At 43.0% G+C, this 144,179-nt stretch overlaps 1 protein-coding gene across 1 annotated transcript; it reads right to left on the bottom strand.

Moving 5' to 3' along the window:
- Window positions 1-48,724: 48,724 nt before the first annotated feature.
- ALDH1A2 (aldehyde dehydrogenase 1 family member A2) lies at window positions 48,725-123,449 on the bottom strand. Its single transcript, XM_080934011.1, has 14 exons — window positions 123,248-123,449; window positions 90,987-91,091; window positions 90,649-90,789; window positions 88,474-88,603; window positions 79,958-80,019; window positions 77,881-78,009; window positions 77,647-77,760; window positions 61,752-61,854; window positions 59,898-60,082; window positions 58,438-58,602; window positions 58,171-58,328; window positions 57,464-57,538; window positions 50,784-50,872; window positions 48,725-49,343 (listed from the first exon to the last, which is right to left on the bottom strand). Exons 1-13 carry the CDS (start codon window positions 123,362-123,364, stop codon window positions 50,800-50,802), a joined length of 1,557 nt encoding a protein of 518 aa, XP_080790137.1. The 5' UTR covers window positions 123,365-123,449; the 3' UTR covers window positions 48,725-49,343; window positions 50,784-50,799.
- Window positions 123,450-144,179: the final 20,730 nt, after the last annotated feature.

The following is a 144,179-nucleotide window of genomic DNA, read 5'->3' as shown; positions in this document are numbered from 1 at the left end:
AAAAACAATCAGAGCATCTGACAAGAACCTGTCTTCCATGGAGAAGAGTCATCTCTCCATCCAGCTGACTGGAGGACAGAGAGGAAAACACTCAGAGAAGCTGAGAGAGGTGCTGAAGGCTCAACATTGCAAAACCAAAACATACATTCAGGGGGACCACACCCATTAATATGGAGTAGAGGAGCCATATGTAAAAGCTTTGCAAATCCACCGTTCCAGATCCTCAGAAGAACCACTGAAGTCGCCTATCTCATCTCATATACAACATGAATCATTTTTACTTATTTGTTTGTGTGTGTGCATAGCTTGTGTGCAAGTGGATTTGCATGTCCTTGCATGTGCAAGTGGGGGCCGGAGGTCAACATTGGATGGTTTTCCTCATTGGTCTCCATCTTATTTTTGGAATAGGGTCTCTCATTGAACCTAGAGCTCATCATTTTGACTAGCCTGCTCAACTAGCCCCTGTGCTGGGATTACAAGAATGTGCTCCCACACCTGGATGGAGTTTTTTTTTTTCCCATTTTGGAATTTAAACTCAGGTCTTCATGCTTGCAAAGCAAGGGTTTTACTCAGAGCCATCTTCCCAGCTCTACCTCAATTGTTTTCAGGACTAGTTTCACTTGGAACTGGGCAATGAGCAACTACATCTTAAGAACAACCTTATATAGTAACCACTACTGTTATGGTTTGAATGCAGAATGCCTCCCATTGGCTAAAGTGTTTAAACACTTGGTCCCTAGTTGGTGGCAATATTTGGAAGGGTTGTGGACCCCTGATGAGGTGGAGCTTCCCTGGAGGAAGTGAGTTAATAGGGGTGGACCTTGAGGTTCTATAACTCATCCCTGCTTCCTGTTCTTTCTCTGCTTCCAGAGTACAGATACTGTATGTCCCCCCACTCCCCCAACCCACCCCACCACCCCCACCCCCAACTCAGCACTAGCCCCAGCTTCTGCCCTCATGCCTCTCTACCTGATGAGTTGTATGTATATCCTTTTCAGCTGTGAGCAGAAATTAGATCTTCACCCCTTAAGTTGCTTTTGTTAGGAGTCTAGTGGTTACATGTTCTGTTTCTGTTGTGTAAAGTTCATATGAATTTGGTCTGCTGCTGCCAGGCATCAGGGTATTGCCCTTTCATGGCTATTACAAAGAATGCCACCATGCATATTTGCAGGTCACTTTCACACTCATTTCTCTAAAGGCAGAATTACTGCCTTGCAGGGCGAGCACACAAAGGTCAGGTAAATACTAACAGCTCTCCAAAGGGTTGACAGTGATTTTATCCTCACCAGAACGTAGGAGTTTTAAAGTTTTGAACACTGTCTGCCTCACAGTGGTGTCTGAAATGTCATCTTTAGAGATCCAATGCTGTGGGGAGGTTCAAACCCTTCTGGCTAGTCATTTCACAAGAACCATGATGAGAGCAGAAACAGCTAGTCCGCTTAGCATCAGGGAAAAGGAGCCTTGCTTGGCAGGAGACAGGTTGCCTGGTTACTACCCTCATTCCTCAGTCATGGCCATGAGCTTAAATCTCTCTGCTTCGGGTCCTGTTTTCAACTGTCACCCCCATGATCACAGATTTGATATATATCCTTTGGACTGTGCTTAGTACCTGAGCAGAGCCCTGTCCTAGGAAGGCAATGAGCCCCCTTCCCCTCAGTTTAAAGCAACTCCATTCCCTTAACTTCTATGTGCTGGACTCCATCTTCCCTCAACCCTCCCCCAAACTCCTTCTCTACTTTTCTCCAAAACAGGAATTATTTTGCACATTTTCTTTCCAAGTCCAAAAATAGGAAAGGGAAGGGAACAGCTAATCTGGTCCAGCTGCTGGATTGCTACTTAACAAAGATGTTTTAAAAGCCATTTTCTCTGTTTTTTCTTCACATCTGTACCACCTCCCACCTCCCACGCCTTACACACACACACACACACACACACACACACACACACACACACACACACACACATGCACATACACGCCCTAAACCTCACTAGAATCCAGGGAAGATATTTCAGGGGCTGCACCCAAAAATGCCAGTCGCATACCAGTCAGTCCCCATTGCTCTTCCTTGCTGTTCCTCGTGAACATTCCAGCACATTCTACCCTGGGCAATGTCCTGGGCTTCTGGCTTTATGAGGAAGTTTGGAAGTCAGGAAAAGATGTGAGAGACCCCCACCTCTGTAAAAAAAAAAAAGCAAGTTCATTGAGAAGGCCAGCTGGGAAGCGATTGCATTTCTTTGTGAATCACCATATGCTATACCTAAGTTGTGCGTGCTATACATTTATTCCTCTGACCTACAGCTCCCAAATGTGGCAGGCCTGGTGGTCAGTTCTGAGGCTGATGCTAACAGGGCTTTGTCATATTGCCTTCACTGAAGACATTCGTGCTGGAGACTGATCTGAACTGGCACTCAAAGACTTAATAAGTGTGCTTTATGGCCATAGAGTATATCACCAAAATGGAGGGCTCCTGACAGGAAAATGGACCAGGGGCAATTAAATGGGCCATCAGGCATGAATTGGAGCTGTTGTGGGTAATGAGGAGAAATGACGACCCTGGGACAGAGACAATAGCATTTAGCCTGGAGCACTTCTCTGGATGGAAGGATTCCCAGTGTAGTTCCCTATCTGTACCCAGAACTGTAGGCAGAATGGGGCAGGCATCAGGTGTGGCCAGCCCAGCTCCTCCAGCAACGAGCTTAGCCTTAGCCTCTTTCTGTCCACAGTCTCCTCAAGCCTTGTGCCCTGCAGTTGGGGAAAGGGACTGTACCTCTGTTTCCAGTCCCTTCTTAGCAAGGGGCTCACCCTTGTCTTGTGCAGTATCTCAAGACTAATTCAGACACTTGGGTCTTTGTCTCTGCACCTTTGTTTACAGTTGAAAAGGCCATGTGTAGTCTTAAAATATGGACCTTTTCCAGCAATGGCTTCTGACACTTCTCCAAGTCACAGTTGTCTGATCATCTTTGGAGGGAACCCTCATGTTCAAATCCAGGCCAAATCCAAATCCTGCAAGAATTGTAAGGGTGAATTTTCTTTTTTAAAGTGTTATCTCATTTGAGCTCAAGAGAATCTTCAGACAAGAGTCTTCTTCGTTTTTAGCTCAGAGATGCTGGGGAGGCTCCCCTTGTTTTTACTCAGGGTCTGAAACTCACAAAAAAAAAAAGTAAATAGTAGCCCAAAGGGCTACCAAAGCACCACATTTTGGAAACAGGGAGCTTGCTGCCCAGCCTCTGGATTTCCTCTCTCCACACCAGCATCAGTAGCACCTAGGAAATGCTGAATGATCTCAAATGTATGACGCCAGTATTTGGCATTGGAGAAGAACAAATTCTTTTAGAAGTCCATTAAGGCTGGCGAGATGACTCAGAAGTTAAGAGCACTTGTTACTTTCGCAGAAGACCAGAGGTCAGTTCTCAGCACCAGCACAGTGGCTCACAACCATCCCTGGCTCCAGTTTCAGGAGATCTAATGTCTTCTTTTGACTTCCACAGGCGGTAGGGAAACACATGGTGCAAATATATACAAGAAGGAAAAACAGAAATAAAGTAAAATAAATAAATCTTTAAAAAGGTTTACATATACACATAAACACAAGCACACACACACACACACACACACACACACACACACACACACACACTACATTTTGGAAGACACTCCTAGAGCAAACTGGGTATATCAGTGACCCCTTGAGGTGGCTGTTAGTCAAGGAGCTTCCTTGGGTCCTGTCTGTATAAACCAGTGCAATGGCCCAATAGAGACTGTCGCTGGAGGGTGTGGTGTGGGCTGTGTGTCTTGAAGCTCATCCAGCTGGTGATTCTTCACCGGCATCCACTGTCTTTTTAGTTTTAAGTATTCTGCAGCTATCTTTTGGAGGGTTACTTTTCAGTTAATGTTACCAAGGTGGGATCTCCCATACCTGCTATATCCAGTGTTGATGGTTTAGAGATGAAGTCATGGTCCAGTCTGGCTGCTTTCAGGAATCCTTCCTTTCTCTGTCTTTCTGTCTCTATCTCTCTCTCTGCTTTTGTCTGTCTCCCTATATCTGTCTGTCTTATATAGAATGTGTGTACTTGTGTGAGTCTGCCTGTCTCTGTCTGTCTTTATAGTGTGTGTGTGTGTGTGTGTGTGTGTGTCTATATAGTATGTGTGTATGTCTGTCTCTGTATATTGTGTGTGTTTCTGTCTGTATAGTATGTATGTGTGTCTGTCTGTCTCTGTCTGTATAGTGTGTGTGTGTGTGTGTGTGTGTGTGTGTGTGTGTGTGCCTCCAATGGTGGGCATCTGTGGAGACCAGAGGTTGGCATCACATATCTTCCTCTATTGCTTACCACCTTGTTTTTGAGGCAGAATCTCTCACTGAACCTGAAGGTCACCATGTTGGCTAGCTTGGCTGGCCAGTGAGTCACTGGGACCTGCTGCTCCCTAACCAGCAGTGCAGGAGTCACTGGACAGCAGCTGAGCAGGAGGGGACAATCCCAGGTCACATGCTTGCCCAGCAAGCACTTTACCCACTGGCCATTTTTCTAGCTCCCTTTCAATAATTTCTAAGAGGAGATTTTTCCCTTAAGATTCTGACATTAAAGACATTAAACTTTATTTTTTTTTCTTATTCAGTATTTAATTTCCTCCCACATTGAGGCTTTCTTCCTCCTGAAGGCTAGTTAAGTATAATTAGAAAGGTGTAAGTGTTCTGAGTTTTTCAAAGATACCTTCTAGGTAACTCAAGATGAATCTAGTTAGTGTTAACTGTCCCTACATAATTGCTAAAAATGTCCCCATAATAAAAAGGGCCTTAGTTACAATGACACAATCCAAGACCACCTCACCCATGGGGATCTTCTTTGGTTAGTTGAAGAATATGTTTTGTCTTTTCCAAGCTTTGTCTTTAATGAGGCAAAGAAATCCAGCCAGGGAATAGAAGCAGGAGAGAGATTTGTTTAAAAATAACTATTGCAGCCTTTGCAAAGTTTTTCTAGCATGAATCCAGTAGGAATCCAACAATAATTTAGAAAACCTCCCGGAAGCTCCCAGGCTGTTTAAAGCGTCTGAGGGGCTTTGCCTTCCCTGCCTCGGTGCCCTTTCACTTGAGGAATCTGCACTTGCTAAAGGCCATCAGATAACCCGGAGCTGGATATTTTCTTTTAAAGCCAGAAATGGCTTTGAATCCTGTGATGCACATCTTTACTGGGCCAGTTAAGGAAAATCAGAACTTTTTATTTGGGGAGTATCCTCAGGAAATGAGATTTATAAACAAAATTTCCTGCCACAAACTTTTGTTTTTTGAGTAGCTCTTGATAGAGGAAAAAAAGTGTGTGTGTGTGTGTGTGTGTGTGTGTGTGTATGTGTGCATGGGTGTGTTGTGTGTGTGCATGTGTGTGTGCATGAGTGCATTGTGTGTGCATGTGTGTGTATGTGTGTGTGCATGGGTGTGTTGTGTGTGCATGTGTGTGTGCATGGGTGTGTTGTGTGTGTGCATGGGTGTGTGTACATGGGTGTATTGTGTGTGTGCAGTCATATGATGGAAGCCAGAGATTAATGCTGAGTGCCTCCATCAGTCACTCTTTACCTTCGTATATGGGACAGAAACTCTGTCTGTATCTAGAGCTCCCTGGTTCACTGGGCGGAATAACAAGAGTCTTCCTGTCTCTACCTCCTCAGCATTGGCTTTACAAATATACACAGTCGCTCCCAGATTCTAAATCTTTCTGTCTGTCTGTCTAGCTACCTGTCAGTGCTGGGGATTAAAGCCCAAGCCCTCTCTAGCCCAGAGTTTTATGTGGGTGTCGGGAATCTGAACTCATATCTTCATGCTTGAGAAGCAACTATTTTGTCAACTGAATCATCCCTCTCACCTCCTGAGATCATCAATCTGTCTGTGCCATCAATGGGATTAGTTTCTAGATCATTTCTGGATCATACCCAATCCAATGTCGACATTGTGACTATATCAGTAGCTCATTTGCATCGGGACTTTACACTTCCCTCATAAGTGGCACAGAAAAGAAGCTGGGACCATCACACCAGCAGGGGATCTACCGTCAATGTAATGATCATTTATCTGAATGACCATTTACCATATACCAAGAACATTTCAAAAGCCAAATGTGGCTGCTTATCCTTTATCTTACAATGAGTTAAGATAATCATTTTATGTGTTTGGTTGAGATTAAGGCACAGCTAGGTTGCCTTGCCCAAGTTCATACAAATAGTGAGATGTAAACATGAGTTTCAAAAGGAGGAACCATGGCTCCAAGCCTATGCTACCCATCCTTTCCTTTCTCTGGTGTGAATGACAGCTAGGCCACTCTAGTGTGAACGACAGCCAGACCACTCTGGTGTGAATGACAGCTAGGCCATACTATTATGAATGATACTCTGTCTACTAATATGAAGGACAGCTTGGATGATAAATAGATACCTTCTCTAGATACTAGTTCCTTCTCTAACATCTCTTTCCTGAAAAATTTGCCAGATACCACACACAATGATGTCTGCAACTTCTCATGATTTCCTCCTACAAAACGTCCTCTCCATGACCTCACTAAAATTGTTCTATCAAGTTCCATCTGTGTTGATAGAGTAGATGGGAAATTCTCATTTTGTATCTTCCTTGCTGTGCCCAGAACCAGCAATTCCTAAAACCTTTCCATTGGTTTCCAGGGCAGACTACATCCCTTTACATCCCAGCTCTTCAGTCTCAGAGCCAGCATGTCCTGATCTTCCTGGAATCTCTCTATGGGCATATCTCAGGACTCTAGTCTTATACTGCCTCTCTTCTCTGTCTAAAGTCTGGTGATGTTACTCAGTTTCGTGGTTTTCAGTGTCTACACCTTCTGTGTTTATGTCACCAACCTGTGCTAACGTGAGATGTTAACATCACCCAGCATCCAAGTCTTACATATGTGCAAATGAGCTCCTGGTTAAGCCCGCAAAGTCCCAGCAACACTTCCATAGGCTTGTCCACATCACTTCCCCCACCCCATCCATCACTGCTCCTTCCTCCTAGCTCCTGCTGCCTCCTGCCTGGACGCTTATAATAGTGTCCTAATTATTTGCATGTTTCTACCCTTGTCTAGAAGTACCAGTTGGGGAGGTGAGTCAGATCATGTCACTGTTCTGCTCAAAACAACTGGATGGGTTCCCTACATGAGGAACCCGGGCTGATCCTGGTTTCCAAAGACAGCTACCATGGTGTTATCTGGCATCTAGTTTAAAGCATACTTCTTACAAATGTGCTTTAAAAGACATGAAGTTTGCATTCTCTTTCTTGATCTCGACAAGCTTGGGGATATGGCAAGAGTGTTAAAGGCAACTCTCAAGGAGGAACCACGTACATCAAGGTAATAGAGCACAGGGCTGTTTCTCTGAATAGTCTTTCTACGAATCCTTGAGTTTTCATCCAAAGACTTCAAGCAGCTTGAGATGCAATGCTGCGAGGAAGCTCAGATCTTAGGCAGAGGCTGTTTGCAGACGTTCCCTCTGAGAAGCACAGCTGAGGTCCTAGGTAGCTGGAATTACCTACAGACCTATTAGAAGGGATGCCTTACAACCTTGACTCTTCCCCTATCAGCCACCAGCCTTGAGGTCTCCAGTGATCTTAACACTGGGAAGTAGAACAGAAGCATGTAAGATGTCTGCCACAGGATTACTACCGTACAACCCATGAGTGTAAGAAAATGATGACCATTACTGTGAGTATGAAAATGGGACAGGACCACAATGGCATATGCCTTCCTTGGGTCCCACCCTCTTTCTTCAGGTACAGTTATATTAATGATAATAGCCACTATACTTTGTCATCATTTGATGCTCATAACATTAGGAAAAGTATTTGTCTCCTCCTAATTCTCAATACAAATGTCAAGATTTGATTTACTACTTGGCTCTTACAAGGAAGCCAAGACTACATGGTTACCATTACCTTTAAAACATTTCCACATAAAACCCTGAAAATAAACACTCAGTCATGAAAACGAAAAGGTTTTGAGCAAGAGAATTTTAACTTTGAAAACCACCCAGCCTCAGAATCTAGAGTTTATGTAGGAGTTTGAAAGTAATTTGCCAAGTGGGCAAAATGCTCGTGCAGCCCCCGGGGATACCACCAGCGCTGCGATGAATCGGGAGATGGGATGTCACATTCCTGAGTCTGCGATACCGCCCGTGTGCCTAGGACTTTGAAAAAGCACCACAGGCTTCATTTATCAACTTAAAATTTATGTTCTGACTGCCTACTGTGTTCTTAAGGTTGCTTTCGACACGGGGAATTCTGCAAGAAATGAAAGAAAACCCTTACCACAAACGACTTACATTCTTCTCCTCAAATAGAGTGACCCGGCTGCCAGCCTTCCCACCGACTGGAGCTTCAGAACACATGTGTACAAGATGGTAATATTTGGCACTCCTCTTTGTCCCTGACCATACTGGATGCAAGATACTGGAGCTGGACGAACCCGAGTACCTTTGCTCAGTTAGATGATGATGATGACGATCTGTTCTTAAATCCATTGCGCGCTCTCTCTCTCTCTCTCTCTCTCTCTCTCTCTCTCTCTCTCTCTCTCTCTCTCTCTCTCTCTCTGTGTGTGTGTGTGTGTGTGTGTGTGTGGTGGGGGAACATGCATATTTATATGAGAGTTTCAAGTACACATGCATGCATATAGGTATGTACCTGTGGAGGTAAGGTCCAGGCTGGGATCTTTCTCGGTCCCTCTTCATCTTGTCTTTTGAGATGGGTCTTTTAACTGTACCTGGAGCTCATTGACTCGTCTAGGCCGGTCAGCCAATGAACTCCGAGGATCTTCCTGTTTCCCCCAATCAGAGCTGGGATTACAGCCACGCACTGGATTACACCCAGCTTTTAGATGGGTGCTGGGATCTGAATGCAGGTCCTCAAGTTTGCAAAGCAGGCAGTTCCCAGACTGAGGCATCTCCCAGCCCAAGACTCTAACTACTGTGAGAAGAGACAGACTTAAAAGTTGCAGTCTACGTATTAACCCTGCAGGTTCTGGGAATGTGAAAGTCAATGTAGGTCACGCGCTGCTGTTCTCGGCATTTTAACCACACCAGCATCTTTCATCTTCATGAAACAAGGGAGTGTTGTTCGTTTACTGACGAAGAAACCCGTCTCCAGGATTCCTCATGATTTCTAGGGTAAAAACTCCGAGGACAGGGCGGAGCAGTGAGTACCTGCCTTCTCCTTGTATCCTCTCCAAAGTGGGAGAATCTCCTGTGGGCCCACAGACCTTCTGTAGCTTGTCCATTCCAAACAAGCTGGCTGCTTTCTAGATGATCTTCCATGTCCTGTCAGGGCCTCACACAACCCCTGACCTAACAGTGAGGCAAGAGGATTAAAGGTCTGGCAAAAGGCAGGAGGTTGGGGGTGGGGCAGAGACAAGGTTGCCAATTTAGTCAGTAAAGTCTCAGGTGCTCAATTAAACTTGAATTTCAGACAAAAGGTTGTTGTTGTTGTTGTTATTATTATTATTATTAATTGTTATTATTATTATTATCATCATCATATAATGAGTATGTCCCAGATTTGCATGAGACACAGTAAAGTTTTGTTGTTTAGACTTAAAATTAATGCGGCTGTCCGAGAAGGGACCCACAGCCCCCTTTTTTGCTCTCTTCCTGCAGGGACTCAGGTCTCCTTTTCAGCTCGGCTCCATAACCAGCCCTTCCCACTGCAGAATTTTTCCAATTTCCAGACTCACCCTGTTTTCTCCACTTTCACAGATGTTGCTTCCTGAGCACAAAGAAAGAGTTACCTGGTGCCCTCAGCCCTGGCTTTCTGGCCTGGCCTTCAAACTAAGCGCTCCTGCTTGCTTCTTCTCTACTGGTGAAAGGAAAGAAGAGGACACTTTCAGCACCCTCAGGAGAAACCAGACCCCCCAAATACAGCCACGTCCTTTGGCACTTACTTCCTGCTCTCTCTGTACCTCCTGCCACATCCCCTCCAGCTCAGCTCAGCCGGCTTTACAAGTGTCTCCAGGGAGGCATCGGAAGGTCCCCAGCTTGGCAGCCTTCAGGAGCTGTCCAAATAAAAAGGGAGGGGGAGGGGTGGCGGCCAATGCAGACTCTGCCTTGTAGCTACTGCTCTGAACAAGAAGGAGAAGAATTCCTTTTGTTTTCCTACCATGTCAGCAGATTGGGTTCATAGTCATTTGGCTCCACAGGCTTCCGGCAAGACATCATGAAAGAAAAGGAAATTCTTCATCTCAGAGTGGATAAGTAGAGAGGAAAGGCCTGGGAGTCAGGTGTGACTAGTGATACACTTCTTCCAGTTAGACTCCACTGCCTAGAGTTTCCAGAACTTTCCACCAACTGGAGACCAAGTATTAAACTTATTAGAATGTGGGGAAAGCTGTGCCACAGGAAGTCCTTCACACAGTCTGACTGTTAGCCGCAGTGTGCTTGTGGTGACTATATGCATGGTTATTTTGACTGATTTTTATACATTTAAAGAACTATAAAATGTACAGTTTAAAACATAGTTGTTTTTATTTAATTAAAATATTTTATTTGTGTATGTGTGTTTTACTCTGTACCATGTGTGTACAGTGCCCACAGAGCCAGAGGAGGGCATCAGATCCCCAGAACTGGAGTTACAGAAGGTTGTGAGCCGTTTGGGTGCTGGGAATTAAAGCCAGGTCCTCTGAAAGGACAGCCAGTATTATTAAGCACTGACCCATTTCTTCAATCCCTAAGATATATAGTTTTTATTATAACTATATGTTTTATTACATTTTAAGGAAAGCTGGCTGTGGTAACTTAAGTCTTTAATCCAACCAACCAATAGGTCGAGGCAGGGGAATTGATATGAGTTTGAGGCCAACCTGGGATACTTAGTGAGATCCAGCCTAATCTAGTTGTTTTGAAGCCTATGTTAAAAAAAATAAAGAAGAGTCTATTAGTAAATAATTATAAAAGTATTTTAACCTATTTCAAAGGTTTAAAAATATATAATAATCAGCCACAGTCTAAAGAACTGTGCAGCATTGAATATTTCTTAATTTTCGCAACTGTGTGAGTAGTAACCAAAACCATGGCCCAGTGAACAGAAGCTAGAACTTCATGTACCCCCAGTGAAGCCTCAGAAGTCAGTACAAGGCCAGCAGTGCCCAGGTGGGATTCCCAGCCTGTTCCTGTGATGCCACTGCCTGGATAGAGAATAGGAGCTCTGGGCCCTGATACTGTTGGCTCTTTGACATGAAGAATTACGCTGTGTGATAATTTCAGAAGCATGTTTTCCTTCAAGAATTCAACATTCTTTTGATAACTGTGTTTGCAGAGAATGACTAGAAGCAAGAACCTTTTTGGTCTGTGCTCAGAAGTCACCCAGCACCAGAACAAGCCTGAGGCACAGCAGGTGACCAGTAGTAATCCAACCATGTGTGCTGGTTTCCCCGGGGCAGCCCTGTGTGTACTCATTCCCATGGGAGGGACACCAGTGTGCCCTCCTTAAGATGCCAAGAGCATGACAATATCCCACATAGTGCTAGTGAACACGATCCTTTCTGTCGTTGCACACTTGTAAAAGAGCAGTTGATGAAGAATGGAGTGATAAGTTTTGGTCCAGTGGGAATTTTGTTTCTTTGTTTGTTTGGGTTCTTTGGTAACTTCTCTTTGATGTATTTATATTTTCTGAATTTGTGCAGCGAACATGTGGATTTGCAAGTGGGGAAAGTGAGCTTTTCTTGAGATTAAAAAAAGCAACATTTGGCTCTTGCCTAAATCAGCTTCAAGTATTTAAAAACAATCAAGTAGATGAAATTGCTTGGTTTCTGAGCAGCAAGCCGCTGCTTTATCAGGACCTTCATGAGTGCTTTGCTTCTTTGCTGGCCCGAGAGAACTCCTTTCCACTGTCATCGAAGGTGGCGTTCACAAAAGCTGAACCCAGATCTTCCTGTCCACATGCCTCACTTAAACCCAGCCTTTTCTCCATTTTGGAAACAAACCTTTATTCAAGCCATGAATGTAATATTGCAGTAATATACTTCAAATTCTGGGGGCCTTGGATGGGAAAGAAAGGAATGAAGAATGCTGAAGGGAAGGAAATGGAGAAAAACACTCCACCCTCAGCAGAGAAGCTGCTGACAGGGAGAGCGAGCGCTACAACTTGGTGTGTTTGGTGTTTGGGTGGCCAGCGACACTCTTTGAACTCCATACCCTCAATGCAGTGTCCTGACTGTCATCTTAACCTTATATTCCTTGATCCTCCAACTTACAGGCCTGGAGTTATGTCCTTTGGACCACTGCTGGGCTCAGACCTTAGCATCCTGCAGGGCTCCCTCAAAGGCCTCGTCTTCACCATGGTTTCTACTTCCAACCACTGGTTCATTCTTCCATCAACACATTTCCACCCTACCAGGCATCACTGGGGACCACGACATGCTCTGTCTCCATAGAATGCTCCTGGAGGTGGCTGTCGTCATTGTAATGTAAGTGAAAGAATGCTATCCAAGCACCTACTGTGTGCAAGTGTCCACGGGGGATGCATTTCGGTCCTTAACATCATCAGAGTTAATTGGAGGAAATGTGGAGCAGTATTGGCTCAGAGAGGGAGTCAGAGTGGACCCCACCTGGGCAGAGAACATGTGTATGGGACCCATTTGCTGCTTTCATCACTTGCCTCCATGGGACGGAGCCACATCTGGATCCCATTACCATTATGAAAGGTACAGGCTTCATGCTTGCTCCAAAGCCCAGCTCTGATTTCACAACCAGCTTGGAGAAGCAGGAGGCAAGTAAATACTTCCTGTTCCATTTGTAATCAACATGAACTTGACATCAATAAACTGGGGTAATTACATTATCATTATCATTACCGTCATTATTACTGGACACAATCTAGGAGACATTAATAGAGGCTTCTACACAAGACTCCTGGGACATGTGGGACTCAGACTGGAGCAGAGAGAATAGAAAGAGGGTGCCATTTGTCTTTTCCCTTAGTCAAGTGAATGAGGGCTGTGAAAATATCCTCTAAAAGGCTGTTGTGAGCAGACTGGTAGAATAGCAACAGATGTCCCATCCTTTCTTCTACAGAAAAGTGACAAGAACACTGAGCTTTCAGCACTTGGTGAAAGCCTCAGATATCAACACAGGACAGTTTCTTCCATCACCGGCTCCAAAGCAAACCTCAGTCTTAGTCTCCCTCTCTCTCATCTATAGCTCTCCTATCTCTCTTTATCTCTATCTTTCTGTCTATCTCTCCTTCCCTCCCTGCATCCTCCTAACACCGACTGGGACTCTTAGGACTGACCAGCACACTAGGCTATAGAAAGAAGACTCAAACTTGAAGTTGAGTTCCAGCTTCTTTGATGCCCAACCCTTCCTGCTGAAAGAGTTCCCCGAAGGATGGTCTCCTGGCCAGCGTTCTCTCTCAATGACTCGAGACTCTTCACTTCTGTCCCCACCCCTGGGCCTTTTATCTGTAACCCATTCTCTATTGCACCGTGAATACTGGGGAGGGGTGCTCATCACCCGGCCTGAAGACAGAACAAAGAACTGAACTTTAAGGCAGGTCTATCACTGGATCCCTACTAGGTTGTGTGGGACATTAGACCTTGACATGAACTGTAGTAGAAGGTGAGGGGAACTTGCCACTTGTCCTGCCCTTTAACCAAGTAGACAGAAGAACTTTCTGGAAGCCAATGTTAAGAATATTCACTCTATTATTTCTTAGCTGGTTTTCTTATGATGAAGCTTAAGGGATGGTAGGGGTGGGAGATGTGACACTAAGGAAGGCACACAGATTAGTTTAGTATACTATTAGTTTTTAAAATAAGATTGTGTTCCTAATATAATAGAATCTAATAGTATTAAGTATTTCTATTGATACTGTATTCTATCCATTAGTGTTTCCAAATGCCAGACCCCCATGATCTTATGTTTTCAGATTCTTGGCTTCTGCAGTGGCTAAGCCATATGTTTAATGAAGCTACTTGTTAATTCTACACTCACAACGTACCCACACCAGCACCTCTCCACTCCCTCCACACCCTGTATTAAGTTTCCTTCATCTCCATGGCTGTCTATTTCACCAAGACACAATATGACACTCAACACAACAATACATGCAAATGAACCCACCCCAGTCCCACACACTCACACTGCTATTCAGCGTGAGCACAGCTGGAAACCAATGAATCATAAGAACATAAGAGGATGCATCCCTAACCTTTTGTGTCTTTGATCACTTCAGATTTGTAAATTATCTTAATTGTGATAATAAACAAACAAAATGGTATGAAGCTGATATATTTCCAGAGGCCACCTGAATCACCTCTGTTAAGTGTGCTGAAAAAGATGGATGAAACGAAGCTTTTCAGTGCTTGATGATGATGATGATGATGATGATGATGATGATGATGATGATATGTGTGTGTGTGTGTGTGTGTGTGTGTGTGTCCTTCCAAGGCAGCTTTTCAGTGTAAAAGACAGCAGGACACCATAACAGCAGGGCAGCCAACTGCTCCACAAGAACCACAACCAAATTTGGACCCTTGGGCTAATTTCACTGACATTTCTGAAACACCCTTTTTGATTTGTTTTCCCTGCCTTCATGGCTTATTGAAAACAAGTTACTTATAAGGACTCTTCCTGGGATGGAGAGCTAGCCTAGTCAGCATAGTGCTTGGCTGGCAAGCAAAAGGACCTGAGTTCGATCCTTATAACTTATGTAAACAATGCCAGGCACAGAGTCATTCTGGTTGGCAGAGGCAGAGGCTCTCGGAGGTTTCAGTGGCCAATGTAGCCTAATTGGCTAGTTCCAGACAAAAAAGAAACCCTGTCCCAAAGGAGGTGGGTGGTATTTTTGAGGGTGACACCCATGTCCTCTGGGTGCATGCACGTGAGCAAACACACATGCACACACACAAACCCATGTATATACACACCTCTGTATATACATGAGTGTACACATATGCAAAGATGATGATGATAATGATGATGATGATGATGATGATGATGATGATGCTTTCATCATCATCTGGAGAAACAGTGAAACTACCATGAGTTCCCAGATGCCAGATCACACTGGAGCTCCCCTTTCTCTAAGTGGGGGAAGAAACAAACAGAAAAAAAAAAAAAGAAAATAAATGGAAGAAAACCATGTTAAACTGTTTATTCAACTCAAATAATCTTGAGTCCCAGACCTGCCAAGCTTTTGCAATGCTAGAGGCAAGTGGGTATTAATTAAATCAGGAAGGAAAAAGAGGGAAGTGATTGTTAAAATGTAGCAGGCCCGGGACACAAAGGGCTCAAAAACCAGCAAGCCATTTCCAGCTTCCTCCTGGAAGTCTCACCACTTAGCAGTGAGGCTCAAGACTGGATAGGAGTAAACATGGCTTCCTTCATAGCATGTCCTATGTTCCAGCCCTCACTCCTGGGGCTCAGGAAGGGACCCCAGGAATCATCACGGTGATCACTCTACTTTAGGCTGAATACTTTGTTTTGGAATATTCCAGGCACAAATGTTACAAAGGTCCTTGTTGGTCTTCTGTTTTAAGGTTAGAAGGCCTATGATATCTATAGTACATGTACCATGTAAATACATGCATATATACACAAATGTGGCATATATTTATTGTACACACTCCTCTATCCATCATCTCATGATGTCCTTCTACCCCTCTGGCATCCAGGGTAAGTTATCCTCATTGCTCTGAGACTCAGGGATTAAAGATTGGTTGAACTCAGTGACACGGGTCTCTGGTCTCCCTATTCATTGGTTCCACTAACCTTTATCTAGAACATTCCTGGGGAAAATGTGAGTCCCTAACTTGAAGACAGAGCTTCAAGGACAAGCCTGCCATCCCTGGAGTTCTTAGGGTGAAGAGACGTCACCTGCCACATGGCTCCTGGGCCTTGGGCTGCAGCTGTGGGAGAGAAGGGGAGGCTCCCTGGGGAAAGGGCAGGCTGGCTGCATCCTTGGAGAATTTGTCTCTAGAGTCCAGAGCTCCATTCTGAATGTCACAAATCTGATTCTCAGCAATGGAAGCTAAAATGAATCTTGGTGACCCATCAAGGACGAAGGGAAATGTAGAGATTATCAAATTAGGGTCTGTGGTTTATCATATGTCTCTGTGCTTACTAGCTGTATGGTCTCAGACAAACCATTCAGCTTCTCTGAGCTTCAGATTAAGATGAGAATGATAAGGATCTTCCACATAGGGTTTTTGAGAGGCTTGGCTGAATGAATCAAGCTCTTCCTTTCCCTATCGATACAGAAGCCATTAGATCAGCACCTAGTGCAAGCTATTTCATGGGTGATGGGTGAGGAAGATGAGGATTTACTATGTGGCATGGATAAAGAAGTTGAAGGTGAGATTTCAGAGTTTCTTCTTGAGGTTTTTTCTGGCTTTAGGCAAACCTTGATGACATCAGAAACCAGGTCTAGGAGATAAAAAGTTCTACATCGCTAAGCCACCGGGAAACAAGTGGAAGGTTACAGTGCAGACATAGGAGTGTAAGGAACAAGGGAAAGAACACCTTGTTGTGCAGACATGAGAATCCACACAACAGCTAAAAGACATCCAAGAGCCAAGAGAGGAAGTGTGGTTGATTTCAATAAAGAAGATAGCCGCTGTCTTGCCAAGTGTGTTTATGGGGAAGAGAATAGAAGCAGTAAAGGAATAATACTGACCAAAAGAAAAAGGCAAAGAGGGGAAAACTGTATGGGGGGAGCCTGGAGGAGAGGAGGGTCAGAGCTCTGGTAGAGGATTAGCCCTAGGTTCTAAAGGGTATTGCCTTCTTAGAGAAAAAGAGGAAGGGGGCAGTAGACGAATCCGGCTTCTGGGTGGGAGTCAAGAGACCCTACTCAATGGTCCCAGTCATCTGTTAAGAAAAGGAGGCAGAAGTTGGCAACCGCCGCACAGGTAATAGCAGAGAACTTTCCGAGGCTGCTCTGGGTGGGAGAGTTACCTTAGTGGAGAAGCATTGTGGAGCAGAGAAGTTCCCACAGCTGGCACAGAGAAGACTCCCCCTCTTCATGGTCTGGCATCAGTCAGGGTTACGAATGGGGATCTGGGCCAGTTGGAAAAGTTAAAGATTGGGGAAGATTTGGAGAAAGAAGAGGGACAGAAATCGAAGTTAGTTTCAGAAGATTTTGGACTAGAGTAGGAAAACAGCAGAGACTAAGGCGTGGGTGCTGGAAACAGTGAGAGCTGGAGGCTGTCAGGAGGGGAGAATGACACGGCCAGACCCACAGGCACGGGTTTGTAAACTTGGAGACAAACCCATTCTGGGGGATATCAAGGTCTTTAGTGCGGCTTTAAATTTGGGTGGCTAGAAAAAGTTATCAAATGAAGCCAACAAGAATCTATGCCCAGATCAGTTTGTTTGTTTTTTTTTTCAAGCAGAGACACTGGTCCTAGTGGCCCTTGCCCCTCATACATTCTTATAATGGTGTACCATCAATAATCCTATAAGAGATTCTAGGTTGATTTAGCATCTCCAGCATGATTCTCTTGGATCCACTCTGGCCCAGACCTCATTATATCTGTCCAGCAGCAAAGGTTCTGTTCACACAGCCTAGATTTCCATTTATACTTCAAGAGTGTGGGGGAAACATCTTAATTCCAATCTTGAAAAGCTTCGAGGTGTGTATCTCTTGATAATGATTTGTACTGTGAACTTTTAAAAATCATTTGGATTTTCAGCACAAACCACTCCCTTAAATGATGTCACACGAAGTTACTGTCTATTCAATAGCACAAAATATTCTCTCACACACCCGGAATTAGCCTCTCTAAAGAGTCAAAAGAAAGTCATTAACATTGCAATCTCGGATACTCACACGATGTAGGAATTGGTATGCCTTCAGATGCCGCTTTTGCAGAGTTGAAATCAGTATGTTCTTGCCTGTTCGTGTGCAGCCTCATGTCCATCAACCTATGTCCTCTGTGGGTACATCTGATGAGGGTGATGAAAGTGGCTGTTTAATTAGCACTGTAGCTTCTAAGGTATTTATTTTCTTATAGTTCATCTTAGTCCAGCCCTGTTGTAATCGTGGGGAAATGCCATTGCCACAGTACTGATGAGAGGTAACATGTCTTGCCTGAGGACACATTCATGACTCCAGGCTTTGTCCTTTCTCTGTGTCCTAAGTCCTATATACTATGTCCTAGAGTAAGTAGTGGTCTTCTTCTTCTTCTTCTTCTTCTTCTTCTTCTTCTTCTTCTTCTTCTTCTTCTTCTTCTTCTTCTTCTTCTTCTTCTTCTTCTTCTTCTTCTTCTTCTTCTTCTTCTTCTTCTTCTTCTTCTTCTTCTTCTTCTTCTTCCTCCTCCTCCTCCTCCTCCTCCTCCTCCTCCTCCTTCTTCCTTCCTCCTCCTCCTCCTCCTCCTCCTCCTCCTTCTTCTTCTTCTTCTTCCTCCTCCTCCTCCTCCTCCTTCTCCTCCTCCTTCTCTTTCTTCTTCTCCTTCTCCTCCTTCTTCTACTTCCTCCTCCTCTTCTTCTTCCTCCTCCTCCTTTTCCTTCTTCTCCTTCTCCTCCTCTTCTTTCCCCTCCTCCTCCTCCTCCTTCTCTTTCTTCTTCTCCTTCTCCTCCTCCTCCTTCATCATCTTCATCTCCATCTCCTTATTTCTCCTCCTCCTCTTCTCCTCTGCTTCCTCTTCTTCCTTCTCTTCTTCCTCCTCCTTTGGTTCTAGGTTCATATTTGTACCCTAACATTTCCTTTAAATACTGTCTGGGTAACTTTATCAAAGTAAGCAAGTTAGCTATTCTTGCCCTGAAAGAATGTCTTGGGGATTCACTATGATAGTTTATGTGTGCTCTGTCCATGATAGCACAGTCCCAAATCCACTACAACTTCCCTGAACTGTAATAAATGCAATGATGGTCATCATTTATAACTATAGTTTGGAAAAGTCTGTTCTTACATAATTTCAGGCTTTGGTTACCTGCATATGTTCTGTATGTACATTTATGTCACTGAACCCATCAACAACAGCAGTTTGTACAATGGGTTCAAATACATGCGTGTGGAATGCTGGCCAAGAAAGATCACCTCCTGGGTTATTAAATGTTTCTATAAGTTTAAAATAATTAAAACCCTATAAATTCTGTCCTACAATCAAAATTAAATTAAGGAAAAATAACATATGACTAGAAAGTCTAAAAAAGCATTTGGAAATTAAATAATTCATGTCAGGGTTGTCCGTGGATCCAGAAATGAAAGCAAATTAAAAAGGTCAAAGTTTGAACCAAATGGAACAAAACCACAGCATGTCAGGATTGTGAATGGCAACTAAATCATTACCTAGCAATTTGTATATGAACTGTTATGCATACATTAAAACCATTTGTATGTGAACTATTATGCATACACTGAAAAAAACCACTCAGGTGAGCAATCTAATCTTTCATACTAAGGCAATAGAGGAAAAGAAAAAATGAACAACAATAAATGTAAAAGCAAAAAATAAATCATGCTGTAGAAAAGAGAAAAAGCAGACAGACAATCAACAAGAGTCGGTTGTTGAACTCAATAAAATTAATAAACATTTACCGAGATTGATTGTTAAAGTGATTCTACAGAATGAGAATATCAGGAATGAAGAAGGTGTCATTACTACAGGTCTTAAAACATTAAAAAGACAGTTAACGTATTTGAATAAATATATTCTAACATATCTGACAACTCTGATGAAATGGGCCAACTTCTTAAAGAACCTTGTAGCTAAATTCACCTAAGATGAAGCAGAAAGCACGAACACTCAAATATCTACAAGAAACTGAATTTGTACTCCCAAGTCTTCTTAACACACACACACACACACACACACACACACACACACACAACCAAAAAGCTCCAGGATCACGTGTGTTCAGTGCTGAGTTCCACCTGATAATTAAAGGAAAAATAATTTAAATGCTAAATAGTATAAATTTTTAAAGAAAAAAATCAAAGAGAATGCTTTCCAGACCAACACATGAGAGTGATGTTGCTGTGATAGAACTATTAGAAGAAAATATAATTTATATCATGTATTAAATCTAATATAATCAGATTCTATCAATGAGTGAAGTTCCAGAATATATAGAGTAGAAGGTATCATGTGATACTGAATGTTTTTCCAGGAATACAGGTAGGTTTAAAACTTTAAAATCAGTGCAACTAATCTTAAAAAATAAAGGATAAAAGTATGACAATAAATGTCAATAACTAAGAAAATACATCTATGATAAATATTGGCAGTTTACTAACATAAAAAGTAACTTCCTATAGAACCCACCACATAGTGACCTTGATCAGAAAGACTATATGAGGAATGAGGTGTGTACGTCTGCTCTTAACATCCTGTTCAAATTGTACTGGAAGAGCAATGAAGAGAAAGAATGAATCAAGGAGTCAAGACAGGAAACTATATTTCAGATAACACAGAAAGTTATTCAAGAGTCTAGGTTAGAAGTTTTAAAGCCATGAGGCTAATTAAATGAGTTAATATCTTGAGAAAACATCACTGTGGGTGTCACGTTATCTGTGTGATATCTGTGTGTACAAACATATGGAAGCTCCAACTCCTTCCTGAGACTATAGAACACTGAGCAAAGGAATCAAAGAAGTCCTAAGCAGAAAGCCACACCATGCGCATGACTGGAAAAGTCAGTATTGTACATGTGTTAATTGCTCAGCTAGATCTCTAGGTCAAGTGAAATTCTAATAAGAATCTGCTTCCGCTGTGTGTGTGTGTGTGTGTGTGTGTGTGTGTGTGTATGTCTCTCTCTCTCTCTCTCTCTCTCTGTGTGTGTGTGTGTGTGTGTGTGTGAATGGACAAGTTATTTTCATTGTTTATGGAAAGACAAAATAACTGGAATAATCTAAAGTAAAAAGAAGAACAATCTTGAAATAAAGACTTTGTATAAAGTTACAGCAATCATGAAGATAATATCTCAATGAAAGAACAGCCCTATAGACCCATGGAACTGAACAGAGGTGCCATGCATAGACCATTAACTTTTATGGAAAGTTCAAAGATGATTAAATATTTCAAGCAAATGTAAATGTATCAGATGATCATATGGAAAAAATAAAAATAAATAAAAATAACTCAATCAGTATTTTCTAGAGTGTGCAAAAATTAATTCAAATTTGATAATAGAAGTGTATCAGCTCATACAAAGCTTTCAGGAAAAAAAATAGGAGAGAAACCCCTGATAATGTGACTTTCTCATATAAAACACCAAAAAAGCACAACCAAGTTTAAAAAACAACCGGATAGACTTGAAATGGTAGAATTAAATAATTAAATACTGTCATTTCTGCACTGTCAGCAGAATGAAAATATACATTAAGAATTGAGAAGAAATATTTGCAAAACACATATCTGGTACACACAGAAAGAACTGCTAAACTCTCATAAGAATAGAGTCCATGAGATCGGCTCAGTAGGCAAAAGTGTTTGCTGCCAAGTCTATTGGTCTGAGTTTGATTCCTCAGAGCCACATGCTGAAAATGAAGAACTGACTTCCAAATGTTGTTCTCTGGCCTCCAAAAATCAATCAATTTAATAAAAATTTGGAAGCAAACAAGCCTAAAAATATTAGAAAGAAGCTTTGAAAAGACACTTGGCCAACAAGGCTTGCCAGGAACAATAATTCAGAAAAAGGTGCTCGACATTATTGGCCATTTGAGGACCACAGTTAGAGATACTAACAGCCTGCAGAAATAAATTCTGACAAAGATACTGAGCTACTAAAATTCTCACACACTCACAGGAGTGCAAACGGGTCTGGCCATCTTGCAGAAGAATCTGACAATTTCTTAAAGTGTTAAACATGCATACGCTGCCCACCAAACCCTCTCCTAGATCTTTACCTATATGAGATGGTAGCTGCAGGTCACACAAAAAAATGTCTATAGCAGATTTATACAACACTGGTAAATACTGGATGGTGTCTCTACTGTGGATCTACAGCTGCCTTGATCCACAAACACACTACAATGTGGCCAAGATGCATGAAGTGTAGTAAGCCCACATGAAATGCTATATATGCATGATTAAATACATGACATTCTTATAATGCAGATTATAAGAACAGGAAATAGACCAGGAGCCAAAGTTGGGCAGGAGTCAACTACACTAGGCCATGAAGAACTTTTGGAGTGCTACAAGTGTTTGTGTTCAAATTATGATGCTGGTTATTAACCAGCACGTGTTTGGAAGGATTTACAGGACTGTGCACCAGTGAGGTCTGATTCATTCCGTGTATGTTATAACTCATTTGTGTGGGTATGCACATATATGTGTATGTACATGTGTGTGAAGGCCAGGGATGAACCTGCGGTGTTTGTTTTGGGGAACTGTATACCTTAGGTTTCTGTGAGAATCCAGCCTGTCAAGCCACTGACCTGTGGGGCTGTTTGTCATTACAGCACAACATATCTTACTCTGAATAATATTCCTACTATCCTGTGCTCTTTGGGAGGTTATTTTTTTCCCAAAGATTTTTGGTTATAACCTCATAACATAAGAGAAAGAAAAAGTCACCGCCCTCAAGTCCCAGACCTGAAAGTCGAGCTAGCATTGAGTTGATGGCTGGTTCTTCCCCATTGCTAGACACCTATGGAAGGGTGGGGCCCAGTTGCAAAGCAGTGCTGACTATGGCTTGGCCTCTGTGTCTCTGCCCAGGAGCCATTTTCTTTGGTATTGAGAAGCTACTTTCCTCCCTGGCAGCCTTTCTGCCGGCTGAGCCCCTTGGGCAGCAAGCGCATCCGGAGTCTTCCTGTTTGGGATTCTGTGCCCTGGCTGGCTCCTGCGCTTACAAGCTACATTTTCCTGTTCAGGTTGCAATGTTCTGTGGAAAATGTGAAGCAGAAATTGTTGTGATAAGCCCGGAGCTGAGGAGCCTCTGGGGAGCAGCCCTGGTGAGCTGGGTCACCTCATTTCATGAGGGCCAGCCCTGGGGGAGGCTCCATAGGCTTAATTAAAGCCAGCAGGAAGCACAGGAAGAAGAAGAAGAAAAAAAAAACCCAGGAAAGCAAAGAACAGCAAAACCAAACCCACCTCCTTCGGCTAGAAAGCAACCTGGGGAATCCTACATACTCGAACCCGTTCACAGTTCAGTCAGTCTCTGAGCATCATGGACTAGGGAAGGGCAGTACAGTGGCATTGTGGGTAATAGAGGGTGGAGCCTTGGGGAAGTGAAAGAATGTGAGCAGAAAGGGAAGGAGGCTGACCCGAGGAGGTTCTAAGAGTTCCTTCTGGAAACTGTAGGACATACTGCTAGGGTAAGGAGCTGGGACTTCTTAGCCAGCCAGCCTATCCTAATTGCCCATTGAGAGACTCTGCCTCAAAAAAGCAAGGCGAATAGTTTCTGAGGCATGACACTGGAGGTTGTCTTTTGACCTCTTCACACACATATAGGGAAATGCCCATGCATGCGCATGTACATCTGCCCATCGGTCCCCCACGGAACTGGGTCCTTCATAGCTCTGTGACCAACCAAAGGTTCCACCTCCCAATGTTGCCAGGATGGCAGACAGATTTCAACATCAAGTTTGGAGAGGATAGTCAGACCAAAGCAAGATTTGCTGAGGCTGGGGAAGGTGCATGAGCCTTCACCTCTTCAACCAGGGATGTCATGTGTTTTCTGCCTTGTGGGACCTTGGTAAAGATTTAACATTGCCTTTTAAAAATGGCTAAAACAGTCACAGAAAGTCTGAAGATTGGTACTTAGTTTTGTAGATAAGAATAAATCTACAGACATGAAATGATTTGCCCACATTCATGCTAAAGGTTCAGGACCATTGTAGGATCAACACCCATGTCTCCTAATTCCAGGCAGTCTCTTTGTTATCCGAAACATGCTCCTGGGCCCGAATCAGCCGTTATGTCCTCATTCTTGCCCGAGTCCAGGCACTGTTGTCCTTTCATTCCAGATTCTGAGCAGAACCAGAATTTACGGTGGAAAGGACTCTAGTCTTGGGAGTAGGGTTTTGTGTTTCACTAGAGAGGACATGTCCAGGTAGAGGTGGCTCTTCCACATCATATGGCTAGCGGCAGACATAAATTGAACTTATGCCTTTCATCTCCAACCTTCCCCTCCACTGTGAATCTACCCTCCCCCAGCCCCTTGAACTGTCTCCTCCACGTCATCCCCAAGAACCAGCCCTGGCTGCCCATGTCAGATGCTGACGCCCTTCCTCAGTCTATCAGCTCAGGACACTCTGGCCTCGGAGCCAGTTAGGGATCCATTTTGGATGCACCTGGCTCTTCACGGCTGAGGCTTCCCCTCTCCAGCCCTAGCATGTCACCTGGTTCCAGGCCACCATCTGTATGACTATTCATGCTCAAGAAGAAAAGGTCATCATCGATTACAGATGAGAAATGGCATGGAGATGGAGGCATCCTCTGCTCAGTTCCTCTGCCCTGTAGAACTCATCACTGATCTTTAGGGTCCTCATTGCTGGTGGCAGAGGACGAGGAAGCAGCCGCTCTGGGAAGTGCTAGTTCAACCATAGAGACGGCGATGGCTCAATGTTCTGTTTCTTTATTGACACATCTGATTCTCACCTCCTAGCCCACATCTATCCTGAAAGTCTCCCTCAGCTTTGTGACCCCAGCAATCTACATAGCACCACAAATAGCTTAATATTTAGTGTAATTTATATACATATATTAAGTACTTTGTTCATACATTTACACATTTAGTAATATGGTTAGCATATGGTTATACCCATCGTTACATCAGTTCTGGGCATCAAACTCAGTTCTTCAGGCTTGTAGGACAAGTGTTTTTATCCACTGAGCCACTTCACCAGCCCCTGAAGTTTTAAAAACTCAAATGTCTGAGCTCCCAACAAGCTGTGAAAGTACTTAATGGTTATCAACAGGACGCTGCTTGTCATGGCCAAACCAAACAGGCACCTGGGTCTACAAGTGTAACTCAGCTGGGAGGCCAGCGAGCTGCTCTAGCCTTTGGAACACACCGGCAGGTGTCCCAGCACTGGGAGGATGAGTCAGAGGAGGCTCCTGCCTCACACATGGCCTCTTTTACGGGCCTCAATTTATTCACCTGCAACAGGAAAGGGAACTGGAATAATCCTTCTCCACCCCAGGCCTGTGAGAAACAATTAGAGAAACATTGCAAAGTGTTTGCATGAACAAATTCATCTGAAAAAAAAAAAAAAAAACTACTTAAATGGGTCTCTGGGGAAGGACAAACAGACTTTTACAAGTTCACAGTTACTTAAGCTAAGACCAGGTGATGATGTTTTATTTCAGGAAAAAGAAAACACCATGTGCTAGCCTAGTTGCTTGTGTTGGGGCTGGGTGAGGACTCTCTGGGGAGGAGGGGTCCCCTAGAGAAGCAGTCACCCTTCCCAGCCACACACGGCCACATCTCTGACAGCTCCCTAGTTCTACCACCTTTTTGTCCAGATGACAACCCCTTACATAGGTCCTTTTAGCTTTATGTAGCCTTCATTACTTTTGTTTTTGTTTAGAAAGTTTTCAGAGGAAATACGCCCTGTAAGAACTCAGGATTTCCCCTTGACATAGCACAGGAAGCACCTAAGAAGGTCCGACTTTCCCTTGCATTTCTCTAACTAGTCCTCAGGAATAAGAGGACCGCCCATCCTAGTTGGCAAATACGACTTTCTTCCCTTCTTCTCTTTCTTCCTCCTTCTTTCCCCCTCTCCCTTCCTCTCTTTCTCTGCTCTTTTCCCTCCATTCCTTTTAACATGATTTGGATGATTTGCAGATTCTTACCTCTGGGTAGGCAGCTGGTAGCATTTTTATTAAGCTGGAAGCCAGATCCGTTTGGTAGTAGAAGTGGCTTTGTCATCTCAACAACTTGGAGGGGGACAGTCACAGATTCATGGTGTTTTATCTAAAAACATGTGACCATGTTGCTCTAGATCATAAGGTTAGACCTCTGAGAGCCACACAGACCTTCTGGGTCTCAAGTCTTGCTCGAATAACTTGTGAACTTTGAGAATAGTAAGGAAGGGTACAGATACATTTCCCCTTCAGTAAATTTGACACATGCTGTGGCTGCTCTGTTTCTCCTCCTCCTCCTCCTCCTCTTCCTCCTCCTCCCCTACCCCTCCTTATTTCAGTTGTAGAAAAAGTCAGTTGAGGATATGAAAGAAAGGATTCAACCATCTAGTTATTGCTATATTCTTTTGACTCACTGCTTAACCTTTTTTTGGGGGGGACTCTGTTTGCTCAAGAGTAAACACAAGAAGCTTGGACTAGATCATGTTCTAGGCTCTTGTCAGAAGTAGGATCCTTTACTCTAAGTCTTGCACAGGGCCTTCTCATATGAGGCAGAGAGATTGGGAGTTTCTGGGATTGAAGGGAGTTGGGATATTGTTTCTCCAACTCCAATCCAGGCTGAAGAGGCAGAGTAGGGCTGATTCACATCCCTTACGGTTCAGGTGGGTGAGACTATCAGGACCACAGACCATGGCCCCTCTCACTGATGCTTCCTCCCATTTCTTGCCTTCTCTGCTCTCCATAGGAAAAGCTGAAAACAGGACATCTGATTCAGACATGGCTCCATGTGATAACTGGGACCACCCATCCCCAGCTAGCACACCTCATCCTCGGCCTTCATCCTCAGCTCCCCCAGCCTCACCCGGTTCCCGAGGCCCTGGCAGATGGGAAAACTGCCTGAGATCTGGGAGAAGGCCAGAGGAGCCCAGGGAGCTGGTGACCTCACAGGGGAGGAGATTAGAAAAGGCTGAGGTCATCTGACCCAGGGCTGGACAGCTGTGAGAGCAGAGGGAGGCCTGGACCACTCCAGGCAGGGAAGGAGGAGGCTCTGAGGCCTTCTCCCAGCTCCAGGTGGTACCTGCTTTCCCTCACAGTCATTTTTATGTGGGCAGTTGGAGGAGAAAGAGAGAGAGAGACAGGGTGGTGAGTCTAGCTTGTTTTCCTTCTTTTAATTGATTTCCTGCCCCGTCCATTTCTCCCCCTCCTCAGACTTTATAGGAATTTTGGGTTGTTCAGCACACCCACCCTCCTTCCTGTCAGACTGGACTTCATTTCTCACATTCCACCCGGAGCCTTGGCTCCTAGAGCCAACTGCCCTGGTTAACCTAGGTGAGATATTAAACTTCACCCACCTCAGGGAACCACCCACCATCAGCTCCCGAGGCCTGGATCTCTCCCTGGTGAAACTGTGGTGATAACAGTTCTCATGGTATTTCCAATGAAAAATTCCTGACATGCTTCCAGCCTCAGCCAGGCACAGAGGAGGGTGACAGTGAACAAATGGTGACAAGGAGAGAGAGAGAAGGCTAAAGAGAGGAGGGGCCAATGGAAAGACGGGCGTGGCTAAAGTGCCTGGGCGTGGCTAAGATGCCTAGGTAGGAAAAAGAGCCCTGAGAGAGAAGCAGGACCTGTTTATGTCAGCCTAGGACAACTGAGTCGGCTGGCACTTTTTTGGTGTTCCTTAACGAGCTCAGCACGGCGTTTTGAATTATTATTTCTTAGTGTAGTTCTATTATACCCATATCTGTATCTGAGGTTTCCCCAGGAGGAAGGAACTTCACCCTCTAAGGAAGGGGAATTCTCTCTGTCAGTCCCCCATCTACAGAGAACCATGCCTGGCAAGCTCTGACTCTAAGCCAAGTACTTGACAAATATGTTTTACTGAAAGCCACGTATTCACCCGGAAGGCATTCCCCAGGAAGAGATGGGAATGAAAGAGAGGAGAAAGGGCAGTTACGTAACATTCCCAAACACAACCGGAAAGAACACGCCATGCAAAGAAGGAAGGGAGACCCCGCCATTTCACCAGCAAAGGAGCAAGCCAGGAATCCCACAGGCACCCCTCTTCCACACAAGTTATGTGGCAGAGGGAGTCACTGACCTCAGGGACCCTGGCTGTCAGGAGGTCACTTGAGGAAAGAATCACCTAAGTGGTTCCCTGCAGCGTGGGGCCAGGACGCTCTCTCAGTCAGAACCCATCTCCCTCAGATCCTTCTCATCGGGCATCTCAGAGGCCAAAAGAGGGTGCACTGTAGTGCGTGTGGGTCATAAACCTCCATGCCTCTCCCTCTCTAGCTGACTGTCAACCATTAAAGCTGACAGTCAAGATTGACCATCACAGAGTCTGGAGCTTGGCTCTGTTCTAACTTAACTCAAGGGAAGGCGCCGAGGCTACAGGAGTCTGGAATGCAGAGGACTTGTGGGCAGGGAGTGGAGGGTGGGTGGTTAAGGGTGGAATAATCAGATGTCCTTTATTAATGTGAAGGGAACTGCCATAAACGCATAGAAAAAGTCCAAGTGGATGTGAATAGGCCAGTAGAGGGCGCTGTGGTTGACTAAGCAAGAGGTATGCGGCCAGAGGACAGGGTATCAGCCTGGAAAGGACTTAGAAACTAAAATGAGTGGGTTCAGTGGGGGGTGTAAGGATTTTCCAGATTGTTTCCGTCCACAGCGGTGAGGCAGGGTGGTGGATAACGCTAACTACACCGTGGTGCGGGAAGCCAATGACAGATTTTACTGAGCTTTTCTGGTGTCTAGACCTCCATCACCTTGGGCTCAGCCCTGCTGCACTGACCGTTATCTGCGTGATTTTGTGTTTATTATTTGAATTTCCTGGAAAAGTATTAGCTCCATGAGGGTGGGACAGAGGCTGCCTTATTCTCCAGGAATCTGCAAGGCTTGACTTGTTGGCATCCGACAACTGCTCATTGCGTAGATGAGTGGACATCTGCCTTGGCCCTGGCCTGCCCATGGGAAATCTCCATTTGGAGCAGCCCCCAGATTTGTAACCTCCTCATACCCCAAACAGGATTCCTTACTAACTCTTCATGCTGCAGTTGAAAGCCACTGGGCTGGGAGTCAAAGACTGGGGTCGAAGACTAGTTATATGTTGTATGAGCAAAAGATGTACCGAGGAGTTGGAAACATGATCCTGATATGTTAAGTAACCTGAAAACCAGGCCTCGAGAACACAGCCAGCCAGATGAGCCACAGCGGGTGTCATGTGGAAGGTGTTGGCACTGGTTGATGGCTCACTGTGTATTATTGATTTCATATATATTTAAAACATGTTCGTGTGTACAGACGTACTTGTACACGCAGGAATGTGTGCATAGACAACCTCAGCTGTCATTCCTTAGAGGGACTTGCTCAACCTTGTTCGTTTAAGACAGGCTCTTTAATTGGCCTGGGGTACAGCAAGTTAGGCTGACTGGTCAGTGAGCCCCAGGACCCACCTGCATCGACCTCCCTGGGTTGTGATTACAGGGCTCTGTCACCAAGCCCAGCTTCCTAGGGAGCAAACTCAAGTTTGCAATTAGAGGAATCTTAGAGCAGACCCAGGATCTCCAAGAAAGGACTAGTTTCTCCCTAAATATTGGTCTGCTTTGAATAGACTTTCTCTAGGGGAGCCCTTATAGGGTCTCAGTGTTCCCTAAGAAAGAGTCAAGAGTCAGAGGCCTTGAGTGGAGCTCAGACTCATAGGCCTGGGGGAGAAGTGCTAACCTCAGCCTAGGATCTTGTTCCCATCCCAACCAGAAGTGTGGCCACAGACAACAATGCAGTCAGTCCAAGCCAGGGCAGGTCTCCACGAATGGAGAATCAAGGTTCTCCTCTAGTCTAATTGCCGCCCCCAGGGTGATCTGAGAATAGCGATGTTGCTGCAAACACAGAAGACCAATGCTGAGAAAGCCAGAGCTAGAGGCATGGGGCCATTGAGCTGTTTAGGGGTACAATGGACACATGTTCAAATCTCCAGATGTCTTTGCTTTTAGGACTTAAAGGGCTAAAGCCGAATTTGGTCCTGATGGTGGCACTAGTCACCACCCAGCTTCTGAAGTAGTTTTGCCCCAACTTCTAAGACCACGATGGTCTAACAATAAGAGCAGCTATATGTGCATGTTCATGTGTGTGTGTGCATGTTCATGTGTGTGCATGTTCATGTGTGTGCATGTTCATGTGTGTGCATGTTCATGTGTGTGCATGTTCATATGTGTGCAACTACGTATGAGTGTGCATTTGAGGAATGGGAGACAGCTATGAGCAGCATGGTTTGAGCACATTTGTTTGTAGACAGCTTGCCAATTAGGCTGGGCTAGCTATAGAGTGAGCACGGGCGTTGCGAGGCTGTGTAGCCATGCATAGACTTCTTTCTCTTTATAAAATAAGGATTCCAGGGATCGAACCCAGGTCTTCCTGCCTACAATGCAAATGCTTTAATGAATGATCCATCCCCTCGGCCAGCTTTGTTCATCTGTCATCACTATTTATCAGGCAACAAAACCATCTATCCTCCGAGCCGCTCAGTGATGTGCCTACTTTTCTCATCTGTCTCCCAGATGAGGACATGAAGTACAGCTAGGACTTGCCCAGGGCTGTGAGGCAGTGGTGCGCATGTTCAGACAGCCTAGGGTCCAGAGACCAGGCCTATAGCCATCACTATAGATTCTCTCTTGTGCTAAGAATGTGTTTCCTGCAGCTCAGTTCCACTCCGGCTGGGATACTTCTAGTCTAGAGTTCATGTTGGGTCTCCAAGAAACATTGGCTTGCAAAGCAGGCAGTGTGCAGAGACTGCTGTGGTCTTTGCAGAGGAAAATTTTGCTTTGTGACTGTAATAGTGCGTAGAGGTTCTGCAAATTGTTCTCCAGGGGCTCCAGGCTATGCTTGCAGGAAACGCTCAAGTATCCACACTGGACAGGATGAGCCCCAGGAAGAGGAACAGGTACCCAGCTTCCACTTGCCAGGTTCAGTCAATAGTCTAGGCAGAGCTGAGTGCCTGACCTCAGGTCTCATGTTGCCCACGGAGGCCCGATGCCACTTCCAACACAGCAGTGGTGAACTCTCTGGCCATGGCGTGAGATATCTCAATACTAAGCAACCAAGATAAACATCAGGGCACAGGAATCCAATCTGAAAGTGCGCTGACCAACAGATCACAGCACATGGATGGCTGCACCAAGCTCCCATCTTAAAGAAATGGATGTGCTTCCAAATTAGTGCTTTTTAACCCCTCTTGAAATTGCTTGGATTAGAATAAACTTCCACACAAGCCTGCAAGCAATATATTGCAGTCTCTCCTCTCACATCAATCTTCCAGCTGTTGCTTTGCTAGGATTAATTTGCCTCTGAGGGGTTTCAACACCCTCCTCCCTAGTGGATTTTCAGAGCCTGTAATGTCATGTAATCGGGACCATGTTATTTTTGTCTGGATCTCTGGGAGTGATGTAAGGGGGAAAGGAAACTAGCTGACTCCCAGCCATTGGACCAAAGGTTAAATTAGTCTTGGCCTTTCCCCAGCTGGACAGATCACTGGCCAAGCATTTGCTGCACACAGCCACACAGAATGGAGTCCTCTCTGCAATTACTTCCCCTAAGATATTCTTCTCAACCCACAATGCCCCAAATAATACATCCAGACTTCTGGCCTGTTCCACTCCCACCATCTTGTGGAACTTCCTTGTGCAGGACAGTCATAGCTTAGAGATGTGAATTTATGGGGAAGGGCTTTCATCACTCAGTGTCTGCTTGGAGGACACACAGCCTGGTCCTCAGCCTTGTTCTCAGTGCAGAAATGGGTATCACACAGACCTCAGAAACACCCTGGAGGTTCTTCTTTCTACTTAACTGCCAGGCAGTAAAAGCCCCAACTACTGCCTACACCAGGAGCTGGTCCGTTTTAAGACATAGAGGTCTGTCAACAACTTCAAACTAATATGTACAGCAAGCCATTCTGGGAACCTGGAAGATCATCTTCAAAGAACACATCTTTGTGGTCACTTTTTGCTTTACATTCTTAAGTAACTGCAGGTCTTAAGCTGCGCCTATTGACTAACACCGTAGACCTGGTGAAATGCCTGTTTTTGTTTTTGCTGGGTTTTTTTGCTTGTTTGTTTTTTTGTTTTGCCCTTTCCTTTTGTTAGTAAGCAGCCACACATCAAGTGGCTTTGGGTTGAGTACAGGCTGTCTGTTAAACATCTCTCCAATCACAGGGAGCATGGTAACACAGTAAAGCAAACTGGTATGTTGGAACCCAAAGATAGCAGATACTTACTGAGACATCCACAAGTCTGTGCAAACTCCCACACGCTGTCTCCTACAGCAGGTCCAGGAGGAAGGCTGTTTATCCCAACATTTTCAGAGTCGGAATTCGCTTGTGGAGAGTCTGAGGAACAAGCCCAGAGTCTGGGAGGCAGGGTGAGAAACTGTGAGAGGGTTAGGGTGGGCCTGTGGCTGCACTGCACTGTTGCCCAGCCGTGGGCGACAGGTCCAGGCTCAGCTTCCTCTGTGGAATAGGAACAATGGCATGCTCCTGCCCTACAGACACATAGGAGAGCCAAAGGTGTCACCAGCAGGAGGCCCTACGGAAGTGCCTTATGAGAGACCTTATCTTCTCTGAATTCCACCATCCACCTGGACCATCACAGTCAGCTCTCAGGCAGGAACTGAGGTCTTGGGTCCCTGTTGTCCACCCTTCTCAGTCCTAAACAGTCACAACAAGCCAGATATGGGGTAAGCCTTGGTTCTCAGCCCTCAGGAGGCAGAGGCAGAGAGCTCTTTCTAACAGGGTGGCTGAGCCTCTGTGTTGGAACTGGTCTTGTCTGCAAGGTGGTTCCCTGTTTTCTCTGTACACTGACTGGGTTCTGCTGGATTTGACTGTTTGCAGCTGCGGGGCCAGCAGCTCCTGCCGTGCAGGGGTTCCTTACCCTTTCTGAGCTAGGTCAGGATGGTGAGGAAAATGGCTTCAAGCAAGCAGAACAACACTCTCTGTTTGTGTTATTTAATGGAAGCTTTTGACCCAATCAAACACTTTTACTGAACCCTTAGGAAACTTGGAAAAGATTCTGGGTCAGCACAAGGTTTGAACAAGATCCTTGCCAGCAGATGAGTCCAGGGGTGTGGGCCTCCACACCTCCTTTGATCCCAGCTTTCCATTGGTTGAGGAGAAAGGATTGGGCGCAGTCCCAGATACCGCATGGTTCAGGAGAGCAGGAGTCCTTGTTATCCCTTCATCAAAGAGAATCGATGTCAACTGAGTAAGCACAGGCCTGTTTCCCCTCGTTATTCATGAAAACCTACCCTGGCTTTGTGAGTTAACCACAGCTTTGTTGGAAGTACACAGTTAGGCATTCAGGCCCCCAAGCCAAGCTGTCAACGGTGCCTTCATTATCCCCGCCTACTAATCTCTAGCGACTTTTATGTATTTCTGTTCTTTTCATTTCTCCAGCAACCAACATATAGAGTAACCAGGACATGGAAAGGGACTTAAGTCACTAGTAGTCTGAATATAGATGGAGATTCACTTGTGCGGTTAAGAGCAAGTGTGATAGCCTTAGACAGTTTCAAATGAGTAACTTCCACAGAGGGATTGTGCTTAGAAACAGTTCGTGGGTTAAACCAGCATTCTAGGTGAAATCAGTTTCCTTCCAGGGAAGTTCCCATCAGGAATCAATTGTCTGGTGGGTGGTTCCAAGTACCTACCTCAGGCATTTGAAAGGCTGACACTTGGGTGTCCTAGGCAGGCTCAGCCCTGCTGAGTTTCTGAGATAAGGCGGTATGGCCAAAGGGGCCGCCCCAGACTCCCAGAGAGTTGAACTGCTCTGCTGTGTCTAGAGAGTGCCTGGAGAGCTTTACTTTACAAGTGTTCTGGTAAATCTGAGACACTGAAGGCTTTGGGGTCTCCCTGCACCCCACCCCTCACCTTAAAATAATACCTTCACAGTTGTCTAAGGGACTTAGAACATGTGTGGAAATAGCCTGGCTGGTGTAAGGCCATGGGCTGAAGAGAAAGATGTTTGCCATGCTGAGAGCCAGGGCTTGGCATATGCGGGTACTCCACAGCCTCGGCACATGGAAGCCATTTGTCACAGATTATCCTGGAATCATACAGCTGTGCTTGAGAGAAGGAGTGGCCAGCTGAAACCTCTCTCAGCAGGGGCTGCTCTCACGAACACTGGGGCTTTCCTCAGACTGAATCTTGGGGCCAAACCATGTACTTGAGCGGCCTTGCACTGTCTAAATGCTCTTTTTCTCGAAGTTAACAGAGCAGAGACACCTTTGCCTGTTCTCCACGTCAGGTCAGCAGGATGCTGAAGGGAGAAGTCACAGGCCAGGAAAGTGTACCACCTCAGAATTCCAGTGTGAGATGGACCGACTGGTATCATTAAATGACCCTGGACACCTGGACAGATTTTGTTTCCTTTAACATGGATGATTGTTTGGGATTTCCTGTTTTATGATTATATATATATATATATATATATATATATATATTTAATTTTTTTCTCAGAATCAGGATTTCATGTACTCTAGGTAGCCTCAAACTCAGTTATGAAGCTGAGGTTGACACTGAACTTCTTATCCTCCTGTGTCTACTCCCAGATGTTGGCAGTATAGAAACACGCCATTATATCTGCTTTTATATACTTTTGGAGATCAAACCCAGGGCCTGGTATATACTAGGTAAGCACTCTTATCAACTAAATTACATTTCCAGCCCCAAATATTTTAATTAAGTCTTCTCCAGAAAGTGGCAAAAGGATTATAAAAATCCAAACAGAATATAAGATTCCCAATTAGGTTCAGGAAGTAACTAAAGTTTAGTAAGGAAAGGGAGATGAGCAGAGGGTAGAAAAGAAGGGGAGAAGAGGGGAAGCAAGAGAGAAAGAGAGGGCAGAGAAAGGAGGGAAGGGTCTGGAGCTTTACCACCTTACTCTTTCTTTTCGTTTTATAGTAGACTAGGTAAATAGGCAAGCTCCTACCTTTCCTCAGTTCTTTGACTTATTAAAAACGAAAATCTCTAAAGGGCAAAACAATGAACTGTGGACCAGCAGATACAGCCACTGACAGAGGGACTTCTATAATGGTGGCAAAGAGTGCTCCCAAACTACAAGAAATCTTAGATCTTTTACCCTGAAACATTTAAGACGTAATTTCTATAAAATACAAACCCCAGAATCCTATAGAGATAGAGTCTAAAATCATAGGTTCTCCAAGGTGAGAGGGAACCTCTGGTTGTGTTCTGTGTCCTGTTACATAGCCATGCTGGCCCTGACCCCTGGGATGGTGACTGCATACTTTAAATGTGCCTCCCACGATCCTCTTCAACTGGGAATGGCTAAACCTTTGATGAAAACACTCCGGACCAAAGGAATTGATCTGCCTCTTACCCATGACTCCTCTGTGCTGACAATGAACAGCAGCACTGCACATTTCAGGGCCTCTAGTTTCTCTCCAGTCTCACAACTGAGCCATTTGAAAAGAGATTCTTTACTGGTTCCCAGTTCAAGGCTGAGAAGGTGTCCAAGAGACCAGCCCACATTTCAACTTTCTCTTTGGAGGATGTTAAGACCTCTGCTCAATCTCCTCTCTGTTCAACTAGTTAGTATCAAAGCCTGTTATGTTCTGCAGCTGAGAACAACTCGTGGTTTTACTGCTTTGATCTGCACAGACCTCACATCATTGCCTCCCATATGCCTAATGTTACTTAGCTTTCTGTAACCATCACAAAATACCTAAGGCAATAAACTTACGAACTAAAAACTTTCTGATTTATGGCTTCACAGAGTCTAGCCCATGACTGGACAGATTCAATACCTGGGAACCTCTGGTGGAGATGCCAGGAAACACCTCACAGCCAGAACTCACCCCAGAAACAAGTTTGTGAAATCTTAGTGGCACTCAGGATCTGCCACAGCTTCCTGCTGTGTAGCAGCAAAAACATTCCTCTGACACACTCCCAGCTATCTCTAAAAGATGGTCGGCCTGAAGAATAACAAAGATTCTTGGTGTGATTGTGAGAATCTGAGCACCCTGTGTCCTCCAGGAGGTGGTTGGGAGTCTGAAGCCAGCTGAGCTGGGAACCCAAGCTCCACCATCACCTTCAAAGCTGGTCCTACCCAGGGGCTCTCCTGGGGGTGGGCTGCACTGAGCCACCAAGTCCCATTTGCATTTCTTTGTTTTCAGTTTGTCCTTTGCACGTCACCACCTGCTGTACCCCAAGGTGGGAAGTCCATTAAAGTGTTCTCAGGAGAAGGTGCTCCCGTTTCCCACAACCCCCTCCCCAAACCTCAGCCTTCCTCAGAGGTGTTCAAGGCAGGGGGTCTGTCTTCCAAGCATCTGACTAGGCAGACTAAAGCTCTTCACTATTTTTTTCTGGCTTACAACTGGCTACTTAAGCCTCCCTGGACATACCTGTCCCACTCCAAGCCTTAGGGGCTAGAGAGAATGGGATGCCCAGGTTTCTTCACAGGGACTCATTGTTGGGCAGTGGGCGTTAGGGGGACAGAGAATGATCAATTCACAGATCTAGGCAGATCTACACATAGTGCTGGGGACCCAAGCAGCTGTATTCCCCAAAAGAGGATAGAAGACATCAGGTCCCTTGAGGCTGGAGTTACAAGTGGTTGTGAGCCACCTGATGCGGGTGATAGAAACTGAACTCCTGTTCTCTGTAATAGCAGTGGATGCTCTTAACTTCTGAGCCATCTCTCCTGTCCCCTAAATTGCTTACCTCTGAAAAATTAACTTAAAAATTGTCATTAAGGGTTTTTGTTGAGATTTTTTCTTTACTTTATGTGTCTGGGTATTTTGCCTGCATGTTGTCCATGCGCATGTGTGTAGTGATGCCAGATCCCCTGCAACTAGTGCTACTGATGGTTGTGAGCTGCCACGTGGGTGCTGGGAGCTGAACCTAGGTCCTCTGGAGGGGCAGGCAGTTCGCTTAATGCTGATCTCTCTAGCCTCTAAAAGGCCATTGAATTTAGTAGTAAAAGAATTCATCTCAAAAACTCTCGGGAAAACACCTCAAGATTTTCTCATTTGGGTCTCATTTGGATGGGGCCAGACTTAGCAAGTATTGGGAACTGATGGGACTCTAAGTGGCGGCAGTACTTGAAGGACAGCCATTAGGTGTCAGCTTCTTGGAGCACTAACCGAGAACAAGAGCAAGGGAACCACCAACCCCAGAACTGGTTTTTATCTCTGCTCCTAAGCAGAGTATCTGTGATGTGCACAAGGAGACTATTGGAGCTGCATTTCCCTCAGGAGCCTTGGTGAAAGCATTGTGAAGAAGGAGACACTGAGGTGTTTGAAGAGAAGTGGGGACTGGAGATTGCTGGGCACTGAGGAACTTGAATTCACATGTTAAAGCAGCAACCAATCAGGATCTGGGCTCTAAAAGTTCACCATCCTGGGGACAAGTGTTGAACATGCTGTTGATTTTTTTTTTTTTTTTTTAAATCAGTTTCTGAGAGCAGGCTAACTGTGGGCTTCCCAACTCTAACATGAAATAATTTCCTGGCCTGCAACAGGAAGGAGGAAATGGTTGTGTGAATCACAGCACTGTAGCCTTCCCTATGCCAGACACTGAACTGTTAACATGCTAGACTCCTGTGGTCACAGAACTGTCCTTAGTAAATACTATTATATTCGAGTGAAAGATAAGGAAACCGAGGCAAAGTGACCTTAGATGGTTTCTTAGAGTCTCAATATCTTCGATAGAACACCCCAACAAAAAAGCAAGTTGGGGAAGAGTTTATTTGGCTTAATTTCCAGATCATAGTCCATCATTAGAGGGAGTCAGGACAGGAACTCTAGCAGGGTAGGAACCTGGAGGCAGGAGCTAATGATGTGGCCATGGAGGGATGCTGCTTACTGGCTTGCTTCCCATGGCTTGCTCAGCCAACCTTCTTATAGAACCTAAGACTATCAGCCCGGGGATGGCACCGCCCACAATGGGCTGAGCCCTTCTCCATTGACCACCAATTGAGAAGCTGCCTTACAGCTGGATCCCATGGAGGTGTTTCCTCAACTGAGGCTCTTTCCTCTTTAAGGTGACACACAAAGCCAGCCAGTACAGATGGCTTGGCTGGGCACAGAGGAGTTGGTAGAGCAGATCTAGGTGGCCCAGCTCCAGGCTCAGAAACTCTAAATTCTCCTCGAGCTGATGCACATTACTAGGAATACTTGGTATTTTTTAATGTAACATATCCATTAAGGATAATGTTCTTAAGGTAAGAAGATGCTTTCTCCACAGAACTCAAGCACACTTTGGCCACCTCACTTCCACGCCAGGCTATTGCATCTGAAGAGATGCTTCCCAAGCCTTTCTCTGCTCCGCTCTCTGACAGTCATGGTTTCACATAGTGCACAGGTGTGTGTGTGTGTGTGTGTGTGTGTGTGTGTGTGTGTGTAAGTACCTTTTCAGCCTAGGAGGACCCTCCTGGCTACCTGTCTGCTCCGTGTGCATAGTGTATGTGTATTGGCAGAAGCTTTCTCTACTTGGCAGGATCTTCCATCAGGAAGTTGGTAAGTGCAGTCTACTCTGCTAGAGAGCCACCACCTACAAGCTTAAAACTGCACCAATGGCCCCTCCCCGGTGACAATCAGCTTTGCAGTCACTCTCCTGCTGATCACCTGTTCACAGTACTTGCTCCATTTTCTATTGGCGTGGCACTTTGTACTGATTTGGTAGGAGCTCTTGATTCTTCCATAGGTACATTTCGTATGTTATGTGTATTTAAATTATTTTATTCTGGTGTGTCGAGTTCATATGTGTCCTTCATGCATTATCAACAGTCTCCATAGAGTGGACATACTGCATGTACTGTTACCCACCATTTTCCCTTTAATTTAAAGATGTGTGTGTGTGTGTGTGTGTGTGTGTGTGTGTGTGTGTGTGTGTGTGTCTGTGAGTGTATGAGAGGTGATGTTGTGCAGGTATGTGCATGTGGAGACCACATGTTGACTTTGAGTGTCTCCTCAGTCACTTTCTACCTTCTATATTGAGGCAGAGTCTCTCCCTTGAACCCAGAGCTTTTAAGTAGCCCATCTCCACAGCTCACTGATGCCCTGTTCCTTTCTCCCCCAGAACCCTGAGATTACAGAAGGAATGACATGCCCATGTGGCCTTAATGTGGGTGCCTGAGGTCTGAACTCTGGTCCTCATGTTTGAGCAGCAAATGTTTTACCCATGGAGCCATCTGGTCTTCTCCCACCCTTTTTAGGAGAGGAATATACAATACAGAGTGTCAGCAACTCACGCCAAGTCTCACCTGAACAGCAAAGTCTGGATCCGAAGCCTGCTTGTCTTGCTTTGGCCAAATGCAAAGATGGTAATTTAAAGCTCAGGTCATTATGTGAGAGGAAGTGAGAAGAGACTCAAATTCAACCAGGAAGATTTTTTTTTTCTCTGTTTTTGTTGCATGGCAGTGGGTGGGTCCCTGAGAAAAAGACTTAGGAAGGATCAGTCACACCACAAGCCCCAGGATGCAGGAGCTAAGTCCTGCCCACAGTGCAGCATCAGAGTGTGGGAAATGAGGGTGCTAGCCATCCACAAGTGAAAGCCACGCCTCCAGCTGTCTGGAGTTCCATTTTCTGGCATTGGTACTGGTATGCTCCAGTGTCCTTGGAACTGTCTTTCCCTCATCGCCCACCCCCAACTGCCCATGCTCTTAGCTTCAGGCCGATTGCTGTGTGGATCCTACCCTGGGTTTCTTCTTCCCATCTATAGCTCTTGTAGGGTCTCCAGCAGAGCACTTGTAAGTCTACTGGCCAGCCTCAGACACTGGAGAAACTGCGGCGATCCTCTCTGTCTTATGATCTCAGAGTGAAGAAGGAAGACTGGCATTGAGCTTGTCCCTGGAGCCGTACCTCTCCTGACAAAGTCCATTCAGGATGGAATGGGTTCTCGCGGCCTTGCTGGCCCAGCCCCACTTTCCTAAGGAAACCTGCCCTCGATGGCGGACTGATGCTCTTCTCTCTGGGTAGACTTGATACAGGTGGAGGTTTCCTCAATCCATCGTCTCTGTCAAGTTCTCACTTTTCTTCTGAGAAGCTGCTGAGCGGGAGCGAGCCAACATGGGGCTCGATATCTAGTTGTCGACAGGCCTGTGAACCTTTTACCTGTGCACCACTGGGGCAGGGGAGAGCCTTGTTTGCAGTAGACTTCATAGTAAATCAGCATTCCCACTTGGTGACCTCTGACCTCCACCCATCCCTCTAAACTCCCTTTGGGAGCAAAGGAGGTATTACATAATTCAAATGTCGTCCTCCCCATAAAATTTCTCTCTAAGATGTCATCACTTCCTTTCCCCTTATCAACATTTATCACTGTCTTCCTCTGCCTCCCAAGCAGCTCTTCTTGTTGCTAATGGAGGGTCACCCCAGAATGTTACGGAGATTTGTTTTGCTTCCTGTGTCATAGCTGAAGAGGGGGCATGCCCCAGGACCCATACTCCACTCGTTCAGTTTCTATATCCAGTTCAGGGCCAGGAGCCAGACCCAGAGTAGGCTGTCTTTGTTGAAAGTAGGGAGAAAAGAAGAACCATAGGGAACGACCAGATTGGAAGCAGGCATGGATTATGGGGGAAGAAGCAGAGGTTGTTGGATTGATAGGGGGTTGGAAGGGAGCCCTCTGGGGAGTGGTCTGGCAGAGGCTGAGGGTTGGGGCTCCACCCTTTCCAGTGATACCCTGCAGTCAGGTAGAGTTCTGCTTTCTAGCTCCCACCTCGTTGTTCTAATACCCTCTCCAATCTCATTTGTTGTCAATAAAATGGGCTTACTCATAGCTCTCACCCAGGGAGTGGTGAGATTTAAGCATAACAAAGTAACAAGAACTCTACTGAACACAGGGACACACACACACACACACACACACACACACACACACACACACACACACGGGGAAGAGAAAGCAGACCTGAGGCTACAGAGCACAGCCAAGAGCGTGGAGTCAGCACAACAGCTGCACAGCTGGGGCCAGAACCCAGGTGCCTGGATCCCAGGAGGGTCCCTCCCACGGCATCGGGCCATTCCCAGGACCCTTGAGATTTTCAACAGCGCAAAGGGAGTCTTCCTACACTCACTCACTCAGAAAGCCTACACTCCGGCCCAGCTCTGAGGCAAGCCAACTGGATGGGATACCGGAGGCAACCCAGTGATGAGGTCGAAGGATCCAAGTGCTGAAAAGATAATTTATCCAGAAACCAGACCCCTGGTGTGGCTTCACTGTTATTTATTAACTAAGAGCAGGAGAATGTGGAGATGGTCCTAGAGCTGTTATTGCCGCAGGCTTTGCCCCCAGCATCGGGCTGGATCTTTAGATACATAATCAGTCAGCTTTTGGAAACCATCTCTGCATCTCAGTTTCCCTTGCCACAAAGGACGGAAAGAGAGGAAGAGGTAGAAACACAGAGCTCCATCTTCCCAGGGACCTGTGAAAAGATACCCTCCCCATAACCAGCCTCCTTCCCACACAGGAGCAGGGGGTCTCCAGTCATCCACCCTGACACCCCAAACCCCCTGTTGTCACACTCTGAGTATAAGAGTCCTTTCCAGCTTGGTTCCAGGCCAGAGGGAACCTGCCCTCCTTTGCAGGAGCAAAGATGCTTGGGACTGCACACAATTGTAAGTCTCAGGTCCCTGAGCAGTGCTGACTTCAGCAGGACGTCAGTCAGTGTGCACTGGGTCTCTGAGGCACGTCAGGCAGAGAGACATGCAGAGCAGGGCCCAGGCCCTGTCTCATGACTATCTACAGCACACATATTTGGGGTGTTTGAGACTTCAGAGAACATTTCTGGAGATCTTCTATCAAGAAACAAGGTCAGGGGGCTGGAGAGATGGCTCAGTGGTTAGAGCACTGGCTGCTCTTCCAGAGGTCGTGAGTTCAAATCCCAGCAACCACATGGTGGCTCACAACCGTCTGTAATGAGATCTGATGCCCTCTTCTGGTGTGTCTGAAGACAGCTACAGTGTACTTATATATATATTAAATAAATCTTAAAAAAAAAAAAGAAAAGAAACAAGATCAGGTTTGTCTTGGGAAAGACTGCTGAGATACAATGTCCAGTGTACATCTACATTCTTCTTCCTTTTGACAACTGAACCTAATGTTTGTAATGAACTATTAATAACTACAACAATTCAAATTGAAAATAAGACAACAGCACCCAGGACCCCACCCCTAGTTCACTTGAGTTACACTTTCCAAAGAGAAACTGGGAAATATTTTTGTGTCTGTTCACTGACACGAGTCTGTTTCTAGGTCAAGAGCCACCACCCTCCAGGACGTAGCTTTCCTCCCCAGCCCGTACTCCTACTTTACAGATATCAAAGCTAAAATCTGAAAAAAAATTGGCTGGGCCAGGGTCCAGAGGTGGGCATTGATTTAAGGCCTCTTTTGGACAGAGCCAGCAAGGAAAACACAAGCTGAAGAGCTGGCTTAGTTGGTCAGAACTTGCTATGCAGGCATAAGGTTTGATTTCCAGCATCCATGTAAAAGATAAATGTATAAGCCTGTCCCCAGTGCTATATGGACTGAGACAGATGCATCCCAAAATTCATTGACCATCTAGTCTCTGTGAGCCTCGGATTCACTGAGAGAACCTGTCTCAAAAGGGAAGGTGGAACATGAAGAAAGACTTGGGCCAAAGTCACCTGTTAATGGCTTCCAGCCTACACACACATGCTTATGTGCATACATGAGTATACACATACCTGTGCACAGAGACATACATACCCATAGAAACATGTTCACACAACACATGCACACACGCATATGTATGATAATATACAAGTATAAACACACACATACACATGCAAAGGTCTGTTTTTGATGCCTGGACTTTTGAAGTCACAATAACCATCACCATCTTTATTTCTTGATTTTTCTTTCTACACAAATAGGCCGTTGTTCCAAATTTTATAGTCTGCAAACTTCCTTTGTTTCCCAAGTTAATCTTGTAAGCCAGGTGATCATGTGTTTAGGGCACACTAACGGGCTACTTCGTGGAACTTTCGGGAAGCACCTCCCATTAGCCACCTCTTCATTTCTTCAGCAGGATACTAGCTCTCTCCAAATGCCAACCCAGGAAGCAGAGGAGGAAATGTGCCACACTGAGGCTCTCTACCCCGAACATGAGGGTTTGTCCTGCGGGAGCCATTCTCTTTTTGGCTCATTTCCTATATCTGAAAAATGAAGGCATTAAGACTAAATAATCCCCAATGTCCTCTCTACTTCTTAAAATGCCATTATAAATTATAGTTCTTGCCTAAATCAACTTTATGTCTGAAACATGGGTGAGAATTACTGTCCCCTGAGAAGCCAGTTCCTGTACCTCTGACATGTCTGTGGTTCTGAGAACCAGGAGCATGAGTCGTGATGTTTCAAATCTGGGTGGGTGGCAATCTTATTCTTGATCAGAAAGAAGAAGAGTGAGAAGAAATGAGAAATGGTCTGTCAGAGCTGCTGAGGGCCCAGTGTGGAAAGCAGGTCATTAACTAGGATGTGCCTGATTCGGGTCAGCCTGCCTCCCAGAAAGAGAAAAGAATGGTCATGGGTCAGGTAGGTGTCTCTCTCTCTCTCTCTCTCTCTCTCTCTCTCTCTGTGTGTGTCTCTCTCTTTCTCTCTCTCTCTCTCTGTCTCTCTCTCTCTCTCTCTCTCTCTCTCTCTCTCTCTCTGTGTGTGTGTGTGTGTGTGTGTGTGTGTGTGTGTGTGTGTGTGTGTGAGAGAGAGAGAGAGAGAGAGAGAGAGAGAGAGAGAGAGAGAGAGAGAGAGGGATAAGGAGAGTTCGAGTGTTCAACCCCTGGCAGATTCTATTATCCCAGCTAGGAGAAGGGGGAATCTTGATTTAAGGCCTTGCTTCTGCCAAAATACAGGTGTTACTGAAACACTTCAAGTCTTATCGGCCACATACCCTAAGAGAGAGAGTATGTGTGTGTGTATGGACATATCAAATCTCACTATGGGCTGATTTTAAAAAATGTACTGTAGAAGCATATACGAAACATAGCACGCACCACTTTAATCATGACAAGTTGATGGTTCTGTGGCATTTAGAACATTCACCCTGAGAACTGTCATTGCCACTATCTATCACACCCACGTGAGATGCCACACCTATGGAAGAACCCATCCCTTGTTCCTCCCTCCAGCCCCCTGGTGCCCTCCTTCCTTCCTCCCTCCCTCCCAGTGACTCCAAGAACCTCTGCAACGTAGAATACATTAGTATTTGTCTGTTTGTAATTGGCTTATCTTACTTCACATAATGTTTTAAAGATTCTCTATTGTTTGAGCTCATCCTAACTTTTCCTAACCTTCCAAGGCTAAGGTTGAATATAATAATGTTTATATTAATACATAACAGGTATATTTCACATTGTCAAGTACAATGCATAGAATAAACAAACATAAACACAGAGGTTTAGTCACTGCAGGATGAGGTAGGTGAGGAAAATATTTGGTGCGTTTCCATCTTCAGCCAGAAGAAAGTACTTGGGACTCACTACGGGGGAAGAAACATAAAAAGAAATACAGAGACCATCATGCTTTGCTTCTCCACCCTCCCACTAATGGAATGGGTGGCCTCTGCGTTTAACCCTCACCGATGCTGCTTCTATGGACACAGGTGAACACACATGTGCTGAAGTCTGCCATGACAATTTTCACAGGCCTGAGAGGACCCTACTTGGCACACTGGGGGCTTAGAGGCAAATGCCTCAGCTTGAGGCTCATACACAGTTTTTCACAAAGCTGTCCCCCTTGTTTTAAACCTGTTAACACCTTGGTGCCTTCCCCAGCAGGCTGAGTCCCATCACCCTGGGTTCCAGCCTCCTAGTGGGCAGCTGAAGCTACAACTACAGGTTCCCCTGTCTTCCCAGGACATCATGGTGGCTCTACAGAAGGCTCTCTCTTTTTAAGTGTCATGGTTTTCTGCCTCTCAGCCAAAGACATGATGTGTGACTCAAACCCACATAAAGGAGCACATATCTTAGAGTCTTAATGACCTTCAAAGTCAGAAAGAATTCAACGGGAGGGTATGGGAACTTCTCTAATAGAGACAAACTTTAAAGGTTATGGTTACCCAAACATTTCTAAACAATGTGTTGAATAGACAAAATTCAAACTGTGGCTTAATTTCCTGAAAAGAATTTCTGACAAGCTTGTTTAGTGTGAAACTCTCCCGAAGTTGGATATTTCTGAGAGGTTAGAGGGAAGAGAAAGATAAGTGTTTCCAACATGTATGTGGCTTTGGCATTCGTTTCTTTGTTATCTTTGAGAAGGAAAAGAAGCCAGATCAGAATTCCTGGGTCATCATACCCCAAACTAACCTTTCAAGATTCGGTGGGTGCCCCAAATGGGTTTATTTATCCTAAGTTTTTAAAGGTTATCAATGAGTCTTATATGGGCAAGTCTTTTATTTGGTTTGCAAGGATATCAGTTTTATGAGGAAATAAAACCAAACAAGCAACAGAGGAACTGTTCTAGGCCCTTAGAAGTTTGCAATCTGTGACCCTTCAGACTTAGCTGATGGACTTTGGCCCCTGCTGGGAACATGCTCCTGTCTGCAAAGACCACCTGGCGCTTCCCTAACTGGGCCCAATGCATGGCTTTGGGTTCTACTTTTTCTTAAAGGTTTATTTGTTTGTGTGTGTGTGTGTGTGTGTGTGTGTGTGTGTGTGTGTGCCTGTGTGCAAGAGTGTGTGTGTGTATGTGTGTGTGTGTGTATGAGAGAGAGACAGAGACAGAGAAAGAGAAAATGTGCATGTGTGCTCACATACATGTGAGTATGCCTGTGTGTTTGTTTATGTGTTTGTGTATGTGCATGCGTGTGTGCTCATGTGCCATCTATGTCTACCTGTGAAGGCTAGAAGGCATCAGATCCCCCAGAGCTGGAGTTACAGGTGTGTGTGTGTGTGTGTGTGTGTGTGTGTGTGTGTGTTTGTGCACATGCATGTGTGTGTGCTCATGTGCCATCATGTTTGAACTGCTCAACATGGATTCAGGGAATTGAACTCTGATCTTCTGGGAGAACAGCACATGCTCTTCACTGCTGAGCTGCCTCTCCAGCCCAGGAGAGTCACTTTCAAATTTCTCCTCTGGAAGAATCCAATCTCCTTCCTAAGGACTTTCATGATTTCTGCCTTCCAGTGATTCTCAACCTTCCTAATTCTGCAACCACTTAATGTAGTTCCCCATTGTGCTTGGTGACCCCCAATCATAAAAATTGTTTTGTTGCTATGTCTTAACTGTAGTTTTGCTACTATGAATTGTGATGTAAATATATGCTAAAAAATTTACAAAAGTCATGTCACCAATGGCTTCCTACACAAGAAAATGTATAATCACATTGGAGTCATCAAGTGGGCTGTAGTTGCTTAATTTCTTTATGTGGTGTATGTGTGTGTATGTGTGTGTGTACTTTCAGTCTGCATAACACTGTGTATAGGTTGTCAGGGCTGACCATTTGGTTTTGTGTGGTAGTGTGTGTGTGTGTGTGTGTGTGTGTGTGTGTGTGTGTCTGTGTGTACTTTCAGTCTGTATAACACTACTTGTGTATAGGTTGTCAGGGCTGACCATTTGGTTTTAGGTAACCAATTATTGTGCTCTTCCCTGGGAAGTCTATTCTCCCATTCTCAGTGATCTTTAGTTGCCTGTAGATTTCTGAATAATGCTGAGACCTCTTGGGCTTCTTCCCAAGCATGTTTCCATGTCTGTTGGTGTCATCTTCTTTCAATTCGCTTAGGTAGACAGTTGGTGAGACTCTGTAAGTTTAGCTTCTGATATGCCTAGGAGACACAATCTTACCACTAACTCCATTCCCCTGGTTCTTACAAACTTTCCAAGCCCTCTTCTGCAATGACCCCTGAGCCTCAGGCGCAAGAGTCACAGATGTCAGTTGGGACTGGACTCTACAATTCTACATTTTGATTGGTTGTGGTTTTCTGTAAGTCTTTGTCTATTGCAAAGTTTCCTTGATGAAGGATGGGGGCTACACTTACCTGTGGTGTAAGGAAAAAGACAGAATGTGGTTAGAGATTGTGCTGTTTTTGAGGACTGGTTACTATAAGTTCTCCTCCAAGATCTACTTCACTAGCCCTGGGTATCTTGTTAGATTCCCGATACCTGGTATAGTTTTCTTCTTGTTGAGAAGTTCTTAAATCAAATTAAAGATCTGTTGGTTACACCAGATGGCTTATTTTTTTTTCAACATGGTCTCCTTGGTCTGTGTTTAGAGATGCATTTGTGGCCTCAGATTCAGTGTTTGGAGCAGACCAACTCCAGAACTCCTAGATGGACAGTTCTCCAGGTCCTACCACACCTGCAGACAAAGGCAAGGTTTCTAGGGCCTTAGGAAGACACCTTCTGTGAGTCCAGACAGATGTTTCACTGATGCTTAATTTACTCCAATTCCTTCTTGTTGGCCACTTACAGCAGCATCTTCTGGTAGTGTTTCCACACATGGCCCATGCCACCATACAAGAGAGCTCAGGGCCTCAGGCCTATGAGGTGAACACTTCACTGATCCATCTTTCTAGTTCCTTCTTACCTGTCTTCTAACCCCCTCTGACACAGCTCTGTCACATTCACTCTGACACACTGGCACTCAGCTATTGCCATGGGCAAAGTTGCCAAGCTGGGATGACACAAAGTTAGAAAAGCTGTGCTACTTTGGGAAGGGGCTCATGAGATGGTAAAGAAAGTCACTGTTGGCTAGGTTACTTTATGTCATAAGAGCTGCAAGGCAATGGGTACAACTAGCTTCCCCATATGGCCGTCACCTTTGTGAGGGTCTGACACGGTGAACATCTGAGAAAGGAATCACAGAGCGAGGTGAGAAGGCTCTCCTTACATGCTGCTTTTCTGACCACAGCCTCTAGTTATTGCACTGACTGCTTCCTTCCTGACCCTTGTTTCATTCCATGTATACCTGGTGTCAGTCCTTCCAAGTTAAGGCTATAGAAAGTCATCCAAGCAAATTTCTAATCCCTTCTCTCCAAAACCTGCTCATGCATTCTATCTGGTTATCTCTGGATCAACCAAAAGTCCGAAGTTAAGCTCTCTCCTCGCACTTGGATCTCTTTCCGTTTCTGGGGCAGTATCCATCTCTCTCCATTTTGACTTGACTCTGAAACAGCAATTATCATTTTGCTTCAGATTCATTCAAGTTCTGGTAGATTCTTCCCTTCCTCTCTATCCTGCACTAGTCTTGTGTCAGACTGTCTCTTTCTCTGAACTCTACTTCTGTCAGTCTGTAGGATGGCCACTTCCAGAGCCTCTGGATGGGCCCATCACCATCATGCTGGATCTGCCTGGTCAGCCCATCTGTTATTCTTGTCGTTTGGTCTCATCCTCTGTCTCTGTAGGCTTCTGCATTCATCAAGACTACCTTCTTACACTAACCTCATTCTCTCTCTCTCTCTCTCTCTCTCACACACACACACACACACACACACACACACACACACACACACACAGCAAATGGAATACAAATTTCAAGCCTTTTATAAGGAAAAGCTGAGCTCTGAGCTCGGAGTGTCTCAGTAAGCTCTAGCCAACACTGTAGTCCCACATCCAGCTGCAGATCTAACCCATCAGCTCACTAGCCTCTGAGTGTACCCCCTCCTGTGAGTGAGTGAAGCTACTGGGAAATGCCCAGCAGCTGGAACCCTGATGGTGAGCTCAGGGCTTGTGAGTTCATGTAACAGATTCCTTTGAGGTTCTTCCTGAATTCTGACGTTCCACAGATGCCTGTATTTTATGTGCCACAGAAAACTGTAAACACACGAGTTTTAAGTAGTGTCAGAGCACAAGTTTGTTTGTTTAACCTTAATGTATTCTATAAAATACCCTCTCAGACTTCTGCTCAGTCACGTAAGAACACACCCCCATCAAAAATCCCAGTTAAGAAGTAAAGACAGAAACGGGCTCAGTGGGACAGACTCACAAACACAAACAGTCCCGAGGTGTACACAATATAAATGCTTTATTGCTAGCACGAGGTTTCTTTTGAAGTAAATTAAAAGTCATAAATCTTCATTTTCACATTCTATACTGTGGGTTGAAGGGAGCTGGCTGGTTAACCGTGTGTTCACACGGGTGCACCGCAGGAAGAGCAGGGCGCCTGCTGGAAGGACTCAAAGCCCGTGTCAGGGCTCTGTCTGCTCAGTGCGGTGTCCTCAATTGTCAGTAAGAGTGTGGAGAGCTTGCTTGAAAACACTGTGGACAGGCAGGTTATAAATAGAGAACTGAAAGCTGGTTTGGTTAGAAAGCAGAAACCATTAAATAGAGCAGGCGGTGGACACATGGCCATATTGTACACACAGGTTATGTTCGGCATTTTAAATAAATGGTGTTCACCCAGGCTAGAGACTGGCTTCCATTTGGCAGCTCAGGAGGCGGGGGTGGGGGAGGGAGGAAGCCAGTGCTGCCCACATCAAGTGGGGTTCATTGGAGGCAGAGGGAAGGGTGGGGCTGGGAGGAAGGAGAGTCAGGTGGCTTGCTTCACACGTCCCCTTCTGCAGGCTGGAGCTCATTCGTTGTGAGGCAAGAGTGGCAAATGGATGAGCGGGCCACAGGGATGACGGAGGAGGCCTGGTGAAATGTGGCAGCGTGGCACACTGATGCTCTGCAAACACAGAAGGGAATCATCAGGCTGGCGCAGTTTTCAAACACATTGACAGCAGATTTCAGGCAGGTGACCCAGGCACAGCGGGCACAAGGATGCAGAATAGGCTGTGGTCCTTACTCCAGCAATAACTCACTACTCAAGAGTCAGCCAGCCTTGGAAACGGTCAGTTTTGTAAGCTCTGCATCACCAGCTTCCTGAGCCTACCTGGGCTGTTTTAGGTGGTCCTAAGATGAACTTAGGGAAATATCTGCCTCATCAATGAAAACAAGGGCTGTGGTCCTTGTTTTAGTCTAGGCTAATAAAGAATTACACACAAACACACAGAAGGGTGGAGGAGGGAAGGGAAAGGAAGGAGGAGGAAGAAAAAGAGAGACAGAGAAAGAAACTAACTCTGACTTTCTCTTTAAACCAAGCGGTAAGTTCAGGAGCTGCACACTACATATGCGAACCTGTGACCCCATCACTGTATCGAGCAGCACCTCTCAACCTTCCTAATGCTGTGACCCTTTAATACAGTTCTTCATACAGGTTCTTTAATAAAGTTGTAGTGACTCCTAACCATATAAGTATTTTTGTTACTAGTTCATAACAGTAATGTAATGTAATTGTGAATCTCAATGTAAATAACTGTGTCCTCCAATGATCTTAGGCGATCCTTATGAAAGGGTATTTGATATGTTCTCCACTAATTATGGGTCATGACCCACAGGTTGAGAACCACTGATACACACACACACACACACACACACACACACACACACACACACACCAAACTGGTCAGAAGCTGTGAACTACACAAGATAACCTCCGACCTCCTCATCCGCATCCTTTTGCTGTGTTATTTATGGAGGTCGGAAAAGGACTGTACTACGTCCCTACCACTTAGAACATCTGCAGTGTACCAGCTCCTGGCATTTTTAGTCTGCCTTGGCTCTAACTAAAACCATTTCATGTTTGCTTTGAAGAAATGGATAACATGAAATGGTAATTTGGCTGCAAAACCTTGGAAAATTGTTCCCAACCCAAACATCTGCCCTAAATGAGCTCAGCTGAGGTCCACGGAAGAGGGAGGAGTGAGGGGTGAGGAGTGGGCAGGAACTGGAAGGAGGAAAATGAAGACAGTGCCAAGACAACCTTTCCTCTAGGAAGGCTCACTGTGACAAAGGCTTCATTACTGCAGCTCCCTTTCTCCACCCCGTGCTCTGTCTGCTCAGCAACACTGGCTGTGCCAAGTGCTCCCCCACCCCTGCCATACTCCCAGTATTTGGTAGCATGAAGGTGACTCCTTCCAGAGTATCTCTAAACCCTGCCATGCTGGCCTAGGTGCTGTGATCTGCCTGCTATGTCATCAAGTCAAAATTTACAGAAGGGCTGGGCTCAACTCTGTACTCCTCAGAGCTGGGCTCTACAGAGAAAGCATGGAGTCAGTGCCTTCACCTTCCGCCTGGGCCTCTTAGGAGTTCTTCTGGGGGATCTTCACCGTCACAGTCTTTACCTCTGAGTACTCCCGTAAGCCAAACTCACCCCTGAAACACACAATGAGCAGATACGGACATTAATGTCTCAGGTGGCATCCTCCAGAGAGTGAAGCTGTGAGCAGGTCATGGGGCTCTATACACAACTCCTAGTGATGAACACCAAAGCCCCTCAGAGCAGAGAGCCGCCCTCTCGGGCAAATGCCCTTCCTTACAGGCTCCCTTGTTTTCAGAGCACATTGTAGAAAGGAAGAGGTTCCTTGGTACCCTGAGAGGCTTAGCCATGGCAGGATGGCTCACACCCGATGACCATGGCAGTGAAAAGCCAGATCCAAGGTCTGCCAACACCTTCTGGGAGTGCCGGTGCTTCAGGACTAAGTGTGCCACTCTGCAGAAACCTGCTCTGCCTCTGCAGACTTCTGCTGATAGTCTGCCTGGAGGGCTGGTCTCTGTCTCTCAGAGGAAAGCCTTAGAATACTTACCAGTTTCTCACTCCTTACACTACCTAAATAGGGTGGGCAGGTTAGCCAAAGACCTTTGACAATGGCCTCCTGGGGTACAACAGTCAACAAGCAAACTCTGCAAGCACACCATTGCTGTTCTGGGCCTTTCAAGATGAGCCTCATTATGCATATCCTCAGCCACTCTATCCAAGCCCTGGGTGTCTATTACCAGCTTACTCTGGATTTCTCTGGATCTTTCCTGTCCTAAGACAATTTGGAATGTGTCTCCTCATCAGGACATTTTGTGCTTCCTAGTGGCAGTGAGGTTACTCAGTGCCTTCCATTTTCTTATGCATGCACTTGGGCAGACCCTGAAGCATATGTTCTTGGAAACTATGGTCTCCATGCTATGAGAAGTACAGGCTGGGTGGGTGAGGGGAGGGAGTCTATATAATCTGAAACATGTCACTATGGTGGCATTTAACTGTGCCCATTGGCTTCCACTATGTTTGTACATGTGTAGTAGTAAGGGTAGCCTTACCAGTTGGACAGTTCTTGCCTAGTCTCTGGTGGGAATATTGATACACAGACTGCTTAGAAGCAAAGGAGCTATCTTAAACCTACAGGGCATCAAGGAGGGCTGGTGAGAGGCCTCAGAGCAGTGTAACAGAGGTGCCATGGAACAGAAACCGAATCCTGGAGTCAGTGGACAGGAAAACAATGGCTCTTCTAATAGCTGGCTGAAGGACCCCATTGGGCTGTCCCTCTCCTCTTGGTGCCCAGTCACCTCCCTTGTGGTGGTTCCTGAGCCCCAGCATACATATACGGTTATCACCCAAGGAGCACGACTGCACTGTGGGCTTCTGACCCTCCCCACAGCAGTTTCTGTTTCTGTAGATCTGGGGAGGGATAAAGGGTAGAGCTGGTCATTCTGCCCACTCTTTGAGAAGGCTGTTCAAGAACTCTAAAATATTTGAAGTTCAGCAACTTTATCACACTAATCTAGCATCTTTCTCGCAAGTCTACTGCTAAAGTCTGTGGCACTTCTAGATGCATAGTTAACAAGAAGAACCTCACTACTCAAGAGCCAGGTCCTTCCTGAGGCACCTCTACCTGTGTGTGCCCACTGCTGTCACTGCATGCTGCCACAAGGCACAGAGATCCTGAGAAGCTTCTGGTCTGCTGAGACCAGGTTATTCACTGAGATGAAGAAACAGGCACCCCAAGAGATAAGAAGAAAACACTAGATTTTAGCGGCACCCAGAAAAAACCCATCTTAGGATTCTTGGCTTTCTGTTTAGTGTGTATTTCCTCATGCTTCTATTGGGCTTGGTGCAACAATTTTCTGAATGATGTCTCCACACCAGCTGCACCAGCATCATTCCAGAAGCTTATTAGAACACGGCGATCCTGGGCTTTAGCCCAGATCTACTCAGTCTGAGTGTGGGTCCTAAGATGAGCATATTTCACAATCCCAACTCAGACCACAGATGCCTTCTGATCACATGTATGCTGTGTGTATGTGGGCATTCTCACATGTGTGTGCATGTGTGTGTACATGTGACTTGAGAAGCTTGGCTGCACAGCATCTCAACACCATTCTCACTCTTGCTGTTTGTCACTGACATTGTGTCACAGCTCCCTCCATCCCTTCGGTTCAGTGTGACCTTGTAGCTTTCCCTGCCTTCCACGCAGAGACTCAAAGGAGGCAGGAGGAGCAGAAAGGCAGACAACAGACAGAAGCTTTCGGATCAGCAGCGCTGACGAGCAGCCTTCTAGCCTCTGACCTGGGACGAGGGGGAGGGCACACACATCAGATAACCTGTAGTGGGCAACCCTCTTGTAGCTCCAAGGAGAAACTGAGGCTAGGTAATCAGCCTCCTTGGGGCTTGTTTCTGGAAGTGTCCCTTCTCTGCACCATGTAGGTATGAGCATGGAGACTCTGGGATGTGAGGCAAAGAAGATTCCCAAAGGGAAGGTTAAGAGGATTTTCTAGAGCCTCTTACACCAGATAGAAGTTGGAACAAGTTCTTTTATTTAAAGTATTTCTAGTACTCATTAAAACAGAGGAAACGTGTTTGGGGAGCAAGTGGAGACCGAGACCTAGATTATGAAAACTAGGTTATTCGCACTGCAGTGTCTTAAACTGTGGTCAGTAGGGGTTTGTGCAGCAAATAGTGTCATTAAAAGGTTGGCAACCATCAGGTGCTTCTGATACTCAGGGGCCGAAGATTAATTCACAGTCAAATGTATAATGTATCTGAGGTGTTTCAGGCTGTGCTTGCCCATGTCACATCTGTGGCTTCGCGCATGCCCGCTTGGTCTGGACACACAACACACACAGTGCAGAGCGTGCCGTCATGTTCTCTACCAACCTCGACATCTTGGCTCGGGTTCACAGTGCTGCTTACGAGGCAGACTGCGCTATGACCCACATGGTTATTGGACACACAAGGTTCTTCTAGAAACGTAATTTTTATTACAGAAAATAAAGACTTTAGCATTTCCTCCCCCTTCCTCCGCCTGTAAGTAGCAAGTGGTAGTACATCGTTAGATTCTATCGTTAGAATGGTTCATTTTAAAAATTGCTATGGGAGTTTCATAAACATTTGTCAAATAAATTTTGACTTTGGATTGGGTTAAATTTCTAACAATTCCTGAGATGAGCATAAACATGCTCCTGGTACCTGGCAGCCCATGTTTAGGGAGCAGTGTTCTCAGCTCTGAAAAGTGGTCAGGATGCTCTTTGTCTTATAGTGTCAAATGGTAGCAAAGTACTTCTTTATATAAAAACAAGCATGCCAATCTCATCAATGTGTAACGTCTCATTTACTTTTAACAAATAGTATAATTATATATGTATATATATTCCAAATAATTATTTTATAAGAAATTTCTTTATGGTTGATTAACAGGAAATATTTAAGTTGCATACATACTCAGGGTTTCAAGTTTCCTGAGGCAAGAAGAAGGCACAAATAGAAAAGAGGTTGAGCAGACTTGGCACAGGTGAAATGCACTCAGCCTCATCAGTGACTACCACCTGCGAGGGGGAGGTCACATCACCAACATGTCCCTAAGCAGAGAGAAGCTGTTCTTCAGGTTTTTTGGCCATTGTAATGTATGGGTTGACAGAGCTAAACTGTGCCCCGAATCAGCTTTCTAGCAAAGGAACATTTCTTCTGGGAAGAGACCAGACTCACATATCATCAAAAGTCTGAACCCGTCAGAGCCTGCTTCTGATGAGGGATGGGGTAACATGGGACTGACTCCATTACCCACAGGCCAGTTATTACAAGTTTATTTTATACTGGTGATTCACCATGTTAATGATCTGTAGCAAAACACTGAATGAGGCCAATGTTCCCAGGACCAGTGACTGTCCCAACACTTCAGAGACACTGGGGAGGACAGCCACAGAGGCAGGAAATGAGAGAGCAAGTGGAATGCAGCCTCAAGAGTGGGGGCAGAGAGTTAAGGCCTTATAGGAGCCAAGAAGAGGTCCTGTGTGCAGGAGGAAGGCTTTAGGCAGCAAACAGAGTACAAGGTCCTGTGAGACTAGGAAGACAAGTATGGAGGGCAAGCTAGGCAGAGGTGCCCGGAGGAGAAGAGCTGGTGCTGTGCCACTGGCTGGGAGGGAGGAAAACTGCTATGCTTCAGAGGTTACATATCCCCTAAGGAACTTAAGAGCCACCCTCCTAGCAGCCTCCACCCTGATCACCTGACTGGCAGCATCTGTCTCTGAAGGCTTTCCAGGCACTGTGGCTACACGTTTATCTACTCAATCCTCACATAACCACAGAACAACACTCGGGCAGGTGCTGTAGCTGTTTTCATAGTTCATGTGTAGAGAAAACTGAGGAAGACTGAAAATTACAGAGGTAGGAAGCAGAAGTGCCAAGATTGGCATCTAAGCAACATGACTTTACCAACCACTCAGTCTCAGAGCTGTTCCACCCAGACAGTTCCGTGCTGAGAGGCTAGCCAATGCCAGATGCAGTGTCTGAAGCCTGCGGTCCCCTCTTCATGTTTAATAGGTCTCTGCACATCCCACAGGCAGCATCCCTGCCTTGACCAGAGTACCTCTGCTCACGCTCCCCCTCTACTGCCTTGCTTTGCCCTCCAAGCTCAAAAGAACACTCTCTGTCTGCTCAGCCTCTCCCTCCTTCAAAGGCCAGTCCAAAGCCCTGTACAAGGCCATGGCGAACACTGGAGAGACTTCACAACATCTCCCTCATTTCTGAGCTTCTTCACTTTAGCATCTTTCCTGGCCTCTTGTACATTTCATTTATACAACAGTGCTTCGGTGTGCATGTTCAATATTGGTTATTGATTGTGAACCAACATTTTGCTTTTAAAAAGCCATTCAGTAATGGCAGAAGGAAGGGGTATGGATAATGTTCCTTCCTGTGAGCCACAGGAGTTGGAAAATAGAACCACTCCTTTCTAACAGAGAGACAGCCGGACCTTTAAGTGAGAGTGTCAGATGAGGGAGCCTCTGGCCACTACTCCTTCAGTGAATGCTACTCAAAACCAATCAGTTTATACAGAAGTCTGGACTGAGTCTCTTGTCTAGTTTACTTTTGCTATGGTCCCTGTTTTTACAGGTCATCAGCATCTCAGGATAACTGTGTTAATTTTGAAGCCTGTTCAGAAGAATCCCTGTTTCAACCCCTAAGCTTCCATGGCTGATTGTCTTAAGACATTATCTATCTTGAGGCTTAGACTTGAATGTCAGACCTGACATGTACTAGTTGTGAGATGGTATGTTTTGAGCACTCTACTTTAGAGCTCTTTAGCTGGGTCATCTGCATGCTAAGGGAAGTACATCCATATCACTGCAAAAGTCAAATAGGATAATTCGAGGAAAGAAGTTAGCACAAAGCCAGATAAACAGCAGCTACTTAGATGAGGGCAGCTGCTGAGGTCCAGCTATTTGTGTTATCCCAAAATGTGTATGTTGGAACCTACTGCATGATGTGATAGTATTAACAAGTGGGCCAGGCCATTGGGAACTGATTAAGTCATGAGGGCTCCACCCTAACAAATGGGATCAGAGCCCTGCAGGATAGGCTCCAGCATACTCCCCTTTCCTCTGAACTTCATGAGGACATAGTAAGTGCCATCTGTGAGAAATAAGCCCTTCTCAGACACAGATCTACCAGCACCTTGACCTTTGACATAGTTCCCAAAACCGTGAGCAGTAAGTTCCTAATGTTTACAGTGTCAGAAGAAGGTTGTGTTGTAGCCCAAATGACTAAACAAGACCCGCTACTGTTAGTACAAAACTTTTCTACTCATCATCTCCACTGGGCCCTGGCAAGAAAGCTATAGGCTAGACATCTTAGCCTTCAAAACTCTAGAATCTCCTCAGTTCCCAAGAAATCCCCAAGAAGGCCCTAAGATGTGTTCGATTTATATCTTCAGCAAATCCCCTCCCCAGACCCATGCCCTAACCCCCAGTCCCAACTTTAGAGGATCTATAGGGGCTGAGCAGTGGTACAAACCAATGACCTGAATGGGCACTAAAGAAATGGCAACCAGGAGTCATCCCCTTGTAGGTACAGGAGTCATGGAGTCTGGCAAGCTAGATCCAGTGATCTTGTTCTGGAGGATGAATATAAACAAACTGTCCAGGCTTTGCATAAAGCCTTATGCTTTAGAGCACAAACCCAAGGTTTCCGGAGCTATAAAGACAGTGAAATGTTCCTATGGCAGGATCTGGGCCCTGGCTTGGCAGCTGCTGAGTGCCAGCCCTGAAAACTAAACTGCGATAGTGTGTGTTTCTGGGACTGGGGGTCTTTTCTGCCCTCACCAGACAACATGGAAGCTGAGTAATGGATCTATTTCTCTGTCCACTGTAGGAAGGAGCTGTATCTTGCTCACTTTAGTATTAAGTGATACACAGCATATTTGAGTTTATGCTCAGTAAAATGTTAGACTAAGCTGGGGGTGGTAACTCACACCTGTAATTTTACACTCAGAGGCAGAGGCAGGAGGATTACTGTAAGGTTGAGGTCAGCTGATGCTACAAAGCTCCAGGTATTTCTAAGCTGCAGAACGAGCCCTGCCTCACAGCATAAAAAAAGCTTATGAATGGAGACATGGAGGTAAAGTAAGCTGTTTGTCGGCACCCCTCTGTGCTGATGCAACCCAGCTATGTAGACACCAGCTACATACATACATCTCTGACACTTACATTTCTCTTCCATTTCCAGACATCTTGAACCCCCCGAAAGGGCTCTGAGCATTTAAGGCATTGTAACAGTTGATCCTAAAAGAAAAAAATAGCACTGTTAATATGAATCTCACCTCACAGAAATAATCCAACTGCTGTACTTCTTTGAGAAACTTTTCAGAGTGAAAATTTCAAAATATTTGATTTTTCTAGCCTTGCTAATAAGAGCTTTCTCAGATCGCGGTCTGGCTGTCCTCTATTTTCTCCATTTTTGCAGAGAACCTTATCCATTACCCTGGCCCCTGAGACTGAAACCCTTGCCACAGTTTTCATGTCATTTGACACTCAAGGGTTCACGTGTTGCCAGCTTGGTCCCCAGGTAGTGATGCTGGAGAAAGGTGGAACTGTTCCAGGTAGAGCCTGGTGGGGGCTCCTTAGTCCCCAGGAAGCTACCCTAGAAGCAAGGGATTAAGGTAGTTCCTATAAGAGCAAGTTGCTCTAAGAACAAGCCCCATCTCTGAATTTTGCTCTCTGGTATCTGTCTGGCCATGTGACCTCTTCTTCCACTACCATCTCCCATGAGATGACATGGCCAAGAAAGGCCCTGCAAGAGTCTGACCATGTTCACTGGACTAACTGCCTCCCCTCTCTTTGAAATAAAGGTAGTATTTAGTGACTGTACTGTGTGTGACACAGGCCTCCCGACATCACCAATGGATATGTCTTACCAAACTGTCCCGGCTTGCATTGCAGAGGACACCATGAGAGCCTTGTTGATGTCGTTAGTGAAGACAGCTGCTACAAGTCCGAAGTCTGAGTTATTGGCTCTTTCTATAACTTCATCCATAGTCTTAAACCTCAAAATTTCCTGAACAGGACCAAAGATCTGCAACAAACAGTGTAAGTAAAAATGAGAAATATTAAAACTTGATTATTGGCCAAATGCTCTAAAAACCCCAGGAAAGGTGTGGCTATCCTAAGAATGCCCGAGATACCTCCTCTTTGGCAATCCGCATGTCATCGGTAACGTTGGAGAACACGGTAGGCTCAATGAAGAAGCCTTTCCTTCCCAGGCCTTTGCCGCCACACTCCAGCTTGGCGCCCTCAGCCACACCACTCTGGATGAGCTCCAGGATTTTGTTGTACTGTTTCTTATCAATCTACAGGGAAAATCACTTGATGACTCTTGGTAGGTCTTCCGTAAAAATAGAAATATACACATTCTCATGAACCCCTTCGTGCGATTTTCTTCCCAAATGTCACTGTATCCAGTCAAATCATATAAAATTGATGCTACCTTCTAAGTTTTGAACAACTATAAAGGGAAAATTTTATGATTGCACTTTACAGAGTAGGAATCCAAAGAACTCTGATGACTGCCTAACCTGAAATACCAGGTTGAGATTTCAAGTTTATCAAAATGCTAGAGGCCAGCTTAATGATTATTCACGGTGTCTATAAAGAATATTTATACTTCTTCACGTATGCTTATGAAGGATACTTCTATCCAGATGGATGATTAACCAAGCCATATACTAACATCAAAAAGACAAAAACAATGGACTGCACACAGCCTCTCTCCGTAGCACCGCCTTAAGAAACTATTGGATTTTTCTTTAGAGGAATTCCTGCTTTGCTTTTAGAGAAGTGAATTAAACTTCATAAGGGCAAGATTCCTGGTTGGAAACAGAAGCCAACACTGAAGTTGTCATTCAGTCATTATGATGAAGCTATATTCACCCAGGCTGTCTCAGCTAGAACATCAACCTTCTCAGCAGAGGTTCCCAAACCAAGAAGTGGTTTCCATTGCTAGAAAACCCATGCTTGGTATCCAGATGGGAGCTGGTTCAGACAACCCTGCACATTCTGACCCTGGCTTGATTAAAAGCACAGGTGTGGGAACCTGTCTAACAGTTACAGACAGCCCAAAGCGCTGACATGAGAAGCCTGGCTGCTCAGAGGTCCACTTGTGATGCTTCTGCTGCACTGTGGGTGCAACACAGAGTAGGAGAAAAAAAGTCAGCCAACTTCCCGTTCCTGCGTCTTGCAGACTACTGAAGGGCAGCAGAGAGAACTGTGGGCAGTTGGTAAAAAAAGGACAAAAGTCTGAGAAGATGCCAACCTCGCTGACTACAGCATTTGAGAAGTGGCTAGGAGGCTGAGGGTGGGGCTACATTATTAAGATCTACCTGCTATGCCCAAAGATCTTCCTGATAAATCGCCCCCAAGTTTAAAATACATTTTATGTAATTTTGATTCCATAGTACCTTAGGTTATATTTAATAATGTAGAGAGAGGCAATGCCCCAGTGCCATCATTTTCAACTATGAAGATAAGGTATAGAAACAAGGAGGCAGCTGAGAGTGGGAGGGGTTGTTTCACTGGGTCCGATTAGCACACAGTGTGGTAGCTATCCCAGATTAGATTATACAAGGGTAGTCCTTTGATTTCTTACCTGGGGACCCTGCTCAGTAGTGGGATCAAAGGGGCTCCCCACAATGCGCCTCTTGGCCCTTTCCACACTTCTTTTCACAAATTCCTCATAGATGGACTCTTCCACAAAGATTCGAGACCCTGCGGTGCAGCACTGGCCTTGGTTGAAGAACACACCCTGGTGAGCCTGCTCCACAGCGTAGTCCACTACAAGAGGAAGCATCCATGTCCTCAACACAGCCTTGCCTGTGGCCTGTCTAGGGAGCCACCTTCCTCTCCACCCCAAAGGCCCAGACGCAATGCCCTGCTCATCCTAGCTTATGCCAGTGAGTAGCCTGGACTGAGCACATAACTTAGCTGTGCTTGAACCAGACAATACTTGCTATGTGAACCTAAACAACCTCATGTCACTGAGCTCCTCTCTTGTTTCTGCAAACCGAAGGACCAGCCCTCATCAGTCATAACAGGAAACCTAAATTCCACTGTACAAAAGACCTAGCATAACTCTGTCTTCCAGGTGATCGAGAAATGCAACTGAGACAAACAGAAGCCACCAGAGTTGACTGTTAGCGTGCATGAATGCCAGAGCTTACCAAACCTTTCCAGTTTTAAGGAAAATAGAAATCAGAGTTTTAATGTAGCCATTTAACCTTAGGCTAACTATTGGAAAAGTGAACATACATTCTAAACATTTGGCCAGTGGGCTGCTCACTTAGGAATCATGATCAACTGGATCTTGTATGTTTACTTATAATTTTGGTGATTAAACTATAAAAGCAGTGGTTCTTTGCAGATACTACATCTGCTCTCTATATGGGATTATTCAACAGCAGTGTGGTAATTCTTTCCCAGCTCCTCTCTGATGTCTTACAGTTCAGGATAATATTGATTGATCTGTGTGTTGGCTGGTAGAAAACTGACTAAATCACTAGTGTGATAGCAGACCACCTACTCCTCAAGAATACATGCAAGATCTCTGACTTTTTTGAGATTTATTTTTGTATTACTTTTAGTTGTGTTGGGGTGTTTCTGTCTGCATGCAGGTGCACTGAGCTTGAGCTACAGACATTGTGAACCACCTGCCATAGATGCTAGGAATGGAACTCAGGGACAGGGATGAGCAGCTCATGATGTCTATCTCTCTAGCCCCAAGATCTCTAATCTTGACAAAAAGGTTAAAGAGGAACCCAGCAAACCCTAAGCTAGGACATGGTTCAGCCCGTCCACTTTCTCTCTCCTAACTTCTCCCATTTAGAACTGAGAAAGAGTGCTGTCTGGAATGTGTGAGGATAAAAGGAGCAATCTAAGGGAGTTTGGGAATTTCATTCTGGTGAGGTTTTTGAGATAAGAGCACACAGACAGAAGGTCCCTTCTGGGAGTGTTTCCTAGGTTGCCAATCTGTTTCTGTAAGGTTTGTCACACCCAAAATTCCAGGAGCAAGGGAAAGGAGCTAGCATGAATAAGCAGAGAAGCTGGCATGGGTTTGGGGAAATGTAGCCAGTGCACTGGAAGTAGCATTTAGTTTTGATGACTGACCAGCCACTAGACCCAGTTGAGAAGTTTCAGATTGCTTAAATTGAGACAGAGACTATTTGAGGTGCCAGAGTCTTAGAATATTGCTCTTTCCAGTACATATTGATGACTAAACCTTCATCTTTTCTAACCCATTCTATAACATCAGAGAGTTGAAATGGCCCTAAACTGTTCAGTGGTTGGCTAGGTGTTCTTTCTCCTATATTAAATGATCTTCTCAGAAAACTGGGATGCCCTTTACTTCAAAGATAATACTCTGGATATTCTGTTAAAAGTGAAGATATAGAAGAGGAAGGTGAAGGGTAGCATTCTGGGACATGTGAGAGATCTGTGGGCCACTTACAGTCAGCATCTGCAAAAATAATATTAGGGCTTTTTCCTCCAAGTTCCAGAGTTACTCTCTTCAAATTACTTCTTCCAGCTGCTTCTTGAATAAGCTTTCCAACCTGAAGGAAAGGGAATGCAAAGAGGGTTGACATATCTTGGACTGTTACAGTCAGCAGTCAGAGCTAGTTCCACGAACAATAGGACATGGTAGTTAATTACTCCTAAAGGCAAAATAATCCCAAGGACAAATCCTAGGCAGCGGAGCACAGTTGAAGGCCCATGCTGAAGATCATGAGAAGAATGCTTTCCTTTCATCATGGAAGACAAGGGCTAGAAGATTTTGTTAGAGACAAATGGTAAAGAACACATGACTAAAGGTTTCACCATCACATTATGGCTTTTTCCTTGGGACTCTAGCTTCCGAAAGCCACCATATCCAAACAAAAAGCTGCTCATTTATCTCCAAAATTACCTTTGCCTCTACTTTGGGCTAGAGTTAAAGTATTCTAGATACTTGAGAGTCTCTCTACTTAGTGTGATATTGTAAATACTTATTCATCTAGAATTCTAGTGACCAAGAGGCAGTTAAAAAAATGAAAACACTTGACACTAAGGAGATGTCAGTGGTGATGAAACTGAATGTGCCAAATGGAAACAGGGATGAGTTCTAGAGAGAGAGGCTCTGCTCAAGACAGAACATGCTACCTTAGGTCCAAAGATGCTTTCAGAGATTGAAGCTGCCGGATCTCTCAGGGTCTGCCTAGGCAGGGATGACACTCTCTGGGATGGCCTTCACCCACTCACTGACTCACTGATGGCCACAAAAGTATAAAGGCCCTATCCAGCACAAGACCTCTCTGCAGGGCCATATATGCCCCACCATGCCCAATGTGGGTGGCTAAGCTGTCAAGTTTGTACTGTGACTCATCTTCCCTTTGGCAGAGGTCCCTGATGGATGCCTGTGAAAAACCTACACCTCATAGATGGCCTCAGAGGATCCACCTGCAAAATGGGGCATTACACTGAAGAGTACAAGTCACTTCATGCAAAATATTGAGCTGCCACGTAACCTATACAAACACTTTGGTCCTGTGTTGAGGAAATGTCACTTGTATGGAATTCTACTGCTAAATAAAACTTTCAGAACTCTCGTAGAGAAATAGTCAGTTCATGTTTATGCCTGCTGCTTTAGCTGCTTTACTGCAACTCTGCAGCAGGATCATGGATTCTTAGGAAGTGGAGAGGTATAGTTAAGAGAAAAGGCTTCCAGCTAGAGTACCCAGAGTTTTCATTGCCTTTATACTCAACTGTGGGCTCTTGAGAAACTCTGTAAGCTTTCTGAGCTTTGGTTCCCTCCTCTGTAAAGGGGGATAAAACTACTATGTGCATTAGATTTTAGACATGCCAAGGTACAGTGACGTAACACAGATGGCTCTTAGAACCCAGACTAGCACAGTGTAAGTGCCCATACATCCTAACTACACACAGCACAGAGGAGCAAGGGGGGGCCTGTCTTTCCAAGTTCAATGCAGACATAGCCATATGTCTGTAAGAGCAGGATCCACCAGACTTTCCAGTGCCGGTCTCTCCACGTCTCCCCAACTATGGTAATTACCTCAGAGAAGCCCCAGTTGCCAATAGTGAGCACCAACTGGTTGAATGCCTTTGTGTTTTACTGTAACTCTGCTTCACTATCATTTTCTCTTCTAAGAAAACAACCTCTTTTGTCACCGATATGTTCATGTCTAGAGTAACTAACTATAAGGTCCATGAACATCAGAAGAATACTTGGTTGTTTTCAGGTAAGAAATATCTAGAATTAGTTTCTTGTTTTGCACAAGAAGTATTACTCAGCAAGGTGTAGAAAATGCTAAAACTGGGTCCTGAATATTAATGGAGTGACTTTGGTTCAGCAGCCAAAGTTCTCCTTTGCTGTCCTAGCTTCTATCTCTACACAAACTAGAAGATGGGCTCAGTAAACAGCATGCTTCTAGACAAGCAAGCATGTTCTCACTCTCTTCTGAGATAAACAGACACAAAGGCAGTCTCTGGTTCTTTGATGGGATGGACAACAGTGTGAGGTTGAAATTATGACTAGAACTTGAGTCACCAAGAACAGGACAAAAACCTATCTATGGGCAGTTCATGAACTAGGCACTCTTAGATTACATGTGAGCACCTCTGAGGAGTCCTTAAAGACTTGGCCATCTGTGACTGCTTACTCTTGTGATGAATTTCAATGTGCTTGGGTCTCCATGTTCCTTGTAATTGATTGGGCACATTCTAAAGTCTTGGGAGATAAATAACTGAACTGTTACAGAAGACAGTTACTGGAATTCATGAACATGCCATTTAGATGTAAGTCTAGGGCAGACATTTACATGTCCTAACTCATTTATGCTGCCTACCCAGCCCCTGCAGGATAGATTATCTCATTCTAGAGAACAACAGATTTTGAATCAGAGCATTAATTACAGGTTTCCTAGATGGGCAGTAGCAGGCTGACTGTAAGGCCCAAGCTTGGGGGCTCATGCAACACTCTATTTTGTCTTCTGTTTTGCCTCCTTTTCTGTGCCACCAAAGATGCAGTGTATGCAGATTCTTCTCTGTGCTATGTAGACAGTACCATCTCATGGAACAAAAGGGGGCCCATTCAGTGAGTCTAATGTGGTGGATGCTGGCCCAGGAAGTACTGTGCATATGAGGAACTATATCTCATGAGCATCCATGGAAGAGCATGCCTGATCTTTACTTCTACAGAGACCCGGAGGAGATTGAGAAGAAGGAGCAGGCTGCTGTTGAAAGGCTGTGACCAAGGAGGAATTCCAGGTGAAGGGACCACACCAGCGCCTGCGTTCACTGCAGCTCAGCCTGAGGTGGCCAACTGGTCTGAGGGTGTGCAGTTGCCCTCTGTGCCCATCCAGCAGTTTCCCACAGAAGACTGGAGTGTACAGCCAGCCACTGAGGACCAGTCAGCAGCTCCCACAGTGCCAGTCATGTTGGAGCCCCCACTGAGTGGTCCTGAGCTGCACACACCTCAGCAAAGGAGGACGGGGTGAGGAAAACGACATTCCTACAGGCTGAAGAGCAATGCAGCGTGTGTCACAAACCACCAAACATTTGGAAAGGGGAAACAGCAGGTCCTGCATTTAAAAAAGAAGCTGCTGCATCAAGGAGCAGCCATGGATTTTACACTGAGCACGATATTGATCAAATGCGTGCCTGGGGCAGGTAAGGCAGGTACCTGCTTTTCTCTGAGCCCCACGCCCTGGACCATCAGACTGCTTTGTGAGCTGTCAGATTTTGCCACTAAGTATATTGTCTAGTGAGTATTTTCGTGGCTACAGTAACTATATAGTCCTTGTTCATCAGAGAATATTTTTATTGTGCCAGCCTTTCCTCAGAAACCAAGATCAATTATGATAAATACTATAGGGCAAGTATGAGATGAATAATGCCTTCCCTCTTTGTCTGTAGACAAAGCTCAAGTCGTAGCCTCCAAGAGAGGGAGATTTGGTAGCAATGGAGGAGCACTTTCATCTGGAGTGGTCTCAGAACAGAAGAATTCTAAAAGTCCTGCTCCCGGGCCTTCAGCATTCAGCAGTCTCAGTTCTATTCCCTGCCGGTGCTGTTGGCTTAGGCCCTCACCAACAAGGGACTTGCAGCTAGAAAGACTCCCATGTAAACCTAGAAGGTGTCCAACAAGTGTGGCTGACTCTGCAGTGCTCTTTGAAAAAGCCGGGTCTAATTTATTTCTAGATCCCAATAGAGTAAAGCACAGAGGTACTTTAACATTAGCAGAGTTCTTTCTTCACTAAAACCAACCCAGCCAGGCTGTCCTGATCCTCACCTATGAAACAGGGCAAGGATGCCTACCCATGGTATTTATTTTAAAGACTAAATTCTCTTTGACAAATAACATTGCCAACTCATACCTCTTCCCTGGATTAGAGAAGGAAAGGTTACGTGACCCTAAACAGGAAGTGTTCCTTATTACCTTCACCACAAAGAGAAACCAGAGTCAACACAGCCCCCAAAGCAGGTGATGTGTTAAAGTCAGACTCCAGGGAGAACCTATGCTAATCTGTCTGCAAGCCATGCGAACCAAGCTAAAGCATCACATACACAATTCCGTGGGAAGTTGTCAGACCAAACCTATGGCACTAGGAAGTGACTGAAAATGTAAGACAAATATCCCTGAGGTTGACTACCCCTTCTTAGGTGGGAGAGTTTGGGTGTAGTTCTCTATTCTACATCCTTTCCTACATGTCCAGAAGGTGGAAATTGCATGTTGGATAAAGGAAACTTAAGGGTCAAGACAATGGGCAAACTGTATGAAAGCCATGCCTGTTTTAATGAAATAGGCAATGTGCAGATGAAAAGAGAAAACTCCTAGTTTTGGAAACAATGTCTTATATATAGCATGAATAGAAATCATAAGAACCTGGCTTCAGTCCATCATCTTTTGCAAAGTGAAAAGGTCTCACAGTACACCCTTACCACTCCCATCCCACTCTGGAATGATGTGCCCGGCTAAGTAGAATGGTATGTGGAAGGTCTGTGGGCTAGTTTGGTTCCTGAAGATCAGAAGTCCTAAGGCTTACCCACCATAATGGCCCACACCTTCAAAACCAGTACTCAGGAAGCAGGGACACGTGGATCTTTTGAGTTTAAATCAGTTTGCGCTGTATAGCTAGTTCTGGACCAGCTAGAGTTACAAGGTGAGACTGGCTTAAAAGAAAAGAAATAAAACAAAAAGAAAAGAGAGAAGAGGAGAATCCTGAGTACTATAAAGCGGCCCTGTTCCTAACAGACTTCCGTTGGTTCAGTTTGAAAACGCTCCTTCACTTCACCTGGTTTCAGCCTCTTCAGCTGAAGATTGAAAGTTCAGCCCGAGCAGCAAATTCATCCCTTAGCACTCTGGTTAACTGGAGTTAAAAGGACAGATGGGACTCCCGGGGCCTGCACTCACTCAGAGACTGTTTTTCTTGCCATAAGGAACAGAAGTAGCTTTTCCCAAGAGCACCACAGCTGCTCTGAGCAGTAGAAAAGCGGGTCTGTTTTGAGTTTCCCCACACAGCACTCTTTATGAGAGAGAAGGCGATAGTGTCCTGTCACATTGTTTCCTAAGGCCGCACTCCCTGCAGAGACTGCAGCTCTATCTCTGTACCCCGAGCAGGCACGGGTGATGAGTGGGGGTTCCCACACACATGTGAAACTGGGCTAATTCTCAGCAGGACTGCTGGCACAGACCAACTCTGCCTCCCATCCTTGTCTGAATAGACTTCAGGATTGATACGAGGAGTGGAGAGTCGCAGCACTCCAGAATCCAGTTCACAGCAACGTGGCAGCAAAGAGGAGGTAATTTGGTTCTCAACAAAGAAAAGAATTTGTTATCCAGAGCAACAGCAAAAGAACACAAAAGGCTTTTTCAAGGCCAGTTTTATATAAGGTGTTTGCTCTCTGCAGTTTCTGAAGTTGGAGAAAATTTTTCGTGAATTACTTACTTTAATAAAACGAAGTCCCTTTTCAGAGGTAAGGCACCTTTTAAGAATCAGGGAACAGACGTGTACAAAAGATCTCAGCCCACCTTACGGAGATGCTACCTTTCTCTAGCATACGTTCATTTCCTAAACTGAACCCCAAGTCGCTGACCCTGCCTCTCCCCATTCCTTCTAAAGAAGAGCTGCACGTCCTGTTTCAGATGAGGTGGAAATAGGAAAGACAGAGCATTCCCCAGGTGGGCGTGTTTGACCTGGGATACCAGAAACAAACCATAGTAATCTGTTCAGTCTCACCAGAAGGAAACATAAAGAACCAAAGCAACTTTCTCATGACAACAGCAGTTTCAAAGCACTGTCTGTGAAAGGCAAATTATGGAAATCAATACAACCATGAATATGTTTCTGGCCTTTGTTCCCACGGTCCTCACACTGCCCACCTACCACCGGAGCCCCCACAAAACCACACGCTCTTCCTGGAACATCCTCTGGGCCTTTGAACAAACTGCTTCATCTGCTTGGCAAGACTTTCCTCTCTTGGCTTGCTTGATAAACTCTTTGCAGATTTCCCTCTGGGCACCTCCTCTGAGTAGTGAGCTCTCTCTCCCAGCCTTCCCACAGAGCTTGGCTCCTTCTATTCCCATCCCACTGTGTTTTGCCCATAACTCTCACCCCATACTTGCTTACCAGCTGTGGGTCTTCTCCCCAGACTGAACTTGTCAGTCTATGGGCTTGATCCGGGGTGTGTGTGTGTGTGTGTGTGTGTGTGTGTGTGTGTGCATGCCTGTGTGTAATTTTCTTTTCAGTCACATTTCAGAGTCAGTAAGCCTAGCTACTCACAAAGACTCTGGAAGTGAGGGTAACATAGGTGGCAGGCTATAGGAAGCCCATCCCAGCCTCAGCTTGCAGCCAACATGGGCTTGAGCATTCCTCTTTCTGATCTTCTAGCCTCACTTCCCATGCAGAGGATGGCTGCACAACCGGAAGTCTGCCTGCCCCTAGGAAGCTCGGGCACTCACAAGCCTTTTCTGTGTCTGTGCTCTACCTCGAAAGTGTATACAGCTCAGGCTTGAGGGCACATAGCTGTGGCTATTTTTCAAAGGATCCCAAGAGTATTCAAACATTACTACACCAAGAACGATGGGGTCAGGCTGGAGACACAGCTGAGTGGCACTAACACTTGTAAACCCCAGGTTCAAGTCCCAGACCTGCAGAACTTGAGAAAGGGGTGTCAAAACCAAAACAAACCAAAATCCATCTTGAAGGACAGCCTTTGTCTGTCACCATGACTCCATTCACTGTTAACTGCTGACTGAGAGTCTCTTATATGCTGTTTGTCTTCACACACATTATTTTAATCTTCACAGCAATTATGAGAGGCAAGAGCTATTGCTCCATTCTATAGTTAGAAGAAAACAGGGCTTATGAGGTTTAGAAATGACTTGGTGAGTGGTACCCATGAAGTGACTGGACCTAGAATGCCCACAAGGAGCTTAGATGTGCTGTGACTAGGGTCCCTCTGCTATGTGAGTCTGACGACCGTGCACAGGATCTTGTGATCAACTTAGTCTAAATCACCGGCTGTTCCACTTGGCCATCCTTCTGTTACATAAAACTTTTTTCAAGTAAGAAAAACTCAAGGCTTGACTTCTTATTTTACTTTAATAGGAAGAAGCTTGAATTACTCTAATCAGAAAGATGCATGTCCCACCAACTAGTTGAGCCAAAGGGACAGGCTTCTTAGGACCTGGTCACCGAACCTCAGCATAGAGACACCAACAGCAGAGTCTTTGCTTTAGCAGATGAGAGCGGAAATCAGAGCACCCCAGCCAGAAGGGGCAGAACCACACCTCCTTCTTGTCCCTTCATATTCATGATTTAAGAATTTTTAAAAAGTAAAGCTAAAACATTTAAAACCTGTACATTTGAACATTTTGTCATATCAGACTGGTATTTTTCCATTTAAAACCCTTTTATTCACTACAGGATTCTTTACAACCTTAGGAAAAGGCCTCTTTGCTGTTTAAAAAAAGTGAAAAAAAAAAAACAAAACAAAACAAACCAAAACCTAGAACTGCCCCAAAACACAAACTACCTACAAGGGCTGAGGGGAGCAGGAAAAGAGGGCTGACCTGATTCACCACTCTATCAGCAGGAATGGGTCTGCATCATAGGACAGGACAGTCACTCCACTTGGGAAATGAAAGGAGAACCCCACTGCGTGAATTAGCGTCAGTGGTAACACAGCTGCTAGCTACAAACATTGGCTTGGCACAGATCAGTCTGGACTCTCCTGTAGTTTGCTTTGATGGTCTCCCTACTATCTTGTTGACTAATGATGAAATCATGGTTTGTTAATCTAACTGAATGAAAAAAAAATATATGATATCAAGCAAAATGCAAACTGTCTTCCCGTACTTTGTTGAGGATGTTTATTGACTCTGTGTTTATAAGAAGAGTCATATTCACTTATTAAATATTTACACATATTGCTTATGTATTTAGCTGCATAAAGAGAAGCCGATCCTATCTTTAATCTGAGTACTGTTTGCTTTCTAAAGGCTGTTGCTGAAGTAAATGGAAGGCAGCCACTTCAGCTAAGCTTCTTGTTTTAGACTATTGCAGATGTTTTGTAATGTGTCAATAGGTTCCTTCTCCATTGAGCAATCCCAACAAAAGCTATGATCAAATCTATTCTTAAATGACATGTTTGATCTATAAGATTCTGTGATCTACAAGTAACCAAAAAAGTTATAAAATAATAGGTGGATGGATAAATACAAGCCAGAGGAGGATGAGGATGATGCGATCATGTGGTGTGCCTGTGAGCATCCTTCGCTTGCACTGCCTATGAGCATCCTCCATTTGCTCACTATTACTGTGAATAGTCACAATTTGATTTTCATGGTCTATATAAGGTCTATATAATGTTCTTTGACATTTGCCACTGATGTCATTCCAGAGAGAAAAACATGAAGATACTTCAAAAGCCACAGAACTGGTTCCCCTGTGAATCAATGTAAGCCTCCCTTGAGAAATACAAAATATACTACCACTGAAAAAAGCTGTCTGGAGCAATGCACACTGGAGTATGGTTCTCACTACGGTATACGTTCTTACCGGCCAAGCACGGTACAGGTTTCCTTCTACTTCACTCTTTCCCAAACTCCCCTGGCTTCCTGCCTACCTTATTCAGTGTTCTGTTGCTGTGAAGAGACACTATGACCAAGGCAACTATTATGAAAGAATTCAATTGAGGCTGGCTTACTGTTTCAGAGATTCGGTCCATTATCATCAAAGCAGTGAGCATGGCAGCACACATGGCACTGGAGCAGTAGCTAAGAGCTACAGCCTGGTCCACAAGCAGCAGCAGGAGAGAGAAAGAGAGAGAGAGAGAGAGAGAGAGAGAGAGAGAGAGAGAGAGACAGAGACAGAGACAGAGACAGAGACACAGAGAGACACAGAGACTGAACTTGGCATGGGCTTCTGAAACCTCAGAGCCTGTCTCCAGTGACACACTACCTTCAACAAGATTGCACCCCCAATCCTTCTAATCCTTTAAAATAATCTCACTCTCCAAGCATTCAAATTTATGCAGTATGGGTGCCATCTTAGTCAAATCACCACACTCCCCCTCAATCTCTCTTTCTTATAAACTGTCTCCACCTTTAAAGATCGAGCACTTAGTTGTTGGTGTATTTTCTCCTGTTTTTAATATAGCTGTTCTCATCAAAATCATGTGGTACTGGTGAATGAAAACATAGATAGGTAAAACAGAACAGTCTAGAAAAAAACAAACAAATATGGACACTCATGCTTAAGAAAGACACAGAGTAATCTAGTGGAGGGGGTTACACCCATTCATATTAATAAGAGAGAACTTTAATCTTTACCTCACAACAAACACAAGTATCCAAAAGTGTAGAGACTGGGATGAGGAAAAGGTGGAGATTGGAGAAGACTTCTGAATGTGGTGCCTGTGTGCTGTGTGGCTGAGATTGTACTCCCAGGGGATGGCTACCCATGCCTGCCTTAGCAAGCTGTACACTGTAAATGTGTGAGATCTAGATACAATGTAAATATGGACCTAGAGCAGGCCTCAATAAATCTATTGATAACAATCTACTAAGCACATAAATAATTATAGTATAGTTTGACTATGCCATATAGCTCTTTTTTGTCCTTTGTGGACTACTCACATGAAAATTATATAGAATCTATTTGCCTGGCTAAGGTATGGAGTGATAGTTTTTTTAAAGTTTAATAGATATATTAGGGAAAAGTTCATTAAAATTTAACATAAGCACAGTCTGATGGGAAAAGAATAATGAAGGGAAGAGAAGTTAAGTGAAAAATAGAAATAAAGCAAAGAATTATCGGTGCCCAATAACCTGTGGTTTCTGGCACACAGGACAGCGACACCAAGCCTTTCCCTTCAAGTAAGAGTCACAGCACAGGAGCTCACCCCTCACTGTGCAGCACCGTGTCATCGGAAGAGCCTGTCAGAATGGCCACAGTGAAACTGCATCTAAGGACAACATGGGTGGTCCTCTAGTCAGTACAAATGTCTTGCTTCAGCACAGATCAACACACTCAGCATCATGGACTTCTAAGTGGATGTAGAGTATGAGTCAACTGGTCCAATTCAAGTAGAGCACTGATTCTTGACCATGGATTAAGAATTCTTAGAAAAATTTATTAAAATGAGGATTCTTAGACTCACTGCCAAGTCCAACTTAATCCAGAAGCTCTGAAGTGAAGTTCAGCAACCTGAATCTGAATGAGTTCCCACCCGTACCACAGGCAAGGTGTTCCTGAACAACTGCTGAAAGCAATGATCTCTACATCACGTGTTTCTTCTAAGTAACACAATGCCATTTTGGCAAACTCTGGTTGAAAGAGTGGCCCCTGCTCTAGACCACAGCAAGGAGTCCTAAGTGAGTTGTTTAATGGGAACCAATCTCTTCCCAAGCTACATCCTAAGTAGTACACTAATTTACAGGATTTTAAAAGAATTTATGCAAGCTAGCACTTGGTCAATCTTCCAAAACATGAAACAGAAGAGAAGCACACATATGCTACTTGCTAGAAGCCAAAAATATCTGTAAACTATTTATGAAAGCCGCAAAACAAACAAAAGGAGAGGGAAGCTGCCAGAGGAGAGTGGGAATTAGCCTCCAACAGACATTCTTTGCAAATGGAGGTTTCATACTCAACTAATGTTTACTGAAATCTTTCAGTGTGCCAAGCAATATGGGTGGACCTTTCAAATGTGTTGTCCCAACCCACAAATAAGCCTTTAGAGAGTTACTACAGCTGCCAAACATGAAAAATGAAGAACAGAAATGAGGCCAGGATCACACAGTAAGGAAACTGGGTCCTAACCCTTATCTGGAGGACTCCATTGGCCCTTCTTTTATTCTATGCTTTCCTAAGCATAGACTGTCCTATAAATGTCACTCAGTGGGAAGCTGGATGTGGTGACGCACACCTTTAGCTCAGCGCTCAGGACACAGAAGCCAACAGGCAGGTCTCTGAGTTCCAGGCTAGTCGGGTCTACAGAGTCCAGGACAGCCAGGGCTACACCATAAGACCCTGTCTCAATCCCCACATCTTCCTTAAGACACAGAAACAACCAAATAAACAAACAAAGTAGAAAATAGCTGTGTATGACGGCATATGCCTTTAATCCCAGGACTAAAGGGATGGATCTCTACCAGCCTGCCTCCAGTTCTAGACCAGCTAAGGCTGCACAGTGAGGTCCCGTCTCAAACAAACAACAAAACCCAGGAGACAATGATGGCTCATCTGCACTGACACTTTGCTAAGAAGCAGACCCCATACCAAACCCTTCTATCCAGTTTCTTTCACCCTCTCCGTCCACAAAGTAGATACGAATCACCCCTAATCTATAGCAGGAAATCTGAGGACTGCAAAGATTGCACAGCAACGAGTCCTGTAAGCAAATTCTTACAACCTCAACAGGCACCTAAAGCAAGCTGGAATTTCACAGACAACTCTGGCATATGTGATCTTAATTGCTCTTCTTAATGGAATTTGAATCCTGTTTAAATTTCTTGCTGAAAAGCTATAACTTTACTACTTTCTAGAGAAAGGCAAAGGGTAGCATAATAATAGTGTTCTCCCAAGCTGCACTGAGCAGTACTTTATTTTCTAAGTCAAAGATCGAAGGATATTAACTCAAGCTGAACCAAGTTAATGTACTGGCTGATTTTGTGTCAACTTGACACATGCTGGAGTCATCACAAAGAAGCCTCAGTTGAGGAAATGCAGCTGTAAGGCATTTTCTCAACTAGTGATGGGGGGGCAGCCCATTGTGGGTGGTGCCATCCCTGGGCTGTTAGACCTGGGTTATAAGAAAGCAAGCTGAGCAAGCCAGGTGAAGCAAGCCAGTAAGTGACATCCCTCCATGGCCTCTGCATCAGTTTCTGCTTCCTGACCTGTGTGAGTTCCAGTCCTGACTTCCTTTGATGATGAACAGCCATATGGAAGTGTAAGCTGAATAAACCCTTTCCTCCCTAACTTGCTTCTTGGTCATAATGTTTGTGCAGGAATAGAAACCCTGACTAAGACAGTTAACTTCCTAAGTGAATGTAAGATTCCAGAAGGTTTTGCTTATTATGAGACTAATGCAACTGACCATCAACTATTCATCTCAGACATGCTCTTTGCTTGTGTGTTCCTGCATAGCTTTGTAGATGGAAGTTAATTTGGTCTACTATGACTGAGGACCATAGCTTGGAGTCTAGGAAGATGATTGAGGAAAAGAGCTGTAAAGGAAAACCTCATCACTATCTACCCTCTCATACTTTGTACTCCCTAGAGAGTAAGTATCCCAGCAAGAACTAGAGGACCCGTGTTCATCAGTCACTGGCAGTATGAGATCCAGTGCAGGCACGCTGGACCTTCAAGTGCGGAGGACAGTAGGAAATCAAACACGTACTGGCTCCTCAACAGGCCTCATCTGCTGTGATACATTTTTAAGGTGGTGTTTTCCTTCTTCCCCATCTTTTCACATTATCTTGAAAAGACTTTATTGTACAGGGAAAGTCTATGTATGGGTATATAATCTGTACTGTGGGATTTAAATGGCTGTCAGAAGTGGAACTGCTGGAGAGATGAACAAACAAAAACTGCACCTTATTGCTAGGGAGCATCAAAAGCTAACTCCCCATCCTACCTCGCAGAAAAATAAGTACTGAGCTTTGGGAAGGGACTGGTCTTGGCATGTGGGATACCAGTGTCACCGCACACTGTAGGCAGGCCACGTCACTCCCAGTGGTCTCCAGAGCTGACCACTTCTTTCATAATTTCCTCCCTGCTTCTTTTATAATTTGGTCCCATAACCTGCACTTTCACACTAAAGGAAAGTATACCCAAGTCCTTCTGCTTCAAAAAATACCCCCTCTTAGTGGAGATGGGGAAGAGGGAGATGGAGAAAGTGCTGTGGGAGGGGCTGACTGGGAGAGGGCAGTGAGCAGGATGGAAAGTGAATAAGTAAAAGAAAAAAAAAAGAGTTGGAGAAAAACTCTAGAGAAAAAAATAAAACAAACAAGCAAGCAAACAATTCTCTTTGAGGGCGTCTGCTATTCTGGATTTCCGTGAGCCCTGGCTGCTGCGGGCATGGACGAGACCACAGTCAGAAAGCAGTGCTGTCTGGCACTGGGGCTCTGGCTCTGGCTCACAGCCTTGTCACTTACTAGCATGTAGCAGGATAAGTTACTTAGCCTTCCCAGCTGTGCTCAGCTCACCCCTGCACTGTCCTTGGCTGCTGAGGCACAGTGGTAGGAGGACAAGCACTTGGCTGGCAATAAGAAGTCTTTGCTCAATCAGTGTTGAGTATTAATATCAAACGTTAAAGCCTCCATCAGAATCATTCACTTTCTACAGTTCTGTTGAGATTAATTTCATACCCCATAAGATGTTCCTTTTGATGTGTGTGATTCAGGCAGTTTTGTTTATTAACAGAGCTGTGCATCTCCAACAATGTATCTAAATACAACAAACCACAGAAATGTCCTATTTGTCCACAGTCACTCACCTTAGCCCTTAGCGGTCACTAATCTGCTTTGAATGCATACATTTGTCTCTTCTAGACACTTCTAAATTAAGTATCATCATAACATATACAGCTTGTCATTCCCACATTCTTTAAGTTCCAAAGTTGACCCATATTATGTATGTTTCATTCCATTTTTATTATTGAATAATATACCACTTATGGATATATTACATTTTATCCATCCATCATTTGATCCACATTTGGGACATCTCTACTTCAAGGAATAATAATGTTATAAACTGTTGTGTATAGGTTTCTGTGCCAGGCAGATTTTGTCAAGTACTTTTTTGTCTACTGAGATGATCATGTAACTTTTTATTCAACTAATACAGAGTATTAAATTGCTTGTTTTCTATACTAAGCCAACCTTACATTCCTGAATTAACTTCTATTTAGTTGTGGTATATAATCCTTTGTAGATACTGGTTCATTCTGTTTGGAAGTATCTTATTCAGAATTCTTGCCAACCTTCCTCACATGAGAAAAAGAGGGAGGTTTCTTGTGACTCTGTTAAAAGTCTGCCTAGATTATTGCCTCTGTTTTAAATTCAGAAGTCCTTCCAATGGCTTGCTTTGTGGATATTACTTTCTAGTCTGATTCTAATTGGATGCAGGTGCCCTTTAGCACCTAGTCTTTAGCAAATACTGTTAAAGCAACAGACTCAGTGCACCCAGAAGAATACGTCCCTTTCACATCCACATTTTGGGTTGCATGTTCCATACATTTCAAAATCATGATAGCAAGTAAAGGTCGAATAAAAGTTTGGAAACAGAATGTAAATTAGCATACAAGTCTATTTAGCCTATACAAAACCAGTAAAAGACCATTTAGCTAAATATTAATTTTGCATCACCTGGATTACAGAAATTTCTAAATCTCTCTGGCTGATATACTGGCCACCAGACACATGTCTATAGAACACCTGAAATATAGCTAATGACACTGAGCTGTGGTGTGGGTGTAAATAGTGCACTAGATCTCGTAGACTTCATGGGGCAAAGAGAATGCAAAATACCGAGTTAGTCATTTTATAGAGGTAGGCTGAAAGAATGTCTTAAAAACATTGTATTAAACATATTGTAAACAATGTCACTTGTTTCTTTGCCATTCTCTACTCTACCTAGCAGACATGGCTCTCACTTTTTTCTTCTATTGACTCCTGCAGCCTGAGGACATCTCACTTCCAGTGCTACTGCCCTCCATGGGGTTCCCGCAAGGATACCTGCAGTTCTGGAACAGCGCTAGCTTATACAGAGAGAGTGAGAACGACATTCTAGTTCCATTATCTGATTGGATCCTAATTTGATGCAGGTTCTCTATAGCATCTCGCCTCTAACAACAGTCTGAAACGTTTTCATCATCTGAACCTGAATCAAAGACGTGCTAGGACAGCAGATTCGTGATGACCAGGGGTCTAAACCACAACTCATATTTGCCTTGCTGTTTTTGGTTTGACTTACTAGATTAAAAACAGTCTTTATATATTTCACTATCTGAAAAAATAAGGTATTTGTTGATGTAGAAAAATCACATAAATCCAAATTTTAGCATCTGTGAGAAATGTTTTACTTGTGTATGGCCTGACTCAAAAATTCATATACGATGCATTCATGGTACCAGTTAGGCATACTGGAGTACGAAATGAAGATGATTGTTTGCAAAGTCTCCAACACTTAAGAGCCCAGCAGTTCACAGAAATCTTTGCTGACCAGTGCTCTACAGCACCCCTATGGCTTACAAGGCAGTCAGCTGCCTCTTGCATCATAGGACCGGGTGAAATAGAAGGGGAAAGTTGTCCCTGTTTCCTCCATTATAGACTAGATTAGATCCCCAGCTTCTCTACTTGCTTCTGTCCTGTATCTTGACAAAAGGAAATGTCCAGAGCCCCAGCCTGTGGGTGGCTTTTACACAGACAGAATCACAGAGTCAGTGTGCACCTCTGCTTTAGTCACTGGTGGTCTATAAATGAGACAGGTGGTGCCCCTCGAGCGGCCTAAGTCCTCACTGTGGTGTTAACCTTATGGGTACTATTTGCAGCATTTATGTATGTATTTATTGTATATGTGTCTGCACACATGTGTGTAACAAAGGATTACCTCTGTCATTCTCAGGAGAAGTCACCTTGTTTCATTTTGTGGAGGCAGACTCTCTCCCCATCCTTAAACTTGCCAAGTAGCCAAGGCTGGCTGGCAAACAACCTCAGAGACCTGCCATTTCCACCTCTCCACCACGGAGATTACAAATACGCTCACTACGCGTGCATTTCCATTCAAATCCTTTACTCACACCTGGGATTCCCCTCAGCCCAGGGTCTCTCAGGTACTTACCTCAGTAGAGCCTGTGAATGCAATCTTGTCTATGCCAATGTGAGAAGCTATCGCTGCCCCTGCTGTAGGCCCATACCCTGGCAGAATATTGACAACTCCGGGTGGAAAGCCAGCCTAAGAAACACAAATTGGAAAAAGATGTATGTGCATATTACCCTTCAGGCCAGATGTGCTCTGTTTCACAGGTCCCACATGAGGGAGGGGGAGAAGCCCCCAGAGTTAGTTTATTCCTACCTCTTTGATGAGGGCTCCCATGTACAGCGCACTGAGTGGTGTCTGCTCTGCAGGCTTGATGACCACAGTGTTACCACAGCACAGTGCAGGAGCAATTTTCCAGGTAAACATCAGCAAGGGGAAGTTCCACTGCAAGGGAAAAGCAAGGTTAACAGACAGGGAAAATGTTTCTTCATTGCTTTGTCTTCTCAGATTTTGAAAGAAAGGAGCCGTGACTTCTCAGAGTTTTGAAACTGTTCTGAACATAGATCCTCTCCACCACAAGTGTAGACCTCGGGTTTTTGATGACATTATGAAGAGAACAGCACTGGCCTTCAGAGTGTCTCCTCCCCTCTGCCCAGTGCATCCTCACACTCCACACGCCCTCCTGAGGAAAGCTGGAGCTGAGGAGGAGCAGGAGCCACACTTGTTTCCTTAGCTCTACTCTTTATTTTGCTTTCATATTTATAAATTTAGGCTTTATTTCAAAGTCTCAATATGTGACTGTTTCCCCTTAAATTTTGGATTTTTACACTGAGATTTTCACATTGGTTTGGAAAATGTTTTATGTATATTATCTAGAAAAGGAAAGCCTGCTAAGACAATGTGACTTCAATGTGGCCTCTTTGTATGTATTGTCATAAAAATACAACTATACATTTTGTAAAATGTACCTACCAATGAATATAAAAAAATTTCATCAGCAAAATACAGCATCAAACCAAACTAAAGTATCTTAATGAGAATGTGAAAATGGGGACTAACATGGTTTAAACTGATTTTGATATAATATTAAGCTTGTATTATCATAAGCACGAGCCTTCTGTGTCTGATAACTGCATTAACGAAGAAAACAGCACTCCAGGCCCTTTGCTTCAGCCCCTGATCACACTGTTTCTGCCTGAAGCATCTCAGCTGCCATCCTTGAAGGATTCTCACTGGCTCTGGCAAGCTGCAAAAATATACAAGTGTCTTGCCTTCACCAAACACCCAATTTCTTTTCCCCTTAGTTGTTTATAAACTTAGGAGTCCTTGGTGATGTTTTAATTCCATCTACAGTGCGTAAATCTTGGAGGCAGTAATTGAGGGAGCTGGCTGACAGGAGCTCTTGCCTTGGGAGGAAAGCTGAGGCTCTGAGGACCTGGAAGAGCAAGTGGGGCAGCTTTGATGCTTGCAGAGAAGGTGGCAGACTCGGGGCTTTCCTGAAGAGAGTAGAGGAAGAACTCCAACCAACACTTTCTCTTTCCTTCCTTCCTTCTCTAGTGAAGGTGACAACTAAACCAGTGTTTATTCATCATTTGAACAAATATTAATATGCCCCTAAGAATCTTTGGCCCCCAAAATCAAAGATTACTCTTGAGTCACCCCTCTGTGTTGAAAGGAAAAAAAAACTTCTTGTCTTATCTATACTGCCTTTAGTGTCAACACAACCCCTTCCCCAGCACCCCGAAATCCCAGTCAGAACTATGATCTGTACTGTTGAAGTCTGGGTGATGCTTTGTGCTGTGCCAAGGGTGTGTATGAGGGAGAGCAAGGGACGGTGTTTAATGTTCCAACCCAAACACAATCACTACATCTATTTTTCTTTACGAGATAGACAACAGCCCAGAAAGGTTTCAATTTGGACTGTGATGTTAACTGTGCTGCTGTCTTTTAAAGCATCTTTCTCTAGATTCCTGTGAAAAGAGACAATGGGAGAAAAGGGATAAAGAGACCACGTAAGGCAATATGCCTGGAAAGATGCTGAGCTGCCAACCTAAAACAGAAACAAGCAAACACAACTCCATCTTAATTCCCCATAAGCAGATGGGTATTCAAAATCAGGGGTGGGTTGTTCATACACTGTCCTTTGCTTTGCTTATTTTTATCAGGAGAATTCCATGACTTGAGAACTCTATTCATGGTAATAGGCCTGAAACTCAATTCACCTGTTCAAATAAGCATTTGCAGAGAGGCTGTTAGAGATATGTCAACAACATGAGCTCAGGTTTTTCTTCCCAGTAACAAAAAACACACATTGCTAAGGACAGTGTTTTATATGTCTTTAAGAGAACTGAGTCAAATGAAAATAAATAGAAGTGTGAGGAGGTGCACTCACCGGGATGATCTGTCCACACACTCCGATGGGCTCGTGTCTCGTGAAAGTAAAATAGTCTCCATCTGAAAGAGATAAGCATGGTCACTCCACAGAGAGGGTCAAGGGAGCAGAGGAGTGCTGACGTGGCAGCAGAAACTAGAAATGAAACTGAGAAAAATCCTACTCACTAAGCACGGCAGCACCAGCCCTTGGAGGTGAGTGTGTTTAAGTGTGAGTGTGCGTGTGTGTGCACATGCATGCACATAGACAGCTACAGATAAATCTACCCATGAACAGGACAGATGAGAGGACATCTACAACTAAATGAAGGACAAATTTATGATACACAAAGGCTGATTTAAATACCTCAAGCTTATAAACAGCTTTTCTGGGTAGTTTTCGAAATTAAAAGCCATTGAAAAAAAATGCTATTGTGCACACTTTAAATGCTGGGCAGCTGGAAAATCTGAGGAAGAAAAGGAAAATATACTCCCTCACTCAGTGCAGTTGTTACAGCCATGGCCTGTGTCTTGGGGTCACAGGCAGGCACCCCTAAGGGCTTGGAGGAAAAGCTCCGGGGGCACTGAGCAGCCTTGTTTCTCTTATGGGAATGGTGGGCACTCGGAATAATCAATTAACCAGGAAGCCCAAACCAAATTCCTTAGAGAGAAGCTGTTGCTTTTATCTAGGCACTTTAAAAAAGCTAATTGAAGCAAGTCTTTGTTTCACAGTCTGTTGCTGGTTACCTCACTGGTAGTTTGTCTAGAAAGCAGCAGCACCTCCTCAAGGAAAGTAAAGCTACAGTTCAGACTGGGGCGGCTGGCTGTTGGAACTGGGGCTGGAGGTGAGGGAGGAGGGTGTGAGGGGACAGAGACAAATGACCCAGTAAGCTGTTTATCTTCCTCTCTCAGCACATCTTACCCACTAACCTTTCTCACCCAGGGTTGTTTAAGCTAAGTTCAAAATGATGTTTTTAAATAAAGTTCTCTTTCCACTCTTCGTTCTCCTCCCAGCCCCTTCCCATCTTCTGATCCCCAGTCCTTCTTCCCCAGATGAGCTGCCTTCATTTCTCCTCGAACTTTCACTCCTCACAAGGGTACTCATGCCGCTCTCTTCCCCTCCCCTGTTTCTCAGCCCAGCTAACTGCTCGTCTCTCCCTGGGCTTAGTCCAGATTACTGCAAAGGCAGGACTCTGTAAGTATTCCGGATAGCGTGATTAAAGTGTATGTGTCTTTAATGTTTTAATAAATATTTATCAAAGTTATAAAAAGTTTCAACAATGCACTGTTTTCTACTCTTTAACCAGTTTTCTGAATACCTGAATATTAGCCACTCTGAAATCTAGAATATGGCAACTTGTTCTGTGTTTAATTTTCATTGTTTCTAATGATATTTAAGGATGAACATACTGACCATTTTCAATTTTCCCTTCAAATTTAAACCCTTTGCCCCTTTTCTATCAGGTTCCTCACTATCTTAGTTATTTGAGGAACACTGAGTATCAAGGAAGTGAGGTCTCTGTCATGTTTTTGCAAACCTTTCCCTCAATCTTCACCTTGTCTCTTGGTGTTGTTTAAGAGATTCTAGCCTGAGTCTTCACTAGCAGCCTTCGGATGAAGATGTAGAACTCTCAGCTCCTCCTGCACCATGCCTGCCTGGATGCTGCCATGCTCCCACCTTGATGATACTGGACTAGACCTCTGAACCTGTAAGCAACTCCCAACAACTAAATGTTGTCCTTATAAAAGTTGCATTGGTTATGGTGTCTGTTCACAGCAGTAAGGCCCTAACTAAGACAGAAGTTGGTACCAGGGACTGGGGTGTTGCTGTGACCATGCTTTTTCAGGGAAGAATGTGGATTTTTGCGGCATTGGATTTGGAAAGTGGTGGAATGCTTTAAATGGGGCTTAATAGGTCATTCTAGTAGGAATATGGAAGACTTTGTTGCTGAGAGTAATTTGAACTGTGCAGACCTGGCCCAAGAGGTTTCAGAGAAGAACTTCATTATGTGGCATAGAGATTGTTTTTATGGTATTTTGGTGAAGAATGTGGCTGCTTTCTGCCCTTGACTGAAGAGTCTGCCTGAGGCTAAGATAAAGAGATTTATATTAATTGCATTGACAAAGGAAGTCTCAAAAAAGTCCAGCAGAATCTTTATTCTCTAGTTAAGTCTCATGAAGAGCATTTTGAACAAATGTAGAAAGCTTAGAAGAAAATATATATATATATATATGGTTCGAGGATTAAGGGGACACCAGGAAGTGAAATGGAGCTGAATCCTGTGTTCAAAGACAGTAAATTAAATTAAGGGAATGGGACTTTGGGTGAAGATCCTACCCAGCTAAATTTAAATCCAAACATGGTGGTTCACACCTTTGATCCCAGGAGTTAAGCCAAGCATCTCTCTGAGTTCAAGGTCGATCTACAGAGCAAGTTCCAGGAAAGCCAAGCTTAAGCAGAGAGGGAGTCAGGAAACAGAAAGCTGGTAATAGAATAAGGAGGAGGGGGAATGTTTCAGCCCCAGCAAGCAGCAGAACATCGATGTTTCTGCCATGTGGTTCTGGCTTTAGAGTGAAAGATAGAAGGGACTACTGGGACAATTTGATGCAGGCTAGCTGGAGCTAAGAAATTAACAGTGACTATGAAGAGACCAGAATGACTGAGGTGAAATCTTCTGGGAAGTGTTTTCTGAGAGCACGAAGAAGCTGTGTTCTAGAGATAGCCAAGGTTGTACCTCATGCTGCAGCTGGACTTGGTAATGTGTAAGAGTCACACAGGTAGTACTGGTTTTGAAGGCATGAAAGTGTCATGAAGAACAGCTGAGGCTTGTCACTGTGAGAGGCCATAGAAAGCCACTGGTAAACGTGCAGCCTCAGTTGCAGCTGACAGCCCAGGACTAAAGGGGTAATACAAAAGAGTTGAGGCTAGGCACCATGAAGAGAGCCTATGAGTGGCTATATTGGTGAGGCCTAGTTGCAGCAGAAGACCCCAGTGTATAAGATATGCCAGTACCATGGGATGATCACCAAGAACAGCAGTAGCAGTGGAGTGGATCAACCTGAGCTTAGAGTGCTACAGAGGGCAGAGCTAGAGAGGTGAATCCCAGACACTGAAACAAAAAGCTGTAGCATCAAAGCTGCCTATGTTCAAGTTGCCAAAGCAGTAGGCTATCTATCTGTTGAGGAAAGCTGCTAACAGGGAGTGGAACCAGCCCAGGAGAAAAAGCTTGTTGAAGTCAACAAAGATGAAAAAGGAGTTGGAGATCTGAAGACAACTTTGATATCAGCCATGAAGATGCAGAATTTTGAGTTTGCCCAGCTGGTTTCCTGTCCTGTTTTGGGGATTACAGTTAAGTGACTGAATGAATCTCAGAAGAGACCTTGAATTTTGGGCTTTTAACACTGTTGAGACTGCTATAGACTACAGGGACTTTTGAAGTTAGACTAAATATATTTTGCATTATGCTATGTTTAGGTATGGCCCCCATAGACTCATGCCTGAACAAGCCTATGGGGGCCAAAGAGTGGGATGTGATGGTTTGCATATGCTCATTCCAAAGAATGGCACTATTAGAAGGTGTGGCCCTGTTGGAGTAGTGTGTCACTGTGGGTGTGGGCTATCAGAGCCACTTCCTAAGTGCCTCAAAGCCAGTCTTCCACTAGCCACCTTCAATGAGGATGTGGAACTCTCAGCTCCTCCTGTACCAGGCCTGCCTGGGTGCTGCCATGTTTCCACCTGATGATACTGGACTGAACCTCCAAACCTGTAAACCATTCCCAATTAAATGTGGTCCTTATTGAGGGGTGGGGGAGAGGGAGAGAGAAAGAGAGACATTTTCTAGCCTAAGGGGGGAGGGGAAGAAGGAGGTAGGCAGGCTTGTGCAGGTGGGACAGCAAGCTAAGATACAGAAACTATCTATTGGATGACATTTAGTCTAAGAGGTACTTTAAAGAGCAATTAACTACACAAACTCTGTATGGAGCCAATTTATGACTCTTCTAAATTGATACCTTCAGCTGTGCCAGTCCAAATCGAGACTGCCAATTGGTTTACTACTCTTCGGAAAGGGCTTCCACGAGCAGCAACAATACTGGTCAATACTCAAGAAAAGTCCACTGGCAAGGGAAGCTGCCATACTAAACTATAGTTCAGCTAAGGTGATGCGCTCAAGTGAGGGAATATGAAGTGGTGAATGTGGTAGGGGAGGGCTGAGCACTGAGATGGGAGCTGCAAAATAGGGTAGGTGACTTAATACAATGTGAGAACACAGGCAGTTCAGAGTAAGTTCACCAGTCACCTATGTAAGCACAGTGGAGTGACTCATCTGCGGCCTACATATACAAGATCGTAAAGGTATCATGTAGTGTTGAAAGCTACTGAAAATGAAAGAAAAGACAACTGTAGACAACAGCTTTAGAAGCTGATCTCATGGGGAGTAAACTTGATAATTGTGTCCCAAGATATACTGAGTTATGAGGAATAAAATGTACTTGATAATCTGTTCACAGATTTGATTCACATGGAACCAAAGGTTGGCACACAAAGGGTACCAGCTCCTGCAGTCCTTGTGACTGGTCTCACAAATCCTTAATAAACACAGGGGATCTTGTGTCTTGAACTTTTCCCAAGAGAACACTGAAAAGAATAAGAAAGTGCCCCGTGCCCTGTGGTCTTAGAGGGTGTCCCTACATGTCTAAGGGATACTCCCAATTAGACAGTTGTGTGTTCCTGGAAAACATGAGATATGTACCTTCTACTGGGCTCTGGGGAAGAACTGTTGGCACTTAGGGTCCTTCACAGCTATCAGGACTCTGCTCCAAGTCCCCAGAGCTTCTAGATCAGGGTTGCTAGGGGCCAGGCATTTGGGAGCCACCCTCCTAATCTTCTCCAGTGTCACTAGCTCCATCACTTGTTTGATTGGCCAAGTTGGCTCACTCCTTACCAGTATAACAGAGCTACTTACTGGCCTCATTGCAAGGAAAATGGCCAAGTAACAAGTTTCACAGGTTAGTAACATTTTTCTTTCCAAAGTCTTCAAACCTAAGAATTTAAATAAAATAAATCTACTCAGTTGCTACTGTGTGGAACCAGCTCTTCAGGCCACATATGCTGACTGGGTGCTACATGGCGCTTCTCACTGCAGTGTTTGAAGCACCCAAATCATCTTGCTGAATATATTCTAAACCCTCTGGTCAAGAAGAGTGACAAAACCTGACAATTATATATTCCATTATGCTATAAACTTAGCTGAACAGTACATTAATTTCTGAGTATGCACACCCAATAGTTATATTAGGGACACCCTTTGTCCTAGAGGAGAGAGTACAGAAGAAGTCTCTGAAAAGTCAAGCCACTTCCCTATGGTTTTTGTTGGGGATTTGATTAAGTTACACAGAAGAAAAAGAGAGGAAAGGATGGAGGAAGGGGGAAGGGAGGGATAGAAAAAGGGAGACAGACAGGGAAACAGAGAAAGATCCATATCTAGTTAATTAAAAGTTTAAAATTTGAGTAATTACTTTAAGGAAAATATTACTTTTAAAGACATGAATTAAAAATACTTAAAAATCTTAAAAAATAATGTAAGTTTTATTCTCATATTCTGGCACATCTTGGAATAAACTAAAGTCTAATGATATAATTAGAATTATAGTCATCAAATCTTAATGTATCAGAAATTGAGTTATATGATATTGTACTGGCTGACTTTGTGTCAACTTGAAAAAAGTTGACTTTATCACAGATAAAGGAACCTCAGTTAAGGGAATACCTCCATGAGATCCAGCCGTAAGGCATTTTTTTCAACTAGTGATCAAGGGGGGAGGGCCCAGTCCATTGTGGGTAGTGCCATCCCTGGGCTGGTAGACCTGGATTCTATAAGAAAGCAGGCTGAGCAAGCCAGGGAAAGCAAGCCAGTAAGCAACATTTTTCCATGATCTCTGCATCAGCTCCTGGTTTCTGACCTGCCTGAGTTCCAGTCCTGACTTCCTTTTGTGATGGACAGCAATGTGGAAGTATAAGCTGAATAAACTCTTTTCTCCCCAACTTGCTTCTTGGTCATGATGTTTGTGCAGGAATAGAAACCCTGACTAAGACAGATATGAACCACAAGCTCCCAGGGATAACAACCTAGGGCATTTCAATAGCTGTAGCAAGTCTTATATAGCCAGTAACAATAAGAATGAGTTCCTTTAGTAACTTAAGAATCTACAGCATAAATCAGTGAATGGACGCCATCTTGCTATCTCTAATGTTCACATAGAATTACTGTATCTGAGGGTATAGCTCAGTGGTGGAACATTTAACTGAAGTAGAACTACTCTGCAAGAGATAACAACCCTTTAAATAAGCAGTAAACACTTAGAGTAAAAACAGAGAACTATTCTATTCTATACTCTAGTAGATTCCAGTGTATGTAGACACCAACAGCACTGTCTGAGCATTTTGCAACAGTGACAAATTCTTTGGCTGCTTATTCAAGCAATGAAACTTTACATTAGCATACAATAGCACTAATACTATTCCTTCCAGGAGTCTGCTGGTAGATTCTAAAAAGTGATATTATGTTCCCAAGTCTTCCATGAATAGGTCTCAGCTCTATCTCTATTTCATTACACAGTCTTGAAAAAGTGTAAGTTTACTCCCCTGTACTTGGTTCCTGTGTCTATAAAATGAGGTTAGCTTTACGGATCCTTCAGGTTCTCTGCAGTGTCTCCAAAAGGTTCCTGGCAAAGAGCTGACTTCATGGCTTTCTGTCACCATCAATTCATATCCAACTAACTACCCTGGTTCTCCTCATGTGGGTGCAGCAAACAGCCCCCGTTCTCATTGTGATTAGACAGGATTAGAGTTCACCCGTCCATTCACTATTGACAGCCCCAGAATGAGTTGGATAAAGGCAAACACTTAGGGTTTGATCCTTATCTGCATTTTTAGCTCATTCTTCAGTTTAAGAGGTAAAACTGATAAATAACTATATATGACCTGGGTAATTTTTAATCTTTGCTATACATGTTGACATATCATAAAGCCACTTTATAACAAAATTCAGCTTAAAGTATGGACCACATTTCCTATTTACTATAAAATCAATAAAATCACCAGTCATTCAGAGGAAACTAGGAAGCAGCACAACTCCTCTTTCACCCTTAGCAAACTGCATAAGTTTTGATCTGTCTCCATCATAGGGAAGCTATGAGCAGCAGAGGAGGAACAGAGAACTCTGATTTGAGCTACAAAGATCGAAATGTGGGGAAATAATGCTTTCCAGAGCTACTACAGCAGAAGAGATAATAAACAGGCAAAAGGAGAGTATCCAATAAATCCAAGTAATGATTATTATTAATCATCATAAGTAGGAGTTGCCAAGGGAGGGTCAAAGCACAGGATTTATGGTCAGCGAGAAGGGCTCCACTGAGTGCTAGGCCAAGAAATAATGGACAGTGTTACAAAGAGGATAGCACCAAGACCCTTGCAGATCCAACTGATAATGTTAATTCTGCAAAAGCAGCTAACGGTGTGTCTTGGATGAGGTGGAATGCAGTGTGAGGGTAAAACCACCAAGTCAGAGGAAAACAGCATCTTGTTGAAGGTTCAAAATGATCACCACTCTCCTTTTCCCAACGCCTTCTAGTAAAAGGCTGTCCCCTTCTCCACACCTTATTGCCCATCTAGTCACAGTGCACAAAATACAGTGCCATAATTCTTAACACACATTTTGGTTCTTAAACCTGACATTTACTAGCAAAGTGACTTTGTTGAGGCACTAAGTTTTACTATATTATTAGGCATACACTCTTTAATTCCAGATTGTCTTACACTGAAGTCTTACTCAGGGTTTTCAGATTCTAAATATGAAAGAACACTTAACACATTTAATTGCTAAACATTCATTATTTCTTGTGTTCTAATGCAAACAAAGACTGGTGATATTTTGTAGAGAAGTGCAAAGTAACACGTAAAGACCACATGACCTTCCTAAATTCTAGACTTCATTATGGAAAAGAAATCAACAATTAAATTAAATTGATAACGAATTATGGCATTGCAAAAGACAAATGTGAATAGGCAGAACCAATCTTAGAGTAAATAGTAATTGTGATCTCCTTGGCCCAGTTTCCCTCAGGAGCTTCCTGGCTTAGTCAGACTCCTCACCAAAAGGTGGGTCCATATGTCACCTTCAGTCAGTCTTTTTCCTGTAACATTTCTTTCATCTAGTGGCTAGATACTCCTGAATCCCTCAAACATTTCCACACTGAGGGTCTAACCTAATTCTTAGCAGCAAATCCTTGCACACCTATGCACTAGCTGACTGATAAACTGATTTAAATGGCCATCCATACTTATATGTAGACTATCTATACACACACAAAAAGGGACATTGTCAGGGTTAGTGACATAATCTGTTTGGCCTTATGCTCTGTTCAAGCTGACACAAGTGTCTCATATCCGCAATGTACATGGCTTCTCTTTGTGTTTGATGAAGTACTTCTGGCAGAGCCCCACATTACCTGTTTTTAACATACTCATATTTCACGTACCTACAGGAATGGTCATTCCGTGAATTTTATCAGCCCAGCCTGCATAATACCTCAGGGTTTTGATGACTCCCTGCAAATCGATGTAAAAAGCTTGCAGGAATGGCTTACCACCATTTAGGGATTCCATAGTCTGTAGGAAAAGAAATAGAGTAGTTAAGACATCAGAACTTTGTAATGACACTAGTTTCTTCAGAAGAAGAAACAAGGAACAGAGGGAACCCAACTGGGTATGAGTGGTAATGCACACTCACTTCCCGAAGAGGAGGGTCCAGGCCTAAGAGGCTTGCTTTAGTTACTAGTCAAAGGCCCCATGGACACACGTGCTGTTCTTGTGCCTGTGCACTTTCCTTAACCATTGTCCAGATATATAAACACAACGCTTCTGTAACTGATGATGAGGAGACCCTCTGCTTGTCAAACCACCTTCTGTTATATTAATGGTCAAAGTGGGATGGAGATCTTTCTGAGAGTGCACTAGTAACTTGAATCCACAAAGAGAAGCAGGGACATCAGTTCTGTGTGCATTCAACACGGATATAAAATGTTCTACACAGCTGCCAAGACCCCTGCTGAGAAGTGAAATATTCATGGTGCAGAGCAAGCTTATTTATTACCACCAAATAAACAAGATCTCCTCAGGGGAAGCCCAGACTTTAACAATTTAAAGACTGGTTTTTGTAAACATTTATGTTAACAACCATTATCTATTAAGAGTAAAGTATCTGGTCCATTTATAAAAATCACAATAATAAACAGCTTTACATTATAAACATTATGTTAATGACATGTTTCCAAATTGATTAAGTCTGTTACAAAAACAATGACCACTGAAACAATGAAGTAAGACTGTTTACTTGAAAAATACTAGGCTGTTAGATATTGAACAAATGAAACAAATAAAATGGATATTTATAATTTTCTGTCTCTCTCTAGAAGAACATTATATAACACATACTGGTATACAATTACTAATTACTGACAAACCTAAAACTGAAATGTTTCCATTCACTGAAGTTAAAGAACACTATTTATTGCTGATGACAGCACAACTCACCTACTTACTGTAAAAACTGAAGCTCATTTTTAAATGTTGCTTGTCACTACACTAGCTCACTTTTATAAAAGAAGACCCAGTAAGTTCCAAGTCCTTCTAGAAACATTTATATATTCACAAATTGGATAATAGATTCTCTATGTGGTTAGCTAATAAAGAGCCAAGGTCTACAAAGCATAAAGAAAAGGTAGAGCCCATAACCGACTGAGGGCCATCCAAGAATGGATCTGTGGCATACACTGTCTACATTCTTAAGTGTTCCTAATCTCCAGAAAGTCTTCATTCTCAAAGAAACTAGGTATTTAGAAAATATTTATTTTTATTAATTAAGTTGTGCAGGTGTATACAATGTACAGATGCCCATAGAAGCCAGAGGTCTGATTCCCTGGGTCTGGAATTTCAGGCAGTTATGAACTGCCCTATGTCGGTGTTGAGAACCTAACTCAGGTCTTCTGAAAGAGGTGCACTCTTATCTGCTAAGCCAGCACTCCATTCCTCAAAGTAATTTTTACTTTAAAAAACAGCAGAAAAAAAAACAAGATTCATCACATAAGAAGTTCCTACGTATGCTCTCTCTCGCCTTCCCTCCCTCCCTCCCTCCCTCCCACTCTCTGTCTCTGTCTCTCTCTCTGTCTCTCTCTCTCTCTCTCTCTCTCTCTCTCTCTCTCTGTGTGTGTGTGTGTGTGTGTGTGTGTGTGATTGTTTAGTGGAAAGGAACAGCAATCTCTATCATAATTCTAAAAGCTGGCAGAACAAATGAAGTAGAATGGGTACACAGCCTTCTTTTCCTATTTGATCTGCAAAAGAGCCACTTGGCATTTGTCTTTTACAAACAGCCTGGAGGTCCTGTTTCTAGATGCTTTTGTTTTGCTTGTCAAGTGAATGTGTTTTGCTTTACTTGTGGGAGGTGTGAGAAAACGGGAAAGGAAGATCCTTAGTAGTGATGCAATGCTATGGCCTTTTTCCTTCAAAATGCTACAAAGAGTTTCCCCAAAGATCTCTCATATTTATATGTACTGTACCCACTCCTAGCTCCCCTATGTGACAACACTTCACAAAACACTTTCCAGCTGAGTGGTCGTTTTGGAGTAAAAACAAAACTGCTTCCTTATTTTACTTACTGCAAGAGTTGCTCTGTCCCGTTCCACCAAGTCAGCAAGCTTGTCCAACAGACGTCCTCTTTCAGAAGCATCCATCCTTCTCCACACAGAACCAAGAGAGAAGGCCAGGCGGGCTGCCTGCACTGCCTTGTCTATATCCACCTGTTAAAGAGGAAGAGGCACAACTGAAGAGAAACACTACACACACACACACACACACACACACACACACACACACACCTTACATGCTGTCATTAAAGAAATGATGCTTTAAACCTAGGTTGGCATCTAGGACACATACTCATTGCTTCGATGTTATTCGTGGTTATTCCACAAGGAATCTTCTAAGTAATACACACCTTGTCTGCTTCTTGTACTTCACACACTTGCTCTCCTGTGGCTGGGTTGCAGACAGGGAACACTCTCCCACTCTCCGAGTTCTGCCATTCATTGTTAATAAAGATCTACAGAAGGACACAATAAAATGGATGACATCAGGGATATCAGAAGACAAGCAATATGGAGGCACCTTGGTAACACCACTTCTATTCCCTTACAGATACAGATGTAAATTCTGAAGCATTGAAAGGAATTCAAAACAGTAGCAAGTCCAACCTCCCTCCGAAAGAAGGAGGGATATAGTCTCATGACAGCTGCTTCATCCAAAGACAAAGTAGTAGGAATCTTAACTTAGGTGAACATGTCAACCAATTAGAGTGCCCTTCCATTGATAAATACAGAAAGACAAAGTATCTTTTGCACAATCCCACACCAATGCTAACACTATTGGTAGTTCAATTTCTGGCCATTATCTACAGGGGTAAAACCATGGGTCAAAGTGGTGGTCATTAGGACTTTCATACCAGTGTCTCTGTTGGAAGTGTGCGGGAATCTTTAAGGAAACTGAATGGTGCTAGAATAAGTATTTCCCTAATTACAGTCAGATCCTGAATTTAAAATGGACTTACCTAGTCTAACTAGTGAATTAGACAAGTCACAAGGCACATGTGTTAGCAAAACCAAAGGGCTTCTAGAACTTTCAAACTGGTCTAAGAATTTATTAGAGGCATGCTTTTCTTACAGTTATAAAAGGTTTTAAAGAGCTCTTCCCAGCGTTACCACTCCTTAGTGTTTGAAATAACACTCTTGTCTTCTGGATTTAAGTTTATTTCTTATGTTTTCTTATGGGGTATATTTCTAAGGGATGCATGACTTTTATTATTTCTTAAAGGTTTTCTAAAGATCAAGTAGAAAATTATTTTTATTCTTTTTTTACATTTGTTTATTTTTTTTATGTGTATATGTATACATGGGTGCCCACTGTGGTACATAAAAACAGTTCAGAGACGTCATCTTGGTCATATTTTTTAACTTTTTTATTGAACTGAGTTAAATTTCAGAATTAAAATTCTCTATCATGGGACAGAGGACAATTAAAAGAGAAAGACACTTCATGATCCTTAGATCGGAAGGTGGAAGCAGAGACACATTTGAAATGTTTTGGTTAAGATACAAGGAGCTATCTAGTAAAACTGTTGGCTAAGAGGCTGTAAGATAAATTTTCTCAAACTCTAAACAAAGAATTAGCCTGTGGTGGTGTGTAGTTCAGTGATAGAATGTTTGCCCCATGTACATGATCTAAGATTTGATCTCCAAAACAGAAAAACAAAACAAAACAAAAAATCCTTGCTAGCAAACACCATACCTTCCAATAAAGAAAAAGAGAAAAAAAAAAAAAACACTCAATAAGAATTTAATCATTTAATATTGTGTAAGAAGGCTACCAAGGCACCAAGCTGTCTTATTTTAATAAAAATATATTTTTATCTTTATGACATCCATGAGTAAACTTTACTTACTATAACATGTATAAAACCAAAATTGAAAGGCTTTTCAAGTGTAATATTAAGTAAATAAATAATAAATTATAATATTAAAAGCGGCCATCTCCTCTACAAAATGGCGAGCCTTGGGACTTTTGCGAAGACTGCACTGAAAGGAGGAGGGGCAGGAAGAACCAGAAGCACTGACTAGTGCAACCCAGCAGAGCTGTGTTTAAAACTCTGGAGTCCAAATTTGAGATGAGGGATGTTCCAGACCGTGAGTGGCAGCTGCTGTGCAGGCGCCGTGCTCACCATGTGCTAGTCCCTGGTGACCATTTGACACCAGGTCCGATGAAGAGGCAGTGCCACTTGCCACACCTCAGCTCTTACCTTGTACCAGCCCACTATTCTTACTCTACAGTTTTCAAAGCAATCACTGAAAACATAAAACCCTGCTAGAAATATTAGAAAGGGTTTATTTGAATCAGAAGGCACACAGTGTGGATGTTATGAAGGGGTTCCCAGTGGCCAACGATGGGATCTAAGTGTGTCCTAGAGCTCCAGTGCTCTGGACTGTGGCTCCGCTGTGTCTGCACCACTCCCGCTTGGCTCTGTGCTCCAGGCGTGCCTTCCTCCAGCTCAGCAGTTATGTCCAGTTATGCTACTTGGACATAAGCTGATAGTTTTAGGGTTTCTATTTTTATCTCTAAAGCTTCTTTTTGTCATTCAAAATAACTAATGATAGTAACAGATTATTACCATGGAATGGCAAGGGCATCTGATAGTTAGTGAAATGGTTTAACAAATAAACAGGTAACAGGTAAAACTCCTCAAATTCCAGGCAGCAGGTGTGAGAGAACAGAGGATGTGGATGCTCAGCACCTGTCACACACTGTAGTGATCTCCACTGAAGGAGAGATCAGGAGGGAAACGTAATGAAAGCATGGGGATTCCTGCATTCATGCCTCAAGGATCTCCCTTCCTTCCTTACTTCTTGCACAGAGAACAGTAGTACTTGGCAAACACCACTTCAGTCCTGAGCTCAGACTTGACAGAAGTGAAGTGATAAATTAGTACCAGTCTGCCAGTCCTGTGAGGTCCGAGAGCTAAGGTCTCCTCTGCAGCGTTTCTTCCCAACAATACAACGTGGGTTTGAACAGGACAAACCTCTGGCTAATCTAAACTAAACAACACCCAACAAAAGAGCTGCCCGTGCTTTTCTACAGAGCCAAGATCATAAAGGAGGAGAGGAACAATAAACCACAAAAAACGACTGCATCATGTCTCCATGGACTAGCTCGGAGGGAGACAACACGAGAAGAGACAGTGAGACAAATGAGAAACTATAATTAAAGCTTTAACATTAGAGAATAATATGACAAGGTCAAATTTCTGATTTTTAATATCATACTGTGGTTATATGAGAACATCTAGAGAATCTGGGTGAAGATTTAACACCAATTTCCAACTTACTGTTGATTGGAATTATTTAAACATTAAAATGTTGATAATTATGAGTCCTCTTTTAATGTCTTTTAAAAAATGTATATGAGTCTACTGTTGCTGTCTTCAAACCCACCAGAGACAGCACCAGATCCCATTACAGATGGTTGTGATCCACCATGTGGTTGCAGAGATTTGAACTCAGGACCTCTGAAAGAGCAGCTAGTGCTCCAAACCGCTGAGCCAGATCTCCAGCCCTAGTGCTTTTTAAATTTTTTAACTATAAAATGTCAAAACAAACATTCTGAATGAAGAAATAAATAGCTCAACACCTTCCTTTTTTCCAAAGCTTCCTTTAAAGTTCAGTTTGTGGAAAATAAAACAACTCAAAGACTATCTTAAAATATGTACCTGTGTTGCCAAAAATGCTTAATTTAATGTTTTTCATGTTATTTTCACTCAAAGGCTTGTTAGCAAGATACTAGAAAATTCTGTTATACAGTTTTATGGGATTCAGGGTGAGTGTAAGGAAAAAATGTGGATTTTTTTCCTTCTGCAGTGCTTCAAAATAAAAAAGAATATATATCTTACTCCCAGTCTGACTATTGCTTAATTTCTTTATAAATGACAAGCATTCACTTTTAACATAATTCTGTGGTGTACGTGAAGGCAAAAGAAACAGACAGCCCATAAAAGAAGGAATCTGCCCTTTTCAGGTTCCTAAGAGGATGAGACAAATTAGCTTGTGAGCGTTAACTTTATTTTCATGGTTGTGTAAAGTCCCACTGATATTTTATGGGTTACTGTTGGTATTAAAAGCATATTGCATATGGTGGGGTCTAAATTAATGTTGCTGCAATGGAATGCCTGTTGGGAGGGGACGTGAATTACAGTCTTTACAGATAAGACTAGGAATACCTCTGCAACAAGACAAAATCTCAGACATACTGAAAAATGAAGACTTAATTTGGGCAAGATATTTTTATTATGTTCTGTTGCACTTTATACAAAAGGATATGTGTAACAAAAGCACAAGTTAAGCTATATCATACTGGAGACACTGAACACACCGCCCCTGCATTAGACTATCAGCACTGCTGAACTTCCTAAGTGCTTCTCCGTGACCCTACCTCCAGCTTGACCTGTCTGGCTGCTAGAGTTAACAACTAGCTTGAGTTTTCATTCATCTATTTTTACGTTTTGCTTTGCTTTTCTTGCCCCAGTATACTAATTATTAGAAGCAGCTCTATATTTGTGACTCTGGTCTCAATTCTATGTAATAGGATGTTTATCTTTCTATCCAACATTGTATCTGTCTATCCTATGATAACTGAGAAATCTGAGAAACCTCCACCTTGAAGTGAACTTGTCAATGGAGGCCTTAGCTCCATCATTTTTGTCTTTATAAATATTATTTATTGACTTTTTCTTGTACCATACTGTCTCATTACTAGACCTTTTTAGTTAGCCTTAAGTTGGATAATACTACCTTCCAACTTCATCCTCTTTGAATAGTTAACTATCCTGGGTCTTTTGCCTTTTCTGTATTCATCTTAGAATCTGTTTGCTGATGGCTACAAAATAATTTACTAAAACTTTTGTGATTTAATTTAATGTACAGATCAAGGTAAAAAGAGCTGACTTCTAACATACCAAGTCTTCGTATCCATGGGATATCTCTCCACTCTTTTGAATTATTTTAGCAAAACTATGGCTTATAAAGAATATATTCTTCTAAAGATACTGAAACCAATCTCTCTCATCTGCCTATTCCCTCAATGGTATCATGTATTTAAAATTTTAAATTCCAGTGCTTCTTTCTTGTATTAAGGCTGATTCTGCAACCTTGTAATCTCACTAGTCTTAAGAAGCTTTCTGTTCTGGAGTGAGGGGTAGTGTCCTAGAGATTTTACAACAATCACTTCATTTATAAACAAAGGCCATTTCATTTTTTCTTAGACCATATACTTTTATTTCCTTTCCTGAGCTTACTGACTAACCAGGAACTCATTCCACTGCTACAGATGAGTGACAACAGGGACACCTTGCCTTCTTCCAATATTAAGAATGAAAGGCTCTAGTTTTACACCATTATGTATATTGGCTGTTCTATGTTTTATATAAATATTATGAAGGAAACTCTCTTTCTGCTCCTAGCTTGTTGAGAGGTGTTTTGTCTTGGCTGGGTATTAAGATTTTGTCAAACATGTCCCCTATAGCAACATGATGATACAGTTTTTTTCTTTTATCAGTTCACTGGTCAGGAAAACACACTGGTGTCTGTTATATGTTGTTGGACTAAAATTTGCTAACGTTTGTGTTGAACGTTTGGCAATCATGTTCATGAGAGTCTGCTTTGTAGCTTTCTTTTCTTATAAAGTCTTTATATAGTTTTGGTATTTGGATAATGATAGCCCCATAAAATGAATTAATGCCCCCTATTCCCCTATTCTACCTTCTGGAATAGAATGTAAAGAATTTATGTGTTTGATACAAAACATCTGGATTTGATGCTTTTAAGTTTATTAATCACCAGCTCAATCTCTTGGATACATTTAGGTTATTTAAATTTATTTTTCTTTGCTTAAAGTTTCACTGAATGCATCTTTATAAGAATTTGTTCATTTCACTTATCAAGTTTGTGGGTCCACAATTTTTATAATATTTTTATTTCTTTTAATTTTTAATTTAATAATTTTAAATGTATCTTTTCATTCCTAAAATAGTAATTTGGATTTTCTCACTTTGGCTATCTAGGCTAGCAGTTTGGTACTTAATGATTTTTTTAAAAAAATAAGTTAGCTCATTTCTGCTATCTTTTTAAAAATTATTTTCTTCTGTTTAGTCTAGACTTACATAGTTCTTCATTCTCTGGTTTCCTAAAACAGAAGCTTAATTTTCTTTTAATATATACATTCAATATTATTTTGATGAATTATTTGTATTTAGTTCAAAATATTTTCACTTTCTCTTGAGTTTTTTCCCATTGGCACTGGTATAGTTTAGAATTATGCTGTTTAGCCTCCAGGCATGACAAGGAGGTGGGGCTGCAGAGCTGCCTTTCTGTTCTAGTTCAGTCCTCTGTGATCTGAGAGCATATTTGTCTTATTTCTACTGTTTGGAATTTGTTAAATGGTGTCTGTCGTCCTGGATGTGGTCCATCTTACTGGCTGTTCTCCTAGCATCCTGCAGTGCTGAGCAGGTTTATCTTACTGTTCTTACAACTAGCACCTGTATTTGCCACTAGAGAAAATCTAGCTTTTGTGATTTCCTTTAACTCTGTTCTTTTTCATTATTAAAAGTAACAGCTCTAAGGATATCTGCTCTTAGTATTTCTCTTTCATACTGTAACATGCCATATTATAACAGATGATTAAATATTAACATATATAAGGCAGAGACTGGGGGAGGTCTTTAGAAATATCATAATTATTTACACAGAAATTCCTAAGAAATCTAAAAAAAATCAGGATTATAGCACAGCCTGAGCATGTAAGATCAATGTATGGTTGACATACTATCAAAAATTCCTAGACTGAAATTTAAATATATATAACTATAATGTGTTTCTGTGCATATTTGTACATATTTGTCCAAGATCTAATTGCACTGTGACAGAAAGACTCTTAAAGGACATGCTTTCCCACATTGATTATATCAAAGCCTTGTGTCACTATTTCCAGCAGCAACTACTAACCTTTAAAACCACGGACATTTACACGTACTTGCTTAAAGAAAGTCTAAAACTGGAGACCTATGGATCGAGCTCACAATGCACCAGCTCATAAGATTAAAAGATCTGCACAACTCCCTCTCACATCCTTCCCGTCAAATAACCCGACAAGACAGAAATAGCATAATTTGGAACTAAGAAGGGGGGAGAATAATTAAGCAAAAATTTTATTTTATAGAAAAAGAAAACCCTATACAATCTTTATTAAAGAAGGCCTGGACTTGTTTGTAAGTACTACTGAAAACTCAAAGAAGATGTATCCTCTGCTGTTCTGGGACTTATAATAATATTTCACAAATGAGATTGCTTTCAGGAAAGTTAACTGATGTGAGGGAGTCTGTGATTTAGTGCCAAGATGGACAGCAGAGATAAGCATTGCAAATGTTCTCTGCAGAGAAGGGAGGTATTGGGCGATGGTGTGGCTGAAATGTTAGAAGAATACTCCAGGAAACAAGAAATAATGAGGAAGGGTGACCTGGGATAGGACAGGCAAAGTAGAAGACAGAAACTCTATCCCTAATAAAATGATCTGCTGGCCTGGCAGGCCCTCTTTGATGACAGCCCCTTTCTAGGGACCATCTGATATCCTCCCAGGCTTAAAGGTGGCAGAGAAAAAAAACACGTTTAGCTTTTTTCCCCTCTGCCAAGTCCCTGGCCCTACAGAAAGCTCACAGGATTGAGCTTCCTCTGGCTGTTCAGCATCAGCCCCTACCACAGCATCCTCCTCAGGGTGGGGAGGGAACATTCGGGGGGCAAGGCTCAGGAATCATGGAAATCCATACAAACAATTGCAAGTAAATCCAAAACCATAAGAGAAGCAGCCAGTTGTAGAAAATAGGAAGCCATGACAAAAGAGAAACATATTTCAGGGTTATCAATTAATCCCATATTTATAAAGAACAAAGATATAATGGGGTGAAAATATCCAGGAAGAAAAAAGAAGTTTCCAATAATACATAAAGTCAGTAAAATAATGCTAGAAAAATAGTTTTAACATATATTTTTGTTAAAAGAGAAGAGACCCCAAAACAATCTCATCGATTCGATGTTGTAACTAAATGAATAAAGAAATTCATGTGTTAAAGGCAAGGAAACAGGGAGACAGGAGCTACATCAGGGCAATAAACAACAAGGGAAGAGATTCGAGAACAAGAGGTGAGGAAAGAGAGGGAGGAAGGAACACAATGAAAGGGACGCCACCTCCCAGAACTCTGTCAGGACTGACATTCTGAATTAGCCCAGCTTAATAACTACTTAACTTAAAAACTCTGTTTTTCTTTTTTCAACATGAAAACCTATTTGATTTTTGTTTTTATTTTTTAAAGCAAGACCCATCAGCAAACAGAGCACCTGGGACATGAAAACAGGCAAGCATAACTGTAGGCATACAGAACGACTGAGCTGTGAGAAATGAATTTGCTGAGGGCTCGAGTCCAGCTCTCGGCCTTGGCAGTCTTTGTGTTTTTACTTCTCTCTGCAGGAGTTTGCTCATGCTGGGGTACTGTCCTGCTGATGGTTCTAAGTCCATGTCCTTGGTCCCAAACAGTCTGAGAAGCCATGCAAAGAGATGGAAAAAGAAAGACCAGCAGCCAGACCAAAGGACATGGGGGTCAATGGGACTCAGAAAAATTTGTTTTCTTCTTTATAATGCCTAATAAATCTCTATTATGAATATCAATGCCATCCTGTCCCTGTTTCCTTCTTCGTTAACCTCAGAATTTTCCTATGTGGCTTCTCCTCTCATATTTTCTTTTCCAAAAATCTAAACACAGTTGAACTTGAGAGGCTGTGCCTCTTAGCCCGGGCTTCTACGGTCTCTTTTTATTAGCACCCTCCTGACCTCCCTTTGTCTGTCTTCTTATCTCTTTCAACATTTGTCGAGTGTCTACTCTCTTTTAGATACCATGCTTGATGGGGTCTCCTAGATTTGTTTTCCTTCTTCTCTAGGCCAAGGGCATTGTGTCTCTCAGTCTAAACACATCTGTCTGTCTGTGGTATATGATCACATCAGTAAGAGGGTCCTGACTCACCATTCCAAGAGACAAAGACCAGGGCTTCCATATCCACATCAAATCATATGCAAATAATTGTTAAGAGGAAAGAAATGACTCCCGAGACCAAATCACTTGTAGAAAGCTGGTTTGGCTAAAACAAAACCAATTATGTATACTCTACTGTCCCATAATTCCTCACTCTGCTACCGGCATCTCTTATACTAAAACTAGTAAGAAACAGTCAAGTGGGTGGCTTTGATAGGAACTGGTTGGCTGACAGCATCTGGGACTCTGTTGGAGCAACATGGCGTCGAAGCCAAGCACACACATCAGTATCAGTTGTGACATAGTCCCAAACTAGAAGAAACTAGAGTCGCCATCCATCCGTGTTGCAGGAGAAGGCAATGGGAACTGCTACTGGTCCTGGTTAATGTTCATTTCTTCCTGTTCCACTTTCTATAAACAAGGTAATGCCTATACAAGCTCATTACTGTAAACTGAGCACATTTAAATTGGTAGTAAAACCAGAGTATTTACTCTAGTGCATGTATAAAGTGCCTCGTCTAAGGTTTTGGAAATGTTTCAAGTTTTGAAACCAAGCAGCTGGCAGCTTTACAAGGCAAGCCTTAGGCTGCAATCGCTCACTCTGGAAAAGTCTTTTGGTGTCCCGTATCAGGTAGTACCATTCAGCAGACAGGCATCTCCTCCCGCCCCTTGGATTCTTTCACCATAAATTTGCATTCACAGGGTTCTTATAACTCTTGCAGCACTCCAGGCTCCAATGGCTGTTGATTAAATGTATGTATCCTGTGCATTCAATCTGACTTTCATTATGGTCACTTCGTAAAACCGCCGTGGGCTGGACAAGCGATGACACATAGCAAGAACCTGGAATCCCTGCAAAGTCTCAGATGAGAATTTTTTTCTCTCTCTGTTTCCCCCTCTTTATTAATAGTGACCATTTTGTGGCCTAGCTCTAAATCACCCAGCGTATTTGACAGCAAATGTCCCTATCTATGGATTATATATAACCCGTCCTAAACACCAGATGAAAAAGGGATAACCCCAAGAAAGGAAGGGCTTGCTTCCATGTAAATCATGTTACAAATTGGACAACACCCAGAGAGTTCATTGTTCGCCCTCAATTGTGAAGGCCATTCCCATTTACTATTCCCCTGGAATGGATGTTAATTAAGGCCGACTGAGACCATAAATCACCCTGAGAGTTTTACAATGTAATTCAGCATTAAGCATATGTATTTAAATAAAAAGTAACTGATTAACCACTAGTGCTTTTCCAGAAGTTGCTGAGGCCATTTCTTTATAATAGAGGCATGTCACTTTTCATTTTTGTAGAGAGAAAATGAAAGAAGTATTATCTTCTTTAAAAGGTAATAGTTAGGATACTTAAGGGAGTCATGACACTGTTTATTATGAGAAAGAGGGGAACTGAAAAGAATAAGGAAAAAGGAGAGAACAAAAAGGTTAGGGCAATTGGTACCTACTTCTTATCTCCTTTATCATGACTCCTTTTAGTCCAAGCAAGCACTTACTATGCATCTACTCTATGTCAGGCACCATGCTAGGCACTGGTGGGTAAGACTAGTCCTACTCTTAACTCGAAGTGTGTGATGCCACGGCTCGGGGAGACCAGTCCAGCTGTTGCTGAATTAATACAATGTTTAGCGACACATAGAGATATTGAGCATCCCCTATGCACTGAGGCACACACTTACAAAATGATCTATCTCTGTGTGTTCAGGTGTGCAGGTGTGTGTGCATACACAAGTGTCCTTGTGAATGTGGAAGCCAGAGGAGTCTTTCCTCAGGCATTTTCCACTGTTTTTGGAGTCAGGGTCTTTCACTGTTTCAGAGCTCATCAAGAAGGGTAGGCTGGTTGGCCAGCAAGTCCCAGGGAGCTACCAGTCTCTGCATTTCCAGTGCTGGGATTACAACTTCACACCACAATGCTTATCCTTTTTTTTAAGGGGGGATTGTGGGGATCAAACTCACAACCTTGTGCTTGCAAATCAAGCGCTTTATTGGCTGAACTATTTCCCCAACTCTAATCAAAATGATATGTTTTATATTCAAATTGCATATAATAATATCAGAGAGGTAATTTGTGTGCTTCCTTGAAACCCAGTCAAAGCACACATACCTGCCTGTCTCCATTCTTATGGAGAAAGGATTTGGGCTTCATCTTTGAGCACACTTCATCTTTGAGTAAAGAGAGGCAGAGCTGCCAAAGCACAAGTTCTTAAAGAACTCTGCTGAGAATACCTTTAGCTTAGTATGAGTGTGGTGCTGGGAAGAGGGCAGTAACCAGTGCAGCCTCCTCCATGTTGAATAACCTGTGAGTTGTATTTGTACTGTCCTAAGCAAGTAACCTCTGTGTCTCTTCCTATGTGATCTGGCCCATCCAATCCTTTACCTATGCCTAAGCCAGAACAATGATACAGAAGAACACCATGCCAAACTCCCAACATTCTGTTTTCCATCAAGTATGTGTCCATACCTAAATATGGTGGGAGTTGGTGCCTCTGAAGAACCAACAACCTTGCATAAGCCAATGGCAGAAGTGCCCTAAATCCTGCAGATTTAAGCTTCTCTCTAGATTTATTCAACTACATTTATGTTACTACAAAACAACATAAAGCAAGTGGTTTACAGATAGCACTAAGTTCTCACAGCTCTGAGAGCTAGATCGAGGCACCAGCAGGTTCGGTGTCTGGTGAGGGCCCACTCTCTGGCTCACGGATCACACCTTGTCTAGTGAGGGCCCACTCTCTGGCTCACGGATCACACCTTTTCCCTTGGTACTCATACAGCAGAAGAGATGGGCTAGCTGCTTTAGGTCTCTCTTGTAAGGACATAGCCCATTCCTGGAAAACTGTCTAATCACTGATCAAAGATTTCACCTTTAATACTCTTGCCTAGGTTATCACTTGGGTTGCAACATAAAAATTGGGGAGAGATATAGATATTCAAATAATCTATCACCCTCAGCCCTCCCAAATTCCACATTAAACCTACAACATGTTTTTTTAGCAAGACATGAACTATTATGTGTCAGGATATTTGAACATGCTGCTCCCTTTCTTTACTTGTTAAATTTTAAGGTAATGACACTCTTTCAAAACATAGTTCAAATACAAAAAAAGACTTCCCCAGATGCTCCACCATCTCCTGCCTACCTATCATATTAGCCTGCAATACTTTTACTGATGTACCTACTTTGTTGTTTGCTCCTTAAGAACAACTGCACCACTAGGCCATCTTTATTTTTATAGCTATCTGAAAATGAAACTGTGGCCTTAGTAGTTGCTCAATAAAAGTTTGCTGCATGTTGATACTGCATAAGTAGCAAGTACTTCTTTCAGTACGAACTAGAATATGCCCTTCAAAGTCAAGGCTCTTAGACTCCTAGAGCCATTTCCCCTCACCTTTGAGACAAGATGTCCTTTAGTCAACACTGAATATCATCTCACTTTGCCTATTTCCCTCTAACTTGTCTGGATCCCACGACCTATTTTATGGTACACTATTAGGGCACTTGTCTGTGTGTTTCTTGTCTAAAGTGAACAGTTTTTAATAAGAATATGATTTTAGTGTCCTACAAACAATACCAATATCTTGTTACAGCCTTTAGGAACAAAGGTGCCTCACAGGCTCCCAGGAAACCTGGCTTTGGTTTCCACTGTGTAACCATCTGTGTGTCAAGCTGGTGCTTTGACAGCCAAGCTTACTAAAGCTTTAATATTCACTGATGAGTATCTTTGTCTGATATGAATATGACTAGAATGAAATAGAATGAATAGCTGTGAAAGAGACAGTCACAGAACTAGATGGGACCTTACACACAACTTACACAATATACACAGTACATAAAATCCAGTCACTTGTCGATGACTGTGTGCCTCTGAGAGTGGCACAGTAGATGCCAGAACCACCATGCTCTGGTTCCCATGCCACTGCTTTTCCTACATTTAATGTTTTGCTGATATTGACTTGAAGAGGCAGCTGGAGAGCCAACAAGGTATTGAGCTAGCCCTCCCTGCTTCTTTCACAGGCTTTGTTAGAAACCTTGATATACCTTAGTAATTAGTCAGCAGAAGGAATTTTACTTGCATCTAAGCTCTCTCTTCTTCCAGCACAACCAGCATACAGAGACAATTACTCCACATTTCATTCTTTAAAGGTTCAATATGTTGAGGAAACCCTGGCTTACATTAGGACATGTGGTGCTGAGACATCTCCATTGCTGGTGTCCCTAGGAGAACTTTTTCCAGGGAACAGAGAGCAGCCAGACTATGCTGAGCCTCTGATAGCACTTTTTTCTGTGATTCCTAAAGAATAGTTGTGTGCTCTTAAAACCACGAACATCTACATAGCAGCTACAAGGGAAGACTTCAAAAGCAATCTTATCCTAATGACTTGGCTTAGAAGGGCTGACTTGGGATGAGCAGAGAGAAAGGGGAAGGACCAGTGACTGCTTTTAGGAACTGACTACATCTGAGTGAGGGCCTTCTCACACCACACCCCCTTCCTCTGTAGAATCTAGGTATCCAAGCTGAGCAAGAGAAATTCATCAATTGCCAAAGTGTTTATGAGTCAGTCACAGCTGTTTGGCAACAGTTTCCCTTCCTGGCTAAGAACATGAAAGTAAAAATTCACACTGGCACTTTACTAGAGGCACTACGTGGAGAGCATCTGAAAAGCTCTGTACTGAAGTAGAATTCCCTTCTGTAAATAGTTTACAACATCCTAGAGGATCAGCACCTGGGAAGGAAATGTCATATAAAATACTTTCCTCTCTCAGAAATACCATCTTCCCAGAGGTACGCTTTCAGGAAGTAACCAGGACAATGCACCATAGCGAGTGCTTTCTACCAATCAGAGTGGCCCTTCCAAGTCATAAAGAAACAGACAACTCATTGTCTCCAGGAGAGATGTTCAGATATGTAAGTGGAGAATATGGCTGTACTACCAAGCTAACACAGTTAGACCATAGACATGTGCATGTTAACATCAACTAAAGGCAACCAGGTTGGCCTATACAGTTTTATTTTCCAAGAGACCATTGGGAGTGAGAGACTAGGAATGTGCCTCATACAGTAAAATGATTGTTGCACAAGCTTGGAGATCTGAGTTGAGACCCCTAGCACTCATGTAAAAGCCAGATATACAGTGTGTGTCTACAACCTCAACAAGGAAGTAGGCAGGGAAGAGACAGGTAGATCCTTGGAGCTCACTGGTCAGACCAGTGAAGCCAACCTATGAGCTCCAGGTTCACTAAGAATGAAAATGTAAAGTGTAGAGTAACTGAGGAAGACAGCCAAAGTGGACCTCTGCCCCTCCATATATGAGCAGGTAAGCGTGTGTGCAAGAGCGTGTGCATACACACACACACACACACACACACACACACACACACACACACACAAACACCCCATTTGTCTTTCCCTACCTCAAAGTAAATGAAGAGTTACTTTACTTGCCCATGCTTGAAGACTGTTCAGAAAGTTGTCTCTATGTATGGAAAACAGTAAAGTAGGGAAGTCAGCAAGGACTGAAGTCAAAAACTCTGAAAGTATTTTTTTTTCATCTTTCTTATGAGAACACCCTAGGAAGTAAGTATCAGAGTGAATGGTCTCCATATAACTATCAGTCTGCTTGTTCCCATAAACACTGAGTAAGTTAGCAAGTTACCTCTTTAAGTTTTGTTTTCTCTTCCACAGGAAGGGAAAGGAAGACCTCTCTCCCTTACAAGGCTGGTGTGCCATTAGTGATGTAGAGCATGTATGTGCCTACAGCTTAAAATGAAAGATTCTCCTCTCTCTGCATTTCTTTATGAAAGGTCTCTGAGTTTTACTTGCTTTCTCTTATATCCTAAGATAGCAAACACGAAAAAATAACCAAAATATTTTTTTTTTAAGTTCCTAAGGGAAGGTGGTCATAATAAGGCATTTAGATTAGCCATCAACAGGGAAGACTATCCTAATGGCTGCATTAAGTTGCTTTTTAATCTCATCAGTTACTGGGAAGAAGACTCAGCAGTGCACGTTAGCCATGCAAGCTGCATCATTTAACCACTTCTGAAGCCGTTCTGGGGGGTGAATTAGGCTTTGCACCCTTTTAAGCTCACAGAACAGTTGCCATGACTACAGTATGGACAGAGGTGGTCGTGAATAATATTGGAACGGGAAAATCTGAACTCTGAGGCATTTTCTAAACAGTAGGTATGGATAGGACTTAGGTGGAAACCATCTCCTATCATCAATCAATCCTTTGACACAGCTGCCAGGCTTAATTTCAATAATGGAAAGTTTTGTTATTTTTACAGTTAATGCTTTAAATTATGTGCATTAAACACTGAAGTATGCAGTGCCTTGGGAAGTTAAATAATACTTAGTTTGCCACTGAATTTCATTTGGATCACCACTGGAGAGTACCAGTCAGCAGATCAGTAGACAGATCCATCAGTTTGTACACAGAGGCTCAACAGTTTCTAGTGAAATACACTGCAGTTGTTTGAAGCCTGGCTGCGTGTAGTCACCTGAACTTGCTACAGGTCTACTTGCTGTCTCGGTAGATATACTTGATTACAGTTTTATGAACAAGAACCAATCACTAGAAGCCAATGTAGTACAGTGCTCTGTGAAGCTAATAATTTGAGGGCATTACAAAAGCAACAAAAGTCTTTTTAACTCTGGAAAAGCAGCTCAGCTTATTTTCCTGATAGCTAAGAGTTTACAAATACAAAATAAAAAGACAGAGCTGGTTTACATCACTAATAGTGAAGATTGAACCTCCTCTTCAAATATCCACCTCCATGACTGGATCAAAATTGCCATTCTATGCCCCTTGATTCATGCCAAAACATCTGGCTAAGAAGTGTTAAAACTCCATCTGTATCTGCCTCCCCCCACCCCTGGCACCTTAAAGAAAAGAACACCTAGATGACTGTCGGTATTTTCCACCTTCAGTTCTGGTTTGGTAATGTGGAGGTGTGGCCTTTGTTCAATAAATATAATCTTTTATTGGCACAGGCATGGTTTTTACTAAACTTGCTTTGCCATGACTTAATTAATCAATTCTAACTAAAAATCAACTAAAAATTCTAAATAATGGATCCAATGGTGTGTGACCTAAATGTCATTTATGCTGTGTCCTAAACTGAAAAGCAGAAAGAAGAACAGGCTTTCCAGAAAGAAAGCAGCTACACTCTTAAAAGTATTGGACACATGAATTAAAAATCAAATGAAACAGTTTGTCAATTATTTTTCTGAGCTGACTATATATCAGTATTTTAAATCAAGCATTGAATGCCCAGTATATCATACCAATATGCAGTACTGACATTATCGGTAACGACACAGGCAGGAAGAAACAGGAATATTGGCAGTGAGACAGCAAAGTGACACTCAGCTTCTGAGATGGTCATCTAAAAGGTCGGTCTGTCTCTCTGTCTCTGTTTTTCTGAAAGTGAAAAGACACCGAGAAAAGCATAGAAACAAAGGGACAATCTGATTAGTCATTAGACATATTCTCCAGAGGACAGTTCATTTTGAGGGAGACAAAGCTAGCTCCAGATTAGCTGGAAAGAGTTAGAGATGCCTGGCCTCTTTAGGTGCTGCTTTAAAAGCTCCATGCTATCTCAAGTCATTCACAACCAAAAGTCCAGAAATTCTGTGATCCAGGTCAGCACTGAAAAAGACATTCCATATCAGCTGTGGCCTCTTAGCTCTCCAAAGTTCTTTTAGACATAGGCCATGTCCTAGTCTTACACTTGATTTTTGTCTGCTAGAGGCCTTCCTGCTTTTTTATCAAATTTCAATCTCCCACCTGTCCCTTCCCTATCTGTCTCTGTCTCTCCCTGTTCTCTGAACATACACACACACACACACACACACACAGGCATACATGCACATGTGCCCACACTCCCTCTATGCTCTCGTAGATCCTCAATGTGTTAAATTCCTACATGCCTAACAATGACTTAGAGAGCATAACTTAGGTATGCCATGTAAGCATTCTAGGGCTCAGTTTTCTCATACACAATATAGATGAAAACACTCTGCCAAGGGGTAATAATGTTTGAATAAGGTACTGGATTACAGAAAATGCTGGGTCAGTGAGCAGTGAGATGTTTTATTGATTTTGATTCAAGATGCAAACAACCAATTCAAGGGGCTGAAGAAATGGCTCAGCAACTAAGAACACTTGTTTCTCTTGTAGGATCTGAGTTCTGTTAGTACCTGGTGGCTAACTCTTTACTCTGTAACTTTAGTTCCGAAGGATCCGACACCACCTTCTGGCTTCTGAAGGTTCCAGGCATGTACATGGTATACATACATGCATGTAGGTAAACAAGTCCATACACATGTACATGTATACATACATGCATGTAGGCAAACAAATCCATACACGTGTACATGTATACATACATGCATGTAGGCAAACAAATCCATACACGTGTACATGTATACATAATGCATGTAGGCAAACAAATCCATACACATGTACATGTATACATACATGCATGTAGGCAAACAAATCCATACACATGTACATGTATACATACATGCATGTAGGTAAACAAATCCATACACATAAGAATAAGTCTTTTTTGGAAGGCAACTAACTTGTGCATGTTCTAATCACCCATATTCTCTGTGTTTGATTGTTTTTTCATTAATTTATATATTCTCCATTGTTACTTGAGATCTACTGCCAAACCATCAGAGAGACCTGAAAAGACAGAAGAGACCATCCCACACATGAACTAGGCTCCCCGGATGTCCTTATTCCTGCACGAAAGCAGGGTTTTTAAAAAGGGGAGTGTGTGCTTCAAACAGTCCTAGCCTGGAAAGGGACTGATCAGCGGCCTGGGAAATAGGCTTTGAGAAGAAAAGCTCGGGAGAGGGCTACAGTGAACACAGGCAGTAAGCCCAATGTAACATGATTTCTTTTTGTCTTTTGCTTGGAAACAAATGTTCTTTGCCTATCTTCCCTGGGTTTAATTAGTCTTCTGTTTTTCTCAGGATTGACCGTTCATTTGCAAATAGAGGACATCAGAAAGGCTGGTGGGTGTGGGTGTTGGAGTGGAAAGAGGTTGGAGTGTTTATTTTCAAAGCCACAGGGGTCCCCATTTGAAAAGCACCCAGCTTATCTCAATGTTTTTGTTTGTATGATTTTGAATTGGAACGTTGGAGCAATTCATTTAGGAGATTAAGCTGTCTTTACAATGGATCTGGTTAGCCTATCTGTTCAGTAGTATTGCTAGGGTTAAGAGAAGTCTTTCCAGGGCACCTCAGTGGCCCCAGTACAACAATTAGAAAGGATTCTTTGAATCTCCCTTCATTTTAATGCCAATTAATTTTACATAAATGGGTGTCCATTTGTTGCTCACAAGTAAGACTCATAAACCTTCTGTCCAATAGTTTTGGATATCCGGTTTCAACAAGGTACAGATGGCCAATAACATAGGAATTTATTAAGAAGAAAAAAATGAGTAAAACTTCAGTTTATGTATATTACAAATCCCTGAGAAATCCTGAGGTACACTTATACCAGAGAGTTACTTAACAACCCAATTCAAATTTAGCTAGATATATTTTATCTGTCAAACTTAATCAGATGTTCTTGGGTCACAGTGTGTGTTTCAAGAATGCTGAGTAAAAACAGCAGATATCATCTCCTTATTGCACTTAAAACTCATTCTTGGTGGAGCTGGAGAGTTTCATCAGACAGAATGAGAGTAACCCTGGTGTGCGAATAAAGTGACATTGTAGAAGTAATGTGTTCTCAGTCCCGGGATAAACCTAATTCCAGGCACGAAAGCCTGGCCCACTTATAGAAATATTTCTCATCACAGAGAAACTTAAAGGCCAAAAAGGCAACTGGCACCTTTGGCTGAATAAGAAATTAATTTACATGTTTACAAGTGCGTAGTCCTTGTCATTTGTGTTGCAAAGTGAACATGGGGAACTAGAAGGGCTGGATAACCTAAGGCTGAGAAAGTCTTCTGATTTTCTCATGACAATAAAAAAAAAAAAAAAAAAAGCAATTGTTTTCATATATTGTTGGCACAGTTAAAGAGAGAAATCAGTGTATTTCTGGATGAAAATAAAATAATTTCCCACATAATTATGTCTATTCTATATATGATTCTTTCTCTCTCTCTCTGGAATTAGATTGTAATATTGTTTACAATGATTTGCTGCAAACATCTTTGACTTGAAAGGATAATGAACTAATAAACCAGGCATCGCAGTTTATAGACTCTACTTGTTACCTTGAACTTTCATCTAATGTCTAGAAAGGCTTTCAGATTTTTGAGACCTCAACGCTCATTTATTCATTCATTCCTTTCCCCATCCTCTTTCCCTCTTTTAAATAGGTACCTTCCAAAGAGAAGGGAAGGAGGAAGAGAGGGAGGGAAAACTATCAAATGTTTATTCAGTCAAGAAATCTCTACTTAGAATTAAAATGTTAAAAACAATTATTAATAGTACCTGATTGCAAAATAAACCCCATGGTGGCAATAAATTCTAAGAAATACCACATGACATGGAATTCCTCTTCAAGAAAAACTCCTTATAACTACATGGTAGTCCCATATGAGAAGCTGCTGGAATGTCAGCTTCACTCCCAGTGGCCCCATCTGGCCTGAGCACTCTCCCTAGCATGATAAATCACTGACAGGGTCCTTACCTTCCTGCGTTTGATCTCCGCTCAGCAAGATGTGGTTTTGATGTGAAGAACTCCAGAACTCTTAGGTCAGAGACAAATCGCAGTGGCACTGACCTGCCAAGTGCTAAGTCTCTATTAGACTGTGTGAAAAGTTGTGAGCTTCTGACAAGTTTTCTCACCTCAGAGGTTCTGGGCCCTCTGTGGTTTTCTTGAACTTAGCTTGGCAGAAAAGCTGCTGCAAGGGCTTAAAGGAGTGACTCTGAACCTTTCCTCTCGGAAGGGGTCACCACAGCAGCCGCCGCTCTAACTTCTAGGGCTGTAAATGGGGCAAATGTGAAACGTGGTCTCTGCTGAGTATATTTTACACAGAGATCTCTTTTCAATGTGGCAGAATATTAAGTCTTTTGATATGCTTAAAAAACAAAAAACAAAACATGAGAGTCCCAAACTCATTCTCACTCAATGAACTTTTACTGCACTGCAAACCACTCATGTATAGAAGGAGAATCATTAACAGAGGGTTTTGTGGACCACTCTTTGGTAATTACCACTATATCTTTGGGAAAGTATTCTTAACAAAAGCATCCCAAAATTGGTCCCAGAAAGACAATTAAGTGTGAACAAGTTCGGTATTGTCCTTCCTGTCCTCATAACCCCGGGTTCTGGGTCTTGGTGAGTGGAGAGTTTCATTCAACACATCAAGATGGGAAAAACAGTTCCTGTAGGTCTTTATATAAGTAGATAAATATGCATCTTATTTTGTCCTGCTATTTTATTAGTAATAAAAAGTAATGTGTTTGAAATTGTCATTCAGTACCACAAATTATTACCGTGTTTCTGGGTCCATTAGGTACTGTGGCACTCAAAGCACAGTCAGATGATTTTGCTCTTTCGTTAGCTGAGTAAGTGTCTATCATATGAGGTGCCACTAAATGCTCCCACATTAGAGGCAGCTCATGGTCCTCAAGTGCCCAGTGCTCTGCCTGTGTTCTCCTGTGTGTGTACCCTTTGTTAGAGGCTCAGTTTCAAGGGACTGTGCAAGTCGGTGGTAGGAGTTTCCCAGCCTGAGTTGTGTGTTTTCTTGAAAGAAACACATAAGAGACAGTTATTTCAAAATCATATCCTGGCTCTCACTTCCTAGTTGACATTTCACCAATCAGTGACTCCACAAATGAGTGAGGCAATTTTATTTCCTAGCATATGCTCACGAATTAATTCATTCATGTACCAAAATGTTTGGGGGCACACAATGTATCAAAGCAACCGTGACATGAAAGAAGATGAAACTGGCTGGGCTGGGAGTTCTGAGGGGACTCAGGGTAGGGGGAAGAATGATTTTATAGAAAAAAATTTTTAATTTTAAAAAAGTAATTAATTTCAAAAGCAAGAAAATTCAAGTCCCGGAAGATAGTGTAAATATTAAGCAATAATTAGACTCTGGTGTAACATCAGCACCCACATCATTTAATAGTAGTAAGATATATATTGGAAATAAATCTCAAACATTACCTTTTAGAAGGCTTCTTGTAAGAGACTTGATATGCTTTAGCTGACTGAAATGAGGGTCCAAGTAAGCGAAAAGCATGCCCATGGTTATAGACAGGCTGCTTCACAAATCCTCTTTAGGACACTTCCAATTAGAAATACAAATCACTCCCACACTATTCCTCTGGAAAACTAAGTTAGTGACTTTGCAAGTGCTCAGTGAGGGGGAAACATTTACTTCTCTTGCCCATATTTGTGTATAGACATCTACAGTAAATTCTAAGCAATGATCTCCCTCATTAAGGCAGATCATCAAAGGTCCCCAAATCTGTTCTGTGCACTTTTCTAAGCCTTCTCTTTTTCTCTGCTGGAATTCCTGGTAATGACACCGAATGTGGGCAAACCTCATTAGCCTCCCTGCTGTTTACAAGACAGGATTTATGCTCAGTGTGCCGAACACAATGCACACATCACTAAATGGTGAAAACTACCACCCAGGCTCTAATCTGAGAAATGTTCACTCAGTACAAATACCTATCAGTGTATAGGAACACGGAAGAGCAATTACTGTCAACACATGTAGTTCTTTAAGAGTACACCAATAAATGCCCATTTGCAAAGGTTAATTTAATGCAACCCAGGCTGTTATCTGGTATGTCATCAATTCAATCCATTAAGTAATTACTAAATTCTCAAGAGGGCTCATAGAAGTCAAATGTGGCTATTCTATGTCCACTGCTTCTGGTTTCCCTAAAGACAGTTTAGGACACCAGCTGGAAGAGAGAACCACAAAGGTTGCCCATCGAAACCAGCTATTTTATAAGTAGATAAAGGAGTCTAACCAAGGCTGTCCGTTATCAAAGGTCTAACCCAAGAGAAACACTTGAGACTCAGAAGAGAAGTACAAGTAAGAATAAAGGGACATGGAAGAGAGAGATGGGGCTGTGAGGATGTGAAGAGGAAAAAGCTCCTCTTTGAAAATGAAGAAAGGGATGTAAAGGCTCTAAGATCCCACCAAAGAAGGCAACTCACAGTCAATGTTTCTTTGCATAGGAATTTTTAGCCACTTCCAATGAAAAGTCATGCACCTAGTGAGCTCCTCCCTCTACCACTGACCCTACTTAAAAAGCTTTGGATACTGCCTGGACTGCCTGCGCTGGTCCATATTCATGCTCAGACCCATGTAGTAACCATGGAACCAGAGGGTTGTTAAGCCCTCCTAGGCAGCCAAAGTGAACACCTCCACTCAACTCTTTCTGAAAAGTAACTCTAGAAAGTGACAATAATATTATACAAAATAATCAGTTGGGGAAGGGAGCCTCCAAAAAGGACCAAATCAGGGCACACATCCTCCATTGCCAAGGGGATCACCATAACCATGAAAAGAAAAGCACCTTTTAAATGAAAAAGAAGCAAGCAAGCAGGTGTTGTTCAGGGCAGTGTGTCAGTCCTCAGCCTGTGAGAATCTGCCAACACCCTCTGTCTTTACAGTCACCTGCAGAATCACACCTACGCAGGTGGTTCATACCAGTAAGTTAGATTGTCTCAGTTCACTCCCTTGGCCTCTCCTCTTTAACCATTCTATCAGTTGCTACTAGTGACCACAGAAAATACTAATCAACTGGAAATTTGGACTTTGTAGTCAAAGAACTGGCTTTGTTACCTACAATGGTTGAGAAACCAGGAAAAGGTATTTAATTTAAATATGCTCATTGTTTTTACTTATAAGAGAGAGACATTACTATAATATTCATATCATAGGACTACCATAGGAATTAAACATCCTCATATGTGAAGCAGTGCCCATTTGGCAGCTATTAATAATAAATTATACAGCAGGCATTTATTCAGCAAACATTTCCAAAGTATCTACACAGCTACACATAGAGCTCCATTCTTTAGATAAACCTTGATAAATAAGAGTTCAAAATTTAGTAATAGAATTATACAGACAAAGTATAATATCTAACACAAAGTTCTACAGTTTCAAAGAAATACAAGTAAGTAATATGGGAACACGTGCTAGAAGTTAATTGTGTAAAAGTATGTCATGCAGCCAACATTGCTAGGTGTTAGAGAAGACTGTGTCACATGTCACAGTCAAGGAACCTCTCTACAACAGTCTTTGTAATTATAGGTAGGCACACACAACTGCGTGAATCGTATTGCCTGCAGAATCCAAACACAAAGTTAAATGTGTAGAATACAAGCTTTGAGTTTTAAAACATACCTTAAAGTATTACAGTGGGAAGTACTATGATCTTAGTTTCAATTCTGGTGAAAAGGAATAATTCAGTTTCTCCACACATGCAGGATAAAACACACATGTAGTTGGGGTTTTTTGCTTTGTTTTTGAGATTTTACTTATATTTATTTTATGTAGATGAGTGTTTGCCTGAATATATGTCTGTGTACCACATGAATGAGTGTCCAAAGTGACTAGAAGAGGGTGTCACATATCCTGGGAGCCATGTGGGTGGTAGGAATTGAATTCATGTCCTCTGGAAGAGCAGCCAGTGCCCTTGGTCACATTCACCCTTTTAGAGCTTGAATTTATTTTTGGTTTTTTAAAAAGAGCTTTGAGCTAGACATTACTGCTCAAGCTGTCGCCTCGGCACGCTTTCTCCATGGCCTATAAACAACCAGCTTATAACTAAAGACTTTTGTGATCACCATGGCCTTTCAAAGCTGAGTAGTATGTGTGTGTGTGTGTGTGTGTGTGTACTCACAGGAGAGAAAAAGGAAGAGACAGAAAGAAAGAGAACAATAGTAGCTGACATTTATATAATGTCAGCTTAACAATGCTTAATATATAAGCACTTATAGTCATAGGTAATGTAAGAATGTTTTAAAAATAATTAAACATGACATGAGTGAATGGTAATAAATATTGTCTTGATGTTTTAAAGTAAGTTTACTTAGAAGTAGATATTTAGTTTAGGAAAACCAATGTTATTAAAATTATCCATCAATTTTTTACCATCTCCCAAAATAGAGACCAGGCTTGGAGACCATACAATCTAGACTTCCTAAGTTTATTATAGGGCTACACTGGGGAAAATTCAAAGACAGCACAAAACAATGTACCTATTAGTATATCTGACTTTCTATAAGCTGCATCTTTTGCCCCACACATTTATGTGCCCTTGTACATAAACAAATGCCAATTGCAAGAAGATCATGATATGAATGCAGAAAACAAAACTTCCAATAATAAAAATAAAACTTTCAGAACAATATAAGAACACCGGAAGCTCTTCAAAATACAATGTATTTCTTAGTAAAGAAACAATTTTCTTCATTTGCATTTAAAACTTTTTGAAAGGGCTAGAGCGATGGGTCAGTGGTTAATAGCACTAGCTACTCCTTCAGAGGTCTTGAGTTCAATTCCCAGCAACCACATGGTGGCTCACAACCATCTGTAATGGGATCCAATGCCCTCTTCCAGTGTGTCCGAAGACAGAAATAGCATACTCAGAAACATAAAATAAACAAATCTTTAAAACCAACTTAATGAAAATGAGACAAGAAGGATGCCAAAGAATAAAATCAAGAAGAAAATGTTTGCACATTGGATATCTGACAAAGGACTACAATTCTGACCATGAAAAAATTACTAAAAATCAACACTAACACATATACACATAAAAATAAGAAAAAAATAGCTGGTTTACCTAGGAGACAAACCAAATGGCAAGTGAATATATGAGATGCTTAGTGTCCCAAGAAATCGAGACTATGTCAGCAGTAAGATGGCACTCCATCCTTATTAGGTGGCCAAGTCTGGCAAATATCAGAACTCGAGTACAGCTGAAGACTTGGAGCTGCAGGGACTCTAGAAGACTGAGAGCAAAGACCGAAACTCACACAAGCACATTAACCAGAAGCCTGGAGTTTCCATGTGAACCTTTAGAGCATACAGTCACGAGCCAGCAAATCTCTTGTATGTAAATATTCTAGAAGTTCTGTATGAGTTACATAAGGAGGCATATTGAAGGCTGCTTGACCATAACATCATTTTATGGCAAATATTGAAAATATTTTCAATGTCAATAGTTGAATAAATTAAAATTAGGATATAGACACAGTATGAAATAATATACATTAATGACAATGAATAACCTGTAGGTACACCTGGCAACACAGATGAACCTTGAAAATATGATGCTAAGCAATGACAAATATATAAGAAGATATGTGACAAGGTGCCACCTACACAAACATTTTGGCATACAGATCAACAACACATTGTTTATGGATTCTCCCATGCTTGTGGAGAAGATAAAGATTGATATCTGTGAGGAAAAAACAGGAAATGGTAGGAGCTGGTAGGAGGGTCTCAATGCAACTCTTTAAAATGTAATTATAGATGGTCCCCTATTCATGAGGGCTTCATTTAAGATTTTTAATTTTATGCTTAAAGGCAATCAATATCCACTCAGTAGAAACTACATTCCAAATGCTGCTCTTTTCCCCAGTAGGGGAAATAAAAATAACTGCCCCCCAGGTGGAAGGGAGCAGCAGCTCTAGAAGCTCTATGTAGGAAGGCACAAGCCTTCCTCTGCAGCACTGCTGCTAAGCTCTGATGTCAAGTAGATTAGGTATGTTTCATGAATCTTCTACTAGAGGCAGCTTCAACCTGAGATTGAGAAAAATCATCTGTGATTATTATATTCACACACACACACACACACACACACACACACATACACACACACACACACACACACACACACACACACACACGCATGCCTGTTACCATCTATACCTTTTCTATAGTTGATTCCTCTAATACAGTGACCTGGAGCAGAAAGGCTTGTTTCTAGAGTAAAAATGAGAATGTTTACCTCCAAGACAATTCTAATTTTTAACCACATTGCAAAGAGGGTAATTAACTCCCATGGGAGACCCAGGGAAGCATAAAGAGCCCAGCAGAAGTCAGGGAGCTGCAGCCATTCAATTGGTATTTCCACAGGAACTTCCAAAGCCTGAGAGTGGTTTTGAAATCACGTAACACAGACATAAGTAAATACACTAGTAAAAGTTAAGATCCTAGTAGTTTTGGTGGCAGAGAGCTCACCTATTAGAAAAATAATAATCATTTTCAAAGGAAACAATTGAAATACAATTCAGTATTAAGACAATATGAACAAGTAATAAATACCAGAGAGAAGAAATTCCCGGCTTAGAATATTTGAATGGTTACACGGAGTAGGGTTTTGATAATGTCTGAAAGGCAACTAAAATTAGTCAAAGTGGCATAGTGACAATCTGCTCTATTGACATTATATTTGTGCTTGAGAGGAAATGAGGGTCTCAAATGACCTGTCACCATAAATAAAGAAGTTAAGAAGAGGCCAGGAAGGCTGTCAGTTAGTCGCTGGAGATATTTCACTTTTTGGAAGATGACTGTCCTCCCAGTTCCTAACTTTAGGCATTATCTCGGGTAGTCAAAGCCAGCGAAAGTTTTCAGCTTCAGATTACATAAATCAGACACTATTCCACTGCCAAAAGACAGCTTCCTTCTGAACCCTGGCTACATCTTTGTTCAAACTATTTGAAAAGTATTTGGAACATGACATTTTGGTTCAGCCAACTGAACATATTAATGTTAAATCTTGACTCAAGAGTCAGATAAAGAATTTGTTATTAAAACACTAGCTGGAACATCGATTGAGTGACTTTTTGATAAATATAACGACCTGTGAGGAAACACTGAGGAGTCTCTCTGAGCGAGGACACGTTGTAAACATATAAAAACTCAATTCTGACATTCTTAAAATTGGCAACCTTCAATTTGGAACTACAAAGATAATAATTATGATCCAAATAAAATCATTATGCCTGTAAAACAAAAATTAACATTAACTGATTGTCTATATAAATACGTTCTTGTTTAGTACTCATGAGAACCCTGAGAAGCAGGGGCTACTATTCCATATTGATCATTGTAGAAACTGAAACTCAGTAAAGAAACTCCTTGAGGGAAGAGGCCCATACATACTCTTGACTACTTCCTTTCTAAGACATGACACCATGTGTTTAATATATGTTAACTGTCCACATAGTCAAGAAATACATGTTTGACCAGGATTTGATCAAAGGCCTATTTTAGCCCAAACCTTTTCTTTTTTTCCATGTCAAGGGCTTGTAAACTTTTCTCAAAATGTGGGCCATATGGTTTCTGCTGCAAGGACTCTGCTCTGATATTGCAAACCCAATGAAGCCATAGACAATACTTACTGAACACACAGGACTGTGTTACAAGAAACTATATTTATAAAAGCAGGTGGGCTGTGTAGAGTCTCTTGACTACAGTAAACTGTTAGTAAAATGACAAAAACAACAACAACAAAAGAAACAAAAATCACACAGGTAAGTGTATCTCATTCTTTCACTGAGGAGCAGCGGCATTAGGACTTGAGATGCTTATTGGCTTGGTCGTGGTTGGATCATTGAGGTTCACTAAGAGAAAACTAAGTAGACATGTCTGGCTTTTCTTAAGGTTCACGAGACTGAAATCAGATCTCACATAGCAGGTTTCTAAGACTTCACTAAAATAGAAAAACTATTGTTCATCATTCTATAAAACAGAAGTGCCTCAGTAAATGATGGTTCGATGTGATAACCCCAGTCTCTGAAGTAGAAAAGTCAGGACCTCAGGAGAATTATCTAAGCCAAGTTCCATAATGACAGTATTTAGCTATTCTTTGTTAAAAAGGGAAGATACAAACATCAAAAGGCTGTATATTTATTTTTAAAGGTATTTTACTGAGTGGGTGGGTATGGAGGAATGTGGAGGTCATAGGTCAATGTCAGCTAGCCTCCTTGACTACTTTTCACCTTATTTTTTAAGGCAAAGCCTCTCACTGAACCTGGAGCTCACCAATTCAGCCAGACTAGTAGGCTAGCAAGCCCCCGGATCTTCCTGTCCATATTGCCAGCACTGAGACTGTGGGCGTGGCTGTCTCAACCAGCCCTTCACATGTGTGCTGAGAAGAGGGCATCCGGCCTCATTCTTACAGGCCAAGTACTTTACCAAGTGAGCCATCTTCCCAGACTCTGAAAGGGAAAGAGAGAGAGAGAGAAGATGAGGGAGGGAGAGAGGGAGAGGGAGAGGGAGGGGGAGAGGGAGAGGGTACTAAAAGTCCTCTCTATATACAGGCAGCTAGATTGGATAATTTATTAGCAAAACTGCCACAAGATTTAGAATAAAAGTTTAGAATGAGATCCATAATGGAAAGATCCAAAAGGCAGAAGAGGTGATGACCAAGAATAACAACAAAAATAACAAATACTAAATTAAAGTCAATGAATCAAAAATTATATAAAGGTGGAGATGGAAATGCGGCGTAAGTGGTTGATAGCACTTGCTGTTTTTGTAGGACTTTGGTTTGGTTCCTAGCACTCGCATCCAGTGGCTCACCACCTCCAGCTTCAGTGGGTATGATGCCCTTCCCTGGACTCCTTAGATATTCATACACGTGCAGTACACATACACATACTCAGAGATGCCTAAACACACTAAAATTAAAGTGTACTTTGAGGATTGGAGTGATAGCTCAGTGGTTAAGAGCACTGACTGTTTTTTGAGGTCCTTAGTTCAAATCCCAGCAACCACACGGTGGCTCACAACCATCTGTAATGAATTCTGATGCTCTCTTCTGGTGTGTCTGATGACAGCTACAGTATACTTATATACATAAATAAATCTTTAAAAAAATAAAACTTTGAGAAAAATTATAGAGATGACTCTTTTAAGTGGACTAGATCAGTTTCATATTCTCCTGCTTCCATTAAAAGTAACACAGAAAGTGAAGATTCAAGCTTCTACATTAAAAAAAAAAAAAAAAAAAAAAGGTGTCAGAAATAGAAAAGTAAAAAGTATGACAGGAATGCTCTTTTTTCAAAATTCAAGGCCAAGTTCTCCCTTCTTAACTATTTCTATTTTTATTCCCTTTCTAAGGATTTTACAGAATTAAAATGTGTACATGTGTGAAAGCACTAAATAAAGTGTGAACTGGCTCCATGAAAACGCAATCGGCATTGCAAACATTCTCACTACATTGATCTACGATATGCTGACAAGAAAATGTTGGCACTCAACCTTCCTAATAAGACTTTGAGTTCCTAGAAGGCAGATGTTCTATAATCCAATTTACACCATTGTTGAGAACATGGCCCCTCAAAAACCCTTTGAACTGAGTTGAAACTGACCCTGGAAAACAGAGTGCACTTATTAAAAGGTTATTAAATTAACAAATAAAAGAATAAACAGTAGGGACTCAGATATACATTTGTTTTGATTTTTTCCCCAGTGAGCTGCCTTTTGTGTTTTCTCTTGTAGGTGTAGCATACAGTGCCCAGCAAATGCCATCTTTGTGGGCCCTTATACCTCTCAGTAGCACCAGATGCCGGGAGAACACATAACCTGGATGTTGTCAGCTACGGACATTTCCCAGTTGCTCACTCCAAGAGTGAGCCAGTAGAGCCAGAAGGAATGATGGAGCCAACAGAGAAAGGAGAAAAATAGAAGTGAAGAAAAAAAAAAAAAAAAAAAAACTCTTTAAAGACCTGGAAACCCGTAAAAGGGAGAGAGAAAGAAGGAAGGAGATCCCTGAGAGGAAGAAACCCCACTCCTCCCAGAAGTCAGGAGCAGTTCTTAGGAGAATGCTAAGCTTTAGTTTTACAACGTGTATGCTCCCAGAACATGGCCGGCAATACAAAAACCAGGCAGACGAAAGAGAAATAACTCAGAAAAACTGAGAAGCGCACAGCTAAACACGATCAGATCAGCTATTGAGCAGTCTTCAAACAACACAAAGGAGCGTTAGGATCTCTCAGCTCCACACGGGTGCCTTCCCTGCTGTCTTCACACCAGTATTATTCTTTTTGACTATAAGTCTTGCAACAAACAAAACCCCATTTCTTAGCAAAAATCATTTAAGAAACTTGGAGTCTAGGTTCCTGTATTAGCAGGAAAAGAAACAGATCTTCCAAAGGCACCACTGTCATTCATTGGTAGTCCGAAATGGACGCCAGAACTTGGAGCAAGCAGCAGGCTTATTTTATTTTTAACAGAATGCAGTTGCTTAAAAGCCAATACAAAGCCACACTTAAGCTCTTTCAGAATGCTTCTAGATTGAACTTTGCTTTCATAGCATTTTTTACAGAACCTTTGACAGAAATTGGCATTAACATAGTATTGACTCTTTTTCCCATTCACTTATTTTAAAAGTACAAAGTCCTTTTGGAAGAAGATATAAAATGATGAAAATGACTAATAAATGCAGGATTACAAATTCGAAGTATTCTAAGAACATATATATATATATATATACATGTATATATATATATATATATTTATTAATTCTCATAATCTGACCTTAGGCTACCAAAAGAGCAGCCACAGTTCTTTCTGTTAAAATAAAAGAACTAGAACGGGTTGCTCGTGGTTCCTGTCTTAGAAAGTGTAGATGCCTCACTAAAGAGCTGAACACAGAAGCTGCTGGGAGTGCTCACAGATACCTGATTTTACAAGTTTGTGTGGAAGAGCTCCCCTGTAGATGAGCGTTACCCCACCATTTACTAGTGCCGTTTGTCAAGACAAAATATAAGGCGCCTCCTCCCCACAAATTAAAGAATTAAGTTACAATCCATTATTTCATTTCTGATTGTTTTTCTTGGTAATAAGTGGGAAAGTGGATACTGGATAAAAGTCTTCACGGAGCTAAAAAGACTCCGACATTAAAGGCTCCAATTAGCTATAAATCAGTTGTCTTTCCTACTGGGGTAGAACAAGAGAGAGAAGAGAGGGGGTGGCTAGAGAAAAGGAGAATTGGAGGAGCTTCCAAATGAAATTCTGAAAAAAGATACCTACTGCAGACTTTCAGGGGCTGTTAGGATAATCTGATCAAAAGTACGTGTAAAACAAACCCTCCGGAATCACGTGTGGATCTTGCCTCTTAAGATCTCTAAAGCGCATCTGAAGAGGTTAGGGACCCTCATAAAACAAAACTTTTATGTGCATGCTTCCTTGACTTGTTCCTAAACCCGGAGATGTGCCACACACTGGCACTATTGTTATGCAAACAATGCCTAAAGGGCTATAACCATTAACGACCTCTCATTAAAATGGCTTTCAAAAATTTGTCACACCATCTAAAAGCTAACAGGTACATTAAATCCACCTAAATCCACATTCAAAAATACGAATCCTACTGATCCTTATTCTGAAACTCAATGCCACAAAAATTCAGAAACAATGTTTTTTGCATTTCTCTTTCAACCATAAAGGTTGTCAGATTCAAACAACTTCTCTACATTTCGCGTATCGACTAAAGCCCACGTTGGGTGGAACACTAATCAGTTTTATCGTGTGCGTGCGCTGCATTTAATTGGCAAAAGTTTGCAGTAGGAATGAAAATCAAATAAGAGAACTCTAAAACGAACTCTCAAGAAGTGTGGCTTTAAAGACTACATTCACCTCTTCGCTATAACACTCAATCCCTTTGTGTATGTATTTTACAAAATCTCCTCATGGATATTTTTTTTTCCCTGAGAACAGTGTGTTGGGACGGGGGGACCAGGCGGGTATTGCTTTCTAATGCAGTTTAACAACAATAATTCGTGCTTGACAAACTAAGATGTCAGAATTCGTTAGGAAAAAAATCATTAGGCTTATCTGCAAAAGTGAGCTGGCTAACTTGTGCAAATTCGGTTGTTTCCCTTTTTTTCCTAAAATTTCCATTGCCTACAAAATCCCGAGGAAATCCTGACAGAGAGAGAGACCTATTGGTCTCGGTCAGGTCCCCGCGAAGTCCGTAGGACTCGGGTCCTGACAACCCTTCCCCGTGCGACCACGCAGCCCCGGACCCCGGACCGCGGGACGACACCGGACTGCATCGCCTCCCTGGCGGGAACGCCGGTCTGCTCTGGGACCAAGGGACCTGGAGAGATGCACCCCGGTGTGCTCTGAGGAAACTTAGAGGAACACCCCTGTAAGCCAGAACCCTGACTGCTCTGAGGAGACCTGGGGGACTCCAGAGGCGAACTCCATTTGCTCTGGTAAAACTTGGGGGAATCGCAGAGCTGGACTCCGGTCTGCTCTGTAATCTAAGGAACCCCAGAACTAACCCTCGCTCTGCCCTAGGGACATCTCGGGGACCCCAGGAACGGACCCTAGCCGGCTCCCAGGAGTCATAGGGGACCCCAGAACCAGACCCACGTTCCCAGGCAAGTTCCCAGCCGCCAACGATCCCCGTGCTGCCTTCTGGCTGGGACCCGTTCCCCTAGACGCGCCCCAAGGCGGGGCGGAACTTCAGAAGCCCGCATCGCGGTCCCGGCGGAGGCGCGGGGGGAATGACAGGCGACCTCCGGGCCCCGGCCGGCCTCCGAAGAGATCCCGAGGAAGCTTCTGGAAAGCGTCGGCGGGACGGCTTTACCTTGGTGTACTTGATCTCAAGGTTGGGCGTGGGCGACGGCAGGAGCTGCAGCGAGGCCATGAGCGCGGCGGGGTCGGCCTTCACCTCGCCGGGCATGGCGATCTCGCTGGAAGTCATGGGCGGCCGCGGGTGGGTGTGCGCGGGGCGCTGCGCGGCCGGGGCGCGCTCGCTGTATATAGGCAGGTGTCAAGCGGGGGGCGCTTCTTATTGGACGTGCGGCCCACAGGCGCGGGGGGCCGGCCCATGAGGACATTTGCATACGGCCGCGCGCGGCGCCCGCACGGTCAAGTCCGCGGCCCACGCTCCCGCGGGCGCCCCCGGGGGCCTCGACGGCCGGAGCGCGGCCTGGGCCGGAGCGCGCTGGCCCGTGGCGGCCCCGCGAGCCTTCGCGCTGGCCGGCCGGGAGGACGGGCGCCCGAGCTCCGGCCCCGCCGAGCCTCGCTCCCTTCCACTCGCTCTTCTCCTCCCCCGGCGTCCCGCGCCGCCGGAGAGAGCCTTCGCTCGGCCTCCCACGTGGCGCGAAGGGCGCGTGGCCGCTGGGTGGGGTCATAGAGCTCCCCGCACTCCCGAGGAGAACCTTCTGGAACCGCCGACGCCGCGCTGGCCCCCGCCAGGCTTCTCAGCCCAACTGCTGCCCTCTGCCGGCCCCGCGGCCTAGCTGAGGCCGTGGGCTACGTCTGCCCCGGGTTAGGTGGTTAGTTCCAGGGCTTGATGTTCCCCTTCCTGACCATTTTCCTGGTCCCGGCCACACCAGGAAACACTTGGGATTTTCTGATGCTCTTCTGGGCACGCTGTCAGACCTCCGGGTTGAGCTTCCATCCCCGTCCCCTCTCGTCCTACAAGCAGCCTTGTGGTTAAGTAAAGATGTGCTCTGACCAGGATCAGAACCCCAAGACAGTTGACGCCACACTGCGTAGGAGAATCACTGGACTAATATCATGGCTTTATATAGATAGCTCAGTATAGGGCTTTCTGCCGCTATCTCCACGAACGCCTCACAGCTTTATTCAGATTCCTCCCGTTTTTCTGTGGAAGACTGAACTGCTTCACTCTTACCTCATTTTCAGAACCCCTTGACTCAGAATCATTTCTTTGTATGTTGTTCACTAACAAAACACTTAACTTCAGATGAGTTTATTAGTTTAAATTCCCTAATGAGCTGGTGCTTAGATCCTATGCAGACAGAATGCTGTTGTCTTCCTTGAGTTTGTGAGACAAGTTTCAGGCTCTGAGAATTTAGAGTATCTGCCGAAAGTGATCCGAGTGGACTGTCTAGGCGAGCAGCAATACAGCTTAATTTGGGCAGCTGAGAGATTTCCATTCAGAGGGAACATTTATGGCCAAAGAGTGTGCCTTAATAACCGAATATACTCCTGAGAATCACTTACTTAAGCTTTAGAAGACCAGATACTGAGAAAGAGTAAGAACTTGGTGGGGAGGTAGCTCTGTCGATTAGAGTGCTTCCTAGAATGCTGGGTTCAGTTGCAGGCAACACATAGAACTGTGGTAGAGATGCGTGCATCCCACTGGGGAAGTGGAGGCAAAAAGATTAGAAGTGCATTCTCCTTTATGGGGGTGGGGGTGGGGGGAAGGGAGACGACAGAGAGACAGAGACAGAGTGTTTGAGGATGTGATCTCAGGATTTGGTAAAGAAGAGCAAAAGCCCCAGCAAATAAATAGATTTTGTTGCTCTTCTTTGTTTTGATTTGTTCTTGTAGTTGATGTTTGGTTCTTGTTGTTCATTTGCTTTGTTTGTTCAAAGGTATTTTCCCCACCTTCCAAGCAGGGCACAATGCTGGAGGTTATTTTAAAACTAGGTGAAGAGCGTTGCTCCAGTTAAGCTCACAACCTTTCCTATAGATATATATGATCAGTGCCTATTAGAAGGACAGCAGCTCTCCAAAGTGGAGCAAGGACACGCCCTTGGTGCTCCACCTAAGCGGAGGCTGAGTATCTAGGGAAGCTGACCTTTGTTTGCCCTTCTTGTATCTAGAGAAGTGAAACTTCACTGGTAGAGGTAGAAACACTGCAGCAGAGCCTGCAGCGGCGCCTGAACAGAGCTGTTGGAGAGTGTTCCAGGGAGCATCGGATGCAAAGATGCAACAGGAGGCGCCGCAAACAAGGCTGGTAAGACAGTTAACTCCAGGTTAGGGGAATCTTAACGCTTCTGGGGACATTAATGATGGAGGAGCTGAAAAACCATTAGAAGTATTTGAGGAAGAAAGCAGAAGGGGAAACTTGTGTTGTGCTGGATGGCTGAAAATGGTCTGTGAGGATCGTCTAAAAGCATAAGCCAAAACTTTGCACTTTTGACCCATCTCTTTTTTGTTAGCTGCAGTTTGAAATACCAGTAGTATGCATGGATCATAGGATTATCAACATTTGATGCAGATAAATTGAGTTCTATCTTACAAGTTAAGGGCGTGTATCTTGACTTAGCATCTCTAGACATCTCTTGTTCAATGACAGCCGGTTTGAATTGTTCCCTCGTGGCCCCTTTCCCTTAACACTTTGTAATTAGACAGTGAAGTGATCAGCACAGGACCTGAGTCTTCTATTTCCCATCTGCCTTCCTCAGTCCCCCAAACAACAGGAGGCACTGTAACTAAAGCGTTCCTATTGGCTGATCTGAGCAAAAGTAGTGCAGCTGTCCACGCCCACTGTAAATAAAGCGTTCCTATTGGTTGATCTGAGCAAAAGTACTGTAGCTGTCCACGCCCACCACAGTGAACGAAACTTCCTACCTTCTTCAAGTAAAGAGCACTTTTTTTTTTTTTTTTGAGGCTGTAAGGTTTGTTACTTGTCCCATCTTTTACTATGCAAGTTTACATTCAAGCATTTGTACAGATGCCTTCCTTCATGTAAGATGGGAAACCTCCACATCTTAAACTTGAGACCAGTAGCTTCACTTCAGGATGGGAACAAAATGTGTCAGGAAACAGCATAGTGTAGCTGTAATACTTCTTTAGTCTACATGGTGTAGAATCCCAGGACTTACATTCCTCTGTGTTAAAGACCCTCTCCATGTCTCTCTTCAATGAGACTTTCCTTTTTAAAAGTGCATTTATTTATTTTAAGTAAGAATTTAGAAGAGGGCATCAGCTCTCATTACAGATGGTTGTGAGCCACCATGTGGTTGCTGGGAACTGAACTCAGGACCTCTGGAAGAACAGCCAGTGCTCTAACCACTGAGCCATTGCTCCAGCCCTAATATTTTCTTTCTTTTCTCCTTTTCCTTATTATCTTGTTTTGTCATTGTCTCCTTTCCTCTATAGAACATATAATTTTGGAAATGGTCTTCCTGTTTCTTTTTTTAAAATCATTTTTACTGAAAATTCTCTATATTTACATTTCAAATGTTAACCCCCTTTTCTTCCCTCTTCCATTACCCCTTCTCCCTTCCCTTGCTTCTATGAACTCTCAACCACCCACTCCCACCTCAGTGCCTTGGCATTCCCCTACACTGGGAAAATGAGCCGTCACTGGACCAAAGGCCTCTCCTTCCATTGATGCCAGACAATGCTATCCTCTGCAACATGTGCAGCTGAAGTCATGGGTCTTTCCATGTGTGCTCAATGGTTGGTGTTTTAGTACCTGGGAGATCTGGGGTATTTGGTTGGTTGATATTGTTGTTCTTCCCATGAGGTTGCAAACCCCTTCAGATTCTTCAGTCCTTTCTCTAGCTCCTCCATTGGGGTCCCAGTGCTCAGTCTGATGGTTAGCTGCAAGCATCCTCATGGTCTTCTTATTTCTAAGTTTTGGTCTTTGCCCCTGATTTGGTTACTGCGTATTTTTCCCACCCTTACAATGTTTCTCCTCCCAACCTCCCCAATCTGTAATTATTTATTATTTAGGATACTTCTCATTTGAAAACCCCTGCATCAGGTAACCTAAGCTACAGAATGCTGTTTCCTTGTGAAAACAATTTATTAGGCCCAGTGGAGCCAATATCCTGGAGTTGTAGAAGAGAAAAATAAATTCTTGCCTCATATTTCCTCACCTGAACCATAGACCGCAATGTTGTAATTTTGAGGCCTGGGTTTTATGTGAAGGTTATCTTTAAGGGATAGAGCCATAACAATTTGGGCTGTATATTTTAAGAGTATGAAAGTATTTTTTAAGAAGTGTGCTTTCTAAATCAACAAAGGAACCTGAATGGGACATAAAGATTTCTCTCCAGGATGGTACCTTTGTTTCAATGATAGCTGAACATTCAGCTGGGACATCAAGCCTCTATGTTCTGGAAGCATCTCAGCATCGGATGACCTGCTTAATGGCCTTCCCATTTCCATCACTAAGCACGCTGACAGACTACCTTTTCTAACTGATATGCTGCCATTCTAATTTATCTTCAAAAATATAAATCACATCGTATAGCATTTCTATCATCCGGGTTAATCGAATCAATTCTTTAAATGTCTTTAAGTCTAATGATTTGAAAGAGGCACATTGTTTAAAAAATTTTTTTTAAAAAAAATCAGGGCCCTTAGGTTGTATGCAGAATGATCTCAGAGCTCATTTCAAATCTAAGTGTCTCCTAATGGTCTCATCCATCTCCAATGGGATGTGCCTGGCCACTTTATTTAAAATGTTTCCTGAAAACTCTAAAAGACAAGCTTAACACCGAGTATATTTAGAGTGAAGTACATTTTACTCATTAACAAAAGCTTTTATAAAGAGCTTTACCTATTTTTACCCAGAAATGTTTAATGAAGTATTTTGGACCTATTATGAAAATTCTATAAAACAAATGCACTTATTTAACATCAATATTAACTTTTTTATTGGCCATCTAAACACCCATTTAATTAGCTCTTCCTCCTAATGCCCAGAAGAAGCTGAGATTGGACCATTTATTAGCTATAAAAATTTTCTAGATATTAACTCCCTCGTTTCTTAATGTGGCCTCTGGTCACTGTATCCTGTGGAAAGGGAAATCTGTAGCTGCAGGGTGTAGGTTACTGGCTGGGTATGAGTCCAAACCTCTGCTTCAATACAGGGCACAATACTTTCCTTTTGAAAAGGATCCTCCATGTTTGGGGGACTCCAGGAGATTATTTTTAAAGTGGGAACTAGATTTGTGGGTTTTGTAATACCCATTTCTACTTCATATACACGGCACAATGAGTGATCAGGGTATACAGCTGAGCTTTGTGTTTTATCGCTAACCACACTTTAAAAGAGGGAAGAAATGAAGATCCCAGCTTTTCTGCCAGGCCTGAGGAAAAGGCATCAGCGCCCTCTGCAGGTGATGGTGTGTATGTGCAGATGAATAAAGCTGCCTGATGCTAAGACATCTTTCTAAAATTTAACTTCAATTGATGTGCAGGAAAAGATCTTAGAGATTCAGAAAAAAATTAGGACTGATGATGACTTATAAGGAAAACTGTCATTAAAATATCTTTAAAAGATCAAATTTGCCATAGAAAATATACTTAGAACTTGCTCACATAGATTTTTGAGATAGAGTTCTGTGAGTCACAGATTTATCACAACTATTAACTACTATGTCAGGATAGGAGATTTTTACATTTATATTGTGTTGAGAGAGGATTATGGGCACACAGTCCATGACATGCATATGAAGGACAGAAAGCAACTTTCGAAAGTTGGTTTTGTTCTCTCCTTCCACCATATACATCTCCGGGACCAAACTCAGGTGGTCAGACTTGGCACCAGGTACCTTTTATATGCTGAGCCACCCGAGCCGCCCAGGTCTGGAGATATTAGTAGATGTTTTTCAACCACTCAAGTGCTTGGCGTATAACTCAGATCCGCCCTCAGGTCCCTGACATTTCGTGGTCCTGAGATTACATTTTAAAGTCCCTCCCCTCAATACAGAATTCTTGGCTCTTGTTTTCTGCAGAGCTCTTTCATTCCTCTGCACACACTTCCTCCCAAATGCTGGCTTTTTAAAGACATTCAACTCCAGGGTCTTTGTGGAATAAGGTGTTCTCATGTGGACATCAGTAATGTTGGGGATAAAACCCCATATTTCTAGCCACTGGAAAACAAAACTAAATGAACAATCCTTGTTCTCCTCCGCTGCATCCTGGGAGGGGCCACTGGAAACAAATGGAGGGATATTAGATGTCTTTGTAGCAGTGGAGGAAAGTTAACAACTTCTCAACAACTATAAATGTGTGGAAGGCACAGGGCCCAAACAGGAGGCATTCAATGTCAGGACATAAGCATCCATCTTGAACAACCAGAAGCTAATAACAAGGAGCCTTCCTTCACACATGCAAATATCTTCTTCACAGGGCTGTGACTTCCTGGCTGCTGTTGATAAACCTGGAAATATTGGTTTATAAAGAACACACACACACACACACACACACACACACACACACACACACACACACCTGTGTGACATGTCCCTGTTCTCAAATTTGTATCAAGTTTGAAAGACAGTAACTAAATATGCAAAGCCATTGGGTAGTCTCAGGAGAAGTACAGAAGACAATATCAGAAAAGGCAAAAGTCCCTCAATTATTTCTATGGGGCCTTCCATGGGTCTCTTTGTACTTTTGATTGCTGTGGGAACAGATAAAAACCCCAAAAGATAAACACAGGAGTTTCCAACACAAGTTCCAACAGAAAACTCCTGTGACGTTTTCCATGTGTACTTGAGCTCATGTGTATGCCCTTGAGAGCGGAGGAGGACCGCGAGTGTTGATCCTCAAGAAGTGATCTACTTTAGCATCTTTAAAAAGACAGACTCACGCATCAGGAACCTGCTGACCCGGCTGGGCTGACTGACCAGTGAGTCTCTGCTCTCTTCACGTCTGCCTACATGTGGACACCAAGCACGCACCGCCACACCCAGCTTTTCACATGGCTTCCGGGGACTGAACTTGGAGCCACATCACTGTGCCACCTGAACCTCCTTAACCCCATTTTGTGACTTTTTTTCTTAGTGCAAAGGTAACACAGATTCGATCCATTGTACTAACTATACAAACTGGGATTCCCAAAAGCAAATGCTGGCAATCGACACCACTCTCAGCTTTGCAGATCCAAATGATGTGATCTTACATGTGTGACCCTTTGCTGCAGAGGAAAGAGAGAAGGAACGCAGCCATTACTTGTACTGTTTGTGTCTTTCTTGTTTCTATATTTGGCCATCTTGCTCCTGCTTATCTGGGGGTATGGAGGTAGACATTCATGAAACAGTCCAGTGACTTTAAACCTTCATTCCAATTATTTAGGGAGTTGGAAAAAGGAAAAGAGGCATGGAGCTGGAGAGATGGCTCAGTAGTTAAGAACACCGACTGCTCTTCCAGAGGTCCTGAGTTCAGTTCCCAGCAACCACATGTTGGCTCACAACCATCTGTCATGGGATCTGATGCCCTCTTCTGGTGTCTGAGGACAGTGACAGTGTGCTCACATACATAAATAAATAGATCTTTTTTGCAAAAGAAAAAGAAAAAGGGTTGAAAGTCTGACTCCATTCCAGAGACGTCAGTCACTCTATTTCAGGTCAGTTTTGACTGTCACAGTCTAGTCACCCAAAAGGGAAGCTTCAATTGAGGTATCACTCAAGTCTGACTGGCCTCTAGGTATGTATATGGGGGAAATATCTTAATTAATTGATGTAGGAGGGTCAAGGCCACTATAGGCAGCCCCATTCCTGAGCAGAAGATCCTGGGCTGTATAAGAAAGCTAGTTAAGCCTGAACCTGAGAGTGAGCCCGTAAGCAGTATTCTTCCATGGTTTCTCCTTGAGTTCCTGCCCAGACTTCCTTCAGTGATAGGCTGTGAGCTTAGTCCAAGCATTTTATCCCAACAACAGAAAGAAAACTGGAACATTTTCCAAAGAGTCTCGGGGTGTTGATGGGTGTTGTAGTTGTGGGTCCGGAGGCTGTTCATTCCCTACTGCTCTTGCTTTGCTACTTTAAATTTAGTATCTGAAAAACAGATTGAGCCTCAAATGGACTGACCTTTCCACTAATGTATTTCACCGAAATTAACAGAGACGATTAACTAATTTATGCTGGAATTGTGCACTTTCCAGTTCACATTTATCAACTCATAAATGCTTGATTTGGGGTTGCAATTTAAATTTTTTATTATTACCCTTTAAGTCTGAAGAAATGTCTTCCATCTAATTAGTCAAACTTACATATTCAATTAATAGATTCATTATAGGCTAATGAGTATGGAGGCAGCACAGAAGCAGCATCTGCTTCCACGTGAAACTCAAAGTTGCCAGCTACAAAAAGGAAGCAATCTATCATGTAATTTAAACACACGAGCTCTCCATCTAAGAGTCTCTGCTCAGAGATAGCTCCCTTTTTGGAAGAATATGGGAATCAAGACTGAAAGAGAAACAGTTGAAAGCACATTTTTAGTCCCCACCCAGAATGTACATTGTCATTTTAAACAATCACATTTTTTTCTAATGCAAAATTTTAAAATAATACATACTTAGGAAAATATACATAAGGGTACAATTAGTGTTATAAATTAAGCACTGTAAATACTTTATTTTATGTGTGTGTGTATCTCCTGATGTATATAGAAGTACACCTCCTGCTGAAGGAACCTGTGGAGGTCAGAAGAGGGTGTCAAACCTGGAATTGGAGTCTCAGGCTGCTGTGAGCTACCATGTTGGTGATGGGAACTGAACCCTGGCACTCTGGAAGAGATAAAATGCATTTAGCCCCAAAACCATCTCTCCAGTCCCCAAATTAGGCATCTTTAACTGGAATGTACTAGGCTCGTTCCAGACTAGTGTGGTTTTTGTAGTTTGAAGCAGGTGTGTTGGCTTTCTTTGGAAAAGCTAGATGCTCCTAAGGTCAGTTGAAGTGGTGTGCAGATGATTCAGAGAACACACATGAGCGTGCACACACGTTCAGTTAGTTGTCAGACTTCTGGCTGCTTCTTCCTATGCTCTGAAGAGGTCATCACTTGCTGTAGCTAAGAAAAGTCACCAATTTCAGGAAACGTGTATGAGGTCTGGAATTCACTTGAAAAGCTAAGAGGGCCAAGACTGCCCGGTGGGAAAAGCCAGTGACAAAAAAAATTCAGTGATACTGTTACTTCCATGTCAAACCAAGACTGACGGCTTAGGATTTTATTGCTGTGAAGAGGCACCATGACCAATGCAGCTCTTACAAAGAAAACATTTAATTGGGGCTGGCTTACAGTTCAGAGGTTCAGTCCATGATCACCATGAAGGGGAGCATGGCAGCACGCAGGCAGACATGGTGCTGGAGAAGGAGCTGAGAGTTCTACATCCTGATCCTCAGGGAGCATAGGGGGAATGCGTGTCACATTAGGTGTAACCTGAGCATAGAAGACCTCAAAGCCCACCCCACAGTGACACTTCCTCCCAGACCACACCCACTCCAATAAGACTACAAGTCCTAATAGTGCTGGTCTCTACGGCCAGGCATTCAAACACACGAGTCTGTGGGGCCTGTTCACACACAGACGCCTATAATGAGTCGGTGGGAGTGTTTCTGGGACTGAGGGGAGGTGGCATGGAACTATAATCCCAGTGCTGGGGAGGCAGAGATGACGTCCCTAGAACTTCCTAAATAGCCAGACTAGCCCAGTAGGTAAGCTCTAGGTTCATGTTAACCTCTAGCCTTTACACACATGTACACATACAAACAAATACACACATAGAAGCACAAAGGTATTTCAGAACTGCTGCATTGTACTCTACTATTCAATGTATAGTCCTTACATTTGTGAAGATACTTGTATTATTTAAACATACTTCTTTTTAAAATATATTTCATTTTTAAAATAAAAATATAATTACATAAATTTCCCCCTTTCCTTTCCTCCTACCACCCCTTCCATGTAACTCCTTATATCCCCTGAAATCATGGCCTCATTTCCTTGCTGTTATTAAATACATGTATAAACACATAAACCTACAAATTGCCGAGTCGGTTTAGTGTTGTTTTTACATGGACTTCAAGGCTGATCACTTGGCATTGGACAATCAATTGGGGCTCATTCCCAAGGACAACTAGTTTCCTCCCTCAGCTGTCCTTAGCGCCCTTAGCAGAAATCTCTAGGAGACATGATTAATTGATATCAGAGCAGACTTCTTGGCCCGCCTGACACTTAGACCTTTACCACCTCTTCTAACAAAACGGTCCATAGCTGTAGGTGCAGGAATTGTTGTGTAAACGTACCTACTGGGTCTGGGCACCCTACAATCAGTTGTTCTCTGCCCTCTGACCCACTTTGCTTTCCTTTAATGGTCTTTGTCTGCTGCTTGATGAAGGCCAAGAGCTACACTTAGCTATAAATATCACATTCCCTAAGTGTGAAGTCACAACATTCTTGCTATAGTATTGTGTTACAAAATGCCTAAAAGTGAATTAGTGCAACATACATGTGTTTATAGAAGGCCTCCCATATGCTTAGCAATACTAGCTAAACCCATATGTGGATGGGTAAATGGCTAAGTGGACAAAAGAGCTTGCTGCACAGGCGTAATGACCTGGGCTTGGGTTCCAGAATCCAAATACCTCTGACTGCCATCAGTGTTGAGTGGCACACACATGCATGCCTGCACTCAATGACAATGGATACAAAATTTAAAAAGAACAGATTTCTTAAAGTGCATTTTTCTGACTATAAAAGGAAAGTAACTCTTTATCCATGTGGCATCTATTCTTAAAACTGGAATAAGGGCTGGAGAGATGGCTCAGTGGTTAAGAACACTGACTGCTCTTCCAGAGGTCCTGAGTTCAAATCCCAGCAACCACATGGTGGCTCACAAACATCTATAATAGGATCCAGTAGTGCCTTGTGCTGGTGTGTCTGAGGAGAGTGACAGTGTACTCACATACGTAAAACTAAATAAATGATTCTTTTTTAAAAACCTGTGGAATAAGTAAATTGGGTACCCTTGGACCACAAAAGTTGTGCTCTGAGCTGGGCACAGCAGGGCTTGCAATTCATCCCATTGCTGAAAAGGCAGAGACAAACAGATCTCTGAGTGTGGGGTCTGGTCTACATAGCAAGTTCCAGGCCAGCCAGGGAGACACGGTGAGACCCTGTCTCAAAACAAGAGGCTGTGGCATGAGCGAGATTTGATCATTACAGCCTCACAATCCTCAAAGAACAAGCAAGCTTAGTTCCACTAGGTACTTGGGGAACAGAAGGAGTCATGGCCTCAGGTTAGCGGTACTGTGTTCAGGCCTTGGGGAGCACTAAGGTAACATTGTGCTCTGAATGCTGTGTAGTGCTGTGCACAGCCCAAAGAGAGAAGTGCTGGCTGCTGGAGAACTAGAAAGATGGCATTGGAACTGCACCTAAGCCATCAGTGAGTGGGGGTGGGGCAGGCTAAGTAGATAAGGCTAAGGGGGTGGTAGAAAGACTAGAAAGATTTTTGGAAAGTTTTCACAGCAGTAAAGCATACCCATAGAGGAAAGTCTTCTCGTTTGTTTGAACGAGAAGCCGAATGTTGGTATCAGAAAAGGAGGCTGGACCATATCAGCTCTGTCCTTCACACACCCAGGATTCTGAGTATACAGTCCTATTATGTGAGGTAGCCAGAGGATACACAATCTCAGGAAAGTGTTCTGTGTGTCAGCCTTAGAGGTAGCTAAGGAAATACAGAAAAAAGTCATGGAACCAAAGAGCCTTTGAGGGAGAAATTCCTGGGGCCATAGGTAAAAGAAAAGGGTGAAGAGAGAGGAGGAGGCAGATGAAAAGAAATGGTCTGTGAGACTCTCACCTCTTTTCTCCCAACAAAATAATGTGGGGGTCCAGGTCAAAACAAGGAAGACATTTAAAATGGTGTATTAGCAACAGCCGAAAGGCAAAATCCACTCACTTGACTGATGGCCGATAAATGGTTGAGCAATGTGTCCTATCCATGCAATGGGCTGTCACTCAGTCATGACTGCAGCCACTATACAGATGAACAGCAGTTCTCAACGTGTGGGACACAACCCCGCTGAGGGCTGAATGACCCTTTCAGGTGGAAAATATCAGATATCCTGCATAGCAGATGTTTAAATTACAGTTCATAACAATAGCAACGGTTGTGAGGTAGCAACAAAATAGTTTTAGGATTTATAGTTATGATTCCATAATACATGAGGAACTGTATTAAAGGGTCTCAACATTAGAAAAGTTGAAAACCAGTTTCAGGATCTAAAAGAAAAACAGTCACCATGCATTATTTGGTTCCATTTATCTGAAATGTCTAAATTATGAAGTCAGAAAAGAGATTAGGCTGCAAGTAGATGTGACAACTGAGGGACAGCAGCTAGGGAACATAGGTCTTATTTGGTGGTTAACGGCGTGTTTTAAAGTCAGCCGAGGTGCTGAGTATCTCTGAACAAACTGAAGGGCCCTGAACCGAGTATGCTCCCTGGAAGAACCGTACATTGTGTGATTTGATTTCAAACGGGTGTCTATAAAAATAGGATGGACTTATTTCAGGAAGACTGAGGGTGGATACCAAGAAACAGTTGTAGGATCTGATGTTTGGAAGGTTGCTGGTGACCTTTAAAAGGGGACTTTCTAAAGTGTGGAGAGAGCTAAGTGAGTCGGCAAGGAGGAAGTGGAGTAGGGTTGTCTTTGAAGAAGTTTGGCTCTGAAGAGTGAGGTCAAGGGACATGGTTTCTCCAACTGCCCCCCACATAGTCTCATTTACAGCTCTTAGTTCTGAAGGAAGATATCCCTTTGAGCTACCATCCGACTCTCTGAGCTTACCTTCAACCCTGATCTTGCACCATTTATCTTGTTCTGTTCTAAATTACAACAGAAGAAAACATGCAACACACACAAAGTACGGGCCTACTGTCGTGATCTTACCAGTCAGGAGAAAAACTCCAAGTACACGTTCCCATGTAAAGTAAGGGTGTGTCCTGCATGTCAAAAGAGGCTCTAGGTTCAGGTCATACTGAAGAAAGTGCAACCCGAGGGAGCATCAGCTCGACTGCTTACTTCCAAATAGTTGAGGGAAAAGATTCTTTGACCAATTCTTGCAAATTTCTCTGTAACTTTGGAATAGTTTTTAAATTATTGATGTGAAAGAGAAATTGACCTTACCATGGTAATCTTTCTTCCCAGCAAATTGCAGGCTGAAGCCCCGTCTGGGGGAAATTAACTTTAGCCTGGGTCTCAGAGACTAGCCACTGGTGAATTAATAGCTATAACCCACAACTTAGGACAGCGGATTGTAATGGGAGGGGACAGCAGGAAAAACAGACAGCAGGAAAGATTCCACAGTGGAATCATGGCCCTCAGACACTAGACACACCAGAGAATACAAGATGCACAGTTAAGATTTTTTAAAATGATTTATTTTTATTTCATGTGAATTGGTGTTTTGGCTACATGTCTCTGTGGGAGTGCCAGATCCCTTGGAACTGGAGTCATAGATAATTGTGAGCTGCCATGTTGGTTCTGGGAATTGAACCTGGGTCCTCTGGAAGAGCAGCCAGTGCTCTTAACCGCTAAGTCATTTCTCTAGCAGCCAATTTAAGATATTTTTAAAAAGTACACACACACACACACACACACACATACACACTGAGAGAGAGAGAGAGAGAGAGAGAGAGAGAGAGAGAGAGAGAGAGGGAGGGAGGGAGGGAGGGAGGGAGGGAGGGAGGGAGGGAGGGAGAAAGAGAGAACATTAAAAAAAGCCTTCTTTGTAAGGATTGCCTGATAAGGACTCATGTCCAGAGTGTAAAGAACAAATAAATTATAAAAGACAGACTGTTTGGCAAATTTGAATTAAAGATTAAAAAATCATTTCATATACAAAAAAGAGAAAATCTAAGTGGTGACTGAATAAACATAAAATAAAAACAAACTTCATTTGAATTAAAGATTAAAAAATCATTTCATATACAAAAAAGAGAAAATCTAAGTGGTGACTGAATAAACATAAAATAAAAACAAACTTCATTTTGAGCCAGGGAAATGCCAACTGACTAGGTGCTTAGAGACTCCTGTGTACGCAAAGAATGGTTAAAATGAGAAAAGATAATTTTTGCCAAGTGTTGGTAACCATGGAGACCAATGGAAACCTTAAAACTCTATTAACGGGGGTGTAGATTAGCATGAACTTGGTAAATAGTTTATCCTAATTTAAGTAGAATTAAATAGAAACATAGGGCATCATTGAACATTTTGTATGTAGTAACACACACCAGAGCATGCATGTGTACACCCAAATCTAACATGCCTAGGGGACTAGTGGAGCTGGAACTTGTGTCACTTTTCTCAGCGAGAGGTAGAGCTACTGTCTTGGTTGGGCATCTGCCTTGGCTCTGATGTTGCTGAGTCATTAAAGCACAGAAATGATGCAATGCAAGCAATGGGACCAAACAACTCGATTCTAAAATCTTCAGCAATTGTTCCTTTGAAGGCCCCGGGCCTCGATGTAAAAAGTCCACATCAAATGAGAGGACTATTGAGAAAAGCTGTCAGTGGCTGGAGAGGAGCCGGCAAGTACTTCCTGTTAGACTAATCCCTAGGATCCACATGATAGAGGCAGAGAACCGATTTCTGCAAGTTAGCCCCTGACCTCCACATATGCACTCACATACCCCTAAACACAAGCAAACAAATAAGTAAATAATTTCATATAAGTAAATAATTTAGATGATGATGATGATGATAAAGAGTTCAAGAGACACTAAACACCCCTCCTCTGCCATCTGCAACAGGCAGGAGAGCTGGCCCTGCAACTTGTCCTCTTTGTGGTGGCACAGCAAGGGAATGGTACCCTTTCTTCCCTTACCCCTCATCACCTGCAGCAGGTGGTAGAGGTGGCCCCGGGGTCATGAGAGATGTCCCTGTCCCTCATCAGCTGCAGCACTTGGGAAAGTTGGCCCTGCACCTCCCCTGGTCACTACAGTGGAGCAGAAGGCAGTAGAAAGATAAGTGGAATTGGGGTGTATAGTGTGAAATTCACAAAGGAGAGACAGGGGAGAGGGAGAGGGAGAGGGAGAGGGAGAGAAGAGAGAGAGAGAGAGAGAGAGAGAGAGGGAGGGAGGGAGGGAGGGAGGGAGACTCTAGACTGTTCAAAGATCACCTTTCATAAGGATTTTAAAAATTATTTACAGACTAAACTCAAATAAACTAGAAGAAATCTGAAACATATCTGAATATAAAATAAGCACATATTGGGAAAGTTAATAAAACTAAAAGTTAACTCTTTGAAAAGACTAATTAGAATCAGAGAACTATTGGTAAACTTAAGAAGGAGAGAAGAAAATCTGTTATTGGGAATGAAAAGAGCTATCTCTCTCAGGGCTGGAGAGAGGGCTCAACAGTTATGAGCACTTGCTGCTCTTGAGGACCTGGGTTTGCAAATGGGGCAGATATGGTTCTCAGAACCCAAATGGAGGCTACAACTACCTTGAACTCTAGTTCCAGAAGACAGTTCCCTGCCAGCCTCCTCAGACAGGGCACCCACTGCAGCACTGCAGATGTTTTACAGACACACAAACAGGCAAAACACCCAGAAACATAAAACAAAAATAAAACCTGGGGGCTGGAGAGATGGCTCAGTGGTTAAGAGCACTGACTGCTCTTCCAGAGGTCCTGAGTTCAATTTTCAGCAACCACATGGTGGCTCTCAACCATCTGTAATAGGGTCTGATACCTTTTCTGGTGTGTCCGAAGACAGCGACAGTGCACTCATATATATCAAATAAATAAATCTTTGAAAAAGAAGAAAAAAACCTGTTTTAAAAAGTTATGTACCTTCAGTTGTGCAGGTTTTAAAGGAGAGGATATCATGGACAATTGTAATATTTGAGAATTAAGGGAAACGATAACACAAAAAACATAAGTGACTCAAAAAAATAGAAATTTTCTTTACTATTAAAGAAATAAAATCAGAATTATAAAACTCCAATTTGTGTCAAAAGCAAAACAAAACAAAACTCCCTGCTTTTGCCCAAATATTCAAGGCAGATACTCTTCCTGGAAAACAGATAACTCATGTTCCAAACTTGTCCTAATATTGATACCAAAACCACACTAGAAAAGAGCAAAGTTATAGGTCAATCTCACTAGTGAATACAGTTTTGAAAAAAAATCATACATGCAATATTGTAAGGATCATTAGTAAGATGAGCTTTTCCAGGAAAGCAAGACCCACGTAAAATTAAGAAATCAGATCATAGAGACACAGCAGGAGCAGATCAAGGTAAAAGATCATGACCGTCTCAGGAAGTACACAAGGAGTTCTTAATAAATGTCAGCACCCATTCATCATAAGAAAAGGGAAGTCCCTTAATCACAAATGGTTGTCCTTCTCTTTGAAAGTACAGAGTAATCATGACATTTAAGGTAAACCGATGCTTTGTATAGTCCAGAGAATGACCATACTTTTGGTTTGTGATGAGTTAGTTTACATATATAGAGCAAATCAAAAGTAAAAGAATAAATAGCAAGCATAAAGAAGTAGTCAGACAGACAGACAGACAGACAGAAAGAGATGACAGCAAAACATCAAATTGGATTCCCAAAACAACCAGCAGAAACTTTCTGAGATACCCTATAGGTAACCAGGGTGTCTGGCAAAGTCACACACCCTCAGTGTGACTTCCAAGAAAAAGAACAGATAACGTCACCAAAGCAAGTGACAGCTTGGAAATATCCAGTAGAAACTGAGTGGGGAGCGTAGGCAACGGTTGATGCTCCTGATGGACAGTCCCTTTCTGCTCCCCTCGGCCGGATGTCCAACTTATTGTTCTCCAACTATAGCCCCTTTATGTCCAGGGGTAAACAGGTAACCTCTGTTGAAAGTGGTTTACCTTCTAGCGGCTTTCAAGGGCAGGATGTTTTTACTCTTGGGATGTTTTGCTATTTTTTCCCTCTATTATTGAGTTGTGAGGGAGTCAACTCATCTCTAGACAGTGGCCTTAAAGGACACTTGAGACAAACATGCTAGAAATTTGGGGAGAAGGACCAACCCTACTGTCAGAGCCAGCTTCTCAGTGAGTTTGAACAGCACATGATGATTTACCAAAATGGTGTATATCACAATTTAAATACTTTATACATATAAAGCTAAACTATGCATTTATATATCTGTAGTTATATATATATATACATATAGTTATATACTTATATATATTTGTTCAGATATACATGCATAAGAGCAATAATAAATATTATGAAATAGCCAAGTGAGAAGGCTCATACTTGTAATTCTAGTACTCACAAGGTGGAGGCAGGAGGATCACAAATTTGAGGCCAATACTTATTAAGAACTTGCCTCAGAAGAAGTGATTTTAAAAGTTGTATGTACAGCAACACACAGTGGTGCATGATTTTAATCTCGGTGCTCAGGGGCCAGAGGCAGATGGATCTCAGTGACTTTGTGGCCAGCCAGGTTTGTGTATTGAGTTCTAGGACAGCCAGGACTGCATCCTGAAACCCTGTCTCAAGTAAATGAATGAATGAATGAATGAATGAATGAATGAATCTTAAATGCATATGATAATTTATATAAAATGCATAAGCAATTATACAAGCATGTTTGATAATCTATGACACAAAGTAATGTCACATACACATAACTAATTATACACTTAAAGATTCAAATCTCAACAGGTTTCTTTTGGTGTGCTTGAGTGATTCTTTCACTAACTAGAACTGTCTCTTGTCTCATTTTATTTTACTGGTGTTTTATTGATCATTTCAATGTGAAGGTTCAGCTTTCCACTTAGGGAGTTTTAAAAAAAATTACCTCTGAATTTACCTTTTGGTTTCATGTCTTGGGATTTCTATCATCCAGAGAGCAATCAGACTTATTTTCGACTGTTTGTTTTATGTCCTACTAATTGCTTTCATGCCGCGCGCTCATGTGTGTGTGTGTGTGTGTGTGTGTGTGTGCGCGCGTGCGTGTTTTTAAACTCACCATGACTTTTATCCGTACAAGCAGCTAGAGCCCTGCTTGCCTCTTGCCATTTCTAACTGGCTTGTGAGGCGCAGCGACACTGCTCTGATCTCCATTTGTGAATTTTTGTTTAACATGCATGTTTGTGTGCCTGTGTGAATTTGTGTGTGCCATGTATGTGCAAGAGCCCTCAGAGGCCAGAAGAGCATCAGATTGCCTGGAAAAGGAGACACAGGCGGTTGTGAGCTGCTTATGTGTGTATTGGACACTGAACGCTGACCTTTTTCTGTACAAACACTTTTAACCACTGAGCCATCTCTCCACCCTCTGTTCCTTAGTTCTTGAACATCTCATTTGAACCCCTGCCATTTTCAAAAGTCATTTCTTCTCCAAATGCTTGTTTTATTGAACTTATCATTTGGCCACGTTTTTAAATTCTTTTCTTTATTTGACAGTTACGTACATGGACTTGTTGGTCACACCTGCTCCCCATGAACTAAGTTCTGCTTGAAGCAGTCACGAGTCAGCTTCTCTGACTGACTTCATGCTTCTGAAAAGATTTACCCTTAGATCCTCGACCTCTGAGGTATAAAAGTGATCTTGCCGTAGACTTCTCTTCTTTTTTGATGTTTCTTCACCCTCGCCAACTCAGTGCAAGAAATTGCGTTTAACCCATTTTGTGTTTTGCAAAACAATCCACAAGGGGGCGAGAGAGAGGGAGGGAGGGAGGGAGGGAGGGAAGGAGGGAGGGAGGGAGGGAGAGCTTGGTTGAGGTCTAATGCAGCTTTGCACGGCCAGCTTGCTGTCTCCCCAGAAATTCAGTACATTTTGTTGTGGACAAAATTATAGTCCCTAGAGATACCCCTATCTGATCTCCTAATTTGTAACTATCTTACCTTGCATGGCGAAAGGGGGCTTCGCTGATGTGATTAAGGTAAAGATGCTGAGGTGGAGAAGGTGCCCAAAGCACCCTGCAGGGCGTTTAGAGGATCCTCACAAGGGAAGACTCAGAAAAAAAGGGGAAAGGGGTGGGGTGATGATAACAGCAGATCTTGGAGTCCTGTGCTTTGAAGATGGAGGGAGGGACCAAGCGTCAGAGAAGGCACGTGGCTTCTAGCAGCTGAAAGAGGTGAAGGAATTCAGTGTTCCTTGGGTTCACCTGAGGGAGTAAGGCTCAGTAGAAACTTTGATTCTAGCTTGGGGAGATACATTTTTGACCATTTCACTCAGAACTATAAGAAAACAAATTATGCTGGTTTCAAACCACCATGTGTGTGAAAGCAACAAGAACTGTGCTCACAGAGTTGCTGTTCTGCCTTTTACACACCAAGTAGTAGTGATGAGAGTTCTTAGGCAGGATTCTATAAAGTGAGCTACGGAGAGTTCTTAGGCAGCCATTCTGCAATGCCCCAGACTCAAGTCCTCTCTGCTTCCTCACCATTAAAACACCTTGTTTAAAGTTGAAACACAAGGATATGCTTTTTTTCCTGACCCATTGCTATTGAATATTTTGCTCTTCCATCTAAGTTTTATTTATGTCGTAAGGTATGGGGGATTTAATGACATAGTTTCTCAAGGCACCATATTTACCAAGAATTTCATATCATCCGTTTCTTCTTGAATTTATATTTTTCTTTTGTTCTTAACTTTTTAAATCATTTATTAAGAATTATCCAAAATTGGTTTTTTGAAAGTCTACATTTTTTTTCTATTTTACATGTGTGTGCTATACATGTGTTATACGAGTTTATGTGTATGTGTGTAAGTGGGTACATACATGAGTGCATATGTATGTGGAGGCCCAGATTTGAGGTTGCCAATCATCCTTGTTCAGTCTCCCACCTTACGCAATGAAGTGGGGTTTTCAATCAAATTCAGAGCTCACTGATATGAAGATAGGCTGTGAACCCTCTTCTCTGCCTCTGAGGTTGATACATAGGTGGACTCACACCCCACCTTGACATTTACATAGATTCTGGGGAATATGATACCTACCCTGATCTTCAAACTTCATGACAAGTACTTTATTAATTTATCTCCCAAGACTCCCCAAGTGAGTCAGTGTTTTTAAATTAGTAAAATATATTCATAGGACTCCTTTGTATTTTTCAATACAAAGATTTTTATTATTTTTAATAATGCCTTGGCATGGTGTGGTGTGGTGTGGTGTGTGTGTGTGTGTGTGTGTGTGTATGTGTGTGTGTGTGTGTAGCTACATGCAAACCTGGACCAACTGTCTACACTAGGCTCAGTTTACAGCACTGCTTTGGGACTATAGCTCTCCTCTAAACAGAAACATGAACCAAGTCAACCAGTAGTGGGTGTCTGGGAAGGGAGATTGGGAGGGGATATTGGGAGGGGAGATTGGCAGTAAGAGGCATTGGATACAGGGTAATTCTGGACATCAAATCTTGAGACAGTGTGGAGAGGGGGGTTGGAGTAAGACAAGACTAGAAGGAGGCTGGATCCATCAGAAAGCTCAATTGTCCAAGTAGAAAAGTGGGAAATCCTGGGTTTAATCCTGTACAATGGAGCTAGAGAGAATAGGACAGATTTTAGACAAATAAAGAAGACACACATCACACTCCACAGGCATTATTAAAAATAATAAAAATAAGTCCTTGTATTGAAATTTTTTTCAAAGTGTAAGAAAATGTATGCCTCTTAAGCAAAAGTAATGTTAAAAAAAAAAAAAAACCCAAGAGTCTGACGAGCATATTCTACTCATTTAAAAAGAACAAGGATTGTGTAATTAGAGTAAACACTGACTTGCTTGGGGAGTCTGGGAGAGATGGATTATTCATTAAAGTACTTATTAATTGTAACTTAGTGAAGCAAATGGAGATGTTTTGCTGACTGAGATGAAAATACCCCACAGATGCCATGTGGCCCAATGGTGCAGGTGATAGCGAGGGTTGGTGTTTCCATTTTTAAATATTTAGTGCAACAATTAATAGGAAGTACACACTGTGTTTGCTGGAGAGATGAGTGATATTAACAGTGTTTCTATTGAAGCCCCCAATGAGAGCACTCATGGGCATAGGGGCACTGGAGCTCCCACGATGTTCCACTTTTCCTCCCTGCC

This window comes from Micromys minutus, assembly GCF_963924665.1.
Source record: "Micromys minutus genome assembly, chromosome: 21".
NCBI lineage: Eukaryota > Metazoa > Chordata > Mammalia > Rodentia > Muridae > Micromys > Micromys minutus.
This window is presented reverse-complemented; position numbering and strand designations above follow the sequence as displayed.

Coding starts and splice junctions, on each gene's coding strand:
- ALDH1A2 (XM_080934011.1), bottom strand. CDS start 123,364: ATGACTTCCAGCGAGATCGCCATGCCCGGCGAGGTGAAGGCCGACCCC. Junction 57,539..58,170: donor ATGCAAGCCGGGACAGTTTG/GTAAGACATATC, acceptor TTTTTCTTTTAG/GATCAACTGTTACAATGCCT. Junction 50,873..57,463: donor TCTGGAAATGGAAGAGAAAT/GTAAGTGTCAGA, acceptor TGTGTGTTTCAG/GGGTGAGTTTGGCTTACGGG.